The sequence below is a fragment of the Mixophyes fleayi genome, chromosome 5 (assembly GCF_038048845.1).
Source record: "Mixophyes fleayi isolate aMixFle1 chromosome 5, aMixFle1.hap1, whole genome shotgun sequence".
NCBI classification, from domain to species: Eukaryota; Metazoa; Chordata; class Amphibia; order Anura; family Limnodynastidae; genus Mixophyes; species Mixophyes fleayi.
In genome coordinates this window covers 165,378,968-165,523,146 of record NC_134406.1, presented here as the reverse complement: position 1 = coordinate 165,523,146, position 144,179 = coordinate 165,378,968, and the positions used below count along the sequence as shown (strand labels likewise).

Here is a 144,179-nt window from a genome sequence, read left to right as displayed (position 1 = left end):
AGAGAGGAACAGAGGAGAAAAAAAAGTGGGAAAGAGGAACAGAGGAGGAAAAAAAAGTGGGAGAGAGGAACAGAGGAGGAAAAAAAGGAGAGAGGCACAGAGGAGGAAAAAAAGGAGAGAGGCACAGAGGAATAAAAAAAAGTGGGAGAGAGGCACAAAGGGAAAAAGGAGGTAAGGCAGCATGGAGGGCGCAGTGTGAGCATAAGGGGCACAGTGTAGTTGTGAAGAAGGGGCACAGTATTGTGTGTGAGGTAGGTGGTGGCTAAGTAATGGGTGCTATTTTGTTTGTAGGGTGATGGTGGGGACTATTAATTTAAGATGGGGTGATTTAGGGGCTATTGAATGTTGGGGTGAGTTTAGGGAGAATGAGGTCTATTTATTAAATGTGACTATGAATTATTTAATGGCAGTGATGGTTGCAAGAAATAGGTACTGCTGGGGCTGTTTGCAGGAAGGGAAATAGGTTTATTTATTAAATGTGAATAGTATTATTTTAATGTTGGGGCTGGAGGAAGGCCTAATTATTAATCGTGAGTGCTATTGATTTAACGCCAGGGCTGGCTGTAATTTTCTAAATGTAGCCAATTTTTTTTCAAAATAGGTCCTTCAACATTCCTGGATCCGGACAAGCCACAACTAAAGAAACCAGCAGCCACAGGTGGAGAAAGTGAGAAGAACAGGTAGGAGAGAGCAGCACAGTGTGTGAAATGTTGTGATTCTAGTAGGGACAATGGCAATTTTTGGTGAATGTTGTGCCCAATGTAAGGTGTAGGCCAAGACTGAACTGTTTGTGTACACACTGCATTCTTTGTATACTACACTGTGGTGGTAGATGTCCTGAAAGTCAGGAGTGCTTGAACATATGTGACGCTCCGGCGAATTGAGAGTCTAGTGATTTTGATGCTAGCCACGCCCCAATGGCGCATTTGGCACGCCCCCAAATGCATGACCACACCTCCGAAAAATTTTGCACCGCCGGTAGGCTAGCCACGCCCCAACGCCGCATTGCCACGCCCCTGAATGTATGACTACACACTAAAAAAATTTGGCGCCACCGTTAGGCGGCGGAAATTTTTTTGGGGGCTTACTCGACTACAAGGGGGGGCCCCATTAATTTGTTGTACCCGGGCCCTGAATTCCTCTTGGCAGCCCTGCACACATGTTCAGGACACAGTCCTAACACTTACCTCTGTGTTCAACTCTATTCTGGATGGTGGGACCTTTAACCCACCGCAACAAGGGCCAAGTTATTGGTTATTCCTAAGGAAGGCAAAAATCCTTCCCTTTGTATCAGTTATCACCCCATTTCATTATTAAATGTATTGTTCCACTCCATGGATGCCAAAAAGGCCTTTGACCACGTCCTTCCAAGGTTATTATACCTTTACTATACCATTTCTATTAGAATTGTGTCCTTAACTCTCTCTATGTTACAAAATTAGTCATACATATTATATTATCTGGTAACCGGCCACAGATTCCAGCTCGCATCCTTCAGTGATCCTCTGCTGCAAGTGACCTGGGCATCCCTAGTTTCTCTTAGTATTATTATGCATCTGAGTGGCTCAGTGCATGCAGGGGCACTTTCCTTCTGGAACCAGAGTTTGGGTGGATATAGAATCAGCATCAATAGTTGGCTTCCTGATATTTTCTCTTCTCTGGTTGCCCTGATGCAGAGATCCATGTCTAAACACACACACATCCTGTGATCTAACCTCTCCATGGCCATCTGGTCTCGCTCTAACAGATTTGCTAACTTGTTTCCTTCTCCCTCCCCTGTTATTTCCCTATGAGGTAACATGGCCTTCACCCCAGACCTTTTACAAGACATGTCCTCTATATGATGGGAGTTCTATTTCAAAACAATCTTTTTAGAACAGGCATCTTCCCCCAACTCTCTGATCTCTGTGATTTGCTGGGCTTCTCAAAAGGGCAGTTCCACCAGTACCTGCAGGTTAGACACTTCTTCAACTCTGTAAAGATCCATAACCAGCCTCTGAAGGTGAAAACCTGTGCCTCTCCGTTCACTCCTCCAAAGGCCTCATTTCAACATTATTTAAGGCTCTCCTTTCTACTTCAACTGGTGAGAAAGATGCCAATTGGTGTTGGAAAGGTAATTTTGGGAATCCCTGGACAGGGAGGAATAGTCCGACACATATGACTGTGTTGCAAAGCCCTCCATTAATGTCTGCTTTAAAGAGAATGCCTAGAAAGTGCTCCTACTCTGTTCCAACTAGGCAGCATGGCATTTTTCCTGAGTGCTTCAGACGTCGGCTGGAGGAATTGCGGCCAGTGAGGGTCTTTCTTGCATGTCTGACGGAACTCTAAACTTCAACTATTTTGTAAGGAAGTCATCGCCCTAGCCAACACTAAGTTTGCAGTGTCAGGCACCGCTCAGCGGCCGCCTGCCCTTCCGCATAGCGCGTCTGGTTGCCTAGCAACCAGACGCGTAACTTCCACTTCCGCTCGGCCGGCCGGCTACAGATCTGGAAGCGTTCCCGTTGTCAGGCAATGGGACGCTGCATGAAGGTAGCGCTATGGCGCTAAAGTATGACAAGCGCTACGGCGCTGGAACTATGACAGCACTACAGGTGCTGAGGCTATTGGCTAGCAGTACTATTTAAGCCTCTCTGGATCCCACCTCCTGTGCCAGAGTTTCAGGTCCTTTCCTGTCCTCCAGCTTTCCAGTGTTCCTGTGATTGTCTGTCTCCTGACCTTTTGTCTGTCTCCAGACTATTGCCGTATTGCCTGTGACCATTGTGACCCGGATTGCCTTGACTACCCTTTTGGATCTCCCTTTTGTACCTCGCTGTCAGAACGTTACCGACCCGGTTTGACTCACCACCCCTTCGGATTCTCCTTGTGTGCCTGCATTGCCCGCACCATTGCCGAACCAGCCTGTCTGACATTTCTCTCGTGCTTCGCTATCTGACTCGTGGAAGGACCGCGACCTGCGTGTTCCCTGCAGCTGAGTCCATACCTCCTTGCGGGGGTCCCTGGTGCATGTTAGACTCCGCACCTTCCTCCGAGTAGTGCCAACGATAGCAGGTACGCTATACTCAGTCGTGACATGCAGATCCTACTTTTTCCTAGGCTTATTCTGCTTCTCTCTTGTTTGTATTCATGTTTTGTATTTTAAGTTGCAGACTGATATTTATTTCTTGTTGTATGTTTGTTTGTACTTTGCAACAGTAACCTTCATTTATGTTGTTTGTGATGCCTTCAAGAAATTGTATTAAAAAAGAGAAAAAACGGATTTGTGATTTTTGCACAAAATGTAGCAAGACATGGCAAAAATTATTACTAAGCTTGGCATGTCAAATATATGTGCATTATTGCACTATTGTGAGACATAAAGCTATTAAACGCTATCAAGTTCTACAACTATATAAAAACACAAGGTTAAAGGGCAAGTACTTTCAAACGGTCACAGAACCAAAACAATATGGTAAAGTTTAATGGCAACTAAATTAAGAAAAAACATTAGTTTAAAAAAAAACTACAATTCAAACAAAGATTAAGAGCAGAGGGTCACTGGGTCCATTTGCTCTTTAGGTTTCTTATTCAAATCCAATTCAGAGCAGGGGGAGTACTGATATATTGAATTATAGCAAGAGGTTGTCCCAGCAATACAAAGTGGGGCATGAGCTCATCCCCTACAGACCATTTACTTATAAGGTGTCAATAAGGGGTTCTGGTCATGGCATAATTCAGACTATGTGAATTACCCAGATAATTAAGTTGTAGGCCTTAGGCCTTTCTAAATTTGTTGGAGAGGACCTGCAGTTTTCAAGTAATCTAATAGGCTGTGAGACTGTGGCTGGATTTTGATTTAGCAGAAGTCTTTTTATTTCAGCTTTCAGTGGTGGAAGGCCAAGGCGGGAGTTCCTTTCCAGAACAAATTTCTTTCTGCTTCTCTGCAGATTGATCCAGGGAGCATGCTACTTGAGAGAAGCTTCACACGAGGCAGACAATGGGCAGCAACCCGGGCTATGGTTGAAGCTGTGAGGATCTGGGGCATGTTTTCCTGTGTTAGGTAGAGATTCTGGGCTCATCTTCATAGTGACATGGTACAGGATTGGTATTGTTTGAAACAGGGCAACCCCGTGCAAACGGTTACAAGTGCATCTGAGTGTTGGTCCACCTCGGTCATGCCTGGCGCAAGATATCAGATTTTCCAGGTCCAGTAGGCCTCAGTGCAATTGTCAGATATGAGCACAGAGAATTAGGTACTATCACATTTTTTTTATAAACAGTTAGAGGGTGGGGAATGCCCTGTCGATAGTGGGTTCTGAAACACCACAGAGCAATAGCAAAATGTATGTGTCTATAAAGGCTTGAAAGCCATGCTCCCATAACAAATAAAGGTTTTTGGTTTTTTTAATAAAGCACTCCCCAATGACCTTGTTCACCACTATTTTATATTCCTGTAAACCAAATGGATATATTGCAATGTTTTATCCAAAGAGAAATATCCTTCATTTGAAATTAAAAAGGAGAAAAAAAACAAATCAGATCTTCTATTAATCCAATGAGTCCTTAATTTGCATTCTGAAAGGAGAAATCAAATGAAACATTCTAATCCAATGTGAGCTTCCTTTGAAATTCTTTTTTTCAGCACAAGAAACTAAAAAGACCCAACTGCTCTTCTCAGAGCTCTACAATGGAATTAGAGTGAACTCAATTGACTGGGACTAACTGTAATCACTCAGCCAATCACAAGCAGATTCCCATGCAAACAGTGAAGGGATTGGCTGGCAGTAATGAGGGAGACTCCCTGCTTTGATCATGCATAAATAAAGATTAATCAAATCTGTGTTGGTGTGGTTTAAAAACAGTGACCAGGGCTGTGCAGCATCATTCATTTCTACTGTCCATTATTTCAATAGCCAATTTATTTCACTGTAGTTTCTATATGTACCACACAACCCTATTGAAATTAATGGTCTATGGGAGTGATAAAAATCAAAGCAAGAGATCAGCACAATGCTGGTTAATTTGCTAGTGTTAACCCTTCATGGGTATGTACACAATGAGCTCCAATAGAGGTCAATGGACATATTCAAGTGCAGTGACATGTTTTGAAGACAATGAAATGGAAAAACTTTGCCTCAATGCCAACACACACAGACTCAAGTATGAATGCAAATGGCTTTTGGACAAAGGAGCAGATTCAGTTCTCAGCGATGAGCCACCAAACATCACTGTGAGGTTCGGCTGCACTCATTTATACTATGGTATCCTAAAATTGCAGATTGTTTTGCGCACCTCTATAGGGTAGAAAGAAAAATCTTCCACTCTGCGGCATATCGCCTTGTCCCCTTAAAATGGAATGGGTTTTATTTTTAAAATATATGGACAAAATTATTCAGAGGCTTCACCATTACACCAACAGGGAATGTAGTGACATTTTTTGAAAATACATAGGGGCCTATTTAATTCTGTCGCGAATACCGCGGCATTAACAGTATTACCGTTAATACGGTAATTTTAGCCTGGATTTCATCTCGCAGCTCAGGGAGCTGCGAGTAAAAATGCACCGTTGAAATTACCATATAAAGGGCAATTATGCACAGTTTTACCGTATTAACAGTAAAACTGCCAATGCCGCGCTAATCTCGGCAGAATTGAATTGGCCCCATATACTTTAATATGGAGTTGGTTCCCCTTTTGCAGAGACAATAGCTTGCACTCTTCTTGGAAGGCTTCCACAAGATGTTGGAGTGTTTCTGTGGAAATTTGTGCCCATTCATTCTGTAGAGTATTTATGAGGTTAGGCACTGATGTTGGACGAGAAGGCCTGGCTCGCAATCTCCATTCCAGTTCATCCCAAAGGTGTTCGATGGGGTTGAGGTCAGGGCTCTGTGTGGACCAGTCAAGTTCTTCCACACCGAATTCATCAAATCATGTCTTTGTAGTCCTTACTTTGTGCACTGGGGCACAGTCATGTTGGAATAGAAAAGGTCTTTCACCAAACTGTTGCCACAAAGTTGGAAGCATAGTTGTCACTCGCAGCTCACCCACAGCTGCCACCCGGTAACCTGAATATCATTAATTCCTCGTTCCCTGCTTCATCCACGGCTGTCAGGCCTACAATCACCTCTGCACATGTGCAGGTAATCATCTCACCTGTGTTCACCTGTCCCTCTCATCCATTGGTTACCTCTAATTTATAAGGCTCCTCCCAGCACCTCTCAGTGCTGGTTCTTCTCATAAGACTCCTGACCTGGAAGCAGCTCATGCACTCTGCTGCTGCAATCACCTATTACCTGCTCCACTCGTTAGTGGTAACTCCTGCAGATCATCAATGTCATCTCTCCAAGCGTGCTGCAGCAATCACCTATTACCTGCTACACTCATAGTGGTGACTCCTGCAGTTCATCGCTGTCATCTCCAAGCGTGCTGCTGCAACTCACCTACTACCTACTCCACTCGTTAGTGGTAACTACTGCAGATCATCGCTACCATCTCTCCAAGTGTATTGCTGCAACTCACCTATTGCCTGCTCCACTCGTTAGTGGTAACTACTGCAGATCATCGCTACCATCTCTCTAAGTGTATTGCTGCAACTCACCCACTACCTGCTCCACTTGTTAGTGGTAACTACTGCAGATCATCGTTACCTTCTCTCCAAGTGTGCTGCTGCAAATCACCTATTATCTCTCTGTGGACTATCACTGAGCATCACTCAGTACTCCTACTCATTTGTGGCTATCTATTGCCTACATTCTCCTCTGTACTCGGTTCAATATCGCTGCTCACTGGAAATTTCCCTAGAGGGCCGCGACCTGCAGGGTGGAAGCTGCCAAGACCAAATTCCATCTTGTGAAAACCTTCCACTTTGTTAGAATCCGCGCCTCTGGGTGAAGTACCATCAATCCCAGGCAGAACAGAAGGATCCCACTCATCCTAGTGAATCCTGACAATAGTATTGTCCAGAATGACTTGGTATGCTGAGGCATTAAGATTGCCCTTCACTGGAGATAAGGGGGCTAGCCCAAACCCTGAAAAACAGCCCCATACCATTATCCCTCCTCCACCAAACTTTACAGTTGGCATAATGCAATTAGGCAGGTAACGTTCTCCTGGCTTCTGCCATACCCAGATTCACCCATCTGACTGATAAACAGAGAAGCGTGATTTGTCACCCCACAGAATATGTTTCCACTGCTCCACAGTCCAGTGTCGGAGTTCTTTAAACCACTCCATCCGACGCTTGGCATTGGTCTTAGTGATGTGTGCATGCAGCTGCTTGGCCATGGAAATCCATTCCATTAAGCTCCCGATGCACACTTTTTGTGCTTACATTAATGCCAGTGGAAGATCAGAACTCTTCAGCTATAGAATCAGCGCCCTAGCAGTCGTTGACCCTGCTCTGTGATTTTACGTGGTCTTCTGCTTTGTGGCTGAGCTGCTGTTGTTCCTAAAAGCTTCCACTTTCTAATAATATCACTTACAGTTGTCCATGGAATGTCCAGCAGGGATGAAATTTCAAGAACCGTCTTATTGCAAAGGTGGTATCCTATCATAGTACCACAATCTGAGCTCTTCAGAACGACCCATTTTGTATGACAAATGTTTGTAAATTGAGACTACATGGCTAGGTGCTTGATTTTATACACCTCTGGCAACAGGTCTGATCGAAACACCTCAATTCAATAATTAACAGGTGTGGTCAAATACCTTTGTCCATATAGTGTATGTTGGCATGCTTCGCACTTGTATTTAAAACACTTTAGTGAGACACAACATTTAACACCAGTGGGTAACCAACTTAAAAGTGTCCCCAGTACATAATATGTGAGTTTCACAGCTTTCAAAAAACTTTTTATCTGTAACTTATCAATTAATGTTTAAAAATATGAAGATGCATAATTTGTTTTTCAAATTTCTGATTTGAAACAAATGATGCTTGTGAAACTCTTGTTTGCTGGAAGCAACAACATATTTTAACACACCTGTATTTTTGCATTGCTTTGTCTTCATTACACATAGTTTCAAACCTTTTATGCTGATCAGTCTGAAAGCAGAAATACTGGAAACACTTGATGGAGGCCTGAGAACTTTTTTGAAGGGAGAAATTATTAACTCTTTATTAAAGCTACAGTACGCTGCTCATAAATGATTCCTTGTGTTAGTGCTAACGGCTATTTAGATAAACTTTTAGAACCAGATGCCTGTCTCATACAACTGATTATGTTCTGAGATACTCGTATGCCCCCAGGACTTAACTGTAGGTTAGTAAAAGCTTTTCAGTGATAACCATAGCGCAAAGTGGAGAGTAACCAGAAACCTGGAGGCAGGTACTGGAGACAGGCCAAAGGTCAGTAGCGAGCAGGGTAGCCAAGGGACAGGTCAAATGTCAGGGCAGGTTGCAAAAATCGGGAATTCCACAAAACTGTCAGAGGTCAAGGGCATAGTGGTTCCCAAACTGGGTGTCGTGGCTCCCTGGGGTGCGATCTCACAGGGGTGCCTCGGCCAGGGCCCTTTGTAAGCAAGGCAAGGGACTTCTTGGTAAATATTTTGGCTTATGGGTGCCTTGAAAAAATTATGGAGACCCTAAGGGTGCCTTGAACTGAGAAAGATTGGGATCCACTTCTATGCCATAGAAGTTTAAGCAATGTCCAAAAAGCTAGCCCAGGGTCACAACAGGTAATCAGGTCAATGATAGCAGGGTATCCATAGGAACAGAGAGCAGTTCAGCAATTAGTGCAGCACACAGGATGCTATAACCAGCAAGGAGGCTAAGCCCTCCCTGCCGTAAATAGGCTCGCTTTGCTATGTTATCTCCCTCAGGCTGCTTAGGCAGCTTGATAGTGGATTTTCTGTAATGATCCAGCTGCAAGACCACTCTATGTAATTGGTCACTCTATGTAAATAGTCCAATCATGGGCTAGTAATTGCCTAATTAGCCCCAGAAAACTTCTTAATTAACGAATACTTAATGCACATGCTGCTGGCTGCTCACTGATGCAGGTGCTGATTAAGGAAGCATCCAGACCATTGCCTTGGTGACGGCCGGTAAGGAGAAATGGGTAGTGACGTCCCGGGTGTTAACATGACAGCAGGGGCGTAGCAGGGAGAGACACAGCGTGAGCCACATCTCGTAGCATACTGTAAAATATTTATACTAAAAAATAAAGGATCTGCAGATAAATGTGAGTGAAGACAACAGAAGTGCATAATATGACATCATCCATTGCCAAGAGATGCTGGAGGATTATCCATGGGAAGTAGAGGAAACCATCATGAGAGATGGGGAATTATATTCCCTATTAACTTGATATTTAAGAATTCACACTGCATAAAATGAAGCCGAGTCTAGTTTGAGAGGTAATACTTCTGCCCACCATCAATCTAACTGACATAGTAAGATATTGTCAGTTCATATTGTTATAGTTGTTAGATGTAGATTGCTTTGAAGATTGTGGGGTGTCGCAGCTTCTTAACTATGTCTACATTTAGCAATGTGCACCAAAAGCATGGCCTGTATACCATAGTAAGAGCTCCAGCATCACTGGTCAGTCACTTTTTGAATACAATAGAAGCAATGATGGAAATTTCCACTGTTCAGCATGCAACTTTTCTATACCCCTTTCAGAGTGCACACAACACCATAACCATTGATGTAACTGACAGAGTTCAAATACATGTTTAACTTATGTAGCACCACTTTCCCTAGCACATCGAAAGGGGAGGTGAAAAGTTCTCTCTCTCTCTTCAGTGCCTCCACCTGAGTCTTCTACGCAGTATGATGGGATGTGGACTGTGACTGAATCCACCAAGGGTTGACTCGGGCAGCCCCTTGTATCCGACCACAGTAACCTTCTAAATAATAATGTACCGCACACTCTAGTTGCAAACAATCAACTGGGTGTTTATTTTGGGGAAATATAAATGGGTGCAGTGAATTTAAACATAGGGAAGTTATGAACGAGATTAAATGGGACAGACATTAAACTAAGGCAACAGTTCAGTATCATCATCATCATCACCATTTATTTATATAGCGCCACTAATTCTGCAGCGCTGTACAGAGAACTCACTCACATCAGTCCCTGCCCCATTGGGACTTACAGTCTAAATTCCCTAACACACACCACACACAGACAGACACAGACTAGAGTCAATTTGTTGGCAGCCAATTAACCTACCAGTATGTTTTTGGAGTGTGGGAGAAAACCGGAGCACCCGGAGGAAATCCACGCAAACACAGGGAGAACATACAAACTACTCACAGACAAGGCCATGGTCGGGAATTGAACTCATGACCCCAGTGCTGTAAGGCAGAAGTGCTAACCACTACTCCACCGTGCTGCCCATACAGTAATAACTAAACGACAAGATGGCCGACACAAGTACATTTACTGGAGCCCCAAACTCTCCCAAAACGCAGCCACACACAGTGTGAAAATATAGATCAACAATAATCACAATCCTGAGAGTATTAAATAGTTTGTGATATTAGCAAACTATAGCTTGTTAACCTCACAAACTATTAGTTTGTGAGGTTAGTTTGTGTGTGTTTTTACTTATCTCTCCCTTTGACTGAAGATGAGGGTCTTAGCCACTGTTGGGTCGTGGACTAACTGCAAGCCTGATTTTGCTAGCTGTACCTCTCTGCTCACATGCAATTCGATAATAGTAGGAGTCTCCCTCTCTGCACATAGGCTTGTTTTGCTGTGTTATCTCCCTCAGGCTGCTTAGGCGGCTTGATAGTGGATTTTCTGTAGTGTTCCAGCTGCAAGACCACTCTATGTAAATCTACAACCAGCTTCTCTTTTCATAGCTTGGGTATCCCTCTCTTCCTCTGTACACTCGGTCACTTCGGCAGACTCTGCTGTCCACACACACTTCACTGCTTTTCCTGACACCTCTCTCAGACCCCCAGCACCTCTTCCTCTCAGCTTTCTCCTTCCTGCCTCTTTCTCTTCTCCTCACATCTCTCTGGTGTGGCTGACCTCTGCTTTACCCTGTGTTTCCATAGCAACCTCAGCACTTGGCTGCTTAGTATAAGCCAGCCTGGTTACACTCTTAACCTGGTGCTCTAGCACAGGACAATAGCAACTCAGTCCTGGTGCACCACCTAAAAAGCAAAGATGGGTTAATACATATCTTCTCCCGGCAGAACCAACCACATGTAATAGACTGATGGGATATTTGTGCTAAACTATATTTGCGCTGGCAGGCACCCGTAGTGTGGAATCTAACAAACCCCCTGGTATTCACCAAGAACCACCGCAAGGCGGGATGGACCTAGCTGCTGAGGTCTCGCAGTTAGCGGTCCATTGGTCGGCCTCTAGAGGTAGCACTGTGGGAGAGCCGGAAAAGAGACTTCTGAGGAACGTAGGTGAAAACGTAGTCAGGATAGCCAGGGTCTGGTACACAATCTGATAGAGGAGCAGAATCAGCAGGCAACAACGTAGTCAGAATAGCCAGAGTCTGGTACACAGTATAAACAGGCAGAAGGGAACAAGAAACCCTAGGGTAGTCGAGAACGCCAGGTATGGTACACAGGAGCAGGGGAGCCAGGTGGGTCAGACAAGCAGGAACTGGAACACAGAGAATCAGAGGAGATAGGCACAGCACCAAGGCACAGTACTAGCCAGGAGTCATTATACACACAAGTTCTTCTAATGCTGGGCAGGCATCAAAGCGAGGTTTAAGTACACCGGCAGTTCCAATTCCCCGCCCCAACAAGCGATGATGTGACCTGCTGATACCCGGAAGCACCTGCCCGATGAAGAAGCGATTGCGGCGCTGGAGCGAGGAGAGGTAAGTGTACACACACGGGTTGTACATATTGTAGTATGGCCAAGGATATACTAAATGAGGGTGTATTACTCTTGGTACATCAGCACTTTTACGTAGAGACTCGTAGGTAAGTATGATAGATGGTCTAATATCCCTACTGGAATGGGTACAGGCTTTAGGAACCCCCTTATATTATCCCTGGTGATTCTGACTAGACTCTCTCTGGCATGACCTGAGCTTCCACACAGCCTGGATAATCTACAGGCTGAAACTCCTTCACCACAGCTTCAGGAATGGATTGCTCCTCATGAACTGCTGGATGTTTCCACCTTGTGCCTCTGGAAGCTACTCTCCAAAACTGTCTTGATTCCTTCCTTGGATGAACATCCACATCAAACCCCCACTCTTCATCAGAGTCAGAGAATGATGATTCCAGAATTCTCAAAGACCTCTCGGACTGTGTATTGAGGCGTTGACCTCACAAACTTCCAATGTCCCTCCATGTTGTCCTACTTCTTCCAGACTCTGGAGTGTGGAATCGAATCTCTTGGCCTAAGGGCAATAAATGCTGATGCTGATAGGTTTTTATTGGCCTGGATGCCCCTTCTGGTATAAATGGGTAAGAAGGAATTCCATCCAACTTCTTCATTATCACATGTGGGTCATCTCTCCACCTGCTGGCCAATATATGTTTCCTGGGTATGCCTAGGTGGCAGATGAGCACTCTGTCACCTGGCTGGAGAATATGCTCCCTCCCTCGATGGTTATAAAGGGCCTTGCTCCTCTCCCTTAACTTCCTTGCTGACTGCTCAGCCAGTCTATATGCCTCCTTTAACTCTTCCCTCAGCCTGGTTATGTATTATAATCTCGAGGATTATCTGCTGGTGAGACCCTTGAGCAGATGTCTCTGGATAATCTTGCCTCTCTCCTGAACATCAGAGCATAAGGGGAAAACCATGTGGACTAATTTCTCCTGCAATTTTATGTATGCACCAATTGGGATATGTGCCTGCTCCATTGTGCCTTTTTACTAGGGTTCAGGGTTCCCAACATATTGAGGAGGGTCTGGTTAAATCTCTCCAGCTGTGGATCACCCTGTGGATGGAATGGGGTTGAAATTGACTTCTTGATCCCACAGATCTCAAACAACTCATTGATCAAACAGCTCTTGAAGTCTCAACCTTGGTCAGTGTGGATGTGTGCTGGTAGTCCATAGTGCACAAAGTACTTCTCCCATAGTACCTGTAGCAGCCCTCTGGTCTAGTGTGGTGTAGGCTGGGGCATAGCAAGTGTAATGGTCAATCACCATATGCTAATATTCCCTACATCTTCCTCAATGGAGAGAAAATCAAGGCAAACTTGCTGAAATGTGGCCCACTACTAGCGATATTCACAAGGGGAGCCGATATGGTGGGTATGGTCTTTCTCAATAAACACCTGCCACTGGTCTTGCAGTTTCTTTCGATGTCTGCCTCCATCTTTGGCCAGTAGAAACTATCTCCAATGAGCCCAGCAGTCTTCTCCACTCCTAGATGACCATGTTCATCACGCAGAGACTTAAATGCAATAGTCTGATGCTTTTTTGGCAACAGCAACTGCACTCGGGTCCTACGATTCTTCCCTTGGGACTCTTGATATAGTAGTCCAATCCTCACAACTAGGAATTCCCTCTGACATAACAGCAGAGCCATCTCCTCACCCTTCACTCCACTGCTGAGCATCTTCTGTTTGTACTTCACAGCCCACAGCATCGGTGCAATGGCTGGATCCTGCTGTTAATCTTCCTTCAGCTGGGCAAAACTTAGCTGTTGGTTGGTCAACCAAAAATACAATGGCGGTAAGGCCTTCTCATTGGCTCCTAGAGAACTGATGCTCTCCCTCACAGGAAGGATGGTCACTGCCCTTCATGGCACATCCGTCTCACCTCAGGAGCGGAGACTTTGACCCAACCTGTCTCCTTTCCACCACACGGTCTCCCTGGCAATCTTGACAGAGCATCCGCACCCACATTAGTGTTCCCAGGCCTGTATTTGATGTTAAAATTGTAGATTGCTAATGCTGCCATTCAGCGATGTCCAGTGGCATCAAGCTTCGCCATAGTCTGCACATAGGTCAATGGATTGTTATCTGTCTGGACCTCAAAAGCAGCACCGTGCAGGTAGTCATGCAGCTTATCCACTATAGCCCACTTGAGCACAAGAAATTCTAAATTTGTGGACTGGATAGTTCTTCATGCTGGGGGACTAACTTCGGCTACCATAAGACACCGGGCGAAGCTTCCCATCTTGCTCCTGGCACAAAACTCCCCCGAGTCCTTCAAATGAAGCATCAACATGGAGTATATACGGTAAGGTGGGATCAGCATAGACCAGTACTAGGGCCTCTTTCAGGCACCTCTACAGCTTTTTGAAAGCCTCCTAACAGGCCAACGTCCACCTTTCTCCAAATTCTTAATTCACCTTATGAAAAGGTGTCTCTCTCTTTTTCGGGGGAGCTACTCCTCTTGGTGGTGGGTAACCTTGCATCAAGTCTGTCAAAGGCTTTGTGAGTTTAGAGTATCCCGGCACAAACCTCCAATAGTAACCATAGAAGCCTGGATCTCCCTCGTGGGCCGAGGCCACTATAGCACCGCTTCCACCTCAGCTGGATCTGTGGCCACTCCCTCTTTGCTGACCACGTGTCCCATATATTTTATAGTAGTCTGGCATAGCGGCATTTGTCCGCGGAGAGCTTCAGCCCATCTTCCACTAGTTGATTCAGGACCTTGAACAGCCTCTCGGGTATGCTCTTGAAGGGTCCGTCCAAAAACTATCAGGTCATCCAGGTAGTCTATGACCTCTCTGAAGTTATTGTCTCCTACTACTCGGTCCATGCACCTCTGGAACGTGACTGGGGCTCCAGAGATTCCCTGTGGTTTCCTCTTTAACTGGTAGAAATCCAATTGATGGTTGAATGCAGTCTTCTCTGCATCTTTATGGTGCATGGGTATCTGGTAATACTTACTCCTGAGGTCCAACACAGAGAACCATCTGCTCCCTGATAGGCAGTCCAAGGCCTCATCAATTCTCTGCACAGTATACTGGTCAGGGATTGTTCTTTTATTCATTGTCTCATAGTCCACACACATGCAGATGTCCCCAATCTTCCGAGCCACCACTATCGGAGAGGCATAGGGACTTTCAGCCTCCATGATGATCTTTGTCTCAAGTAGCTTTGGCAAGTGATTTCAGACATCTTCCAGATCCACTGGGGCCAATCTCCTGGACCTTTCTCTGAATGGTCTCTCATCATTCAAGTTGATCTGATGCTCTACCCTTCGGGTTAAGCCTAGGTCGCAATCCCCTATGGAGAAAGGTGGCGCCCTCTTCATCATTTCTCTGATCAGTTGTTCCTTGTCTGCTGAGGATGCATCACTTCCCTCGAAACAGGACTGAAAACTCTTGGCCTCAGTCCTTCTCACACCTTTCTTGCCTGTTTCTCCACTTTCTGATAGGCAGCCAAACACACTGGATGGATCGTGAGACTCCGTGGGTAGTTTTCTCCTCCGACTTCATGGCACCACTGAGCTAGTTGTCTGAAGATATTTGCATTTGTGCCTATGATGATGGGCACCTCTCTGGAATCTCCTTCAACTTCAGGGCACACCAAAGCCAGCACCTGCAGCTGGCGATCAACTCCCATCACTTCCTGAGGAAACTTCAAAGTCACAGTGATGTACCCTAAAAAGAAGTAACTCTGCTCGCTCAGACCCCAGATGGTCAATCCAGTCAAGGGCTTCAGTGGCACTTTTGATAGGTATCGCCTATACCACCCCTCAAAAATGATGGACACCTGCAACCTGCTATCTAGCAAATCTAAGCATTGATAGCCATTTATAAACACTGGCACATTAGGAGCAGGCCCCTCTAATCCTTCTGAAATGGTCTTCCACCACTCCTGCTTGGATTCCCCCACCTTCTTAGCTCAAATCTTTCTTAGAGGGCTAACGATGGGTTTGCTGGTCCTCCCCTCCCGTTTCCCAACTTCTTGCTGCCTTGAGTAGCGGAGTGGGGGATCTTCTTCGGTTCCACTGATTTGCACACAGTCGGGCAATGTGGCCTACTTCTCCAAAAATGTAACAGCCTGTCTGAGGGCTCCCTTCTCTTCTGGGGACTTGTAAGACTCCTTCTGCTGTTAGACTTGAGAACTTAGTTCTTGAGAACTGCCAGGGGTAATTTTGGCTTGTGTTGCCAAAAGTTGTGCCATTTGTTCCCCTTGTAGTTTGAGCATCTGTAGTAGTTTACTCTCACTGCATTCTGTCTCAGGCTGTGTGGCTACTGTCACTACCCTTTTCACATGCTGCTCTCTAGCGGCCACTATAATTTCTTCTCTCCAGATATCTTTTGTCAACTCGTTGAGAGGGTGGGATTTTTTCCCAACATCAGTGTATCTGTACTTCTGAGCCACGAGCTCTTGAGTAGTGGTCCCACGGAGCATTTGCTGTAGTCTACTCAGGTTTACATCCTCACGAGTCATCTCTCCTTTTTCCATAATTCTATAGATCAGCTTATCTAAGCGAAATATGAACATAGACAGTTTCTCCCCCTGCTTCTGGTATGTGTGCTTCAACTGATACGTCAGCTCATCAACATCTCAGGTGTTCCATAAATGTCATCCATTGCAACTATATAATCCCGGGCGGTCGTATGTAGGTCATTCCTTTTTAATGCCTGCACGAGATCTACTGCAGGCCCACACAGGCTCTCAGCTATTCTTTGCCGTTTCATAGACTCCGAACAACTCTACTCTCCCATGTAGTGATGGGCAGTTTCCCTCCAGTTTCTTTCCCGTGGGTACTGGCATGGTTTCAGAGAAAGGCTGCAACCTTCGGTATCCCCCCATCATGATGCGCTTGGCTGACCTGTCGGCCAGTAAAAACACTTGAGTCTGAGACTGTATCATGTCTCTCCTGCTGGTCTGGGGAGGGGGGTGGTTGGCTGCCTAAACTGATGGCCTGTATGCTCGTCCCCTGAGGCATGTCAATGATGGGCGCGAATCTCTGAGGCCAAATGATGAGCCACAGAGCATCACTGTCTTCCTGGACTCTCAGTTTCTGGTGCAACAGCTCTCTGGTAAGTGCAGTGGCACCTTCCACCATCTGCTGCAAGCATCTCAATAGCCTTTGGCCTCAACGCCTCAGGCACCTACTGCAGTGCTCGGAGTATGCCTTCAACTGATATATCCCTCACTTTTCCATACAGACACAGACTGCACTCTAGGGCTGTCCTCCAACCTGACACCATGTGAACACTTTATCCCCGTTATCCCCACCATGGAGGCTGTCGCCATGTCGCTCTGAGTCTGACACTTGTGATCTCAGCAGTGCCTCCAATGTTGCACCCCTTTCCCTAGCATACCCAAAGGGGTGGTAAAAAATGATCTTTCTTCAGTGTCTCCACCCGTGTCTTTTATGCAGTATGGTGGGATGTGGACTGTGACTGGATCCACCACGGGTTGACTCAGGAAGCCCCTTGTACCCTTGTACCCGACCACACTAACCCTCTAAATAATAATGTGCTGCACACTGTGGTTGCAAACAATCAACTGGGTGTTTATTTTGGGAAAAATAAACGGGAGAGGCGGATTTAAACATAGTGAAGTTATGAACGGGATAAATGGTACAGCGGGTAAGTTATCAAAGGCAAAAATACAGTAATGATTAAACAACAAGACAGCCGCCACACATACATTCACTGGCGCCCCAAACTCTCCCACAATGCACCCACACACTGTGTGAAAATATAAATCAACAATAATTACAATCCTGACAATATTAAATAGTTTCTCAGGTTAACTGATTAACGGTGCACTTGTTGTAATGCTGGTAACTTTTATTATATCTCTGAAAGGTAACACAGTCTCTGATATATGTGCAGCATTAATAGTGTCACAGTGTTTGGTGTGTTTTTATTTATCTCTCTCCCTTAGCCATTGATTGGTCGTGGACTAACTGCAAGCCTAATCTTGCTAGCTGTCCCTCTTTGCTCACACGCAATTTGCTAATAACGGGTGTCTCCCTCTCTGAACATAGGCTTGCTTTGCTGTGTTATCTCCCTCAGGCTGCTTAGGCAGCTTAATAGTGGATTTTCTGTAGCGATCCAGCTACAAGACCTCTCTATGTAAATCTACACTCAGCTTCTCATTTCATAGCTTGGGTATCCCTCTCTTCCTCTGTACACTCTGTCGTTTCGGCAGCTTTCGGTTTTGTTAGTAGGCGGTGGAGGGTTTCTTGGTCTCCCTCTGGTGTTGTTTGTCAAGAACACTACCCAACGAAGAGCCTACTGCACCCAGTGCCAGATGGAGGCACTGCGCTAATTGAGAAAAGAAGTAAAGGAAACACCACAGGTCATAATATACTTTACATAGACACCTAGCTGATCTACGGGAAAGGCGTTGCTACACACACAAGTTAAATACTGGCTATTTTTAAATCTAGCACAGAAATACTTGATAACTTTGTTTTTACACTGAAATTTAAAGTTGATCTAGGACATACCCTTCCCCAACTATAAATCTGTCCCCACATTTTAAATTTAGCTCCCCTCTTTCATTTAAGGCTACCAGCAAGGTAGGGGCCCTGAGTCACTGTCACTCTGCTTTTGGCAGACACACAGCTCCCCGAGACCTGGAGAGGTAGATCAGGGCAACGGCAGTACTCCAGGGAATGATTGTCCCTTTCCTGTCAGGGGCAGAGATCTAGATCTCAACGCCATCACTGGGTAGGGAATGCCAATTTTCTGTCCTCTGCAGCTTTCTTTTAAGCCAAAAAATGACCTCATCAGCAATTTCAGGACCTGCCTGATTGGTCCTTTTCTGTGTTTATTTTTTCACAGGTAAACATACAGACAAAGGGATAGCAGATGAGCCACTCCTGGTTTAATTAGGGACAGGTATTGTTCTGTGGCTATACAGCGGAGTTTGTTTCAACAGGAAAGATCACAATCCAGACACATTTACATTTAAATACAGAATGCAGTTCTCTGTAATTAAACATAGAGCTCTGTCTGTGGGCCTTTTTCCTATGCTAGCACACACAGACCCACAGCTAAACAAGACAAGAGACCCCCTGGTGTGATGAACATCCATACAGGACAGGTGGACAATAATCCTTTTGCCTGGGCTGAAACAATGGACTAGTCTGCAAGATAACAAAACATGCAGGCAGACATTTTAACTACTTTCAAAATATAATATATAAATATGAATGAGAAATATTGGGAACCAGAGGGCTAGAAAAAGTATATGTTTTTATAGTTCACAGTTTGTGAGAAACGAGGTGCTGACTGGTTGAGGTGAATACCTTGTTTCTCTACAGCATCCATCTAACTAAGGGGAAAATTTAAATTCCTAAGGTGGGGTTTGAAGAGCCAACAACAAATTGTTTAAAAATCCCTTGTTTCAGACATCAAATTGTCCATTTCTTTGAGAAGGGTCTACCACGACTGAAATTTGCCATTCTTCTCAATGTGTACTCATCACACGGCAATTCCTGAACTTGTAAGTAGGGATTCTGGTTCTATTTCCTATTTTATTTTCTGAAACTCATTTGTGCAGCCTAATGTATGTCTGTTTATTACCTTTTTGTAAATAAGCCTTGGAAACATTTTTCAGATTAAACATATTTTATCTAGCGTACTGTCCATGATTCTTTGTGAACTTACGAAACCCAAGGAGGCTCATGCTACATATGTATGTGATTTCAGTGTGAAAAATTAATAAGTGATTCTGGTGAACGTAAGGACACCATAATAAATCCTTTGCGGTGGCAGAAAAGGTGTATTCATTGTTAATTAACTAAGGTACCACAAGTCACAGCCAGCTGTTCAGATTGTTGTATCTGGGACAGGCTGGGCGTTTGTGACAAACTGGTTAGCAGCTTGGTGTGATTGATAAAATGTTTCTTTTTTATCATAAGAACTTAAGTGAATTAGTGGTGTGTGATTCTAAAGTGGGTCAGCATCCTAATTGACCGGAGATTACGCTCAAGGCTTACAAACTTTTAAAGAACATACTGCACATATAGATCCTGTCCCCCCCCCCCTTTTTTTTTTCTTGTTTTTCTTTTCTATCTTTTATTTGGTGAAAGTGTGAGGTCCAGGATGGCCACTGACTGCAAGCAGATGAAAAGGGACGAGCTTTTGGCTTTCTGTGACGGAAGCGGACTTGCTGTCGTCCCCGTCAGGAACCGAGAGCAACTGATTCAAGCACTTGTGGATACTGATCAGAAGCTAAGTGCCGGGGAAGGCCAATGAGAAAGCATCTCTGCTTCAGGAGACCAGTTAACACTGGATATTACCACAAATACCTCTGTTGAACCAAGTGAGGCACCTACCCTGGACAGTTACATGCATGCTGCCCTCAAACAGCTGAAGGATACTGATCCTGTAACATGGCTGCAGCTGATCCAAAGCGGATGTAATACAAAATTGTTACGAGCCGCCGCGGCTTGTCTCCTGGTCCTGCTAGCGTCCCGGCCGTCACCTTGACGACCGGGACGTCACTTCCGCTTCCTGGTCGGCCGTTGCCAAGGCAACGGTCCGACGCTGATAATATAGCGCTGCGTCCCGGCGGTACTAGTGGCCGGGCGCATGCGCGTAATTTAACACAGCCTGTGGGCTGATTAATGCAATTATCATGGGGGCTGTGTGAGACTCAGAGCTAGGCTCTGATTGGTGGTTTTTGGTATTTAGGGCAGTGAGGTCTGCAGCCTCACTGCCAGTTATAGCGTTCTGTCCTCAGTTCTGCTGCCTGCATGCGCTATCCATTTTGGTTCCTGCTACCTTGGATTTGACTACCTGTGTTTTGACCCCTGCTTGTTATTGGACCTGTGACCCTTCTCTTCTGACCTTGACCTTTTGCCTGGAATTCGGATTTTGCTTCTCTGCCTGTGAGGTTGACCCTTCGCTTGCCCTTGGATATTGCATCTGTGCCTGTGACCTTTTGACCTAGGATTCTTCTTATACTACTGTCCACCAATCACTCCACTCCTGGGAACTCCTTTAAGTCAGTATACGTTTCTCAACCCTCGGTCGGCCCGCAGCCCAGTCTGTCCCCACCACTAGGGGCTCCAGCGAACACCTGGCCTTCTGAGTAGTTCCCGAGTTTCACTGTACTGACTTGGGAGTTCCTAACAAAAATATGGACTAAATTTTGTGTTTGTGGCGGATGAAGATTTGCATTGCACAACAATGTATTGAAACCTTACCCGTAACGAAATTTGTCTACAGAAAGGAGAATATTTAATTATAGATTGTCACGAGCAAAGCGTGTCGTTAAAATGCGTTTGGAATTCTCAGTAACAGATTCAGAGTTTTCCATTCTACTATTAATCTGCGTTTGGATAAGATAGACAAAGTGGTGATGGTCTGTTTTGTTCTGCATAACTTTCTAAAATGTAAAACCTCCTGTGTACGCAGTTCACATTCGTATGAGGACAACAATGTTGAGGAAACGGAGGTAGTTGGCTTGACACCTGTACAGTCATGTCACCTTAGAAATGCAAGTGCCAGCGCAATATTAAATAGGGAGGCATACCTTCAATATTTTAACGGGGTGGGTGCAGTGCCATTGCAGAGTGAGTGTATGTAACAATTGTGCATATGCATGTTATGTGTGCAAACTTTATTTTTATGGATTTCCACTTTAATAAACCTGTTACACAGCAACAGCATAATATATTTTACTTACAGTTCCACTAGGAGGCATGTCAACTGCTTGAAAAACATCAGTAGGAGAACTACTGTCCATATCCAGGCTGCAGGTGGACTGGCGTATAATTTCATTTTCACAAATGAAGTGTAGAAGGTCAAAGTACCACAGCTTTAGCACATAAACATCATCTGCACCTGACCCTGATTTTTTTGAGGCCTCATCCTTATTTAGTTATTTTTTGTATACAGTCCGAAGGTTCTGTATTTTGCTCTTTGCCCATTCTAAATTTACTTTAGGGTAATGTGGCAGGCATGCTTTCACAAGTTACTGCATAGCCACATTCTGTAACAGGGATGCGACCTATAAGTGCCAATGAAATCCCTCATGAGCTCCACATTGCAGTCATATGACATTTTCAGGTTCTGTTTAAAAATAAAAAGAAAGAGTCATGGTCATATTTTGTCCACTGATAATATAAAAAAAACTCTACAATATATGGTACTATATTTATAAAATATTTTCAGTATAATTTTATGTACTGGTACTAATGTATCATAAATAATACTAATAAGTATAACCAAAGTATTTTGACTATACACATCTTAACATTCACAAAATATATATTTATGCAGTTATTACAATAAGCACACTGGTAATCACAACTTACTGTACCTTGTATGTCAATGGATGTAAGGTGTAAAACACTCATAGTATCCGTTCGTATTTCTCGTACCACTAGGGGTTAAATGTATTTATATGTTTGCCAAACACAAGGTTATTATACACCAATGTCCTTCACCCACAATGCTCCATTCTGTACAGGTACCACCACTGATTGGCCCACAAGTGAAACAAATGCCCATGTCTGAGTATATAAAATTACCAAGGAGCGCTTGTGGCGCCGAGGAACGTAAGAAGATGGTGTATGAGGAGCAGGTGTCGGTGGGGATGTCAGACCTAAAAAATAAAGAACGGAAACTGATGCGAATTCGTAGAAACTTTAATAAAGCAAGTTTGAGTGCTTAAAGGACTTGTAAGTGAATTTGTAGATAAATGACTGACAGTAGTATATAGTATATTAAAAATGTTATATTATTTCCAGAAAGAAGAATGCACTATGACATGTGCTGCGTAGGTACCGAAAACGCTAAAGATGAACACATATTTATTAAAGCTGAAAAATTAGATACCAAATTAGAAGAAAAAAAAAAGATGTTTTGAAAGAAGGTATTTGAAGTCACATGTAGAAACTGTAAAATCTTTTGGCGAGATACGTATACCGTTATAATAACCAAAATGACACCTGTTTTACAGAACCTATGGAGGTAAAGGGCACTTTTGCAGATATGCAACAAGAGGGACTACAACATAAAGTTATTATGAGCAGTGTAGAGGGTGTGCACATTGGGACTTTACTTGGTGTTGGAAAAGAACTAACCTTTATTACAGATAGAGAAGTTAAATGCTAAACATTTTATTTCCTTTTGTCGTAGATACCATCGACATATTGGACGAAAGTTCTGAGAGAGATAAGAATGTTGGTAGTCCTTTGCAGGGTGTGGTAGAGAAGATGGAAAAGCTTGACAAATAGTTTAAAGAATTAAGGACAAACATCAATGATGCAAAAAAAAACAAAAAAACTTCATGGAGATGTTTTAATTTTTTCAGAAGTTTATGCCACAAAGCACTAGGCACTTTCAGCATTAAAAGGTAAAATTTCATAGTAATAATAAAAATATGTTGAAACGTTTTATTTTTTTATTTTCCACTTTATTTTTCGAAGCATAATTTAACAGTACATCTGTTGGATGTACAATGTGTGGGTTATTATGTGTATTTTACAAATATATGCATTAACAAGTAAATAAAGGTTTGAATATAAAACATCTTAAATGTACATGTAAACCGTTTTACAGAACACAGGTGCAAGATGCAGAACAATTTACACAGGTGTACTAATATGCAACCAGACATATATAAAATACACATCTATACATATCTATAGGAAACACACAAGCATGCATTATATACAAAAATGTATTTAATTACGCAGGCAGACAAATGTAATACACATATTTAACCTTTTTATTAATGTGTATGGAGTCTACAATCAAGTGACACATAGCTATAATTAAGGAGGCAGACATAAGCAATACACATATAAATAAAACTTGTTATAACACTACACTGACAAAGGTTTATAATTAAACTGGCAGACATATGCTGTACGCATTAATGCAATAGACACCTGCTATTGCTTTACCGCTAGAAGCACCTAATTACAAAATGAGTGACGTGTAGATACCACACCACGTGGGACTGGTACAGGCATCAGAAATTAACATACACACGCCCCCAAAGGAGTCGCAGTTCGAGTAACTATCGGCACGTGGTCGTGGATCAATCGGAAAATTATACACACTACATGAACGTTAGGTGGATTGATGGGGAAATATTAAACAGTATGACCAACCAAATTAGCCAAAAATCGACACTTTGGCACGACTTTCAACCAAAGTGTCCCTATACACATTGACCCAACTTCGGACTGAACGGTGGTATTTCAGCTGATTTGCCCAATTACTGGACGAAAACGCTTCAGTGTGTACCTAGCCTTACTATTTTTGTCGCCTCTTCAGATTTTTAACCCTCCGTACACAAAGACACATGTTTAGTTTGTGGAGATAACTCCCTAGAGTTTGCTATGTACATCCACTGTACTTCATAAATGAGGCCCACACTATGTAATACTATCCCTGTAATGTCTAGCTGATGTAAATTTAATAGAGGGAAAAAATAATGAAGCAGAAATGTTGTATGCATTGTTCAAGCCCAGTGTTTAAACAAATGTGAAGTATACTGTACTTTATTATCTTTGTCCCTCACTGGCATGGGTGAGGTATATTCAGGGGCGGGCTGGGCCAGGGAACAGGAAGCATGTGCCCCCTGGGCCGGTCGTCCATATTACATTTTTTGGGCCGCATAGTCAGTAGTGGGGGTGACACACCCACCCGCCCGTAACTACTATACCTACTATTGAGAGAAAGCCGGCGCTTCAGCTCTCTCACTGCAGCGTCCTGACGTGAAAAAAAGACGTCAGGACGCTGCAGAGAGAAAGACGATGCGCCGGCTCTCTCTCAATAGTTAGTATAGTAGTTATGGGCGGCACAGAACACAGGAGCTGCTTTGACAAGAGGAGCCAGCACGGGCACAGGAAGAAGGAGAAAAAAGCTCTGGAGCGCTCATGAAATTAAATTACAGGGGGATGGTGAGAAGCGGAAGGGGGGGCTGATGAGAAGAGGGGGTTGCTGAGAAACGGTGGCTGATGAGAAGGGGGAGCTGGAGACTAGAGGGGACTGATGAGAAGAGGGGGCTGAAGAGAAGGGGGGCTGAAGAGAAAGGGGGGCTGGAGACTAGAGGGGGCTGATAAGAAGAGGGGGCTGAAAAGGGGGGCAGGAAACAAGAGGGGGCTGATGAGAAGAGGGAGCAGGAGATAAGAGTGTTGTCACGAACAACGGCGGTACGCCGCATCCTGGCGTGATCTAGCAGCCGGGCGCGTGCATTGGTTACAATGTACTGCTATTTTTCCAATAGCTTATCTTTGTGGCATAGACTAGGAGGGTGTAGGGACATCATCCAACACCAGGGAGAGCTCTCCTATGATTTAAATTGGTTCATTTATATATTTATACATGTTCCTGGTTTATGTTATTATCTATGCCAGTTCTAACTAATAATTAATTAGCAGCCTCCTGAGGCTGATTGTCAGCCCTGTCCTCCTCTTTTCTGATTGGCCCATCAAAGCCTCACTGCCGGTTATAGATTCCAGTTGTCACGGTTACAAACAGAAGTACAGCTAGGAGTCACGAATATGGTGAAAACACTCTGGGCCTGAGTCATTAAGGAGAGCAAAGCATAAAAAAGGAGTAGCATTTGCACCTGGGCAAAACCATGTTGCATTGGAGGGGGAGGTAAATTTAAAATGTGGGGACAGATTTATAGTTGGGGTAGGGCATGTCCTAGATCAATTTTAAATGTCATTGTTATAATAAGCTATCAAGTATTTGTGTGCTAGATGAATAAACAGCCAGTATTTAACTTATGTGCAAAATAATAAACTAATTGGCACCCCTTGCATTGTAACATGGTTTGTCCCAGAGAACATTTACTCCTTTTTTGCCTTAATGACTCAGGCCCTCTGTGTTTATTTGCAGCCAAGTATAAATAACAGGTAGTCAGGAGTAGTGGTAATTACCAGGTGCAGGCTGATGCAGGAAATAATATAAATGTCCAGAAACAAGCAGGTACACAGCTAATCCAGGGAAGCAGGGGTATGAACAGATTCCAGGCAGCATGAACCAGAGAAGCAAGGCAGGAGGAAGAATCCACAGGTAACACATGATATGACATCAGAATAGGACAACAATAACCAGCCATGTGTGCTGGGGAGGAACAGGTATATGTATGGGAAATGAGGACACACCCAGGTGCATGGGATGATTGGAAAACGGGTTAACCCCTAATGCAACATAAAAGGCACAATAGCAGCACCTCTGGTGATCAGAGGTACTGCTGCTATATATGAAAAGAAACACACAAAATGAACAAATAGTAAAGTTCAAATGTCCAGGAGGCAGGGACTGCCAGGCAAAGCAGTATACTGTAAACAGATCGTTACACCAGTTCCCTTTCTGCTAACCTGCTCCTGTGCTGTTTGGTGTATACTTTCTGGATTGAACTTCTGTGTATGACCCCTGCCTGTACCTTGGACCTTGCCTGCTTGCCTGTGACCCTGATTCATTTGCCTAACCTTGGATCCCACTGTATTGCCTGTGACTCTGACCTTTGGCGTGTTACCTGATTATTCTGCTTGCTAGTGACCTCTGACCGCTGCTTTCGTCTGACCATCCGCTGCCATCTACGCTGCCTCCTGGCCTGCGGCTACTGTTTTGTATTACAAACTTACACTATATCTGGAGTTAAGTTCTGGGGGCATCTGAGTACCGGTGAGCGTATAAAGCTCTATGGGAAAGGCGGCTGCTAAAGGTGAAGACCTCCGCCAACTAGTTCTGTGAGTTTGTGAACAGACCGTCAGCGTAACAGGGGGCTGATGAGAAGAGGGGGCTGGTGAGAAGAGGAGGCTGGAGATTTCAGGGGGCAGGAGGGTGGAGAGAAAGAGGGATTTTTTTTTATAGTATAATACATACTAGAAAAACATAAGTAATGTAAAAAATAAATCAGTAAAAATAAATTTAATGTCGGCTGGTTAAGGGGAAGGTGTCCTAATTATGGGTGCTATTAAATTGATGTTGGGGCTATATGGAGGAAAATAGACATTACACTTAAATGCTATTAATTAAATCCTGCAGTTGATTGGGTGGAAGTAGGCCTGTTTATTAAACAGAAAAGCTACTGGTTTAATGTCTGTCTGGGAGGGAGGCCTCGATTCTTCACACACTTATTTTCATTATTTAAGATTTACATTTATAATAATAAAAGTACCACTGGATTAAACAACACTAAAATAGCTTCTTTTTTATATTGATAAATATATAATATAGCGAAAACAGCCCTTTAAGGATAGGCCGCTACTTATGGGCCAGTGCTGTGTGCTTGAAACCGGGCTGAAGTCTGCCAGCCAGCCCCTGGGTATGTTCTGAAATGGCTATCACAGTGAGAGATATTAACTCTGATGACTTGTAATGTTAGAGAGTTTAAAACATAAGAATATACAATATTTCACATCACGCATGTGCTATTAGTAAACACTGTGGGGTACAGCATAAAATAATACATTTGGTGAAACTAAAGTGTCTCGGTCTAGGGCAATTCAAAAATTCTTGGTATTTAATCACCTATTGCTACCAAGTACGCAATAAAAATTAACTTTAAACAGTAATTTACATTACTGTTGGAATGCTTACTCTACGTTTACCCTCCCCGAGAGATTCTGAGTCCTATGCATTTATATTATATAGCCCCTCCCAAGGTCAAGCCAGAATATATGGTGTCAATGTGCAACAATATTGCTCTTAATTTCCAACCCTATCAAATAGCCATAAGACATGCATATATACACCAACTTTAATTGCATTACCCATCTCCAACCATATTATATATCACTAGGCATACACATATTTACCTATATTATTGACAATAATTGCTAACCATATCATCATCATAATCATCCCAATCAAACCATACACAATACAATCGCACATAAAAAGAAAACAAGTACTGACAAGGTTGATGAAGGAGGTGCAGGCATGAGACAAAGGGTAGAGAGCCTTGCTTAAGAGAGCTTACAGTCTAGAGAGAGGAGAATGCTGATACAATAGGAACTAGTGGGACAAGAGTGAGCATGAGACTGGAGCTATATTAGAGAGCCTCCAAACACCCACATATACACTGATCAGCAACAAAATTTAAACCACCTGCATAATACTGTGTATGTCCCCCTCTTGCCACCAAAACAGCTCTGATCCATTGAGGCATGGACTTCACAAGACCACTGAACATGTCCTGTGGTATCTGGCACCAACTCATTAGCAGCAGATCCTTTAAGTTCTGTAAGTTGCGAGGTGGGGCCTCCATGGTTCTGACTTCTTTTTAAATCACATCCCACAGATGCTCGAGTGGATTGAGATCTGGGGAATTTAGAGGCCAAGTCAACACCTCAAACTCTTTGTCATGTTCCTTAAACCATTCCTGAACAATATTTGCAGTGTGGCAGGGTATATTATCCCAAAAGAAGTCACTGCCATCAGGGAATACCATTTCCAGGAAGGAGTGTACTTGGTCTTCAACAATGTTTAGGTAGGTGATATGTGTCAAAGTAGCAGCCACATAAATGCAAGGATCCAAGGTTTCTCAGCAGAACATTGCCAAGAGCATCAGACTGCCTTGGCACACTTGTGTATCCTGGTACCATCTCTTCCTCAGGTAAACAACGTGCACCCGGCCGTCCACATGATGTAAAGAAAACGTGATTCATTAGACCTTCTTCTATTGCTCCATGGTCCAGTTCTGTCACTCAAGTGCCCATTGTAGTTGCTTTTGGTGGTGGACAGGGGTCAGAATAGGCACTATGACCGGTCTGCAGTTATGCAGCCCCATACACAGCAAGCTGCAATGCACTCTGTGTTCTGACATCTTTATATCGTAGCCAGCATTAACTTTTTCAGCAATTTGTGCTACAGTGAGTCTTCTGTGGGATTGGACCAGACAGGCTAGCCTTCGTTCCCCACTCACATCAATGAGCCTTGGGCGCCCATGAGTTTGTCACCGGTATACTAAATGTTATTCCTTGGACCACTTTCGGTAGGTACTAACCACTGCATACTGGAAACACCACACAAGACCTGCTGCGCTGACCCAGGGATCACAATTTGGCCCTTGTCACAGTCACTCAGATCCTTACAATTGCCCATTTTTCCAACACATCATCTTATAGAATTGCCCGTTCACTTGTTCCCTAATATATCCCATCCCTGTGCCATTGTAATGAGATAATCAATGTTATTCACTTCACTTGTCAGTGGTTTTAATGTTGTGGCTGATCAGTGTACCTTGTTGAGGCGGCACAATCCAGAGTTATGTTTCTGTTACTCTCTTTTTTGATGCTCTGTCTGCTACCCTTAAACCACAATAGCTGATGTCACACCGTGTAAGGTGGCAAAAGTATGGGAAACATAAAGACCTATATTTTTTTGTATTGGTTTAATAGCAGATACTAAACCACTAACACTGGTAAGCCCAAACTCATACATTGTGTCACTCACCGGACTGTGAGTGCTACTTCTCGTGTGTTTAGGAACCGTGGCCGTCCACCATCCTGAGGGTCTGCGCAGGTGCAGCCCTTTCAAACCTTCAGTACATGTTCCTTTTAGTTAATTGGCTGATCAGGCAACACTCCCTATTTAAAGCACCTGAGGTCAATACCTCGTTGCCTGATCTTGGAGTCTCATTCCCCATGAGCCTCTGAAGGTGTTCCTGTGTTTCCTCGTGTGTTCAGCTCCTGCTGATTCCTGTTGTTCGTTTGTGGTTTCCAGACCACTTCAACTCTCCTGTGTTTCATCGTTACTGCACCAGCTGATTCCTATCCGCTGCCTCCGTGCTTCTACAGTTTCCAAACCACTTCAACTCTCCTGTGTTTCATCGTGACTGCACCAGCTGATTCCTATCCGCTGTCTCCGTGCTTCTACAGTATCCTGCTCACTTCAACTCTCCCGTGTTTCATCGTTACTGCACTAGCTGATTCCTATCCGCTGCCTCCGTGTATCTACAGTATCCTGCTCACTTCAACTCTCCCGTGTTTCATCGTGACTGCACCAGCTGATTCCTATCCGCTGCCTCCGTGTATCTACAGTATCCTGCTCACTTCAACTCTCCCCAGTTTCATCGTGACTGCACCAGCTGATTCCTATCCGCTGCCTCCGTGTATCTACAGTATCCTGCTCACTTCAACTCTCCCGTGTTTCATCGTGACTGCACCAGCTGATTCCTATCCGCTGCCTCCGTGTATCTGCAGTGCCCTGCTCATCGCAACCCTCCAGTACTCCTCGTGTCTGCAGCCAGCTGATCCGCTCTCCGTGCTTCTACAGTGTCTCCGCTTGTGTCAACTCGCCTGTCTGCATTGGATCAACGCTCCGCTGCTTTCATCTCGGCTAGACCATCTCTACTCTTCAGTGTTCTCCAGGTGTCCAGTTCTATATACTACTGCTTCCTGAGTATTGTTTCCATCCCTGCTGGTCTACCTACCTGTGCGCTGCACCTACTTGATTACCACTTCCACCCTCCTGGGACTTCGTATCCTGCCGGCCTCCAGCCGTTCAGGTATCCCTGCACTTCTGTCTGACAGCCTGCTCTCCTGAACCACCGTATGCATACTTCTCATTGACTGTGCTGGTGTATTGCATATCTTGCTGGACTGAGTTGTTCTCCTCTGGAGTTTCCTATCCGCTGAGACTATTGCCATCATTTGACTGTGTTACCTCCTAGCCTGGATAGTTCTTGTGACTTTGTATAATTGTGCAGTGCTGTTCAGTTATTACTATTTTGTGCATATCATCGTGGGATCAAGTTCAGGGTGCCCGTGTATACTCTGCATTGCATTTACCTCCCCGTGCTCCTCCTCACAGATATATTTCAGTGGTACAACTTGCTAGAGGCAGACCACTGTTCCCTGTTTCCTTAGTCACCAGTTTCCTGTATCCTTTCACATAGCAGTGGTACAACTTGCTAACGCAGACCACTGACTCCCCGGATACCTTCACCTGGATTCCATTCCTTCACCCAGACAGCGGTACAACTTGCTATACGCAGACCGCTGACTCTCATCACCTCCTCGTTACTCCTGGACATTCCTCCTCACTATAGCAGTGGTACAACTTGCTATACGCAGACCACTGACTATCCTCACGTTTCCTTGTCCATCCAGTTCCTCGTGTACAATTATCTATATATTACCAGTGCCGCTAGTCATAGACTTTCCACGAGCATTCTCTTACCATCTGCTGTCTCCTGTTCCGTTATCACCCCGCTACCAGAGTACCATATTACCACCTATACTGCTCTGGTAAGTCCATCATCTGGTGATACCTGGGTAAAGACTCCTAGTGCCCGTGACACATTGTCAGTTTGTCAGACAGGGACAGACATAAATTTTGACTGCTGGTTATTTAAAATGATGCAATTGATAGGTTTACCAGCATAAAATGATAACCACGGAAATTACCTATAAGGAATTTTATGTATTTTCTGCTATTTTATTAGTCATCAGCTGATGCAGCTGTTTACTAATGTGAATGTGTATATATAAGGAGCACTGTGTATTGATCCCAGGGTGATCAGATGCAAGTACAGTACAATACACAATGAGAAAGTGCAGTATAGCCATCTACAGTATATTGGGAGAACTTCATGTTCACGGAGAAAAATTAAAAAGGAAATAACAACCTATTCTATTTCCTCCTATTTTAAGGAAAATTATCTCTGTTTAGTTAGTTCAATTGTTTCTTTTAGTGGAATTTATATTATTAGAAAAGAAAAGGATGAAGGTGAAATAAAGAGCCTATTAGCAAAGAGGGAGATGGAATGGATTTTTAATATGAAAACCTTGTCCCCTAATGGTCTTAACTTGGAGTTTGAATTGAAGTGGCTCTATAAATGCTATACAGTTGTGGAATATTCTACTGTTTTTAAACGGAATGTTTGAATCATCTTCCGTGGATAATATGTTTACCCAGTGGTGGGATTCAAACAAATTTGCAACCGGTTCTCTGCCCTAATGACCGTTTTAAGTATGCAAAAAGATATACCGAAAGGAAGTTTAAAATTTCATGCATTTATTACTCAAATAAGAACGATAAAAGGAGGTACACAAAACTAGATTATGTTATAAGAAAGAGTTTTAAAATATAAATTTTATGCTGCTAATATCAAGATAATAGTAGTAATGAGCCATGTTATGCCACACAGTAGTGCCCCCATTTCAAATTATGTCACAGTAATGCTCCCAGTTCATTTTATGCCATAGTAATGCCCCTCTCCATCACACTGTGCCATGCTCCTTTTACCCCCCTTCACACTATGCAATGCTGCTTTTACCCCTCCACACTGTGACATGCTGCTTTTGCTTCCCCTTCACACTGTGCCATTCTGCTTTTGCTCCCCCTTCCGTTCCTTCCCTTATCTTTTCTATCAGCTTCTTTCTTCTTTTTTCTTCTCTTCTTGTCTTCTGTCTTCTTGCTTGCTGGCTCCTCTCTGCGCCATTCCTTACTGAATGTTGGGCGTGATCACGTCACGCCCGAAATTCAGTGCGGACGGAGCAGGGATGAGGAGTGCCGATGCCACGTACAGGTGAGTATTTTTTTTTTTTTTTTTAAGTACCCTGCTGCCCCCACCAACGAAGAGGACTCTCGAGCAACCGGTTTGCCGAACTCACCTTAAAATAGGTATTGATTCTGGCGAACCGGCTGAATTCCACCACTGCCTTTACCATATTAACACATTATCATATACTGATTCATCAAGGCACGTATCTGCAGATTTTGAGTGTAACATACACAAAATCACACTGCACATGGCAAGAACTGGACAATGCGCCAGCAAGCGCAGCAATGTCCGTTACGTCTTCATACGCAAGGAGCATTTACTACAGCCTAACATTTCAGGGAGTTAACGGGGTGGGGAAGGGGTGTTCGGCCATAGTCAATGTACAGTAAGGGCTTGCCAAACTCAAGCGCACACAGCCACGTCCAAATCAAGCTCTGGGCATCTCAAAGATACTTGTTTTTCTGCCGTATCTCTTGCTCTCTTGCTCCGATCTAAGTCCTGAGTACTAGACATGACAGTCTTGTATGCATGCTATAACATTTGTTTTCAAACAAGAGCAACTGCAAAAAATTATTTTATGTTCAGTAGACATTGAGTACATAATAAATGTATTTAATGGAGAAAAAAATACATAAAAAACACTTTTTATTTACTGTTTTATCATTAATGCCTATATTATTACCAGGTGACATTAATTCAATATTTTTACTTTTCTTTTCTGTGTGTTCTTTTGCAAATGAAGAATCCACATAGGTATTGAACGTATCGTGCAGTGTCTTGTGTAGTAGAGCAGAGATCCGTTCCTTGTTTATTTCGGTAATCGGTAGAGCCAATTGAGAGCATTGTGAGCACATTGCCCTCACTATGCGTGCCTTGATGAATCAGGTCCATGTGTATATAAATAAGGTAAAATATTTTTAGTAAGTCCTTTGAGATGGACAGTATTTTTAGAAATGACACTGTGGGGAAGCCATTTCAGACGGTCTCAACTTGCGCCCGGCTCACCTACCACCTGCATCACACACCGGGTGTGTGGTGTTGACACCTACTGACCTGTGTCAAGCGGGGATAGGATCCCACAAGCCTGTTCATTCTAGGGAAGCTCCTGTTGCCACCGCTCCAACCAACATCTCCACTGGAGTCTCCCTCCTCACCTGCTTACTAACCACCAATGAAAACGAAAGTGACCAGCTTCAGATGAACCCGACTGCATTAAGTTTCGAACTGTGTCATCCATAGCTAACCATAATATAGACCCCTGTCCTCCCTGTGGACAGCCGGGCACATTTATATGGTATCTACCACCTTCTACCACCTTCTGTGCCCATTACCACCTCCTACATATGGGACATTTATTTGCTAATTAAGCAATTTCCACAACTGTCTACCTGCCTCAGAGACTGGGCCTGGGACATCCTGCAACTCATTTGTATGCTATCTGGTGTTGTCCTCTCAGGTGAACCTTCATACTGCTACTAGACCATTCTGCAAAAGATCTGCGTCTCTCATCCACCCTCATTACATCCTCCCATTCCCGGTTACAGGACTTTTTTCGGGCTGCACCCACTCTATGGAACTCTCTCCCTCGCACAATAAGACTCTCCTCTGTTCTACAAACTTTCAAGCGTTCTCTGAAAACCTACCTATTCAGACAAGCTTATAATATTCCTCAACCACCATCTTAACCTCACTACCTTTAGCCTGTTACACAATTTCACACAAGACAACTACCCCCGGAATAACATTGTTGTGTGACAGGATCATTTAGCTTATGAGTCACCCTACCTTTGCAGTCTGGCTGGGCCAAGATGCAAAATGTATACTTAACCTCATGTGTCAATCTCCCATTGTCCCATAGATTGTAAGCTTGCGAGCAGGGCCTTCTCACCTCTTTGTCTGTTTTACCCAGTTTGTTTATTAGTTTATTACGTTTGTCCCCAATTGTAAAGCGCTACGGAATATGTTGGCGCTATATAAATAAATGATGATGATGATGATGATGATTGTGCTGTGCGTCAACTCTCCCATCCCCTGGTGGTGATCTTTGTTTGCACTTGTATTTTGGACATTCCACTCTTCCTTTCTACTCCTGCTACTCAGAGGTAAAGGATGACACTGTTCTAAGACTGCCTTCTTGCACCTCTGGGCCCTCGGCAGATGAATTGTTAACTCTTCCCTGATAATCTCTCTCTTTGCTAGTGTAATGGCTATTCTTAAGTGCTTCTCACACAAAGCCAAAGTTAAGGAAGCCACCTGGGGCTGACCTTCTCCCTTACCTATCAAAACAGAAAACCCTAGCCAAATCTAAAAATGACAAATCTGATTCCTCACACAAAGGAACAGAATCTGACTCTGAGGATGATGACCACTCATTAACTTTCTATCCCTCCTCAAAAAGGTAAAGTACTCCAAAGCGTCGGTTCAGGGTTTCATTCTCTGAAAACTGATATTGCAGAGATCGGAGGCAGATCAGCTTGAGTGGAGGAAATGGTGACATACCAACAATAAATTGTGCCGGATCTCCATCAAATGCAACAAGACATCACCCAGTTACAAGACAACAGAGCACGAAAAAACAAATTGAGGATCAGGGTGGGTTCAACCCTAAAGAGGTTGAACCACCCATCTAGACCTATACCTCAAAAAGTTCTCCTGCAACTCCAGAGGGCCACCTCCTTCTTGACCATGCGATGAAGCCCCGCTTACAGGAGGCTCAACCCTGGGACGTTATCCTGAGATGTATTACTTTATGGTGAAAGAGGTTGTCATGGGGGTGGCACGTAAACTTCACCCAGGTACCTTCAATAACATCTAACTGCATATCTTTCAGGATATTTACCCTATCACCCTGGCTAAATGTAGAGACTTTAAACCCATTAGTACCCTGCTTATACAAGAAGAAATCAAATATCGGTGGGGCATCTCCTTCCACATCCTGATTTGGCACCAAGGAAAGATGTTTATGGCCAGATCCCTCTCCAAGGCTCAATCCTTGCTTCCTAAGATAGAATTTATTGCAGGGAATATTGATCTAACAGCGATGCCGTCCCTCCCTCAAAGACCACCAAAGCCATTTTTGCGTCCACTATTACTACTTCCTCAGCATCATCTGCTCCACACTCTGGGACCTGACTCTGTACAACTGGCTTTCAGTTTTTAAGTTCTTCAACACACAAAAACATTATTTCGATTCATAATTCTCGTAACCAATTGATACATAATCCTACAGGTATTAGAGTGGCATTTCAGGACTACTATACCAACCTTTACAATCTACCCACTAACCCACCACCCCCCCGCCCATTCAGGCCCACCCACTATCCAGTTAATCTCTGATTTTCTTACTAAAGCCCGGCTTCCTAAGTTATGCAACAACACTGTCGAGTTTCTCAATTAGGAGATCTCGATTGAAGAGGTTGCTATACTCTGAGGAAACCATGCTATATATAGTGGAGAAACGTGTAGGAGTGTGGGGGATACTAACCTAAATGTTCTACTTTCATAAGATAGAAATGTTTCACTGATGGACTGTCGAAACTATTTACTTTTAAGAAGTTGAAACAGTGTCCATGATTTTGCGAGGCCAGAATGATTAAACCTGCTACATGCCAGCAAGCTTTAATGACCTCTGTGTGAATCCCTGCATTACTGAGAGCTGAGAGCAGGATCAGCTGTTGCTGTCCAGACAGTTAAAGCTGTCATATGCGTATAGTATTATGTTTAAATGTATGATATGTATTTATGTTTTATGATTTAGTTTTTTTATATTAATAAACATTTGTAATTTTAATTACAAATTGGTTGGTGGCTTGTAGTATAGATTGGAGAACAGGTTCCCTCTTTTTTCTTTTATATGTTTCCCTATGTAGAGGGTGGGCCAATACACACTAGTAAATAGATATCTTAATACAATTTAAAATAGCAAAAAAAGCATAAGAATAGTACAAATTCTGGCCAGAAAACATAAGTCACACAAAAATTCAGAATATAATCGTTCAAACAGTTCAAATGTAGTATGTCCTTAAATATAGTCTATTTAGTTAGGGCCTAGGTTCCCAAACTGTGCGCTGCAGCTCCCAGGGGTGCCGGGTCACTGTCACAGGGGTGCCGTAGACAGGAAGAGGAAAAAAAACAAAACAAAACAAACTTACCAATCCGGCGGCGCCCGGGAACCAGCATTCTCCTCCCTCCTCGCTTTTCATCACGTCATCACACCCGATATTCAGTGACAAGCGGCAGGAGAGAGGATGCTGGGATCCGGAGGGCGCCGGATTGATAAGTTTTTTTTGTTTGTTTTCTTTTCTCTCTTCCTGGCCACGGTGGGATGCAGAGGAGGCAGAGTGAGGATGCAGAGGGGGCAGAGCGAGGATGCAGAGGGGGCAGAGTGAGAGGATGCAGAGGGGGCAGGGTGAGAGGATGCAGAGGGGGCAGAGTAAGAGGATGCAGAGGGGGCAGAGTGAGAGGATGCAGGGGGGGCAGAGTGAGTGGATGCAGAGGGGACAGAGTGTGTGGATGCAGGGGGCACAGAGTGAGTGAATGCAGAGGGGACAGAGTGTGTGGATACAGAGGGGGCAGAGTGTGTGAATGCACAGTGCACAGAGTGTGTGGATGCAGGGGGCACAGAGTGTGTGGATGCAGAGGTAGCAGAGTGTGTGGATGCAGAGGGGGCAGAGTGTGTGGATGCAGGGGCCACAGAGTGATTTGATGCAGGGGCACAGTGTGTATGGATGAAGGGGGCACAGTGTGTGGATGAAGGGGGCACAGTCTGTGTGGATGCAGGGGGCACAGTGTGCTGGATGCAGGGGGCACAGTGTGTGTGGATGCAGGGGTCACAGTGTGTGTGGATGCAGGGGCACAGTGTGTATGGATGAAGGGGGCACAGAGTGTGTGGATGCAGAGGTAGCAGAGTGTGTGGATGCAGAGGGGGCAGAGTGTGTGGATGCAGGGGCCACAGAGTGATTTGATGCAGGGGCACAGTGTGTATGGATGAAGGGGGCACAGTGTGTGGATGAAGGGGGCACAGTCTGTGTGGATGCAGGGGGCACAGTGTGCTGGATGCAGGGGGCACAGTGTGTGTGGATGCAGGGGTCACAGTGTGTGTGGATGCAGGGGCACAGTGTGTATGGATGAAGGGGGCACAGTCTGTGTGGATGCAGGGGGGCACAGTGTGTGTGGATGCATGGGGCACAATGTGTGTTAGCTGTAACTTATTCTTTGACAGAAATATTTTCCCTTGTATTTATGTGTATTATTTTTGCATGCAACTAAATAAGTATTTCTGTCCTGACCTAAATACTTATTACATTTTTTGACTACTTATAAAACGGGACTGCTCGGTAATTATTTTGGAGGGGTGAAAAAATTATGGAGACTCTAAAGATGTCGCGAACTGCAAAAGTTTGGGAACCACTGAGTTAGGGGGAAAAGAAAAAAAAGGGGAGGAAATCACTGGATGAATGTAGTAAAAAAAAATCCAAACAAGTGTTAAGAGAGGAAAAAATGGGAATTACAAAAAAGAGGGAAAACAGGGCCATGTAAAAAATTCAAATAAGGAAAAGTATAGTCATATGAAAAATCCTGCAGAAATCATAATAACAAAAATGAGTAATATGACCTGACTCTGGTGTGTAATGTAGTGCCTGGTCTTTCCTCTGTAGATTTCCTTCTTATGCCTCTCCTTTGTGCATGAGAGTAGGCTGTAGTGCGTTTGTCAGGGTACCTGTTAACTGGTGGCTGCAGATGCTTTCAGGCAGAGAGAGCTCTCCGCAGTGAATTTGCAGGTGCAAATAAGTCTAATAGTCTGTGGTTACAAGCAACATGTGTGTATAGCAGGGTCCCGTATTGAAATGGCAGTCCAGTATACTTCACTGCTTCATATCGCTGTGAACAAGTGAGAGACTGCAAATGCACTGTATCGGTGGCTTAGACAGTAAGGATTCACTTCCTTCTGTTTTTACCTTCATTGTCAAATTGAGCAGTTCGTTAGAAAATGAGGTGAACAAACAAACTCAAGAGTTTACACTGTGGAAATTCATTTCAATACATTTGGGGAATCATGACCTTGTTCAAAGGGTGATGTTTACAAATATTTTCAAAGTAGTATTTTCTTTGACACTGCAATTACCTCCCAAAAATGTCACAAAAGTGAATGGGAAAGGGACCTAGGAGCCCCCGGACAAGGAGGCCTGGGAGGACATGAGACTGAGGATAACAAAAACTTCTATCTCAACCAAAATAAAGGAGACCTCTTACAAAATCTATTATTGCTGGTACTATACCCCAGTGAGACTGCAGCAGCCACATCCCTCTAGGCTCTAAATTGGAAGAACACCTCCCATCCATCTTTATCTACACTTAAAAAGCAGATTTAGCACATAGTGGCCATGGAGGAGATAACTTACTAACTTACTACCTTCAGGATAGAGGCCACGTTTTTTATTTAAGTATGGGCCATCTGGCTATTTGCTGAATGCAGATCTTCTGCTCTCTACTTCTCTGTTCCACCTCTTCCCACGACAACCCATGTTCAGTGATTGACTTCTCATCTCTGAACCTTCCTCCCTAATTCTGTAAGGCTATTCCCAGACTGCCTAATGCTAAATTAATCTACACTGTGATGTTTCGTGGTTGCCCTCCTTCCCCTCCCCCCTCCTCTGGTCCTGTACTCCCTCCCCACTTTACTGTTATTAATAACTGTAAACCTTTAAACCTTGTCATAGATTTTCATCCTATGGATCCTGGTTTCGATTACTCTGTAGAGCCTGTTTTCTTTTGTGATCTGGATACAATGTGATATTTTGTTTATGTTAATTGAAACTTTTTGGTGTCACTGTTTCATTGCATTGTTATTTGTAATTCCTTTTGACCAGCCAAAAGTAAAGAATTATTAAAAAATAAATGACACTGTGGATTATAGGCATTTGTATTTTATCAGCATGAGGATTAATATACGTATGTGTTCCATTTAAATTACCATTGTAACTCAAAACAAAAGTGAAAAGATCTTTTTTATAAATATCCTTAACATAATCGCACCAATTAGCCCTTTTTTGAATTAATCCTGCTGCCACATACAAGTATTAACAATAGATCTATACAGCTATGAGAAACTGGGCAGCTAATGCTGAGCGCTTATAATATATTTTTATTTTTATTATTGCTTTCCACTGTCAGTATCGATGGAACACAAAACAGGTAAAAATAAAATAAAAAGATGTTGCTTATATATGGAAATAATTAAGGTATGGTGTAATTTAATGTGATTGGAAGATTGGACTATAAAAGATGGTCTCTATACATGTTCTCATAAGGCTGTAAGAAGACCATAGAGATTAAAATGCATTGCTTGACCTACAACCCAGTGATTCTTTCTGGATGTTGGTAATAAAGATTGTGGTGAAACTGACCAGGTTCCCAGGACCTTATTAGGAGAATTACATCTCTGTTTATGCCACATCTGACAGATGAATATCCGGTAGGAATAAGTGCCTAATCCTGTGAGGTACCTTTAAGATATTAATTTCTACATGTCTTATGTTTATGTTTTTATATATATTTTTAATATTAAGTAATGGATTTTAAAAAAGTAATGCACCAGAAGCCTGTTTGCTCTACTTCGTATATAATGAACTCCATGTTGTGGGCCTACTGTGAATTACATCCTTGAGTATTGCAAGTGAGCAGGATATACACTCATTGGTATTTTCATGACAAGATGGTAAAGATGAAAATCATTTTTTAGTCAAGGACCAAATTTGCTCCATCATTTGCTTTGCTCCCAACTATAATTGAGGCCCAATGTATAGATCTTCAATTTATAGATCTTAGATTTCAGCACAATAAGATTTGTGTTTTAATGAAATATAATCTCATAAATTGCAAGCTGATCCAATGACAGTTTATAAATGGAGAGGTAGAGGGTGCTATTTAACAGCACTTTGATTATTTCTAGACTACATCTGAAGTTTAGAACAAGTTAGACAATGTAATTGTCTTTCCAGATTTGCATTTCCACAGTTATTGCTGGAATTAGTTTAATAACAGAAATTTAAAGGTTCTTAGAAGCCAATTCATAAGCTCATTTCTAGGTGCAGAAGTGACAATAGCAAAGACAGTTGCATTTGTGGAAGTTATTTTTATTTTTTTGACAACCCTTTAAGATTACCAGCAGGGACACTTTTCTGATAAAACCATGCACCTAAGCATGTCACACACAATACTGTTTAGGGGGATCATGGAGCACTACAGTTCCCATCACATCATAGTTTTTTTGCATTTTAAATACTCCTCTACCCTAAATGTTATGTTTGGAAGCCAAGAGAATGAAACCAAACTGATATAGGTATATTTCCAGGGACCATCTTTAAAGCCTGTATTTGTCTTTGGAAATTTGCAGCCATTGGCAACTATGGCTAAAGATCTCTGGCTGAGGTTTAAAAAAACATATCAGAAACAAAAGTATACTAAAAATTATAATTGTTTGTGTATGTTAAATAAAAAACACTACAAGTAGTAAAAATTCATTTACATAGTTATAGCAAATCAAAATATGAAACTTTAGTTCTCACCTGAAGAGGCTTCTGTACTGACTAGTTCAAGATTATAGGACAGGGATAGACAACCTGATACACTTCAGGGGAATGTAAAACAACTGTTTCAAAGTATAAAACACAAATCTGACAATAAAGCAGGAATGAGCTGGGGGCCACAAGCAAAGGCTTGCTGTGCCGTTTGCTGCCCATCTCTGTCATAGGATGAAAATGTTAACCAGAGCAGGTCTAAGGTGCAGGGGGGCCCAGGTCACTTAAGGTTCCTATGATGCAATATGGTTATTAGACAATTTTAAACAAATACACAGGCAATACTGTGTGCACTACTGTTAGGTGCACGCAGTTCTACCTTCACAAGCAGTACAGTGTTAAGCAGGACCCAGCGGTCCTTGTAGTCAGTCCTAATCCTGACTAAGCGGGACAGTCACCCAAATTCGGGACTGCCACACCAAATTCACGACAGTTGACAGACTGTCCTGGTCTCTCCTACCTGTTCTTGTCACTTTCACCACCTGCTGGCGTTTTTAGTTACTGCTTATCTGGATCCTGGAATGTTGGAATGTTGGAATGTTGTACTTGTACCGAACCTAAGCTGATTCTTCGAAGGGCACGGGTTCCAAACACCTGACTACCATAAATGTGTGCTTGGTTATACCATGAAGTGTTCACCTGCCACTTTAAAGGCTGCACCAGCCACAGGACACCAGACCATGCCGTTTTCACACACCAAGTGCCTCCTGTTACCTCCGGAGTTGAACCATAACACCCGCACCATACCAAAGCCCATCGACATGTGGTGCCAGGTACATCCAGAGCTGAACCACAGCCCGTACCTACCACGGTCTTCGACATCCGTAGCATACCAAGGCCCATCGACATGTGGTGTCAGGTACATCCAGAGCTGAACCACAGCCCATACCTACCACGGCTTTCGACATCTGAACCATACCAAGGCCACTCAACATGTGGTCCCAGGTACATCCAGAGCTGGACCACAGCCAGTACCTACCACGGCCTTCATCCACGAGTCCCTGCACCACACTCCACTGACAGGACTGGCCCATGCATCTTATGGCCATTTGAACTGTACTTCAATCAGGTAGCGAACACTTGCACCAGGACTTGGGAATGGGAGGGAGGGAGGGATTACTGTTCTAGGCTAAGAGAGTGAGCTAACTCCAACCCACTCCTCATAAACTGATCCCTGACTCTGCCCCTTCATGACACATGTGTGAGCATTACCACATCTACTCATTTTGTTAACCCTTAGTAATCCAGAATGGTTATGTACCCCAAACCACAGCTTTTAGATTCCCTCAGGCTGAATTCCTCCCTCAGTTTTAATGTGTCTCCATTTCTAACCTGGTGTATCTCTTGTGTTAAGATATGTATATTTTTAATTCCTATATGGTTCTACTGATATATTGTTATCTGCAAGGGCAGGTGATCATGTAGATGATTCCTTTGCTGTCACATGTTATCATATTTCTGTCTCAAAAGGACCTTTGGTGGTGTTGGATATAAATTTAAGTTTTATTTATGGTGAATGGAGGTGCATGTTTTGCAGCTTATCTAGTGATTGCAGTAATACATTTTTTTTGTTGCTAGCCAGTTTGTGTAGTTGTGTGATATGGATGGTGTAAAGCTGCTAACTCATTTTTGTTTAATGTTGGGGGCTCTTCATTATAGAACTTTGTATCTTTCTGGGAGATTGTTTGAGAGTTGTCTTTCAGGAGGGCATGCCAGTGTTTATGGATATTTGATTTAATTTGCTTCATTGAATTTGAAGAACGGTTTATGAACGATATGAAGTTGGTGGACTGTGATTTTGCATTAATTGATTGGTATTTTTTTATTTTGCATTTTTCAATTATCTACCTATCAATCTGGTTTGTATGAATGCTTCTTCTATATTTGATTCACTGTATATTGTTCTATTCAAATTTGTTTTTTAGAGCAATTCTTTCCCACACTAAATGTTTACATTTAGGTCCTATAGATTGTGCATTTAGATATTTTATGTAAAGTATCACACAATGTATATCTTAAACTTTCAAATTTACAGTGAACTTCGTAACATTGTATATATACTGGTAGGGTCACATTATGTAAATGTATCTAAACACTATAAGAAAAGACAATTAAAGCTTGTACTGTTTATTACTGATTTCTTTACTCATATCTACATATTACATTATTGGGTACCCTGGAAGCAGACCAATACCTAAGCAATAACAGGGATTGCAACATAATGTTAGACATAATGCAAATAACAACAGCTTATTTAGTATTGTTTATTCTGTGATTTATAAAGATTTGCTTACATGTGGTTAGTGATAAGAAGAGACAAGAGCATGTGTTAATCATGTTGAAATATCTTGAAGACAATATATTTCATTGTTCTCGTATTTATTTTTCTTACATTTCAAAATCAGGTGATCTTTATTTGACCGATGCCTCCATAAGCTCTTTAAACTTTTCCATATCACATCCATTAATGACAAAGGCTTTATTTTTCTTCTTGAGATCATCAATTAAATCCAGCACCATCATTCCCCGAGTGAATTTTCCACAGAGCTCCACAGTCACTGCACATTCAATGACCTTTGTAACTGTGCTGCCATCAATGGCTGCAGCCATAGCATACGAGTCACAGGAAATAAATCCGGGCCCATCTACTATAGCCTTTACCTCCTTCTCACTTCTGGAATACTGTAAGCTGTGGGCATAGATCTTCTTTATAAAGTCAGATTTCTTTGTCCCCATGTTCACCCATTGGTCATACCACTCCTGTGTGATCATAGAAGATTATGTAATAAAATGTCTTAAAGCTATTCTTACCTTCACAATAACATATATTTTACTAAGTTATATGTTTAGATGTGATGAACTATTCTTTCTCTGTTCTCTGAGAAGTCATCCTGACAGTATAGTTCTTCCTTGCTATGTTCATCATAATTGTTGCCATCCAGCTATTAGAATAATCACATAATGGGCCTGATTTATTAAGGAAAGGAAAGCAAAAAAAATTTGTAAATTTAAACATTGGCAAAGCATGTTGCATTGGAGGGGAGGTAAATTTAAAAGGTAAGGACAGATTTATAGTTCGGATTAGGCATGTTCTAGATCAACTTTAAATTTCAGTGTAAGCATAAAGCTATCAAGTATTTGTGTGCTACATGAAAAAACAGCCAGAATTTATCTTATGTGCAAAATAAACTAATTTGCTCCCCTTGCATTGTAACATGGTTTTGTCCAGGAGAAAACGTACTAATTTTTTTGCCTTACTTTTCTTAATGAATCAGGCCCAATATAGTATAATTCTAATTGCTTAAAGTAACACACTGCTAGAAGACCAGATATAACAAAGGTATTTATCGCTGCATTAATAGTTGTTTCAGACTGGGTGAATGGTAAGTAAGCTCACCAAAGCATATGTGAAGTTTGAAGCTCACCTATAGAAATCTATTCTATAGTCTCAATGGCACTTCAAATTTTGAAGATGGCAAAGTGACTTGACATATACTTTTCATTTTTTGACATATTAAATTGTATATTAATTTAGACAATTTAGAATCTAAATTTAGATTACCTTCTATATTTAGTACATTCATTTGGTTGTCACCTACGACTAAAATTGTCAATGAAGCTATTAGACTATTTTTTTTTATCATTTTCATACCATTGCAGTACGGATTCTGTATGTGTTTAGAAAGTTAATTTGACATGGGCAGTATCATGATATGAGGGAAGGAAAGTGGCTATTAGGCTCTTGTGAACCGGATGTAAGAAGTCTGTGGTGTCATCAATATCTAACAAAGTTTACACATTTAAATAGTTGTTATTGTACAGAATACAATTCTAAATTATTTGGTGCAAGCAGGCCTATGAATTGTGACTATTGGCATTTTTGCCAGAGCTAGGTATTTGTCTTGGGTGGGGGGTAGTCAATAATTATTTCTTTGAGAACAGAGCAAAAATCACACAATATGCTCTAAACTATAATAAAAGAGGTAATAGTGCCATAAAAAGAGATTTCTCAAAAGCTTATCTTAAAATCCAGAATGATTTATAACCAAAAACCACAGAACACATCATGGAAAAGAAAAACACATCATGTGATAAGTGAAGCTTACAGAAACGGGTCTGCAGATCTGAAATAGATGAGTTTTGCATGTGCTAAATTTGATAAATATATATATAATTTATATATCAGCCAACCTTTCAGCGTGACTGCACTTCAAAAATCTTCCTTGCTGCAGGCAGTATTTTGCACAAAAAAGAAGAAAGCACATGAGGATGACTGGCAAAAAATATTTATCCAGAGTGTCTGTTGACTACTGGATCCTTTATCCATATATACTTAAATGAGCTAATTTGCAGTTATAATTACTATGCTTTATTTGTGCCATTATTATTTCACAGCTCTATACATTGCGGTTCGCACAACACAAACAAATTGCATACAATGAAATGAAACATAAGTTAAAGATGGCCCGGCCAAATGAGTTTACAACATAAAAGCTGCTAAAGGATAGCGGAATAACAACTGTACCTGCTGCTGGGGAAAGTGTGTGTAGCTATTGTTTTGTGCAGCTACTGCTGTTGTACCGTTAGAAACTAAGTTACAGTTAAGATCCAGTCCAGCTACTGGGTGCAAATTAGCACCTGGAAAATTCATTTTGTGTTGTAGGAGAGAAAATGTAAAATGCACAACCTAATTTAGAGTTGATAGAGATTCATAACATTCAAACTGTTAACACAGTCAATCACTCAAAGGGTTAAAACAGCCAAACAACATTTCCCTCTTTAAAAAGCTTCTGAATTTGTTAGACTAAATAGTACAAACATTAAATTTTCTATTTAATATAAAAAGTTACTGAGATTTGAAACTAATAAAAACATACAATAAATGTCATACAAAATAAATGCAATAACAGAAAATCATCATCATCAACATTTATTTATTCCGTAGCACTTTACAATTGGGAAGAAACATTAATAAGACAATACTGGGCAATACATACAGACAGAGAGGTAAGAGGCAGGGGAGGGCTGGTGAATTTTAGCCTGGGGGGCCCCTGGTAAGTGGGCCCTGCTCGCAAGCTTACAATCTATGGGACAATGGGAGTTTGAAACACAGGGGCATGTGCTACATCATATTGCACATTGGACCAGTTAGAATGCAAAGATAAAAAGTATTCAGTGGGCTGTGTGATCAGTCACACAGAAATGTTGGTCAGATGGTTGTTGTCTTGTGCTAGCTGTGTAGAGGGTGGTAATAGTGTAACCTAGGGAGATTAAGATGCTGGTTGAGGAATATTATAAGCTTGCCTCAAGAGTTGGGTTTTCAGAGAATGCTTGAAGGTTTGAAGACTAGAGGAAAGTCTTACTGTGCGAGGGAGGGAATTCCACAAAGTGGGTGCAGCCCGAAAAAATCCTGTAAACGGGAATGGGAGGATGTGATGAGAGTAGAAGAGAGACGCAGTTCTTGTGCAGAACAGAGGTATCGAGCCGGTGCAATTTTGTTGACGGCCTTGTATGTTAGTAGAAGAATTTTATACTGGATTTGTTGAAATATAGGCAACCGATGTAGAGACTGACAGAGTAGCTCAGCAGAGGATGAATTGTTTGCAAGTAAAATCAATTTAGCTGCTGCGTGCAAAATTGATTGTAGTGGTTCAAGTCTGATTTTGGGAAGACCAGTAAGGAGGGAATTGCAATAGTCGATGCGGGAGATGGTAAGTGCATAAATTAAGGTTTTTTGCAGTGTCTTGTGTGAGATATGTGCGTATTCTGGAAATGTTCTTTAGGTGTATGTAACATGATTTAGATATAGAGTTGATGTGGGAAATAAATGATAGTTGTAAGTCAAGGATTACACCTAGGCATCGAGCTTGCGGGGTGGGATTTATGGTCATGTTATCAACAGTAATAGAAAAGTCAGACAGGAAGCTTATGGTTTTGGGTGGGAATATTATTAATTCAGTTTTTGAAAGATTGAGTTTGAGTTGGCGAGAAGACATCCAAGATGAAATGGCAGAAAATAGTCAGTAACGCGAGACAACACAGATGGTGAAAGATCAGGAGAGGATAGATAGATTTGTGTATCATCCGCATATTTTATGATACTGAAATCTAAAGGAGCTTATTAGTTTTCCAAGAGAAGTAATGTAAATAGAGAATAGCAGAAGACCTAGGACTGAGCCTTGTGGTACTCCCACTGATAAAGGAAGCGGAGCTGAATCCAGAGAAATTAACACTGAAAGAGCAATTAGAAAGGTAGGATAAGAACCAGGATAGGACAGTGCCTTCAAGACCTAGCGTTTGTATGAGGAGAGAGTGGTCAACAGTGTCAAATGCAGCAGAGAGATCCAGAAGAATTAGAAGAGAGTAATGGCCATCACTTTTTGCTGTGATCAAACCATTGACAACCTTGATCAGCGCAGTCTCTGTGGAGTGTTGAGAGCGAAAGCCTGACTGAAGAGAATTCAGTAGGTTGTTGGCTGTAAGAAAGTGTGTGAGACTAGTGTAGGCTATTCTCTCGAGAAGCTTGGAGGGGCATGGAAGTTGAGAGATGGAGCAGTAATTTGAGAGAGAGTTTGGGTCAGAATTTTGTTTTTTTAAAATAGGAGTAATCACTGCATGCTTGAATAGTGATGGAAAAATACCAGTAGAGAGAGAGGTAGATTAGAAATTTTAGTTAGAGGTGGAATAAGCACAGGAAACAGGGACCTACCAATTTATGAGGAAATTGGATTAAGAGGAAAGGAGGTAGAGTAGAAAGATGAGAAGAGAGTAGAAACTTCCTGTTCATTTGTGGGACCAAATGCAGAGAGATTGTCAGAAGGTGCCACAAAGGAATTGAGCTGACTGCTTGTCGAGGGAGATGATACCATTTCAAGTCTGATCTTGTCTATTTTGTCCTTGAAATAGGAAGCAAGATCCTGGGCACTGATGGTAGTCAGAGGGTTTGGGGTGGGAGGATTGAGAAGAGATTTAAATGTGTTAAAAAGGTGTTTGGGGTTAGAAGCCTGCGCATAAATGAGAGATTGGAAGTATGTTTGTTTTGCAGTGTCCAGAGAATGTCTATAGGAGTGGTAGATACCAGTATATGTGATGAAATCATTAGAGGTACAAGATTTACGCCAGTGACGTTCTGCTTTACGAGAAAGTTTTTGTAGACTTCGTGTTACTTTAGTGTGACATGGTTAGCAACGAAGTCTACGTGGAGTATGTAGTGTTGCTGGAGCCACTTGATCAAGGGCTGTTTCTAGGGTTTGGTGAAAATGGTGAAAATAGGGTACTGCCCAAAGAGGGGAGGAGAATGTAGAAATTGGGGAGAGAAGGTGTTGGAGAGAGGTGGAAAACTGTTGAAGATCAATAGAGTTAATATTCCTGCGGTTGTGAGGAGGCTTGGAAGAGTTTGACTGGGGGTGAGTGAGTAGCTAATAAGGTGATGATTTGAGAGGGGGAAAGGAGTGTTAAGGAAATATTAAGAGAATAGTCTAGAGAAAAAAGATCAAGACAGTCGATCCTGATGAGTAGAGGATTCAATCCACTGGGAGAGGTTAAGGGCCTGATTCATTAAGGATCTTAAATGAAGAGGATTCTTATTTCAGTCTCCTGGAAAAAACCATGTTACATTGCAAGGGGTGCAAATGAGTGTTCTATTTTGCACTCCGCTAAAAAGTGCCCTACAAGTGCCCTACTGTAGTATACAGCAGCCGCGGCGCTGTCTAAGAAGCGTCCGCGGCGGTGCTGTATTGTATACAGCACCGGCGCGGGCGCTTCTTTGACAGCGCCGCGGCTGCTGTATACTACAGTGCAGCCGAAACGGCGCTGCCGCGCATGCGCGGCAGGTCTCTAGATTTATTTCTTTTTTTCCGGGGGCGGAGGAAACCCCCCCTGACAAATCCTCTGTGCGCCCCTGAGCAGGTAGTACAGCAAGATGAATAAACAAAGGGGATTTTGCAGGGAAAATAAACTGACAGATAAAACAAACTTTCATGAGCTGAGTAGAAAATAAAAGGCACAAAAATGACAGAAAAAAGGAAAACATATGTAGTATAATCCATATGCAGAGAACGGAAGAAGTAGACAACTTTTCAATTTCATTGATTTCTCAAAAGACTGACAACTTCTCCTATTCTGACATGCCATTATAATCACTCATGTTGCCCACAGCCCCCCACTCTCATACTTGTAAAATCAACCAAAGAAAATCAGTATCACAAGATGGTTGAAAACTGAGGTACCTCTTATATGTCAAATGTATATCAGTGTAGCCGGGCTGCCAAAAGGTTACAGCTGCTATCTATACCAATATCTCATGTAGCTTCTGTCACAGAGATCTCTCAGAACAGAAAATATGAAAAAGAGTCTTATAACATATAGGCCCTGTGTGAGGGATGCTTATAGGTTGTATTCTTTCAATCTGCTTGGAGTCCCTGGGTTATGGATACACTGAGCCACACCATTTTGCTAATTGACTATACTAACTCCTTTCAATGCTAATATCTCTGTCTCTCTCTCTGACAGGATGGCTCTGTCAAGTCTGTAACATGCATATGAAAAATTAGTTTCCTGAGACTATGGGGTATATTTACTAAACTGCAGGTTTGAAAAAGTGGAGATGTTGCTTATAGCAACCAGATTCTAGTTATCATTTATTTAGTACATTCCACAAAATGACAGTTGGAATCTGATTGGAGCTGAGTGCATATAGATTTCTGCCAAAGCGCAAGGGTTTGCAGAGAAAAATGGTGTAGTTTGTGGAGAAACAGAAATTTTCACCAGCTGATAGGAGGAATTGGGAGGTGTGAAGAAATTTCTTGTTAAGTATGAAATAGGTGCATTGTTGTGCCTAGTTTTGCAGAGCAGTGCAAAAACAATATTTCATTTTGGGGATTGAGACTACTAAAAAGTAGAGATGCTCAGGCTCGGTTCCCCGAGAACCGAACACACCAGAACTTAGCATATCCGAGTAGTGCTCGGCTCGGTACTTTTGCGTTTTTTCAGAACCGAAAACGAGGAAAAACGTCATCGTTACGTCATCGGATCTCGGATCCTGGGAGTTCTGAATTCTATAAGTACCGCCCTCCACGGCAATCTAGTGCTATTTCACAGAGGGACACAGAAGGGGTAGCACAGTCTGTAGAGCAGTTGGGCAGCAAGCTAGATAGAATAAAAAGAGGAGAGGGTAGCATTGTTCAACAAAATCTACAGTGACATTTTTGAGAGCTCCATTGCTCCATTGCTAATTATCATTGCTGAAAGAAAAAATATTGGGCTGCCAGGCTTGGCGTAAAACTGTAAATCTGCAGTCACATTCTACTGTGTTATATAGGTAACACACAAAGAGGAGAGCTCCATTGCTCCATTGCTAATTGTCATTGCTGAAATACAAATACTAGGCCTGGCAGGCTTTTCTTCTGAATTTGCAGTCAAAGTGTACGGTGTTATCAAAATGGATTCACAGCAGTACACAGAAGAGCAGGAGCACCAAGCAGCTGCTGGTACCAGTCATGATGTTAGTAATCCCTCTACGTCATCTGGTAAAGCCTATGTAAAAGTGCATATTGTTTTTAAGTCAGGGAAACAAAAATGTAAAAAAACACCTTTTACCTTGGTCAAGAAAAAAAATGCCTGTAATCCAGGCAAAGTTATCTGCAGAAAAAAATAAAAATGCCAATATGCCATTCTACACATGCAGTGGCAAAGAAAGAATGAGGCCTTCGCCTTTCTCTATGAGTGTGAGTTCTGCAGCTGTCACTGAGGCATCTACTTGTAAGGTCAGTCGTGACCAAGCAAGACCTTGTCATTCGGACTCCAAAAGTGGTGTCCAAATACTTTACGTGTAAAAGCCGAGCTGGAAGAAAACAGTAACGCATTAGAGGAAAATGTATGTTCAGATTCAGAAATGACACAAATCCCTGAGGAGAGTCTATCCACAAGTGCTATGTGTAATCGTGACCATTCTGATAGTGTATCCATAAAGAAGGCCCTTTCAGCATTTCTGCAGATGTGTGCCTGAACAGCCCAAGTGTAGCCGGTGATACACCAATTGAGGATGCCATTTTGGAATTGCAACAGGATGAGGGGGATATTTGTGTAGCTGACGAGGGTGCTAATGAGGATGTTGATGAGGATAATGTTGTTTGTGTAAGTCCTTAATCAGTGCAAGCAGTTCTGGCACGTGATAAGAAGAAGGCCATTGTCCACTTGTTATGTGTGGGATTATTTTTACCCAAATCCTGACAACAGTTATCTAGCCATTTGTAGCATTCGTAAAGCCACAGTAATGTAAGCATGGATGTCTAAATAGACATGTATATGTAATACCTTCCACTCTGCTGCTGTTTCATCAAGTGTTTGTAATTTGCACTTTACATCAAAGGTACCTAACTAATTTATAATTTTGTGGGAATTGGGGCTGATTCGAAGCTCACTGATGAACTCGCTTTTTGGGAATTACAATGGCTCTTTTTAGTGCATTGCCTGAGGCCCTGGATTGGTGTGGGTCTGATAAAAGCACGCACCCCAGGGGGTCAGCGCTTGTTGCCATGTATTAGCTGTAGAATTACCTCAGTTAATCAAGAAACAGGTGGAGCATTCAAATGAACCATAACTGTTTTTCATGATCCAAGGACAGTTCCATCTTGCACCACTTTTCTTTTCTGCCACTGCTGTGTGCCAATGTGTCCTAGATGTGGTAGGAACTGCCATGTGTTGCTCTGTCGCTTACCATCCAGCCAGGTCGCTGCAGTATTTGTCCGAAAGTGTATGAAAATAATATTGTGACCTGTGAGGTGGTCAAAATTGATTGCAAATGACTTTAAATCAGTGTTATTGAGGTTAATAATAATGTAGGAGCAAAATAAGAGCAAAATTATGTGATATTAGCATATTTTAGCAATCTTTCTAAAGAAATACAGATCCAAAACCAAAACACACGAGGGCGGTTTTGCCAAAACCAAAACTAAAAACACAAAGCTAATCCAGATCCAAAACCAAAACCAGTTTACGGGGGTCAGTGAGCATCTCTACTGAAAAGTAATAAAGAGGTGATATGGGATTATTTTCAGGAAAAGTCCTCGGTGTGGAAGGATGCATATCCATTTCTGCTCTGCAAATGGACATGTTTTTTTATCTAACTCTCAGCTGGCGGAGATTGGGTCTTGTCCCATACTTTTTATGGGATGAATTTTGCATCTGTCAGTTTCACTTCTGGAGAATTTTCCACCTCCCTGAAAACTTAGATGCACTTCTAGGGCCTGAAACAAAGCGGGACGTACACCTGTTTGTGTAGCGTATCTTTGCGTTTCCCACTTGCGACTTCTTATGCCTCAAGAGGTGTGACTGGGAAGGGAAGTTGTGTTCTAACATAGGCAATGTACAGTAAGGTTGTGTAAAAGTAATTGTGTTTAGATTAAGACTGAGATGTAGTGGTAGATATGATGAAAAAGAGGTTTTATTTGCGGGTGGTCGGGGGAAGGTGTAAGCAGCGGATGAGGACACCAATCCTAGCAAATCAGAGATTTGCAAATTATTTGTAGATGCTTATTAAGACTTTTGTAGTCGCTCAGCCATAGCTTACCAATTGCCGTGCATGTCTGAGTAAAGATACATTTTTTTTTTCGTACGCATGTCAGGGAGTTGTTTCGTCTGTATTAGCTAGCTTATACAGGTTTAAATTATGCTTCTTAGCAATTGTGTTCGTAACATATAGAATAAAAGGTTTTTGTACATGTTCACAAGTTAGACATAGGTGTCTGAGGGGTGTTTCTATTGTCAAGCGTATGCATCTGCTTCTACGGTTTAATTGATTACAGAGTTTAATTTCTCTTTCTAAAGACACTCAGTGGAATAATGTGTTAGTCCAGATGAAGATTTTACCAGGAGGACACATCCTTGTATTTAAATAACATTGAACTTTTTAAAAAACTTATGGCTCTCTTTCTAATGTAGCCTATTCACCTTCATGGGCAATACTGTAGTCTTCTACATATATCAAGGACTTGACTAGAGTGCATACAACTTAATCAGTGGTTTATAACACTACTGATTCGAGGGCAAAACAAATATATCTCACTTCTGGATAAATGGTATGGAACAGGGGTAGCTCCCTACATTAATTAGTCATGAAAATTCAACACAAATGCTTCAAGGAACTGAATTCCTCTATAGACAATATAAATTATTATTTAGTTCAAAAGTGTATGAGACCTTTTATATGGTATGGCAAATAAATCTGAAAAAACAGTTTACTTTTGGTGTGAACTAATTCAAATAAACTTACTCCAATGCTTGCATTCAAATTCTGCGTGATTGCAAAATTAAAAGCACAATCAATAAGTGCCGCCATCAGTGGGATACAAGGAGTACAACAGTATAGGACCCAATGACATCTGGGCCCAAACAGATTGAGATAAGGAGCCTCCACAGTGAATTAAGATACGTGGTGGGCTCCCTTTCTAGGTAGCAGCTGCTCCTGAGATTTGAGTGAGGGGAGGCCTCCACGCTAAATTTAGGGATCTGACAGCGGGCCCCCTTGTAGGCAGCATGAAGAAGCGCAGAAGAAGAAGAGAAGCAGAGAGGTAGGTAAACTACTGCAGAGGTTAGATAAATGGGTTAAGGGGGTGGCTGGAGAGAGCAGGAGGGAGGGAAATAATTTAGAAAAATTAGAAAATAGGTGTGGGGAGAAAGTAGGAAGGATGGGGGCCTTGTCTGTTATATCTGTACTAGGATCTGCAATCTCTGGTGGCAGCCCTGTATATAATGCATATACTGTAATATTTATATACTTTATGAAAGGCTTACCCAGGGGAGCTTATGACGGCATGCAAACTCCCATGTAGCAATGTAAGTTGTACATAGGAACTCATTCAGGACAATGTAGGCTCCTTCTGGGTCTGCAAGGAAGTTAAACTCTCCACATGCTGTGGTATTTCCTCTTGCTAAAGAAAAGAAAAATCAATCACAATTACTGAAACTATTGAACAGGCAAACATTTATTTTCCTCAGAATGAACATGATTAGCGAGTATGCTTTATTTCCTTATTTTGCTTAAAAACATATCTTACTGACGTCAAAAGGGGCAGGTGCACTTGAACGCTAAAAGAAAATATAGAAAGTCTTGTCTAGGCCAAAAGTGTAAATTTCTTATATAAGTCACATGGGTGGCCCTCTAACCTTCAAAAGGGTCGTACATTACCCTTCTCGAGAATAAGTTAAAAAAAATACATGTAATCAAAGAAAGAGACACATATCTGTAGTAACATAACAAAAGGCATTTTAAATAAATGGTACAAGCCAAACAAATCTGACAGACAAGAAGGAACTGGTGTGCAGGTGAGGGCTCAGAGGGCCCCATGTGGCCCTAGGGCCTCCTTTTGCCCATCAATGCTGTAGATAATCTTTAGTTTTGACCAAAGTAGTGGCCGCAGTATACTAAGTAAGTAATACTGTAGCACTTACATTTACACTTAATAGGTCTTGCAGGGAGGTAATTCAGATAATATAACATGTCTAGAAAATTGCTGTATTTATTAACTTTGACAAGGAATTAGCAGAAAACAAAAATACCCACTACATGACTAGTTAAACTGTTCCACACAAACAAAGCATCAGGTTGTGCTCCAGTCTTATTCCCAGTACTGCTTACACTGGTGTTTGGTTGGCATGTGGGAGTTTTGTAGAACCAACAACAGACAGGAACTGAGAGAATTGATATATATTGAAAAACGAAGATAACATACTCCAGATAAGCCTACTTTTTTCTGATTGAAATATGCATAATTGTTGAATTCTGCATATTATTAAATATGCATATTATTAAATATGCATAATTATTGGCATTGATACAGCTGGTTGCTTAAACTTACTATATGCGCTCTCTTGTTCTTTTGGTTCTCTTAAATATGCTGTTGTAGGTTCTATTTGGTGGGTGAGCACCCTGCTAGAGAAGTTGTGGACTCATCGTTGTATTATCTTTGTATTATTATCGTTATGACTGTTAATATATTGGAGTTGTAAGAGTGCACAATAAGGTTAATTAGTGTGTTATTATCCAGAGATATATATCAAAATGTGCTATAGAGGATACGGAATTTAGGCTGGATTATCCTGGATCCTTATCCTGGATTATTAATTTTCCATATTAAGTTAGTGGGAGTTTATTTTCCAGGTATGGGTTTTTGATTCTCAATAACAGATATATTAAGATATTTTTATTTTGATGTCCATTGTACTGCCAGAGAGGAAATATATTGAAAAACTTCCAAATATAATGGGGCAGGGACTGATGTGACTGAGTTCTCTGTACAGCGCTGCGGAATAAGTGGCGCTATATAAATAAATGGTGATGATGATGGTGATGATCTATAAACTATCAGAAACATATTGTCAAGAGAGTCATCCGTATCATCCAAAAGAGAGGAATATATCATCAGCATACAAGGCAATAGTATCAACAATATTGCCTGCAGAAAGTCCACAGATATTTGAATGTGATCTGATCAGACAAGTTCAATGGCCAATTCAAAGAATAAAGATAACAAAGGACATACTTACTAGGTGCCCCTCCCCAATTTTTAGGGATTTGTGACATATTCATTAACACATATTCTTGCTGCTGGGATTGTGTATAGTAGATGAACCATTGCATAAATTTCAGACCTATGCCAAAGATCCCCATAAACTACCATAGGTAAAGCTCCATTCCACCAAATCAAAGACTTTGAACGCATCCAGAGATACCACCGCTGCCTCATGACCTGCGTCATGAGACAAGATTAGAGGCTATGGATTTGCCAGGAATAAATACTATCTGGTCATGGTGGATGATCTGTGCTATAACTTTATTGAGTCTAATAGCTTATAACTTTACCAGTATTTTAACATCTGTGGTTAAAAGGTAAATTGTTCTGTAGGATTCAGGATACAATAAATCTTTACCAGATTTAGGCATTACAATAATTTAAACTTCTGACATGGAAGAAGGTAAATATGCTCTGGACACTAACTGGACAAAAATGTTGAGATGTCTGGGAATAATTGTCTAAATTTCTTGTGTAGTTCTAGTGGAATACCATTCAAATCCGGAGCTTTGTTATTAGGGAATTATTCAATTGCTGCATCTATTTCCTCCTCTGTAAAGGCATATTAAGACAATCACCATAGAAAGAGGGGGAATTTGGGTAGGTTTATTGGCTTTACGTATTCTAGTAGTTGATGATCTATCTATAATCTATCTATCTATCTATAATCTACTCATTATTACAATTTTGGAAACCAGAGTGCCCTTGTTCTTTGAGCTACAACTTCCTTTGTTCTTCCCTTTTTTCTGGATCTATCTAGTTTACCTGAGATGTATACAGGTTCTTATAGAAGTCCTGAAAAACTTAGCTACCTTGTCATCTGAAAATTATTCACTGTTTTGATTGTTCATTATAGCCGAGACACTTTTATTTGATAATATTGCTTTAGCCAGACATGCCACAAAAGTACCGCTCATGTCTGTTGGCACATATTGAACATGTCTGGTGAAAAAAAATCTATACCTGCAAAACATCGATCAGTATATTATGTCTATATTTTCACTCCGACATAACTTAGCCTTCTCCATGCATGACTCTAGTTACAAACATTCAAGATTACAGCACATCTGCTCAAATTGGGAATCTTTCTTACTTGTAAGATCTGAAACTTGTGCCACTCTCAAAATAAGAGTACCTTAAATATTAAAAAATATTCTAGAGAATGTGTGGACTCGCAGTTTGGGCATTTGTGGCAAGCTAACCCTCTCAGATACCTACCAAGTCTGACCCATATCTCATTAAAGTTAGCTAGAATGGAATGAACTTCCAGAAAAATAAACCTATATCATTATTTAAGTAATTGTTAACATCATTTGGCAGTGGACTAATATACATCTGGGCAAATATTCCACATCTTAAAGGAACTAATGTACCGGAGATCATAACCATATTTTTTTCTTGATAGGGTATGGTGGGTCATTCAGTGATATGAATATTATGGATATTTAAGTCTCCAAGTATCAAACAGCATCTCAAATTTTAGTCTCTATGGGATTTTGTATCTATGGAGGAACACAACATGTATGGATGCAATACAAAGAGATTGTCCCACTAGAATACACTGAAGTGTTTGACACTATAGACAAAATGCTGAGGTTACAGCTGAGTACATGATAATGTTGAACTGAGTACACAGAGTTTGTAGACACTGCCCTGGCAGGACAGAGTGTGTACTAAGGTACACAATGGTATTGGCACTGGTTGGCCAGCGCGTAACGTGCAATAAGGTGCACAGATGTGTTGACGTTGTTTGTACAGTGCATAGCTTGCAATAAGGTAGACAGAGGTCTACCTTAAAGAGTGCGTAGAATGCAATAACGTACACGGATGTGTTGGCACTGTTTGAACAGATCGTAGAGTAAAATAGGGTATCCGGAGGTGATAGCACTGGTTGATCAGTGAAAAGTGTTTAATGAGTTACATGGATATGTTTGATCTTTGAAAAAGTTTAACTGAGCTAGATGAAATCCGTTAGAAGCTGTTTGTTTTATTTGGGCAGAGAATTTTTCATTCATACAGGTACTGAATAACTGAAAAATGTGCCTTTTGATCCCCATTTTATGGTGGCCACCGTCTGGCAATTATAATTATTAACATTCTCGTATATGATTTAGTTGGAAGCTTTTATAACTAAGTAGTACCGCACTGGAACCTCACCCATCTCTTGTCAGCCATTGTTAAAAGCACCAGAGTAAGCTAACATTGGAACCTGCTTATCACGCGCCAGGGAATCAGGTCATATACCCGATTCCTAGCTTAGTTACCTTCTCCTACCGTCTGCTCGGTCCGTGCTGGGCGTCGCCATCTTTCCGGGTCTGCGCATGCGCAGACCCGATCTGTCAATTATGCTGTTCCTCCTCCTATTGGTTAGGAGTTTTGGCTCCAATGTTTAAAAGGCACCTCCTCCCTGTCCTCAGTGCCTGATCTTCATGTACCTTCCATGGGTTCCTGGCTCCAAGTCTGCGTCTCGTCCAAAGAGCTGACTATCTACTGGCTGTTCTGCTTTTCCACCATTCGTGTATTCTGCCGACTGCTGCATAGTATTCCTGCCGCCACTCCAGTGGTAACAGTCGTCCGCAGAGCTGACACTCAACAGCACTTCCCAGTGTCTCTGCTTAAACCTGCCGGATTCCTCCTGCAATTCATCATCACCATCCGTGTATCCTGCTGATTGCTGTATAGAATTCCTGCCGCCACTCCCATGGTAAACAGTCATCTGCAGAGCTGACACTCTACTGCATTCTCCGGTTTTCCTTTATCTGCTGGCTACATCCCGTGACTCATCTCTGCTATTCGTGAGTACCTGCTACTCTTGTGACTTATTTCTCATATCTTAACTGGTCGCTTTCTGCAAGGGGGTGCAGCTAAGTCCAAACCGCCTTGCGGCTGGTCCCTGGCGAATACCTCTCCCTTGTTAGACTCCGCGCCTTACTGGGAGTTACATTAGTTCCAGTCTGGTTAACGTTCATTACCACTCCTGTCGCAGAATTGTGACACGGAACCGTGACACTGCTACAAACACAGTTTTTCCAGAGGAGAGGATAAAAACTCCATGGACTTCATTATAACTTAAAGAGGATTTTACTGATGTTCATATACTGAACTGGGATCTACACTTCCCTAATAGCATTGGAACAGTCTCCTTATCTGTTTTACCAACAATGTGCTTGATTATTGTGGGTATTGTTACCATGGTCACTGAACCTGATGATTCTCGTCACATGATCTTGTTGTGTCAGCCGTGTATGTTCCATACTATGGACGTGATCAGATCTGCTCCGGCCTATGGGAGGATAACACAAGTCACGTGATTTTTGGACACGGAAATACGGCAAGTCAAGTTTTTACTTACATATATTATAATATAAAGAATTCTCTCGATATCGTTATACCGTATAAAGTAATAAGAGGAAGTTTTATATACATGTCTTTGTAAATTTGATTCTATATTGTGGGTATCGTCACTATGGTTACTGGACCTGATGCTTCGCGTCACATGATCTTGTTGAGTTAGCCGTGTATGTCCCACACTATGGACATGATCAGATCTAATTTCATCACGTGTTTTTACATTTTTGTACATGGAACTACGGCAATTCAAGTTTTTATTTACAATATAAAGAATTCTCTCGACATTGTTATACTATGTAAACTAACAAGAGGAAGTTTTATTTACATTTCTTTGTGAATTTGATTCTGTGAATGTTAGGCATCGCCGATAATTGATTGGTAGATGCCATTTTATGACACAATATAAAGGGGACCTACACTTTGTCTTAATATTCACCTTGAAAAAGACCCCAAGAGGGTTGAAACGCGTTGGTGTGGGACTTGCTGTATCTGACTGTGACTGCCATTGCTTTATGTGGAAGGCTATTTCCCGTTTGTGATCAAAGATCCTGTTATGTGCACTGATCTTCAGCTTGCTCTGGTAAGCAGCCATTTAAACCAGTCCAGGATTGTTGCATTTATGTTTTTATATTGTTATTATTTGTTTTTTAATAAAAGTCCTTTAAAGGATACTACACTATGAGAATTTTTTTTCTTCTCAATATATATGGTGTTATGTCATCTTCTGAGGAGATCTATATGAAGAAAAAATCATTAAGGAGAAAGTTTTATCGTGATATGAACTAACCATTGATGTTCCATAAGAAATTACCATCCAAATCAACTATTGCGGAACAGCTTATGTGGACAAATGGACTACATGGTTGATATCTTTTTCCTCCTTGCTGTTCTTCTTCTTTTTTTGGTTGAATATTGATTTTATTTATTCTATATTGTTACACTAATGTATCTGATCCATATACTTATATGGTATTAATATAACAACTTGTATGCAAAGACATTCATATATGAATGTTACATATTATAGTGATTTCAACATTAGCGCCTATGGGAAGTGCTATGCTGTATGATATGTTCCCTATTGCGTTAGGTCAGGTACTTTTTATAAAATAGTAATTTGTAATTGTAATTTGTCCCCTAACATGTGTTCATTTGGTCCAAGACTAATATAATTCCAAGGCATCCAGCCATGTGTGAATAAAACAAGCAATGGCACAATATACTCATTAGCACAGCAACCAGTCCTAGGATTTCCAGATTTTATTCACAACAATAATATGTAAAACATGTTTATATTAGTACCTATTCCTAATCCCTTCCCTCCCTTTATGTAACCCAACTTCAAACCCACCTAACCAACTCAAGTATAACTTAAGTATCTAGCCTTGCTTATTAGCTAACAAGCCTATAGGTGAAGGTAGAAGTTATAACCTACTAGCTGTAGAGCAGGAAACTACCCTTTATTATTCAGTTCCTGTGGAAAATATCTTTGGGATCTACCATTGGACGATGTCATGCGCTGTACCTTCGGCTCACCTACTGGGGTCTGTTGCACAAGGTGGGACTCCTTCATTGGACCTCTCTCGCCTAATCCTGGTATCCTGTATTCAGTGATTCTCAGCTAATCTTGGTATCCAGCATCCTATGCCTATATGCTACTATAATTCTTGTATTCAGTATCCAGTGCCTTTCAGCTATCCTTGTACCCAGCATCCTGTACCCAGAACTTCTCTTCAGTTCTGGGTACAGAACTGGGTTCCTGGGTTCAGAACTGCTCTGCGCCTCTGATATGTTCAGTCTCACCTGAAACCCATCAGGAGATTCACCACATTGACATGCATTGCAGAAAAACCCCTCCCCGATGTTGTGTCTTTCCTCTCCTCCTCCAGGAGTCTTAATCTATGGCTGAATATGTTGAAGAAAACGTGCAGCTGGGATTTGTTAGATCGTCGTCTTCCCCAGATGGGCCGGCTTCTTTTCTTTTCGGGTAAAGTAAAAGGGCAGAACACTTCGCCCATTCATTGATCATCATGGCCTCAATGCTATTACCATCAAAAATCACTACTCTCCTTTTCATTACTGAACTATTTGATCGTACTAAAGGAATCACCATCTTCACTAAACTCAATCTTCATGGTGATAACAAACCGATTCATATCCAAAAGGGAGATGAGTGTAAAACATCTTTCAATATTTCAATACTAGAGATGGCCAATATGAGTATTTAGTAATGCCCTTCAGCCTCTCCAATGCCCCGACAGTCTTTCAGAATTTTGTTTAAGAGATCTTCAGAGACCTACTTTACTCCTGCGTGGTTGTCTACTTGGATGACATTTTAATTTATTTTTAAAGATCTTGTTTCTCACCACTTTCGAGTTTCAGAGGTCCTCACTCGTCTGCACAAACATCGGCTCTACTGTAAATTAGAGAAGTGTTACTTCAAACGTGCCCAAAAGTCTTTTCTCAGGTATATAATCTCAGGATCTGGTTCTCAAATGGACCCAGAAAAAGTTTATGCCGTGTTGGAATGGCCACAATCCATGGGGCTCAAAGCTATTCAACGATTTGCCAATGTTAGACAATTTGATCTGCACACCTGCATTTTTTTCTCTCAAAAATATTATACAATTGGGAATATGGAGCTTCTGACTATTAAACTTGCCCTTACAGAGTGGAGATATCTTCTTGAAGGATTTCGTTTTCCAGTAAGCATCTTTACTGATCATAAAAATCTGCGGTGTCTTCAATCCGCTCAATGCTTGAACCCTCATCAAGCCTGCTGGTATTTGTTTTTCTCTCGCTTTGATCTTCATATAACCTTTAGACAAGAGGACAGGAACAAGAAAGCAGTTGCTCTTGAGAATTTAAAGGTGGTCAGAATCTGGAAGATCCTCAAAATCTCCCTATACTAGATCCCAAATTCCTCCTCTCTACTTCTGTGGATCTCCCGGTCACTCCTCTGTTGATTCTCAAAAAAACTCTGCAGCTCATATCAAGGAACTATTGGTTGCCAACCCTTCATCTGGATGTAAGGGAGTTTAGTTTTGTCTGTGTAGTCTATGTCCAACACAAGGTCAAGCAATGGCAATCCTTTGCTTCTCTTGCCCATTCCAGGGACACTATGGATTCATATTGCTACGGACTTCATTACTGACCTACCTCCTAGTAGGGAATATAAAACAATTTGGGTATTGTGTATCACTTCTTCAAAATGGCCCACCTCAGCCCTTTAAGATGTTGCTAAAATCTTCATCAAATAAATATTTGGACTGCACTGGTGTCCCCAGGAGATTGTTTCAGACTGTGGAGATCATTTTGTAAACATCTGAATATCTGCCTCAATTTCTACTTAGCCTTCCACCCCTAATCTTATGGCCAAATGGAAAGATCAAATCAAGACATGAAGACTTTCATTAGAATCTACACTTCTTACAACCAAAACAATTGGACGGACCTCCTCCCGCAGGCAGAATTTGCACATAACAACTTGATTCATGAAACATCTTCCTCTACTTCCTTCTTCACTATATATTGACTCCATTAACTAGTTCCATGCGTTATGCGTTATTCCAGCTTTAAAAAATAGGAGACAAAGTCTGTCTGAACTTGGAACATTTGTTTAAAAGTCACATGTATGAAATTTGCTCCAAAGTACATTGGACCCTTCAAAAATTTTTAAGTGATCAAATAAGTGACATTTAAGTTGAAGTTACCTCCTTCTCTTTATATCTCGAATACCTTTGATATTTCTCTATTAAAACCAGTCATTAGTTCTGCTATTCCTTCGGTACCATGGGTATGCATGGGGGGAACTTCTCTTCAGTTTCCAGCTTCCCATGTTCGGAATTCCTCTGCTCCTCTGATATCTTCTTTTGCCAGTGAACACCCGTCACACTTATCAGTCTTGTCTGGTAAACATCCGGAGAACTATGAGCTGCATGGTGCTAGTAGAAAAAAATCAAACCTCCTTGCGGGGGTCCCTGGCGAAGGCCTTCGCCATGTTAGACTCTGTGTCTCCATGGTGTGTGAAGCTATATCCAGCTGATTATGAGAATCCTACCATCCCTGTGTGTTCTGTAACAGAGGAACTGTAAAATCTCCAAAGTTACTGACTTAATTAGGCATATGCTAATCAAATGGAACAGCAGAACTGTGATGTACTGTGATATACTGATGTGAACTTTGAATGAGTTATTGAAAATCTCTTCTTATCACTATAAGTGGACCATAGATATACAAAAAACAGAAAGTTAAGTAGTTACCATCGATTATTACATGTGGGCTTACTGGTGCATGTAGTATATGTAGTAGTCATTAAGTAAGAACAAATTCAATAAGGAAAGGGTACTATGGAACTTGAAATCGCGGTCCTGCTTTATCTGTGGTTGAAGGTCTGTTTTCTAACCATTCCGTTGCTTCCTCGGAAGTAGCAAAGAATTTTGTTTTGCCAACTGCCATCACCTGCAGTCTGGTATAGAATAACATTGAACAAGGAAATTATAATTCATTGAGCCTTCTTTTAACCTGAATGAACTGTGAGTGACTCTTTTGCACTTCAATGACGGAATCATGAAAACTGCTACCAGGGGCTGCGTCAGACCTGCCTGTAACTCCATGTGTCCTAGCTTCCAGCCAAGCCACTTGTCCAAGGCTGTCACAGGGCAAACATGGAGTAAATATATTTAATCCCTTTTTATTTGTTTTTGTACCTCAAAACCAGAACTATTTTCACAATTTGAGTATGTTACTTCAGAAATAACTTTCTATTTACTTCAAGTTAATTGCTGAGAATTGGCAGAGCAATTTTAAAGAGGTTTTTAATTTTTGGGCAACTACCATTTTTGATCACCTGCACTTCTTCAATAAACAAATAGGAGTCCCCTACTAGGGAACTTCTCCATTACCTGAAGCTAGGATCCATAAATGTAAGCCATAAGAAGCAGGGTACACCATGACAGGGGCTCAGACATTAGACTTTCCAGATGTAGGGATAGAGCTTCCTACTTCTCAGGTATCATAAAAACACAAGTGATCCCTTTTGTCAAAATATGGGAGTTGGATTAAGGTAATAATTTGTGTGTGTGTGTGGACAATGCTTGGGTTGTGGGCACTATAGGCACCCCATCCCTCACAAATGAGCACTTATTAGGTAGTTTGCAGTTGTCTAGAATCCTCCATCACAGCCTGGATAAATGGTACTTAAGGACCCATGCCAAGGCACAGTATACTTCCTAGTGGCTGGTCCCTCCCCCCTTGACCAGCAACCTTACAGCAGATGGCCGTTGATTGTCCTCCATTATCTCCACCACTGTTTGTGTCCCCACATCTACCCCCCGCATGTGTGCAGAATGCATGTTACAATGCTGGCAACAAGCTACAGCACCACAGGGTAGGACGTGAATTATTAGTTTAATGGCAGGGTGAGGGTGGGGGCTAATCATTCCATGATAGGTGGGAGCTAATTAATTGGTGGTGGCTATTTATTTGATGGTGAGAATATTTAATTTAATGCTGGGGTTATAGTTGGGACTATTAATTTAAAGTGGAGGGTGGGAATATAAATTTAATGCTAAGTTTTGTGGGTATTAATTGAACATATGGCTGAGTTTGGGAAAAAGGAGGGACATTTATTAAATGTGAACACTAATTATTTAAATGTTGGGCTGTTTGGTAGGAAATATGATTATTTATTAAATTTGGATACTAGTAATTTAATGTCGGGGCAGGTAAAAAGGAAATAGCTATACTAATAACTTAATGTTGGTGTTGGGGGTATAGGTCTATTTATTAAATATGGATGCTATTGATTTATTGTCAGGGTTGTTAGCAAGAATGGATGCTTAATCATTAAACATGAGTGTTTTTATTCAATGTTGACGCTGGTTAGGATAAGGGAGTCTTAAAGTGTTCACTCATTGCTAGACTTTCCATATTTCATGTACAGGGACCCAACATTCCAGGATCCAGACAAGCAGCAACTGAGCTTAAGACATGAGCAACAGCAGCAGGAAGTGAAAGCTACAAGAACAGGTAAGAGAGAGCAGGACATTGTGTCAACTGTCCTGGTTCTGGTGGAGCAGTCACAATTTTGGGTTGTTGTCCCACTCAGTCAGGACTTTGTCATGACTGCAAGGACAATTGGAAAATATGCCCCGCTTTATAACTGCTCTGCTTATGAAGGGGTAGTTGCCCTCACCTAACAGTAGTACATGCAGCATTGCCCATCTCCTTGAAGTGGATGGGAAAGGGTTAGAGAATAGACTAGCACCATCTTAAATGATAACTATATCCATTGTATGATGGTCATGCCCACACTAGCAGCAAGTCATGGAAACCCCTCTAGAAATCCTGTGTTTGCCCCTGTCTCAAACTAATACAAGGAGTGCACACATAGGAAAAATTCATAAATGGTGGTCAATGATATATTGGGAGGGGGTTAATCAATATAGGAAGCCAGTATACGAGGGAGAATAAATACAGGATGGCAAGATATTGGGGAGAATCAATACAGAGGGAGTGCCATGATATTAGGACAATCAACATGCGGGGTCATGATTTGGAGATAATCACTATAGGGTGCATGATATAGGGCATTAATTATTCAGGTCATAATATGGGGAAAATCAATCCAGAGAGCCCAGTATATGAGAGAGAACTACTAAGGAGGGGAGGGGAGGGAAAGGTTGCATGGGGAAAAATAATATAGGTCAGCCTGACATTGGGAGAATCAGTAAGGGGGGTGGGGGGCTGTGGTGAGGGCAGGGAGATGGGTACCATGAATAAAGGCTAAGCCTACTTGTTATCCCCTCTCCACATGCAATGTATCTGTGATTGCATATTACTGTATGGTAATGGGTTTTACTTGTTAACTGTTGCCTAGTGGGATAATTTAGGTACTGTGGGATTTACCAATATGTTCTCTAAGAGAGCTATTCTCACACAGGGTTATAAAGGCACCCAGTCATCCGGAGGTACACTGAGAAGTTATGCCGTTCACTGGATAAGACTTTGCTCGACAACCTCCACTCAAGGTCTGCCATGTTGTACCGTTAGTGCTGGCCAGCTGTAGGACCACTTTTACCCTAAAAGACACTCATGGGTGAACCGAGGGTTGGCACCATGACTTATCAAATTAAAATTTACTACCTAACAAATGGGTGCCTTTGTTCTTCACCAACCTCACCTAAACTTCCTGGAGCCACTTTCCGCAGGGTGTACACTGCAACCTGAGAACTCAGGAGAAGGCTCATGAGCTACCGTCCGATAAGCAGGTACTCAAGCCAGTGGGGAAGTCTTATCGGGAACCAGACTCATCCAGGCTATACCACTGTGGGAACCAGAATAAGCTTAAAAGAAAAGCTCACTTGTCCACTGTGGTTGTTCATGTTGTACTGCAGGACAGACAGAGCAGGAGTTATGGTTCTTGTTAGACTGGTCCATGATTGTGTCGGTGTGAGGATCTTCTCTGTGTTGTATGGTAGTCACTAAAATGTTCTCTATATTATATAGCAGACACTAGGATGCTGTCTGTATTGTAGGGTAGATACTATGACGGTAACAAGGATGGTCCCTGTATTGTATAACGGTCACGCGAATGCTCCTTGTGTTGTATATTAGTCACTAGGATGCTCTTTGTATTGTGCAGTGGTCACTAGGATACTCTATGTGTTGTATATTAGTTACTTAGATGCATTCTCTATTGTATATTGGTCACTAGGATTCTTTCTGTACTGTAAATAGAGAATGCTCTCTGTGTTGCATAGTAGTCACAAGGATACTCTTTGTATTATATGGGGGTCGCTAGGATGCTCACTGTATTATATATCAGACACTAGGATGTTCCCTGTATTGTATATTGGCCACTTGGATGCTCTCTGTATTGTATGGTGATTTCTTAGATGCTCTCTTGTATATAATTTGTTCCTTAAAGCCTTCCAGCCATCTACCTTACCTTCTCTCATGCTTGATCTCCTCACCTCCCCTCCCACTTCTTACTCCTTTTGCGATTGATCCCCTTGTGCCTCCTGTCTGTTACCCTCCCTTTAGGATGTAAACTCTTATGAGCAGGACCCTCTTCCCTCCTGTCTCTCTACTTATTCTTCTACTCCTACTCCACTGTGAAAGCTTAGTTTGGAGCTATTGAAGCACTGGTATTTTTTGTTTATTGTTCTGTACTATTTTATTCTGTATAGTTCAGTGTTTATTGTACGTCTCTACGGAAATCTTGTTGCACCTTATAAATAAATTATTATTAATAATAATAATAATAATAATAATATTAATAAAAATAATAATAGTCTATTACTAGAATGGCCCAAGTATTGTATAGCAGTCACTAGAATGCTCTCTGTATTGTATATTGATCACTAGGATACAGTCTGTATTGTGAGGCAGTCAATAGGAGGCTATCTTTATTGTATGGTGCTTACTAGGATGGTCTCTGTATACTTTGGTGGTCGCTAAGATGCTCTCTGTATTGTATGGCAGTCACAATGATGCTCTCTGTATTGTATGGTGGTCATTAGGATGCTCTCTATATTGCATACAGTATCTATCATTAGATTTTTATCTTTGAGAGACACTCATGCCTCCAAGAAAAGTTACAGAGGACAATTTGAGGGTTGAACCTCTTCTTAGAAGTAAGGGCATACGTACCACCATGGTTGGGACGCCCTGAAGTTTTGATCACAGGAAGGCAGAGGCAATGTGCTTTATATATTTTCTATTTTTATACTAGTAAAGAAACTTCTGAACCAGTGGGAGATTGACAGTGGATGAGACTGAAGTTAAAATGATCAATTTAATGGTGGCCTGACATCATGCACCCACTTCAAGTTCAATGAATCTACCTCTTATATTGAAGGCTTTGGTGGTGCAAGATCCTTAAATATTTTTTACTTGCCTACAGCAGGATAACTAAATACATTTCTGAATGTAAGCCATACTAGTGAACATATTAAGAATAACGTTTGGCCTTGTAACTGTACCTTAAAACAAGTTTACAAGAATAAGTTGTCCTTCCGAGGGGAGTGGAATTCATCCAGGACATAGGTTTGCTCTGGGACTACAAATATCCCTCACATTGTTCGAAGGAAATCAGTACTAAAAACTGAGAACAGGACGGGGGAGGAATAACATTTGAAGATAATAGAGGAACATGTAAGGTACAGTACAATTAATCTGAAATTACAATTTCAATGACCCTCCACTCCCCCTTTAAACACTGAGACTGCAGTTTACATTAATCAGCTTCAATCAATGTGAAGTATTCACAAATATCAGAAGCCTCTAGTATTTATTACAATAGACATTATTACTAACCAAGGCAAACATTCAGAGATGTTTTACTTAGTGAACTAAAAATCAATTCATCTCTTTGGATATGTATATTTCAGTAAACATAAGTGTTTAGGAGAAAATCCCCTTTAAATTGGAATACAGATTATTGAGATATTTGTTTAGTGCATGTTTTCTCCTTTCTGGTTTACAGCATAATATAGAATAAGCTACTGTATGTTTGAAGCTTGGCTGTCCTCTACATTTTTTTTCTTTAGTACTGTGTTACATGAATATGTGAGCGACCAGCACACACTTCACTGGTGACCATCAACCCATTTCTCATGTGCTGCAGGTGGAAAAACATATTCTTTGCCGTAGCCCTGCAATTTGGGTAACATGTTCTGGGTGTTTGAAAATTAACACATTAGTGCAGCTTTTTATGTATCATTACAACATATAAGTACCCACATGGTCTAACTTACATTCCATATTTCCACCCATTATGTACAAGCTGTCAAGTTTCTGGGGAAAGGTAGGGTCCATTTTTACTGCTAGAGCCAGGTTAGTCAGCGGGCCTGTAGCCACCAAAATGATCTAAAAGACAGAAGAAAAAAATAGACTAAATGAATTGTACAATTACTAAATTCACTAGCATGCTGGTATAGGAGAAATACTGTATATCAAGCTGCCATGAACAAAATAAAACTTTGAATTACAGCAACTAATTGTTAATAGATTACCTAATCATGTATGTTTTCAGGCATATAATACCGCAAGTTCTAAATTCACAGCAATCGTGGCCAAATGTAATTGAAGGAGTACAGTTCTGACATATACTCATAATTATTTACATTACAGCCTCTCACAAGCAAGGCATTCCTCACCAGGCTATTATTTTCGGCTTCACGCCATATATCTAAAGAATAACAGTAAAGCAATAACCTCCTAATTGCTGGTGATATCCCCATCTGTAGTATGATTGACTTTGCATGGGGAAGCCTATTCAAGTATGTCAAAGGTATGTACATCTTAGGACAGCGTAAAAAGATAGAGACTCTAAAAAAAGGATTTATTGTTGCAATAAACAATTTTTTTCAGATGGCAAGTTTTTAAAATTATTGGGACTCCTGCCCACACCCCCAAAAAAAAAAAAAAAATTCTCAAAGCCCTTCTAGCCAATATAATACTAAAAGAGTTATTATAAAAACATGCAGGTAATGGATACAAACAAAACAATAATTTAAAAACACCTTAATAAATGAAGAATACCAAGCATATTGAAAGCAAAGTCTTCCACACAGTTCTGGTTTGTGGATTTATTAAGCAAATTACATCCCAACATGGTCAGGGTAATAGATAACAATGATGAACAGCTTTGGATGCCTAATTATAGCTAGCAGGGCTAGGAGGCCTCAATGACTTTGAAAGAGAGGTGATTAGTAGGGTCAGAGCCGGATTTAGACCTCATGGGGCCCTAGGCAAGATCCTGGTTTGGGGCCCCCATCTGTGAAACAATCCATAGCACTATTTACATTTACATTATTACAATAGAGATAATTATATTTTAATAATAGGATCCTCTGAATGATGTCACTTCATTCCCTGCACGCCCAGTTCAAGCACACTAAGCCTGCGCAAGTGCTCACAGCTCCCTTTTACAAAAAATGTATTTTGGCAAATTAGTTGGAGAAGTATAGAAGAGAAAAAAATGTCCCCTCCTTCATCACGCTGTGCCCTAATTTTATCACTTTTGCTCCTCCTTCACACTGTTTCCCCTTTAGTACACTGTACCCCCTTCATCATCACGCTGTGCCCTCCATCATGCTTTTGCTCTTTTATCATCACACTGTGCACCCTTCACCATCACACTGTGCCCTCCAAATTTTTGCTCCCCTTCTTTATTTCCCCTCACACTGCCATCCATGTTTTTGCTCCACATGTCTCTTATTTCCCCCACCCTATGTGCCCTTCATACTTGTTTCACATTTCTCTCATGCCTCTGTGCCCTCCTTGCTTGTTCCACATTTTTTTCATCCCCTTTGTGCCCTCCTTGCTTGTTCCACATTTCTCTCATGCCCCTCACCCTATGTGCCTCCGTAATTTAACTTACCTTTCTATTGCCCTTTTCTCTTTTCTGTTTTGTTCTTTTCTGTTCTGTTCTTCTTGTCTTGCTTTCTTCTTTCTTGTATGTCATGGTGCCGCTGCTCCTCTCTGCTCCGGCAGTGCTCCTCGACGGATCCTAACTGAAAATAACGTCGGGCATGATGACGTCACGCCCAACATTCAGTGGGAGAGAAGAGGAGAGGAGGCAGCCGGGAGCTGCTGCGCGGTCAGGTGACTTTTTTATTTTTTTATTAAATCCATTTTCAGCCGCGATTCTTTACCATACCGGCGAACAGAGGTGGATGGCAGGAGAAGGGAGCACCCCTCTGCCTTGCCTACCCCACTCACCGTCGATTCTGGGAGGGCCCTCTGGGGACCGCTGGGCCCTAGGCAGTTGCCTAGGTTGCCTAGTGGTAAATCCGGCCCTGAGTAGGGTGTATCTAGCAGGAACTTCAGTGACTGAAACAGCTCAACTTGCTACTATTTGACAAGCAACTCTGAGAGAAAACATCACAAGCAAAGGGCAATAATGGGTGGAAACACACACCTGAGCATCTTGGTATATGTACTTTAATTCAAAGTGCAAAGCAAAATATGCTAGTAACTGCCGATCAATTGACTGCACATTTCAACCTGTGGCGTATACATTTTTATGCAAAAACAGTCCCATGAAGATTCCACAGAGCAGTATATAATTGTAATGAAATGCATAAGTTGCTTACTAACCTGGCAATGCACATTTACAAGTTCAAGGGTTAAAATACCACAATCAATGGACTGCTGAGTAGAGGAGAAAGGTGATTTGGTCATACGATCACCATGTTTGAGAAATGGAAGAGTGCATGTGTGACGGCAACCTACAGAGCCCTGCAGCCCTGACTGAAGGCTGCTGGTGGATCCATAATGCTGTGGGGCATATTTTCCTGACATAGTTTGGGTGCAGATTTTCCCTTAGAAGGTATAATCAATGCTTATTGATACTTAATAGTACTGAGTGAACATCTTAACCAAATGTCGAAGTATTTCTTTCCTGATGGTAGGGGTGTCACATGATAATGTGGCGATGCCCCTGATCCACAAAGTATGTATGGTCGCCCAATGGTTTGATGGGTACAAACATTTTATAGCCTTCAGTCACCAGACATGAACACAATGTAGCATGTATGGAATATTTTGGATGTCAATACAGTGTTACAAGCACCTTTAACCAGCAGACAGTTCAGTGAATTTCTTGTGGAAGAAAACAGCTACGGGTTGGGTACAGTTTTTTCGATTGCGAACAATCCGAAACCCACGAGACCTACAAATAAAAAATGAATGTATTAAAAACCGATATAAATAGTAATAGACTTATCTGAAAACCGACTGTGCAGATCACCGATGGAGCAGCATGATGACTGCAGTTGATTTCGAATGAAGAGCTGTTTAAAGTGGCAATTTCGGGACCCCGCAGTTTAAGTGTTTAAACACTTAACCCGACATAGCCGCTTTAAATTAACATTAATAGACGTTGCGATGACACTAAAGTGTAGTGCCGGAGAGCTCTTCATTCAAAATCACTTGCGGTCATCATGCTGCTCCATCGATGATCTGCACAGTCGGTATTCAGGTAAGTCTATTAACATTTACATTGTTTTTTAATACATTCGTTTTTTAATTGTAGGCCTCGTGGGCAGTGCCGTAACAAGGTTGGTGCGGGCGGTGCCGTCGCCCATTGCCCAAGGCCAAGGGGGCGCAGCAGCCGCCCGCTACCTGCCTCCATACCTGCCTCCAAGAGAGAGAGAGAGACATTCACATTCACTTAAAAGACTTTGAAGTTTCAACCCTTAAGTCCCGCAGTGGAAGGCATTTGGAAAGCAAATGCCGAACTTCCTGACAGTGGAACGCACATGCGTTCCACTGCGGGACTTAAGGGTCGAAGCTTCAAAGTCTTGTAAGTGAATCTCTCACTTACAAGACCGCGGGAGGGAGCAGAGGGGGAGGGAGTCACCTGTCCACACACACGAGCCGTCACACCTGTCACTCCAGGGCGTGGAATATAATGCACTCTCCGAGCATGCGCAGAGCAGCCGAGAGATCTCTGATCACCGATACTCAACTGTGTCCTCCTGCCCGGCTCCACGGACACTGAGCGGCCGCCCAATTACACACAGCTATGGTGAACTGCAGGTTCCTGTCCACTAGTAAGAAACCTACTATATGTGATCTGTAGTGTATGTACCATAGGATATAGATCATGATGCTTACTTTATATAGGTTCCTGCACTGTCTATACTACATGGGGCTGTACTTTATATTCTGTACTGCATCAGACGTTACCATGTATCCCAGTGTATGCACTGTACTGTGTAAGGATGGGCCATTTATCACAGTCTATAAGTGCTCAGTGGTTGGCTATAAATCACCTGTCATGTAGATCATGATGTTTACTTAATATAGGTTCCAGCCCTGTATATATCTTACCATTCTGGACCATATATCACTTTCTGCATTGTGTGAGGATGGACCAATCAGGGGCTAACACGTGATTTTTAAAGGGGGGATTCCTAATGGTTTTACATATAATGCCATAAGTGATATTCAATTAAAGCTTGTTCACTATATTTTATTTATACATATGCGATCTCTCTCTCTCTCTCCCCCCCCCAGTGAAACCTATCACAATATATTAAACTCACTTAAACCTACACATATTAACTGCATAGAATATTACAATACCTATCGCTATATATTTTTGAAATATACCTGTTAGGTTTCAAGATTACCTTAGTCAGTATTTACGCCGGCCTTCCTAGGGCACGGAGTCTAACGGCCCTCCCGGTCTTCTCCAAGAACCGCCGCAAGGCAGGTTGGGTTTTGCTGCCGGAGAACCGCAGGTTGCGGCCCCCAGGTTTAGCCTACTGATGTAAGGAAAGAGTTCTTTGAGATGGACATGTAGAAGCATGGCCAAATCCACAGGGAAATTGATAACTGGAATCACTAACTGTATATTCAGAAGGTAGTAGTCTGGAGTAGAAACTGGTGGAATGCAGGAATCAATCCGCTGTACAGCCCCAGGAGCAGAAGCGTAGTCCAGAATAGCCGGTTCGGTACACAGAGATCCGTCCGTTATGCAGTACCAGGGATAAGGCAGAAGAGTAGTCTGGAGTATAGCCGGTTCGGTACACAGAGATCCGTCCGTTATGCAGTACCAGGGATAAGGCAAGAGAGTAGTCTGGAGTATAGCCGGTTCGGTACACAGAGATCTGTCCGTTATGCAGTGCCAGGGATGAAGCAGGAGAGTGGTTTTGGATATAGCCAGTTCGGTACACAGGAATCAGAAGTAACAAGGGAGAACACCAGGGAGACCAGAGCACAGGAAATGCAGCCAGATACAGGTAACATGTTGCTCTGACACAGACAGTGTGTCAGAGCAGGCCTGAAGTAGGATTTTGAATTCCCCGCCCAGATCAGCTGAACTGCCGCCGGGACCTACCCGGAAGTGCGGCAGTACGGAGCGGAGAATTGGCGTTGACACAGGTAAGCGCCGTGACAGTACCCCCCCCCCCCATTAAGGATGGCCACCGGACAGCCTATAAGATTTCTGAGGAAATTTGGTATGGAACCTCTTTAACAGTACTGGAGCATGTAGATCACGTGCCGGAATCCATGAACGCTCCTCTGGTCCATAACCTTTCCAATCAACCAAAAATTGTAGAGAACCTCTGGAAATGCGAGAGTTTAGGATTTCCTTAACCTCAAATTTATAATCTTGTGTAGAGACAGCGGCAGGAGGTCTCTTGGAAGAGGAAAATTTATTAATGACAAGTGGCTTGAGGAGGGAGATGTGAAATACGTTGGGAAGCCTTGTCATGATCTGCCTACAGCGTATGCATTACATGCTGCTTTGCATGGCAGCTCCTGCCTTTTTGTCATTCTATTATTGGTATTTCTATTTTGTGTTCCAGCAGTACCTCTTTTCACCAGAGGTGCTGCTATTGTGCATTATTCTTGTGCTTAAGGAATTAACCTGTATGTTCACTAATTATCTCATGCACCTGGGTGTGTCTCATTCCCCATATATATACCTGTTCCTCCCAGCAGTCATTGCTGGTTATTGTTGTCCCATCCTGTGATGTCATTTCCTGTTGTCCTTACCTGATTGTTTCTGGACATTCATGCTACTTGCTGCATCAGCTGGAACCTGGTATTTATCACTGCTCCTTATTACCTGTTGTTAATACCTCTCTGCAAATAAACACAGAGTGTCCTGCCACTGTGTCCAGTTCCGAGTCTCCTGCCACTGTGTCCAGTTCCGAGTCTCCTGCCACTGTGTCCAGTTCCGAGTCTCCTGCCACTGTGTCCAGTTCTGAGTCTCCTGCCACTGTGTCCAGTTCAGAGTCTTCAGCCGCTGTCTCTGTTCCTGAGTTCCAGTCTGCTCCAGAGGGGACGCTGCCCTTCCAGTCTGCTCCAGAGGGGGCACTGCCAGTTCGTCTTTGATGCGGTCTGTCAAACCCTGCCAGAAGGTGGTTACCAGGGCCTCATTATTCCAACGTAACTCAGCCGCCATATTACGAAATTGGAGAGCATACTGGCCTATGGTCAGAGCGCCTTGGCGCAGATAAAGGATGCCAGAAGCAGCACTGGAAACTCTTCCTACTTCATCGAAGACATGTCTGAAGGCCTCCAGGAAGGTGGAGCGGTTATGTAGTGAAGGATTATTGTGTTCCCATAGGGGAGATGCCCAGGCAAGAGCTTAACCGGTAAGTAAAGAAATAATGTATGCTACTTTAGCTTTTTCTGTAGGGAAGTTCCCTGGCTGGAGTTCGAACTGGATATCACACTGATTTAAAAATCCACGGCAGGCCTTGGGATCCCCATCGAATTTTGGAGGGTTAGGGATGCAAAGTTGGGAATTTGCCGGGAGAGGAGCGGCACCACCCTCCTGGGCAAGAGCAGGTTGAGGGGGAATAGGTGGCGGATCAGGTACCGCTGCCTGGATTGCCTGAGCTGAAACCGCACCCTGAAGTGTGTGCAGGCGAGCAGACATGCTCTAAAGAAACTGAAGTAACTGTGCCTGGTTCTTGTCCTGTTCCTCTACCCGGGCAGCTAAGTGTTCCAATAACTCCCTAGTAGAGGGGTTCCCGGATCCGTCCATCAGATAGATATGTTGGGGTCAGAGCAAATTGTTAGGTTTCAAGATTACCTTAGTCAGTATTTACGCCGGCCTTCCTAGGGCGCGGAGTCTAACGGCCCTCCCGGTCTTCTCAAAGAACTGCCGCAAGGCAGGGTGGGTTTTGCTGCCGGAGAACCGCAGGTCGCGCCCCCCAGGTTTAGCCTACTGACGTAAGGAAAGAGTTCTATGAGATGGACATGCAGAGGCACGGCCAGATCCACAGGGAAATTGATAACTGGAATCACAAACCGTATATTCAGAAGGTAGTAGTCTGGAGTAGAAACTGGTGGAATGCAGGAATCAATCCGCTGTACAACCCCAGGAGCAGAAGCGTAGTTCAGAATAGCCATTTCGGTACACAGAGATCCGTCCGTTATGCAGTACCAGGGATAAGGCAGAAGAGTTGTCTGGAGTATAGCCGGTTCGGTACACAAAGATCTGTCCGTTATGCAGTGCCAGGGATGAAGCAGGAGAGTGGTCTTGGATATAGCCAGTTCGGTACACAGGAATCAGAAGTAACAAGGGAGAACACCAGGGAGACCAGAGCACAGGAAATGCAGCCAGATACAGGTAACACGTTGCTCTGACACAGACAGTGTGTCAGAGCAGGCCTGAAGTAGGATTTTGAATTCCCCGCCCAGATCAGCTGACTTGCCGCCGGGACCTACCCGGAAATGCGGCAGTACGGAGCGGAGAATCGGCGTTGAAACAGGTAAGCGCCGTGACAATACCACTGTGTGTGTGCTTATAACAATTCTTTCACTAAAGTGCTAGCCACACGCACTTGTCAAATGCCACTCCCACTTAGATGGGGGGGGCGCCGGTGCCCTGTCTCGCCCAGGACACCAAAATGTCTAGTTACGGCACTGCTCGTGGGTGTCGTAATTGTGGTAATCGAGTTAACCATTACCACCGACAGCTACAACCCTTCTGCACAATTCCAGACATAGGTAGACTTACTCAATGCAATCGTACATACCTGTCACACTGGTGGCATATGATTGTCTAGTGCCCAGCAAAGTGACTTTATCGGGGGTATTCAATTGTCGGCGGAAACGCCGAAAATCCAGCGGTCCGCGCACTATTACCGTTATTACGGTAATTTTCTTGCTGGATTTCAGCTCGCACCTCCCTGAGCCAGTTTTTACACGACGGGATTTCCTAACAATTCAATACCCCCCTATATTTGTGTTTTTTGTCCGCTACTTGTATTCTAAAAAAATGCAAAAACTACTGTATTGTTTACTTTACCTCCTGAAATCTTAGTGCCTTTCATGTGCAGTAATTATTGTTACCTGGCCAGGATACTTAGATGCCAAGCGGTTCAAGGCATCAACAGCATGTTCTTTTTGAATGAGTTCCAAACCAGGAGCTTCAGGATCAGGTACGTCACCGAGACCGTCTACACCATGAAAATATGATGCATGAATGCAATGTCCTAGGATTGCTGTGGATGATCCTCTATAGACTGGAATCTATAAAGACAGGAAATTACATTATTTTTTAAAGTGCTTATACTACAAGTGACATCTGGTAAAATTCCATGCTTTTGTTACCTAGCAAAATTAAGGCACTCAAATTCAATACCCATGTATCGATTGTATTAGTGTAGGCCACGGGACTATGTTTTGCTGCCTATTTTAAATGATTAAACATACTTTTCTTGTGCAATGATATGTTGAGGATTGAAGAAGTCAGGGCAATCATTTCAAGTACCTGGATGTACAACATTAGTCATTTACAAATATTAATGAAGAAGAGAACTAAGATAAATTAATTATGTGTAGGATCAAATAGTGCAGAGACAGGGCCTGAATTATCATCAAACTCAATGTGAATGCAACTTGAGTTAAAAAAAAAAATGCACATAACTTGTATGCACATATGCAAAAGCAAGCAGATCTCAAGATACGTTTTCATTTGAATTTGAGTATAAGAACACTCTGGCTATACATTACTTGCCGTATGTACGCAGACAGAACAAACTGCAGGACACACACATGCATTTGTGTACCTTAAAGTTCTATCAGAACTCATGAAAACAAACATTTTATAAACTAAATTTACAACTATTAATACTATTAACATTAAAAATATATATATTTTTAAAAATATTTTACTTGAATCAGTATTTTCTTTAATGCATACTGTACATAAAATGCATTTGTAAAACCTCTCTTGCAAACATGTTCTGGCATATATACGTGTAGTCATCACTATCAGTCAGCAATGTATACACACACACATATATATATATATATATATATATATATATATAATATATACATACACATACTTAAATGTTTATTATCATGAAATTTTTCAAGGTCCAGAACATAGTTGCTAGCTTTTTATAGTGAGCAAATTCTCCTCTGCCTTCACATAGAAGACTGATAAGACTAACATGCTTTTATCATTTATTTATTTAGCAGTCCTAATAAATCACTATCAAACTCTCAAAATTAATTGATTGTTATTAGAAATAAAATGGCTATTGATATTGTTAATAACAAACTTTAATTGAAATATTAAAATTATTAGAGGTTAGAGATAGCAGAATTTTCAAAACTGTTCCTTCTCATTTCAAATTTGGCAATGAAATGTAAAGTTTTTTCGATGGAATTTGGCTTTAAATGTTCCTAGTCCTACCCTAAACATTCCATACAGCAGAATAAATAGCTAATCATTGCGACATCTCTGTTCATAGACAAGGATTTTCACAAAATGCAAATTTACAAAACAAACCATTAGCCCAATATCGTGGTCATGATAGAATATTGCAGTTGAAAATATAATACATTGCAAAATTATGTAACTTAGGGGGATCTACTATTGGTTTGTTTTACCCACCTTTTTAAATCACTACCAATAGCTAAAAAAAATTGTTGATCAGCAAATTTATTTCCCATTGCATTTTCATTCATTTCAGTGACACCTTCATTTCAATTGTGTTTCCAGGATGATGGCTATATGCAGATATCCAATTAAAAAGAGGGGGGCAATTGAAATGAACGGGAAATGCAAATATATTTGGGAAACATATTTATTAAATTAAATGAATAAATACAATAGTGAAAACTAGGTTAGGCTGTCAGCATGGGACAGCTACCTCAATGGGGAGGAGTGAATACAAACAACAGTTTGCTCGGGGCTTCACAATTATGGTCTCCCTGTTATTGTGAAAAGACTAGAACTCTTAGGCTGGTTGAGGATTTGGGTGGCCACACCATCCCTTTGTTACTCTAAACAGTGTGGCCCTGTGAAACAGACTAAGGTTTTCCCATACATTTCAATGTATAAGTTATGAAATTAAAAGCCCATTGAAATGAATTGAAAAAACCTTTATATATGTCATTTTTAACACATGTATTTTTGTTCCCCTTTAAAGATAACTGTAAAACACAGCATAGAAATGAAATGAAAAAAATAACTATAACAATAACAAAAATAACAAACTAAAAAATTAGTAATTTGACAAAAGTAGATTAGAAAATGGGTCAAAAAGTTTCCAAAATGAAAGCACATGCAGATACAGAATGCATGTAATTTTAACATAAATATAGATAACATTCTAAAAAAAAAAAGCTCATGTGAACATACAATAAAACATGTTGCGAGTTTATCTTGCATTGCATTTGGTAAGTTCAACTGTCCCATTGTACTGATCACACACTTAACTTTCTTAAACGCACAACTAATATAGCAAAACTGTGTAGCCCCAGTCTGATCAGCAGATAGTATTGTCCACATCTAACTTAATACTAGCAGATATCTTTGTAATCTGGCAGCCGGCTAAGCTAACTAATAAATTATTTAGTTATAATTGTTATGACCACAGCTAGTAGATAAGCCAGACTTTTTCACATAGAACTGATGTTGTTCAGAGGTACTCAGATGTCCCCAGGACTTAGGCTCTAAGGTTGTAAAGTTTTATCAGTATAACCACACTACAGGATGGAAGTAATTAGAATACTGGAGGCTGATATCTGGGACAGGCCAGGGTCATGGGTCAGAAGCAAGTAAGGAATCCAGGAAACAGGCAAAGGTCAAAGGGGCACAAGCGTAAAAGCAGAGTCCAACAAACAAGCCAAGGGTCACAGCCAGTTAGCAATCTAAAAACAGAGAAAGTATCCAACAGCAGGTCAGCAATCTGTGCAGCACACTAACGCTATAATCGTCAGGGAGGCTAAGCCCTCCCTGCCTTAAATACTTCGATGAGCCAATCAGAAAAGGGGAGGCACAGGGCAGTCAAACAGCCCAGGAGGCTGCTAATTACTTATTTGTATTGGACATAAGCACAACCCTGGATAATGTATACATATATATTTAGCCAATTGTATTAATAACAAAAACTGTCCCCACTGGCTCTCTCAATGTGCCACAAAATCCACATAAACTACTTGCGCACGCGCCCATCTGTAGATCACGTCGGGACACAGCGCTATTAGCAGAGAGCGTCCCGACCTGGCAAATGATGTCCCGGTCGTCATGGTGACGGCCAGGACGCATCTGAAGAGGAAGCAAAGAGTCACAGAGGTTCAGAGCACCGCCGCGGCTCGTGACTATAATGTGTTATAATTGACACAGACAACTGCACCAATGATTTTGACCTGTATGCAATTCATAATATCTTATTATTCTTAACGTATGGAAAACGGAGCAAGGAAGAATAAATTCATACCATGCCGAACCCAATAGTTAATATTCAATTAATAAATGTTCCCTACTGCATAATATTAAAATAAATACTCAGTAATAAAAGTCTGTATTTGTAAAAAAAAAAATATTCTTATGTTCACAGTATGCATGCAACTCCTTTATATAGTTGTCAGTAGTGTGGGCACTATGTTACAACAGTGCACCAAGCTCCCACACAGGGTACCTCTGGACAACCTCAGCCTCTCTACAACCTTGGGCTAGGGGGGCTGGATTGTGGAAAGGACCCTTGCACGTGCAACTGTGAAAAATGAATTTACATAGGATATCATAACATCAGTTAACATAATAGTTATGGGCGCCAGACAATCTCTGAACAAAAGACATTCTTTTTGAACACTCCCAGCACTAGCTAATCAGTTGCAATCAAATTCAACAATGCCACAATGATGTTACACATGAACAGGGCCGGTGCTAGGGTCCATGGCGCCCTAGGCACTTTCTCAAAATCGGCGCCCCCCCCCCCAAAAAAAAATCGCCCCCCCGCGCCGCAGGAACACTTTGGCAATCAAATAAAAATAAATAAATTTTAAAAAAATAATAATATTCTATTTACTTACTTTTTTTCTCTTGTCAGCAGATGCAGGGGGCTCTTCACACTACTTCTGTTCTCTCCACTGGCTGCCAAAAACGCTCCTCAGCTTCCAAAAACACAGAGGAGGGGGGTGGAGGAGAGCGGTGCATGCTGGGAGGGGAGGGTACTCTGGGATATAACTTTATTCACACTGTCTGTCAGTGACAGACAGTGTGAGAACACGGGGGGTGGGGACAGCATTTCTCTGGACCTTGAAGACGCCGCCGAAGAAAACTGATATCACATGATCACTGACTGATGTCAGTGGTCATGTGTGAGTGCTGCGCGGACGGGGGCATCCATTAAAAAAAAACAGAAACAGCAGGAGCCATTCCGCCGCTGTACTATGTCCCAAACACCGCTGACTAGATTACAAAATCTAGTCAGCGGCGCCCTGCAGGTCCCGGCGCCCTAGGCAACTGCCTAAGGTTGCCTAATGGGAGCGCCGGGCCTGCACATGATCCAACACGCTACACCTATGGGATAATCACTCTGTACTGTCTTATATAGCAGCTTTCCTATCACCTTGCATCAGGTTATTTAAACACCACAATAATGTTTCTTGTCCCTTTATCTCCCTAAGCAATGACATTACGCATTACAGGCCCAATACTTTGGCCTATTCTGTTGTAAAGTAGTAATGACAAAGAACCCAACCCCATGAACAATTTTGCAGTTTCATGATTGGCACAATATCGTTCCCGTAAATGCCCCTCAATTGGAACCTTGCCTAGTGTATTTCTTATCTGCATCCCTTTCGATTTTGTCAGGTAGCAGTCCTCTCAGCATATATCTGATCGACTACCAAAGAAGGTCAAGACGATTTCTATGGGCTTGGATTTGGACTCAACACAGACACTTATTACACTTAAAACCAGCTCCATTGAACTCAGTTAAGGGTAATTTGTTAAACTGCACAAATTTAGTCTCCGTACTTCCATCAGCAAGAATCGCTACTCTCTTAATATTCGACAATACAACTGCACACTTCACAACACACAGAACCACACACACCTCTGGATGGGGACATTTTCATATCCTTGGATCGTATAAATAACTAGCGATCCCCATCTGTGGTGGAACTAGCAGTCACTTTTACTACTGAGCTCAGCCCACTAAGCATTGCTCAGGCATCTCATATAAAAAACTACATTACTCTCGAAACATGGAATAAAGAAGCTAGCCACACTCCATCCCATATTTGGGAAAGTGTCACTCCTCCCTCTTTTAGATTCCCTATATGGTCATTCTGTCCTCTTTGGAGTCTCTTTCAGGTCATGCCCCCCATTTTGAGTCTCCTCCACAACATGGCCGACACCCCTCTTGTATTCTACTGCAATATGACACTCTCCAAAATTATTACCGCTCAGTTTGAGTCTCCTCCAGGTTATGGCTGATCCTTCATTACAGACTATTCCAGATCATAACAAGCTCCCCAGAATTGTTTATTAATGACAAAAACCCCAAATTATGACTACTTACTTCCATCAATGAATTTATTCCCACACACTGCCCATACCCATTATGCAGAGGCTCCCAGTAGCAGCAGCAATATGGTCTGCCAGCAGCATGGCTTCATAGCAGCAACAACTCTCTGTGAGTCTAGCAGTTGAGTCTAGTATGGAACTTAGCATTGTGAGATATTCATTATGTCTGATTCCAAAGACTAAGAGTTCCACACTACAGTATGTGATATACAGTCTTGCAAGAAATCACAGTGTAGCTTATTCATTCTGATTCCCAAAAGAAGGACAATTAGTTTGCGACTATGTGAAACCCATCTAACCAGCTGACAAATGTTACATAACTGCTTATCCAACCAGGCTACTTTGTCTATCAAAGATCTTCCATTAGAAGCCTAAACCCATTCTGCAGTGCTTTATTGAAGGCCACCAATTTAAAGAGGATTTATAAGGTTAGATTGTAAGCTTGTGAGCGGGGCCTTCTCACCTCTTTGTATGTTTTACCCAGTTTGTTTATTAGTTTATTATGTTTGTCCCCAATTGTAAAGCGCTACGGAATATGTTGGCGCTATATAAATAAATGATGATGATAATGATAAGGTTAGCTACACTTGCATAATTATTATTATTATTATCCTTTATTTATTAGGCGCCACAAGAGTTCCGCAGCGCCATACACAGCACAAACAGTAGACTAAACAAGGTGACACATTACAAACTGTTAACAAAAAATACCAAAACTTCAGAGACTCCAGGCAGGCTAATGCAGTAAAGACGGAGCAGAAGAGCAGGTATGGAGAACAGAGGGAAGAGGGCCCTGCTCAAATGAGCTTACATCCTAAGGGAGGCTAGACAGATCTCAGGCACACAGGGAGCAAGTTGAAGTAAGTGGGGATAGAACAGGGGGGCGGGAGGAGAGAGGGGAAGAACAGGTGGAGGAGAGGTTAGGTGGAAGGTTGGTAAGCCTTTAGGAACAGGTAAGTTTTGAGTGCCCTCTTGAAGTAGGACAGATTGGGAGAAAGACGGATGGAGCGAGGGAGGTCGTTCCAGTGAAGGGGGGCAGCACGGGAGAAGTCTTGGATTCTGGAGTGGGAAGAGGTGATCAGAGTGGAGGAGAGGCGACGGTCATTGGCCGAGCGCAGGGCGCGGACAGGGGTGTGAATGGAGAGGAGGTTAGAGATATAGGGAGCAGTAGACTGAGAGAGAGCCTTGTAAGTGACGGTCAGGAGTTTGAAAAGGATTCTGTAAGGAATGGGGAGCCAGTGTAGGGCAAGGCAGAGAGGGGAGGCAGACGAGGAGCGGCGAGAAAGGAAGATGAGTCTTGCAGCCGCATTGAGTATAGAGCGGAAGGGGGCGAGATGGGAATAGGGGAGGCCGGTAAGAAGGAGGTTGCAATAATCAAGGCGGGAGATGATGAGTGCATGGATGACAGTTTTGGTGGCATCCTGGGAGAGGAAGGGCCGGATACGGGCAATGTTGCGTAGCTTGTAGCGACAGGCTTGGGCGAGGGATTGGATGTGGGGGGCGAAGGAGAGAGATGAGTAACGCCCAGGCAGTGGAGTTGGGTGACAGAGGAGATGGTGGTATTGTTAACAGTGATAGAGAGGATGTGATGGGCGGGGAGTCTAGGGGGAGGAAAGACAATCAGTTCAGTTTTGGGGATGTTAATTTTGAGAAAGCGCGATGACATCCAGGAGGAAATATCAGAGAGGCAGTCAGATACACGAGAGAGGAGGGAGGAGGAGAGATCAGGCGAGGAGATGTAGAGTTGGATGTCGTCAGCGTAAAGGTGATACTGAAGACCGAATGAGGAGATGAGAGCCCCCAGGGAGGAGGTGTAGAGCGAAAAGAGTAGAGGGCCAAGAACAGAGCCCTGAGGGATGCCAACAGGGAGAGGGAAGGGGGTGGAAGAGGAGCCAGACATGGATACTGAGAAGGAGCGGTTAGCGAGATATGAGGTGAACCAGGCAAGGACAGATCCAGAGAGGCCAAGAGAGAGAAGTGTTTGTAGCAAGAGGGGGTGGTCAACGGTTTTGAAGGCCGCAGAGAGGTCAAGGAGGATGAGCAGGGAGAAGTGACCCTTAGATTTGGCTAAAAGTAGATCATTAGTAACTTTGGCCAGGGCAGTTTCGGTGGAGTGGAGGGGGCGGTAACCGGATTGGAGAGGGTCGAGGAGGGAATTGTCCGAGAGGTGTCTAGTGAGACGGCAACAGACAATCCTCTCAAGTAATTTGGAGGCAAAGGGGAGAAGTGAGATAGGGCGATAGTTTGCAAGAGAGGTGGGGTCAAGATTAGGTTTTTTGAGGATGGGAGAGATAAGAGCGTGTTTAAATGAAGAGGGGACTACACCAGAGGAGAGTGATAGGTTGAAAAGGTGAGCAAGGTAAGAGCAGGCAGTGGGAGAGAGAGAGCGAAGGAGGTTAGAGGGGATAGGGTTGAGAGGACAGGTGGAGGGTGGAGAGGAAAGAATGAGGGAGCGAACTTCATCACCCGAAGTGGGGCAGAAGGAGCACCAGAGTAGGTTGTTGGAGAGAGAAGGGATGAGGGGGGCGGGAGAGGGATGGGATGAAGAAATGTTCAGTCAGATGGTCTCAAATTTAGAAGAGAAAAAAGTGGAGAGGGAAGGCGGGACAGGAGGGGGAGGGGGAGAGAGGAGGGAGTTGAAGGTGGCAAAGAGGCGGCGGGGATTGGAGGACTGAGAGGAAATCAGGGACTTGAAGAAGGATTGTTTAGCCAGGTAGAGGGCAGAGCAGAATGAGGTGAGTATAAATTTGAAGTGAAGGAAGTCGGCCAGGGAGCGAGATTTCCTCCAGAGGCGTTCAGCAGTGCGAGAGCACCTTTGAAGGAAGCGGGTGAGTTTGGAGTGCATAATACAAAAATAGATTTTCTTTCTCAGTAACATAGGTGAAAAAGTGTACAGCCATGGCCAAAAGTTTTAAGAATGACACAAGTATTGGTTTTCACAAAGTTTGCTGCTTCAATGTTTTTAGACCTTTTTGTCAGACGTTGCTATGGTGTACTGAAGTAAAATTACAAGCACTTTTGCCTTATGGCAAGGTGCTCCATCATGCTAGAAAAGGCATTGTTCGCCACCAAACTGTTCTTGGATGAGAAGTTACTCTTGGAGGATGATTTGGTACCATTCTTTATTCATGGATGTGTTCTTAGGCAAAATTTTGAGTGAGCCCACTATCCTGTCTGAGAAGCAACCCCACACATGAATGGTCTCAGGATGCTTTACTGTTGACATGACACAGGACTGATGGTAGCGCTTACCTTTCCTTCTCCAGAGAAACATTTTTCCAGATGCCCCAAACTATCTGAAATGGAATTCATCAGAGAAAATTACTTTACTTCAGTCCTCAGCAGTCCAAGCCCTGTACCCTGTAGCCCTGATGTTTTTCCTGGGGAGAAGTGGCTTCTTTGCTGGCCTTCTTGACACCAGGTCATCCTCCAAAAGTCTTCACCTCACTGTGCATGATGCACTCACACCTGTCTGCTGCCATTCCTGAGCAAGCTCTGCACTGGTAGTGCCCCGATCCCACAGCTGAATAAACTTTAGGAGATGGTCAAGGAGTTTGCTGGAAATTCTTGAGTGCCTTGAAGCCTTCTTCACAACTATTGAACCTCTCTCCTTAAAGTTCTTGATGATCCGATAAATGGTTGATTTAGGTGCAATCTTACTAGCAGCAATATCATTGTCTGTGAAGCCCTTTTTGTCCAAAGCAATCATGTCTGCACGTGTTTCCTTGCAGATAACCATGGTTAACAGAGGAAGAACATTTCAAGCACCACCCTCCTTTTAAACCTTCGAGTCTGTTATTCTCACTCAATCAGCATGACAGAGTGATCTCCAGCCTTGTCCTCGTCAACACTCTCACCTGTGTTAATGAGATAATCACTGACCTGATGTCAGCTGGTCCTTTTGAGGCAGGGCTGAAATTCAGTGGAAATGTTTTTGGGATAAAGTTCATTGTTATGGCAAAGAGGGACTTTGAAATTAATTGCAATTTATCTGATCACTCTTCATGACATTCTGGAGTATATGCAAATTGCCATCATAAAAACTGAGGCAGCAGACTTTGTTAAAAATAATATTTGTGTCATTCTCAAAACTTGTGGCCATAACTGTATAAAAATATAAGCAAAAGTGGCACCAGTCCCACAAGCAGTTAATGTGACTAATGATTGAAGACACAGGCCTCATCAACTCTTTCCGCTTCGCTATTTTTAGCACATTCTTAACATTTTCCCTTCTTTATTCCATAAGTATGTGAAGTTTGTTTTTGTTTGGTATGTTCCTGCAGAAATAGATGCAAAGAAAAAGAAAAACCTATTTTCCCAGTGGAAAACAGCTTACACAGTACCACGGACATTTAGAGCACAGCTTGCTGAGAAATACACACAGAATGTAGCGTTATGAGTGGATTATAAAATACCATTAAAGAAACAAAAAACAAAACACTTATTTGCAAATACATTCTTATAGATTAAAAGATGGTTGTTGCAAAGCATTTACAGTACAGATGAGGAGGAAATATGTATTGTACTTTCTAGAGTCCACAAGGAAATAAGTTACTCCATTTCAGGAGCATGTAGTTCTGGGAATGCCAATGAAGTCACCGGTATCATCAAATGAAAAGAGGTTTACCACAAAGAGCCATAATGTAAATGGCACTCCCACAAGTAAACTGCCTATTGCTTACCTGCATATTGACCCTAGGAACTATTTTAGAACGACCCCTAACATTTTGCATTACTTATGTGGTTCATTGACTTAAACTAGAGAAACTACCTAGTCAATAGGTGCAGTAGTGATGTATGAAGTTTGTTTTCAGAATACTTTCATTCATTTTCATTTTCTGAAGCAGAAACACACAGCTGTGCCATAAGGACTGGAGACTACAATGACAGAACTTTAAGGAAATTGGTTAATTGACAAAGACCTTGGGTACATCACATCTTCTGGCATAAAGTTATATTATCGTTCTTACATTTACCAGCACTATGTATAAACTGTATGTAGATAGAGAAAGGTATTTATTCATGTTATAGAAATTCATTTTTAGTGTAGATACCTATCGGAATGTGGTTACCTTGTTGTGGTAAATAGACATTGCTAATTTGATCAAAAAGTACAATAAAAACTTCAAGTTTATTTCAGATATTATATTGTGTATGTTACAGAGTCTAATACACAACTGAATTTTGCTATGGGGCTTGACATAGGGCCTGATTCATTAAGGAACTTAAATTTAGAAATTTCTTATTTCAGTCTTCTGGACAAAACCATGTCACAATGCAAGAGGTGAAAATTAGTTTTCTGTTTTGCACATAGGTTAAATACTGACTGTTTTTTCATGTAGCACACAAATATCAACTTTAAATTTCAGTGTACAAATAAGCTATCAAGTATTTGTGTGCTACATTAAAAAACAGTCAGTATTTAACTTATGTGCAAAACAGAAAACTCATTTTAACCCCTTGCATTGTAACATGGTTTTGTCCAGGAGACTGAAATAAGAAACTTCTTAATTTAAGTTCCTTAATGAATCAGGCCCATAGTGTTAAACTCCTGTCCCTAGCCCTATAAAATGTAGCTTCATCATTATCAAGTTGAAACAGTTTGGTATTGTAAAGACAATGCCATTATCAGTTCTCCAAATTCAGTATCCGCATGGGTTAGGGAAACTGCAGGGTAACTACACTGAGGACTGAAAACATTTTAAAAGAGTTGCAGAAAACAATTCTCTGGCTGACAAAATATTGGCTGTGGATAATTCTATGATCATGTTACAAACAAACATGATCTGTGTGGAAGGATAGGAAAATGCAAGTCAATGCTATAAAGAAAAGCAATAAGATTTGGCCATTAGTAATAGATTGCAACATGTGGATACCATTAGGACATATTAATGGGAAAGAAGAAAGTGTTGGGAGAGTAATAGGCCCCAGGAGCTATGAGGCTGCCATCTTTCAATCCGATATCTGTACATATTTATATTAAAATTCCGCATCTTAGTAATAGCTGTATTGTGTGCATATTTCTGAATGTCATAACAGTTGTACAATTGCTTCCAGCAGAAAATAGATGATTTCATACTGCATACACCCAAAGGTTTATAAGATGGCTTAAAATTATAAGTATGATAAAATTATATTCTAAATACTAATGTCCTGTCAAAAAACTTTATTAAATTAGGATTACTTAAAATAAACACATGCAATAGCCTGCTACCACAAACTTCCTGATTATGACAGGCAAGATAGCTCAACTGCATGTTGCTTATAATAACTATACGGCCACAGAGCTATGCTGCCTGTTCACCCCTAAAATAAAGGGACAAAAAGCATGAGATCTCCCTGTTGGTGGAAAATGGCACAAGTCTAAACAGGCAGTGCTGTTTTAACACTATCAACAGGGATCAGGTAAGAGTGTGTCTGCCTGTCATATGGTAAAATGCCCAGTCTGTTTCACATCAAGCTCTGTCCTTTAAATAGGATGTCAAAAATAAATAGCGTGCACCATTGAGTATTGGCCCAATGCTGAATATCACAAAGTGCCCATCTGAGCAGTGTGATTGACTGCATTGACTGTATTAGCAAGAAGGCCCTCATGTTTTTGTCCCACTGGTTTAGTGGCTGTCATGGATTAATGTAGAAATACAGCTAAGGAGCCATGGATAGGTAAAAAACAAACAATGTTTATTGCTGGAGAGTATAAACAGTTGATGACATAATAGCTTGCAGAATTTACCAGATATACAGCAGTTGCAGATAAATGGGAGGTGAGGAAATATTCCAGGCAGCATGCACAGGGAAATGCACAGATAAGTCCCAGGTTCCCATAAGGAACAGGTCAGCAGGTTGTATGTTGAAATAGATCTCCAGCAGCATAAATCCAGGAGCACAAACAGGAGGAAGTGACCACAGAGAATAACCTCAGGATTACAACAGGATGGGACAACAATAACCAGCAATGACTGCTGGGAGGAACAGGCATATATAAGGGAAAAGAAAACACACCCAGGTGCATGGGATAATTGGAGAAAGTGTTAACCCCTAATGCAAACATGAAAGGCAAGATAGCAGCACCTTTGGTGATCAGAGGTACTGCTGCAAATACACACTAATAAAGTCAAAAGGCAGGAGCTGCCAAGCAAAGCAGTATGTACTGCAAGGGGCTTGCAGGCAGATCCTGACAGTGGCTAAACAGCAAAGACTGCATATCATTTTGGTTGTTTGGTTGCTGTAATGGAGGAGAGGCACACTTTTTGCAAATGATTCTGAAGTTAAAGGTCCGCCATAAGCAGAATGCATTTTGAGCTTTGAGCTTCCATACTGCAAGTTGATAAATTTATATTTTGAAAACCACATATGAAGTGTGCAAACGGCACACAAAACCAGTCCTTAGTAAATCCCTTGGAGTGTGGTAAGAGAAATTAACAGAGAACTTACAGAGAAAGAATACTATCAATTACCAATGTGTTAGCCGAAGTCTGAACACAACTGGGAAATCAGACCAGACGTATGCCAGGCTCAATACACAAGCAGGTAGTCAACATGCCACAAGGTCACAAGAGCAGGTAGCAGGACTTGAGTAGGTAGATTACTCAGCAGGGTTGTATCGGCCCAAACAGAAAAAAAGAGCCAAGATCCAAGAGCTCTGCTGGCCTTAACAGTATTTCATATTCTCAACAACATCTCCTGGATGTCACTCACCGGACTGTGAGTGCCTCTTCTCCCGTTGTTAGGAACCGTGGCCGCCCGCCATCCTGATGGTCTGCGCATGCGCAGCCTCTATGAACTCTTCAGACCTGTTACTTTTAGTTAATTGGCTGATCAGGCAACACTCCCTATTTAAAGCACCTGTGGTCATTACCTCGTGGCCTGATCTTGGAGTCTCATTCCCTGTGAGTCTCTGAAGGTGTTCCTGTGTTTCCTCGTGTCTTCAGCTCCAGCTGATTCCTCGCTACTGCATTACCGGTTTCCAGACCGCTTCAACTCTCCTGTGTTTCCTCGTGTCTTCAGCTCCAGCTGATTCCTCGCTACTGCATTGTCGGTTTCCAGACCACTTCAACTCTCCTGTGTTTCATCATGTCTTCAGTCTCAGCTGATTCCTCGCTACTGCACTGCCGGTTTCCAGACCGCTTCAACTCTCCTGTGTTTCATCGTGTCTTCAGTCCCAGCTGATTCCTCGCTACTGCACTACCGGTTTCCAGACCGCTGCAACTCTCCTGTGTTTCATCGTGTCTACTATTCCTGCTGACCTCCGCAAGAATCATCATTGCTCCTTTCGTGTTATGTTCTCTGTCTGTGTGCTTCACAGACACGGATTACCGCTACCACTCTCCTGTGGTCTCTACTCGTGTCGGCGTTCAGCCGCTCAGCTATCCCTGTGTTTCTCTCTTGACAGCCTGCTCAACTGAACCGCGGTATGCTTATCTTTTATTGACTTTACCAGTTTATTGCATATCCGCTTGGACTGTGTTCTGCTCATCTACGGAGTCCTCTATCTCACAAAGTTATAGATGCTATTGACTTTGTCTCATATGTCCTGGATCTCAGTAGTGACTTTGTATCTCCAAGCAGCGCTAGTCATTTGCTATTGTATTATATATACCACTGGAATCAAGTTCCTTGTGCTCTCCGTGTTACCTTTGATGCTCCATTCATCTACCCTAGTGCCTATCCTCACCTATATATGCAGTGGTACAACTTGCTATACGCAGACCACTGACTTCCCCGTTACCTACTTGCACCTGGAACCTGTCCCATCATTACAAGCAGTGGTACAACTTGCTGTACGCAGACCACTGACTTTACTACCTCCTATCTATCCCTGGACATTCCTCTCACTATAGCAGTGGTACAACTTGCTGTAAGCAGACCACTGACTTTCCTCACGTCTTCACGTCCATCAAGATCCTCGTGTTCATATTGTTTAACTCATAACCTGTTGCTGCTAGTCATAGACTTTCCTCTAGCATCCTCTCACCATCTGCTGATTCTCCTGTTCCGCTAGTCACCCTGCTACCAGAAGACCACTGTGTGCATACACTACTCTGGTAAGACTACATCTGGTGATATCCTGGGCAAAGACTCCTAGTGCCCGTGACACTGGATGGTGTTTTTCTGGGTTTCACCTGATATCTTTGATGGAATTCACCTACAATCGAGAAGTATGGACATTCTCATCTCACAAATTGTCTTCTGGACTGTACCCCTGCCATTTTATTAGATATTGAAGTTTGTTTTAAAAAGAATGTGCATCCAGACTACTTTCTACAAGCAACTCTACCCATTCATTCACTTGAACATGATCTGTAAGAGGTAAGACATAACCAGGAAATGGAATCAAAATCATTGATTTCATTAAAGAAATCTGGATGAACCTTCATGGTATCCATGAAGGGCAACTGGACTTACCTATGCCAAGGTTTCTTTAAATGTCGGGCCTAGTTTAATTTGTAGGTATGCATACTTTTAGATTTTAGATAAAGAGCCAAACTTAGTCACCTGTCTTTTAAACTGATGAAGCTTTATGCCATCTGTTAGCAATTCTTTTATAACTATCATGGAGACAATGCAATTTTTCTCTTAGTACATGAAGATTATTTTGTATTGACTCTAGTATAGAGGTAACAGCAGGAATGGAAAAATATTGGGGAAAATAAGGCAGGTTTGAATTATACCTAAAAATAGCATAAAAAGGACTTTAGTAGATGAGTATTGGGAGTTATTGTAAACTCTGCCAATAGAGGAACATTATTCCAGTCATCTTGCAAATATAGTATTGTAGCTATTGTTCCAACATCTGGTTGGTGCGTTCTGTCTGACCGTTGTGTTGAGAATATAAAATAATTAATAGATCATTTAATATTTAATATTAAGAGCAGTACAAAATTGCTTCCAACACGTTAAGTAACTTGCACTCCCTGATCAGAAACTCCATGTAATCGAAACACTTCCCTGAGTAGTAGTTCTGCTATTTGTTTCACAGAAGGATGTCCATGACAAGACACAAAGTGGTCCATCTTTGTTAGTCGGTTAACAAACCACCAGAATTGTAGTCATTCCTTTAGATGATGGCAAATCCACAATTAAATCCAGGCTGTAAAAGTGGAGAAGCACTAGGAGCCTTAAACTGAGAACAAACAGTGCAAGATGATACAAACTTTTTAACATTCTTTTTGTATCCCGGTCACCAGAAATACAGAGTTAATGGGTCTAGTAAAGGCATTTATGGCCTGACAGTTTAGAATCGTGAACAAATTGTACTTTAAATTGTGCCACTGCTGGTACATATAAACAATGTTCATACTTTCATATTGTTATTCCATATGTTATTGTGATTGGTTAAGTGTAATGGGGGATGTAAAAGGCTCACATCCATTCCATAACCTTCTATGATGTCAGATCACCAGTGCCAATATCTCCATGGAAAATTTACTTGAAGAGAATTGTGTCTTCTGGCTCAACCTGGGGTGAGTCATCAATAAATGCTCTGGATAGGCCATCAGCTTTCCTATTCTGGGATCCAGGTCTGTATGAGATGATAAAGTCAAAATAATTTAGGAATTATCTCTGTCTGTCTTGCAAAGGCTAAAAGTCTCTTTGCGGGCCAAATGAACTCTAAATTCTGGTGGTCTTTGAGAAAAATCATTTCATGTGCAGAGCCTTATAGGAGATGTCTCCTTAGTAAATGCAGCCACAACCACTTACACCTCTGTATTCTCCACATTATAATTCCTTTCTGAGGCAATCATTTGATGGGAGAAAAAGAGCATATGGGTACAACAGCATCTTCTCTCCTATTCTCCATAACAATATTGGCCACTCTGCAGAATCTGAAGCATCTGCCTCAAGAATAAAAGGAAGTTCTGGGTTGGGATATACTAATATGGGATTTGTTGTAAACTATCTCTAATGCAAAAAAAAAAGTATTTTCAGTAGGGGTGTGCACCGGGCACTTTTAGTGTTTTGGGTTTTGGGTTCTGATTAGCTTGAGGTTTTGGGTTCTGATTTGTTTTGCCAAAACACCTGACGTAAGGTTTTGGTTCCGGTTTAGGGTTTTGGGTTCTGATTTATTTTTAAAAAAGCATAAAAAGCGCTAAAATCCAGTTTTTGGGTTTTTTTACACTCCTACGCTATTATTAACCTCATTAACATTCAATAACAATCATTTCCACTAATTTCCAGTAAATTCTAAACACCTCACAATATTGTTTTTAGTCCAAAACGTTGCACAGAGGTAGCTTTCTGGGCTGCGTAGTGGAGTGGCCCCGGTACCCAATTTGGTACCGGGGCCACAATACCTCCTCCAACTGGTCTCAATTCAACTGCACATATGGCTGCTCCTATATCCTCCAACTGGTCTGAATTCCACTGCACAGATGGTGGACACCGGATGCACGTCTAACACCAACATAGCTGTTAAGGCCGCAGTTATCCGCTTTGCCATAGGATGACTACTGTCGTACTTTGTGCTCATGGCAAATAACTGTTGGACGGTCACATAATGCCAAAAAAAAGAGGTGCAAGATGGAATTGTTATTGGGCCCTCCCACCCACCCTTATGTTGTTGAAATAGGACATGCACACTTTAACAATCCAATCATTTCAGCGAAAGGGCCTACCAAACAACTGTGGCTGAAATGATTGGTTTGTTTGGGCCCCCACACCAAAAAAGCTATTCATCTCTCCCTGTACAAACTAACCTGTCCCTACTGAGGCAAGATGTCGTCCTCATCCTCAGATTCCTCTCCCCCTTCAGTGTGTACTTCCTCATCCTCACACATTATCAATTCGTCCCCGCTGGACTCCACAACCACAGGTCCCTCTGTAGTATCTGGAGGTCAGTGCTGTACTTGATTGAGGAATTGATAATTCATTTTTATGAACATCATTTTTTCAACGTTCTGCGGAAGAAAACTCCTTCGCCGCTCACTGACTAGGTTCCCCGCTGCACTAAAAACTCTTTCGGAGTAAACACTGGAGGGGGGACAACTCAGGTAACTTGGACTGCACAAACAATGAACGTAGTAATAGAAATGGCAGTTCCTCTTTTTTGGGACTGCACAAACAATGAACGCAGTAATAGAAATGGCAGATCCTCTTTTTTGGAACTACAGAAACAATGAACGTAGTAATAGAAATGGCAGTTCCTCTTTTTTAGAACTACAGAAACAATGAACGTAGTAATAGAAATGGCAGTTCCTCTTTTTTGGAACTACAGAAACAATGAACGTAGTAATATGTCACGATACAACGTAGAAATACAGCTAAAGAGCCATGAATAGGTGAAGAAACAAACAATGTTTATTGCTGGCAAATATAAACAGGTGATGAAATCATAAGTTTGCAGAAATACCAGATATTCAGCAGTTGCAGGTAAATGGAAGGTGAGGGAAGATTCCAGGCAGCATATACAGGGAAATGCACAGGTAAGTCCCAGGTTCACATATGAAACAGATCAGCAGAATGAATGATGAGATCCTAATGCAGCAGAATCACAGGAACAATGCAGGAGGAAGAATCACAGGGTGTAACCACAGGATAAGACATCAATAACCAGCAATGTGTGCTGGGAGTGACAGGTATATATAAGGGGAATGAGACACACCCAGATGCATGGAATAATTAGTGAACAGTGTTAACTCCTAAGGTACACAACAAGGAGCACAACAGGCACAATAGCAGCACCTCTGATGAGCAGAGGTACTGCTGCTAAGACACAAAATGAACACAAAATAGTAAAGTCTGATAGTCCAGGTAAGGAGCTGCCATGCAAAGCAGTATGCTGCAGGCAGATCGTGACATAATAGAAATGACAGTTCCTCTTTTTTGGAACTACAGAAACAATGAACGTAGTAATAGAAATGGCAGTTACTCTTTTTTGGGACTGCAAGGATATATTGCTCTATAATATTTTTTATACTTTTTCAATTATTTTTTTATATTTTTTTTAAAAAAAAATTTGGGTATTTGTTTGGTATTTTTTTTAAATTTTTAAATGATTTTTGGCTAATTAACAAATTGCCATGGACTTATCAGAAACAAAAACAGGACAAAAGCACCACTGGACTCAGCAGCACAGACACTGGCCAAAGCACCACTGGAATCAGCAGAACAGAGCACTGGAAAAAGTACTACTGGACTCAGCAGGACAAAGCACCACTTGACTAAAGTAATCAGCAGGACAGAGCACTGGACAAAGTACTAATGGACTCAGCAGGACAAAGCACCACTTGACTAAAGTAATCAGCAGGACAGAGCACATCAACCTTCCTCTTCAGTAACCACAGGGAGAATGAAGATGGCGGCCGCGAGCGGGGCATTTATGAGATCCGAGTCTCGCGAGATCCGACGCGAGACTTGGATGTCATAGCCTCGTTTTGCATTTCTTGGCGGCCGGAAATACCCGAACAGTGCTCGGATCCTTTCGGATCCGCACTGTTCGGATGGGCTCGGATTAGCGAAATCAGAGCCCGCTCATCTCTAATTTTCAGCTTGTAGAGCTATTCCCTTCTTGAGGATATATTTACTAAACTGCAGGTTTGAAAAAGTGGAGATGTTGCCTATAGCAACCAATCAGATACTAGCTATCATTTTGTAGAATGTACTAAATAAATGATAGCTAGAATCTGATTGGTTGCTAGAGGCAACAACCCCACTTTTTCAAACCCGCAGTTTAGTAAATCTAACCCTTGGTTTGTTGACTGGTGTAAACATTTTGGAGAAGGCTTTAATGAAACGTCTATAAAAGTTGGCAAATCCTATGAATCTCTGCATTCTGCATTTTTCCAATTTCATGTATAAATGATATTTGTGAAAACGCTACAGCACCATTCAACCTTGGTGTTGTTGGTGTTGTTCCTCAGAATTTTACATAATTAGTAGGTCAATGAGAAAGATATTGGTCAATTGAATGACTAATACCATAATTTAAAAATGTTGAATTGTTGCACGAGTATTGCATAATCTAAACGTCATCATTAAATATTAGAATTAACCGTATTTGGCTTGAAAAGGCATTTCCAAATCACAACATTGCATGTGAATTAAGTTGTGTGCATCTCATAAATCTAATTTAGTAAAACTTTTAGCTGAGAAGTCTCTCCAGCAATTTTGAGATAAATGTTAGAAGATAATAATTTTTAGTTGTAATTTTAATCAATACAAGTTCATAATTCTTTTTCTTCAAAACGAAAATTGGTGCTGGAGATGTAGAGGCACAAATAAAACCATCTGCAACATTTTCATCCAGATATTCCCTAAGATTCTTCAATGCAGGTTCCGCTAGTGGATAAGTGTGTCCAATGTAGAGCTGGGCGGGCTCAGTTTCCCGAAAACCGAGCCCACCCGAACTAAGGAGATCCGAGTCGGTACTTTCGCACCAATTCGGAATCCAAATCAAGGCAAACGTCATTGTGACGTCGTCGGATCTCGGATCTCACGAGTTTTGGAATGTATAAATACCATCCTCCATGGCTATCTAGCGCCATTTGAGAGAGGGATACAGAAGGGGTAGGATAGATTGAGAAAGAGAGTAGGTGTAGTGTACAAAAAGTGTATGGTGTTATATACACCCAAAGACAAGAGGTCCATTGCTGAATTTGTCATTGCTGAAATACTAATATACCAGTCCTTGCAGTCTTTTTTCTGAATTTGCAGTAATAAGTGTAGGGTCTAATATGCACCCAAATAGAACAGCTGCTTTGGTAATTTGGTCATTGCTGAAATACTAATATACAAGTCCTTGCAGGCTTTTTTTCTGAATTTGCACTACAAAGTGTAGGGTCTAATATACACCCAAGTAGAAGAGTTGCCTTGGCTATTTTGTCATTGCTGAAATACTAATCAACAAGTCCTTGCAGGCTTTTTTTCTTAATTTGCACTATTAAGTGTAGGGTCTAATATACAGTTATACACCCAAATAGAAAAACTGCGTTGGTAATGTTGTCATTGCTGAAATACTAATCAACAAGTCCTTGCAGGCTATTTTTCTTAATTTTCACTACCAAGTGTAGGGTCTAATATACACCCAAAGACGAGTGCTCCATTGCTAAGAGTCATTGATGAATAGGAAGACAAGCAGGCTTGTCTGTAGAATTTGCAGGCAAATTCTACTACGTTATATAGGTTACACACAAAGCGAAGTGCTCCATTGCTTCTTTGCTAATTGTAATTGCTGAAATAGAAATTATAGGCATGCCTGGCTTGGACTACATCTGCAGTTACATTTTATTGTACCATAGGTCACTCAGAAACAGGAGAGGTGGCAGGGGTCAGTGCTGAAACAGAAATTGTAATAATAGAGCTGTCAGTGTTCTTAAAAGTCTCCAGTGACATTGTACTGTGCCATAGCTCATACAGAAACAGGAGGGGTGACATTGTTGTTGTCACTCTCCAGTCTCAGTCACGATGATACTAATCCTTCTACCTCATGTGCTAAAGCCTATGTTCAAGTGCATAGTGGTTTTAAGTCAGTGAAACAAAAATGTAAATGCCTGTGTTTACATTTTTTTTTGTACCTTTTTAACGAAAAAAAACCTCTAAAAAAGTTTATTGTAGAAAAACATAAAATTGCCAACATGCCATTCTACCCAAAATGTTACCAGGCATATCTGTTATGGCTCTGTTCAAAACCACTTCTTTAATTACAGCCATGGAGCCAGACACGTGATATAAACGTTTTAAACTGTTTATTGCAGAAAAGTATAGTCCAGGTAAGGCAAAATAAACAGTAACAGTTCAGGCTGAACGCAACAATGGATTCCCAGATCTTGGCAAACAAGCAGTAAATAATAAAGAAATGCAGCAGATGACTTAACTGAAACCAGTTTGTAGTAGCAGCCAGAAACATGCAGGTAATCCAGGAACAGAGAGACACATGAGCAGGCTAGGAACATCAATAACCAGCAAAGGATTCAGGAATAAGCAGGCATATACAGGCCATAGACAGGTGAGGATAATTAATTAGCAGTGCAAGTTAACCCCTGATAGAGGAATGGCCGGACAGCAGCTCCTCTGGAGAATCACATATACTGCAGGCTAATGTGCACACAGGGTAACAAGGCAAATCATAACACAGGGTAAAATGCACACAAAGAAACAGGGCTTTTCATAACACACAGGGTAAAATGCACACAAAGAAACAGGGCAGATCCTAACATAGCCCCTCCTTTAAGGAGCGGATTCCAGACGCTCCATACATGCTCCCTTCAGGTTTTTCTCCTCTTCTTTTTCTTTTTATAAGATCTCCCTGGAGACACAATTAGGCTCTTCTCTAATGGAGTACAGAGAAGATCCAATTCTTCAGAAGCAGAAGAATAGGCAAATTCATCCACTAACACTCTAGTATCCTCCAAAAATTTGCTTTCAGAGTCTGAGTCCCAGCCTAGAGTCGGAACAGGACTGTTAATTTTATGAGAAGATGGTGAAATGCCCATGAAGCCGGTAACCAAGGTTTGTTATTTGTGATTGTTCTTTTTATTTTTTGAAAATATAGGCTGACCAATGTAAGCAACGGACATCGATGACTTGTGAATAAGCAGAGGAGCTGAAACACAGGCCGGAATGGAAACGGAAGGACTATGACCAGGAAAATCAACTGTTGATGCAGAGTACTTCTTGCAAACAGCATTAACAAAGTCCATGGTATTATGAATAATGGGGTCATCGGAATTTAGTAATGAGAAGGCCCAGGTTTGTGGCTCCCCTCTAAAACACATAATTGAACCCACTTGGTTAAATTGGTCAACAAAATAATCCGGACATTGTTGAAACTGTTTCATGGAAAGTTCGAGTACTGTAACAAACTGTTTGATGTCTCCATCAAAGAGGACTGGAGGAGGATCTGATGATTCGGAAGAGGCTTTTGGGCGTTCAGGCTCAATAGCAGACTCTGGAGAGTACCCAGCTTGTGCAGCAATCTCTGGAGAGTCCCCGGCTGGGACTGCAAGTTGGGCACACCTGACGGGAAGCCTGGACTGGGCACAGCACTCCGACTGGATAACACTGTGAGATGCCTCAGAGCAGACCGCACTGTGAGGAGCCGCAGAGCAGACAGCACTGTGAGGAGCCGCGGAGCATACAGCACTGTGAGGAGCCGTGAAGCAGACAGCATTGTGAGGAGCCGCGGAGCAGACAGCACTGTGAGGAGCCGCGGAGCAGACAGCACTGTGAGGAGCCGTGGAGCAGACAGCACTGTGAGGAGCCGCGGAGCAGACAGCACTGTGAGGAGCCGCTGAGCAGACAGCACTGTGAGGAGCCACTGAGCAGACAGCACCAAGTGGTAACTCGGGCTGAACCGCATAGAGTGGCAACTCGGGCTGAACCACATAGAGTGGCAACTCGGGCTGAACCGCATGGACTGGCAACTCGGGCTGAACCGCATGGACTGGCAACTCGGGCTGAACCGCATGGACTGGCAACTCGGGCTGAACCGCATGGACTGGCAACTCGGGCTAAACCGCATGGACTGGCAACTCGGGCTGAACCACATGGACTGGCAACTCAGGCTGAACCGCATAGACAGGCAACTCGGGCTGAACTGCATAGACAGGCAACTCGGGCTGAACCGCATGGACAGGCAACTCTGGAGCGGACTGTAAGGGCAGCACCCCCTCTTGAGTGGACTGTAATGGCAGCGCCCCCTCTGGAGAAGACTGTAAGGGCAGCGCCCCCTATGGAGAAGACTGCATGCTCTCTGGACAGACTGGAGGGACAGGGCCCTCTCTGGAGCAGACTGGAGGGACAGGGCCCTCTCTGGAGCAGACTGGAGGGACAGGGCCCTCTCTGGAGCAGACTGGAGGGACAGGGCCCTCTCTGGAGCAGACAGGAGGGACAGGGCCCTCTCTGGAGCAGACTGGAAGGGCAGCACCCCCTCTGGAGCAGACTGGAAGGGCAGTGCCCTCTCTGGAGCAGACTGGAAGGGCAGCGTCCCCTCTGGAACAGACTGGAGCTCAGGAACAATGACAGCAGCTTGTAACTCGGAACTGAAGGCAACGGCTGAAGACTCGGAACTGAAGGCAGCGGCTGAAGACTCGGGTGCAACGGCTGCAGCAGGAGACTTGGGACCGGACACAGTGGCAGCAGGCTCAGGACCGGACACAGTGGCAGCAGGCTCAGGACCGGACACAGTGGCAGCAGGCTCAGGATCGGACACAGTGGCAGCAGGCTCAGGACCGGACACAGTGGCAGCAGGCTCCAAGCTGGAGGCAGATAATGTGACCTCAGAACTGGAGGCAGAGGCTGGCACCTCAGGACAGGAGACAGAGGCTGGCACCTCGGGACAGGAGACAGAGGCAGGCACCTCGGGACAGGAGACAGAGGCTGGCACCTTGGGACAGAAGACAGAGGCTGGCACCTCGGGACAGGAGACAGAGGCTGGCACCTCGGGACAGGAGACAGAGGCTGGCACCTCGGGACAGGAGAAAGATGCTGGCACCTCAGAATAGGAGACAGAGGCTGGCACCTCGGAACAGGAGACAGAGGCTGGCACCTCGGAACAGGAGACAGAGGCTGGCACCTCAGAACAGGAGACAGAGGCTGGCACCTCGGAACAGGCAACAGAGGATGGCACCTCGGAACAGGAGGCTGGAGCTGGCGCTTCGGGACAGGCGGCTGGAGCTGGCGTCTCAGAACAGGCGGCTTAAGCTGGCGCCTCAGGACAGGCAGCTGGAGCTGGCGCCTCAGGACAGGCGGCTGGAGCTGGCGCCTCAGAGCTGGTAACTGGGGTTGGCAGATTGGGTCTCATCCCAGGGAGCAGAATAGGTGAAGTGTAAACAAATCCAGAATGCGGAGAAGTAACAACAGAAGATGATTTGGTAAGCTGTTGTGGTCTGCGGAGAGGACAGGCTTGTAAGAAGTGTATATTACTTGCACAGTAGAGACACTGTTGGTTATTCTGCGCCGTCGCTCCGCTTTGGTCAGGTGGGGGCGTGGACCACCTGTGAACCGGGTATTTGTTACACTGTAGTTGTTAGTTAAATGCAAATTTGTCATAGTACTATTAAGAGGTGCTGGCAGCACAGTTTCAGCAGCAGACAGAGTTGGCTGAAGCAAATCAACAGTATTGGATTTCAGAGAAACAGATTCTGATAGTCTCCTGAGTGGGTCCAAAAGTATAGCAGAAAATTGAGCCAGCTGAGAGCGTAACAGAATTATGTCAGTTTGTAGACACTGAAGCAGAGGCTGTTCAGCCATTTGTAGAGCAGACATGTTTGCAGGGAGAAAACAAATGAAATCAATTGCAATGAGAGTTCCAGGTGAAATTTGAAGCAGGGTTTTTCCACATGACTCCAAGGCTTTCTTTTTGGCTGGTCATTCTGTTATGGTTCTGTTCAAAACCACTTCCTTAGTTACAGCCATGGAGCCAGACACGTGATATAAACGTTTTAAACTGTTTATTGCATAAAATTATAGTCCAGGTAAGGCAAAATAAACAGTAATAGTTCAGGCTGAACGCAACAATGGATTCCCAGATCTTGGCAAACAAGCAGTGAATAATAAAGAAATGCAGCAGATGACTTAACTGAAACCAGTTTGTAGTAGTAGCCAGAAACATGCAGGTAATCCAGGAACAGAGAGACACATGAGCAGGCTAGGAACATCAATGACCAGCAAAGGATTCAGGAATAAGCAGGCATATATAGGCCACAGACAGGTGAGGATAATTAATTAGCAGTGCAAGTTAACCCCTAATAGAGGAATGGCCGGACAGCAGCTCCTCTGGAGAATCACAGATACTGCAGGGTAATGTGCACACAGGGTAACAAGGCAAATCATAACACAGGGTAAAATGCACACAAAGAAACAGGGCAGATCATAACACACAGGGTAAAATGCACACAAAGAAACAGAGCAGATCATAGCAATATCAGCATCAGGTAGCTCCCTTCTCTTAGCTAGATTTCAGCACCTGCAATCTACACTGTCATCATATTCATCCTCATCATTGTGTACATCTTTATCAAACAATACTAATTCATCCCCGCTGGAATCCACCATCACAGAAGTCTGTGTACTTTGATGTAATTGCCGATAATGGCCTTCCTTATGGAATTTGTAGTTCATTTTATGGCAGAGCTGTCACAATTTTTGGGCAATTCTTTCACAGCAGAGCAAATGTCAAAATGTTGTGTTGACTCATCTGCATCTCCACTGGGTGTTTTGGGAAAGCTAAGTTTTTTTTCGAGAACCAGTTGCCAGAGAAACTGAAGGAGGAGACGTCATTACAAGATGTTGATAGCTCTTGGATCCTAACGAAACGAATTACCGTATTTCCCCAAGTATAAGACGCACCCATGTATAAGACGCACCTTAATTTTGGGGTCCAAAATGAAAAAAAAGATGTATTACATAAAGACTGACAGCTCCGAGACTGTGGGAGGCGCTTGAAGGACCTTAAGGTCCTTTTGCCAATCAGCGGGGACACGCTGTTCGAAACAGCCAGTGGGGACACAGCCAGCAGGACACGCTGTTCAACACAGCCAGCGGGGACACAGCCAGCAGGACACGCTGTTCAACACAGCCAGCAGGACACAGCCAGCAGGACACGCTGTTCAACACAGCCAGCGGGGACACAGCCAGCAGGACACGCTGTTCAACACAGCCAGCGGGGACACAGCCAGCAGGACACGCTGTTCAACACAGCCAGCGGGGACACAGTGTCACGGGCACTAGGAGTCTTTACCCAGGGATCACCAGGTGATAGGCTTACCAGAGCAGTATAGGTGGTAATATGGTACTCTGGTAGCAGGGTGATCACGGAACAGGAAATAGCAGATGATGAGATGCTCAGGAAAGTCTATGACTAGCAGCACTGGCAATATGGAAGTAGTAATACACGAGGAACTGTATGGACAAAGGACACGTGAAGGTAGTCAGTGGTCTGCGGTAGCAAGTTGTACCACTGCTATAGTGAGGAGGAATGTCCAACAGAAACGAGGAGGTGATGAGAGTCAGCGGTCTGCGGATAGCAAGTTGTACCGCTGTCTGAGTGAAGGAATGGAATCCAAGTGGAGGTATCCGGGGAGTCAGTGGTCTGCGTTAGCAAGTTGTACCACTGCTATGTGAGAGGATACTGGAACGGGTGAAACTGTAAACAGGAGTCAGTGGTCTGCAGTAGCAAGTTGTACCACTGCTATAGTGAGGAGGTGCACGGGGAGAGACTGCAACACAATATATACACGGGCACCTTGACTTTGATCCACAGTAATATGCACAATATAAATGTATAAATGACTGAACAACACTGCCAATATAGAAAGTCTCTTGAAGTAATCCAGCATGAGATAACACAGTCAATGATGGCAATAGAGTCAGCAGATAGTACACTCCAGAGGAGAACCAACACAGTCAATGATGGCAATAGACTCAGCGGATAGTACACTCCAGAGGAGAACCAACACAGTCCAGCAAGGTATGCAATACACAGCACAGTCAATGGGAAGTATGCATACCGTGGTTCAGGAGAAGGCAGTCAGACAGGATTGCAGAGATACCTGAACGGCAGGAGGCCGGCAGGATGCAAAGTCCCTGGATGGGTGAAGCAGTGGTCTAGCAGGTGCAGCGCACAGGTAGGTAGACCAGCAGGGAACACAGGAAGGCGTGGAGAGCGGATCAGTAGTAGATGGATGAGTAGCGCTGAGAAGTAACAGCAGCGGGTCTCTGCGGGAACACGGAGGTAGCCAATAGCAACCAGTAGGTGCAGTAACGATGGGACACCGGAGCAGAGTTGAACTGGAACAGTTGGTCACGGAGAGTAGCGGGTAGCAATAGTGGCAGCAGACTCAAGGAAACACGGGAGAGTTGACAAGGGCTGAAGACTGAAGCGCACAGGGGCAGCGGATAGGAATCAGCCAAACAGTCACGATGAAACACAGACGGGTTGCAGGTTGAAGACTGTAGTGCACGGAGGCAGCGGATAGGAATCAGCCGAACAGTCACGATGATGAAACACAGACGAGTTGCAGGTTGAAGCCTGTAGTGCACGGAGGCAGCGGATAGGCATCAGCTAACAGTCCCAATGATACATGGTAGAGTTGAAGTGGTTAGAAGACTGTAGTGCACGGAGGCAGCGGATAGGAATCAGCTCACAGTCACGATGATACAGTAGATGGTAGAAGTGGTATGGGAACCACAGTAGTAGAAGTGGTTTGGAAACCACAGAGGTAGAAGTGGTTTGGAAACCACAGGGATCAGCTGGGCTGACTAAACGAGGAAACACAGGAACACCTTCAGAGACTCATGGGGAATGAGACTCCAAGATCAGGCAACGTGGTGTTGACCACAGGTGCTTAATATAGGGAGGTTGCCTGATCTGCCAATTTAGTTAAAGGAACATACACTGGAGGTATGGAAAGGGCTGCGCATGCGCAGTCCCTCAGGATGGAGGACGGCCACGGTTCCTAAATGTCCGGGAAGAAGCACTCACAGTCCGGTGAGTGACAGTACCCCCCCTTTTAAAGGTGGGCACAGAACGCCTGGAACCGGGCTTGTCCGGATTTTTGGAATAAAACTTCTTCAGAAGGGCAGGAGCATTAAGATCTTCAGCTTTGATCCATGAACGCTCTTCAGGACCAAAGCCCTTCCAATGAACGAGGAAACGGAGGACTCCTCGCGAAATTTTTGCATCCAATACCTCAGTAATCTCGAAATCCTCCTCCTGATGAACTTGAACTGGCTGCGGTGCTGAGGGAGGAGTCGAGAAACGGTTGATGATGAGAGGTTTGAGCAAGGACACATGGAAGGCATTGGAGATCCGAAGATTCTTAGGAAGAAGAAGTTTAACACATACTGGATTGATAACTTGAATGATCCTATATGGACCAATAAAACGAGGGGCGAATTTCATAGATGGAACCTTCAAACGAATATTTTTGGTAGATAACCAGACACGATCTCCAATTTTTAGTGGTGGAATAGCCCGCCTCTTCTTATCTGCGAAAGACTTATATTTGTTAGATGTCTTCTTTAAACAGGTTTTGACCTGAGACCAGATATTTTTGAAGGTCTGACAAGCAGTCTCCACAGCAGGAACTTGGGTGGGCGGGAGGGCAGGAAATTCCGGAAAAGACGGATGGTGACCGTAGACCACAAAGAATGGAGTTTTGGATGATGACTCATGGTACATGTTGTTATGGGCGAATTCAGCCCAAGGGAGCAATTCTACCCAGCTGTCTTGGTTGGCTGAAGAGAACATCCTAATAAAGGTCTCAAGATCTTGATTGACTCGTTCCGTTTGTCCGTTAGATTGCGGATGGTAAGAAGATGAGAGTGCTAATCGTATGCCCAAGGTTTTACAAAGGGCCCGCCAGAATCTGGAAACGAATTGTACTCCTCTATCCGACACAATCTCAGACGGACATCCATGGATGCGGAAGATTTCTTTAATGAAATGTTCAGCCAGAGTAGACGAGGAAGGTAAACCGGACAGAGGGACGAAATGGGCCATCTTCGAAAATCTGTCTACCACTACCCAAATAGTATTGTGATTCTTACTTGGTGGCAAATCAGTAACGAAATCCATACTAATATGGGTCCAAGGCTTGGACGGAATGGGTAGTGGTCGCAGCAACCCTGCTGGAGTTCTGCGGGAGGATTTAAACTGAGAACATAAATCACAGGAAGCAATAAACTCTTTGACGTCTCTCCTCATTGAAGGCCACCAGTAACTACGAGAGAGAATCTCAAAGGTCTTGTGTTCACCGGCGTGTCCAGAAAAACGAGAGGCATGGAACCACGAAAGGATTTTCCTCCTCAGAGTAGGAGGCACAAGGGTCTTCCCAAATGGTAGCATTTTGGTGGATGAAGCAGCCAGAGAAATACATTTGGGGTCTAGAATAGCATGGTTGGGAACCTCTTCTACATCAGAGGACGTCACAAAAGCTCGAGATAGAGCGTCAGCTTTCTTGTTCTTAGCGGCTGGTTTGAAGGTTATAATTAATTCAAAACGGGAAAAGAAAAGAGACCATCTTGCTTGACGAGGGTTCAAGCATTGAGCAGATTGCAAATATGACAAGTTCTTATGATCCGTGAAGATCGTCACCGGGTGGCGAGCTCCTTCCAACAAGTATCTCCATTCCTCTAATGCAGCTTTGATGGCCAGCAACTCCTTGTCCCCGATAGTATAATTTTTCTCTGCGGGCAGAAGACCCCGAGAGTAGAAGGCACAAGGATGTAATTTTTGTTGCTCCGAGCGTTGGGAGAGAATAGCTCCTAAGCCCACATTAGAGGCATCTACTTCTAGGAAGAAGGGGAGTGTCACATTAGGCTGTCGCAGAATGGGAGCAGACGAGAAGGACTCTTTGAGGATTTGAAAGGCTTGGAGAGCCTCAGATGACCATTGCTTAGTATTAGCCCCTTTCCGAGTTAGGGCCACAATGGGAGATGCAATGGATGAAAAGTCTTGAATGAAGCGTCTATAGTAATTGGCAAAACCTAAAAAACGCTGGATGGCACGAAGAGTAGTTGGCTGAGGCCAATGTAGTACAGCATTTACTTTGTCTGGATCCATCTTCAGGCCAACTCCGGAAACTATATACCCCAAGAATGGAATCTGGGGTAACTCGAATGAACATTTTTCCAATTTACAGAACAACGAGTTTTTCCGTAGTCTGGAGAGGACCTCTGCCACATGTTGGTGATGAGAAGGCAGGTCCTGTGAGAAGATCAATATGTCGTCCAGGTAGACAACGACACATACATATAATAAGTCCCGAAAGATCTCATTGATGAAACCCTGGAAAACAGCGGGGGCATTACACAGCCCGAAGGGCATTACTAAATATTCGTAATGCCCATCTCTGGTGTTAAACGCGGTCTTCCATTCGTCACCGGAACGGATTCTAATTAAATTGTAGGCACCACGAAGATCCAACTTAGTAAATATCCGAGCTCCCTTGATGCGATCAAATAGCTCAGTGATCAGCGGAATGGGATACCGATTCTTGATAGTAATGGCGTTGAGTCCACGAAAATCTATACAAGGGCGTAATGATCCATCCTTCTTTTTGACGAAGAAGAACCCAGCTCCAGCGGGAGAGGTGGAAGGTCGAATGAACCCACGCTGGAGATTCTCCTGTATGTACTCAGATGTGGCTTGAGTTTCAGGTAACGAGAGAGGATAGACCCGACCCCTGGGAGGAGTCTTGCCAGGTAGAAGGTCGATCGGACAATCCCAAGAACGATGAGGAGGAAGACGTTCAGACTGAGCTTTATCAAACACATCGGCAAATGAAGCATACTGAGGAGGGAGTCCCGGGGAGGAAGATGAGATGGAAGATTGCTGTACTTTAAGAGGAATAACTTGAGAGAGACAACGATGGTGACATTCAGACCCCCAAGACGTAACTTGAGGGGTGCGCCAGTCAATCTGGGGAGAGTGACACTGAAGCCATGGAAGGCCTAAGACAATCGGACTTGTCGTAACTGGAAGAATTAAAAACGAAATTTCTTCATGGTGTAGTACACCAATCTGAAGGGTTACTGGAGACGTACTCTGGGTGATGAGACCATTGATGAGGCGTGATCCATCTATAGCCGTCACAGTAATGGGTGTTTTTAAAGTGATCACTGGTAGGGACCATTGATTCACTAGTGATTTAGAAATGAAATTTCCTGCTGCTCCGGAATCAATCAATGCCTGTGACTCAAAGGATTTGGTAGCAAAGGAAATCGTAACATCGAAAGCGCAGACTTTAGATTTCATAGACAATGGAGAGGACTCCAGGGACCCTAACTTCACCTCTCCAGAACTAGTTAGGGCCTGGCATTTCCCGATCTCTTAGGGCAAGAGCTGAGCATATGCGTGGAATCAGCACAATAGATGCAGAGTCTATTCTTTACTCTTCGTTTCCTCTCCTCTGAAGATAATTTGGAACGTCCTATCTCCATGGGAATCGCAGAGGATGGAGCTGGACGAAATTGAGGGTTAGAACGAAGAGGTGCTTTGACAGCCGTTGTTTTCTCAGACTCTCTTTCACGAAATCTCATATCTACACGATGGCAAAGAGAGATCAAATCTTCTAGTGACGAAGGAAGTTCTTGGGTAGTCAGTACATCCTTAATTTTATCGGAAAGCCCCTGCCAGAAGGCGGCAACTAATGCTTCAGAGTTCCACTGAAGTTCAGAGGCTAAGATCCTAAATTGAATGACATACTGTCCTACTGTATGGGAGCCTTGTCGCAAACGAAGAATGCTGGAAGCAGCGGAGGTCACACGACCTGGTTCATCGAACACACTTCGGAACGTGGAAATGAATTTGGCACTATCTTGTAGAATTGGATCGTTTCTCTCCCACAGAGGGGAGGCCCAAGCCAGGGCTTGTCCAGAAAACAATGAGATAAGATAGGCCACCCTGGAACGATGGGTAGAAAAATTTTGAGGTTGAAGTTCAAAATGGACTGAACATTGGTTAAGGAAACCTCTACAAGTTTTGGGGTCCCCGTCATATTTTGACGGAGTAGGCAGGTGTAGCGTAGGAACTGTAGACACCTGGGATGGCACTGGGGAAACGGAGGAAAGCACAGGAGCTTCAACATTAGCTGTAACGGTCTGTCCAGATGTTCCTTGGGAGGTTAAAGATTGGTAACATTGAAGTAACAGCTGTTGGCGAGCATCCTGTTGCTCCACACGGCTGACCAGATGCTGCAGCATCTCTTTAGCGGTAGGTTCCGTATCTGGGTCTGTCATGGCCTGATCTTACTGTCACGGGCACTAGGAGTCTTTACCCAGGGATCACCAGGTGATAGGCTTACCAGAGCAGTATAGGTGGTAATATGGTACTCTGGTAGCAGGGTGATCACGGAACAGGAAATAGCAGATGATGAGATGCTCAGGAAAGTCTATGACTAGCAGCACTGGCAATATGGAAGTAGTAATACACGAGGAACTGTATGGACAAAGGACACGTGAAGGTAGTCAGTGGTCTGCGGTAGCAAGTTGTACCACTGCTATAGTGAGGAGGAATGTCCAACAGAAACGAGGAGGTGATGAGAGTCAGCGGTCTGCGGATAGCAAGTTGTACCGCTGTCTGAGTGAAGGAATGGAATCCAAGTGGAGGTATCCGGGGAGTCAGTGGTCTGCGTTAGCAAGTTGTACCACTGCTATGTGAGAGGATACTGGAACGGGTGAAACTGTAAACAGGAGTCAGTGGTCTGCAGTAGCAAGTTGTACCACTGCTATAGTGAGGAGGTGCACGGGGAGAGACTGCAACACAATATATACACGGGCACCTTGACTTTGATCCACAGTAATATGCACAATATAAATGTATAAATGACTGAACAACACTGCCAATATAGAAAGTCTCTTGAAGTAATCCAGCATGAGATAACACAGTCAATGATGGCAATAGAGTCAGCAGATAGTACACTCCAGAGGAGAACCAACACAGTCAATGATGGCAATAGACTCAGCGGATAGTACACTCCAGAGGAGAACCAACACAGTCCAGCAAGGTATGCAATACACAGCACAGTCAATGGGAAGTATGCATACCGTGGTTCAGGAGAAGGCAGTCAGACAGGATTGCAGAGATACCTGAACGGCAGGAGGCCGGCAGGATGCAAAGTCCCTGGATGGGTGAAGCAGTGGTCTAGCAGGTGCAGCGCACAGGTAGGTAGACCAGCAGGGAACACAGGAAGGCGTGGAGAGCGGATCAGTAGTAGATGGATGAGTAGCGCTGAGAAGTAACAGCAGCGGGTCTCTGCGGGAACACGGAGGTAGCCAATAGCAACCAGTAGGTGCAGTAACGATGGGACACCGGAGCAGAGTTGAACTGGAACAGTTGGTCACGGAGAGTAGCGGGTAGCAATAGTGGCAGCAGACTCAAGGAAACACGGGAGAGTTGACAAGGGCTGAAGACTGAAGCGCACAGGGGCAGCGGATAGGAATCAGCCAAACAGTCACGATGAAACACAGACGGGTTGCAGGTTGAAGACTGTAGTGCACGGAGGCAGCGGATAGGAATCAGCCGAACAGTCACGATGATGAAACACAGACGAGTTGCAGGTTGAAGCCTGTAGTGCACGGAGGCAGCGGATAGGCATCAGCTAACAGTCCCAATGATACATGGTAGAGTTGAAGTGGTTAGAAGACTGTAGTGCACGGAGGCAGCGGATAGGAATCAGCTCACAGTCACGATGATACAGTAGATGGTAGAAGTGGTATGGGAACCACAGTAGTAGAAGTGGTTTGGAAACCACAGAGGTAGAAGTGGTTTGGAAACCACAGGGATCAGCTGGGCTGACTAAACGAGGAAACACAGGAACACCTTCAGAGACTCATGGGGAATGAGACTCCAAGATCAGGCAACGTGGTGTTGACCACAGGTGCTTAATATAGGGAGGTTGCCTGATCTGCCAATTTAGTTAAAAGAACATACACTGGAGGTATGGAAAGGGCTGCGCATGCGCAGTCCCTCAGGATGGAGGACGGCCACGGTTCCTAAATGTCCGGGAAGAAGCACTCACAGTCCGGTGAGTGACACACAGCCAGCAGGACACGCTCTTCAACACAGCCAGCGGGGACACAGCCAGCAGGACACGCTGTTCAACACAGCCAGCGGGGACACAGCCAGCGGGGACATGCTGTTCAACACAGCCAGCGGGGACACAGCCAGCAGGACACGCTGTTCAACACAGCCAGCGGGGACACAGCCAGCGGGACATGCTGTTCAACACAGCCAGCGGGGACACAGCCAGCAGGACACGCTGTTCAACACAGCCAGCGGGGACACAGCCAGCGGGGACTCCTCTCTCCCACCGACTTCCGACTTCTTTATTGAGGTAAGTAGCGCTTGCAGTGTATAAGACGCACCTTTTTTTTAGACCTAGAATTTGGGCGAAAAAGGTGCGTCTTATACATGGGGAAATACGGTAAGTCCTAGATCTACAATTACAATATAGTTAGCGAATTTGCATAGTTTTTCAAGTCCTAGATCTACAATTACAATATAGTTAGCGAATTTGCATAGTTTTATTTCATCCTTCAATTTCTCCAGCTGCTTCTCAAAAAGTATAATTAAGGAAATCAGTTGACTCAAGCTAACCGTGTCTGCACTCTTCACAGGTGACTACTTCGCTGGACTAAAGTACATTTCCCTAAAAGTCTAGTCATCTTGCAGCTGCTGCATTCTCCTACATGCTGTTGCAGAATCCCGAAAATTACCCTAAATTTTTCGGGACACAAACAGCATCTCCTGCATGTCATTATCACAGTCATATAATCTTTAGTTTGCCCAGTTCCACTTGTCCACATATCTCTGGTTAAACGTACAGTGGCTAGAATGGCATTTTGAAGCCCAATAATTACATTTTTATGAACTCTCTTGTAGAGGTGAGGAATAGCTTTTCTAGTAAAATTGTGTTGTGATGGAATTTGGTAATAGGGACAGAAGACCTCAAGTAACTGTCTAAAACCAGCTGCATTAATAGTGGACATTGGACACAGATCTAATACCAGCATAGTCCCCATGGCGTCTGTGATCCGCTTTGCGACTGGGTGACAGCTTTCTTACTTTCTTCCTCTAGCAAAGGATTGTTTAACAGTCGATTGTTGTAAACTACTAGTAGTATTCTTCTAGGTTGAAGATCCACCCCCAGCAGCAGCAGCGGGACTAACGCTCAATAATTCTTCAGAGGAATCATGGTTAGTGGAGGAGTCATCTAGCCTTAGCAACTTGGATGCAGGACTAACTCCCATCACTTGTGAGGATATTGATATGAAGGTGTTGGGGGTGTAGATTGCAGGTGCTGGGATCTAGATGAGAGAAGGGAGGTAGATGATGCTGGACTGCTTGTTGTTATTTTTTTAACATAAGTTTCTGATTTTCCAAACAGCTTTCCATGAACTCGCTTCAAATGCCATAACATGGATGAGGATCCTAGATGGTTAAGGTCCCTACCTCTAATGAGTGTGGCTTTAAAAACTCTACAATTGGCTAGACAACAGGATTTGTGTAAAAATAATTCCACACATAAGAGGTGGATTTTTGGTCTTATGCCCAGGCATGACAATGGCCTTTTTCTTATAACTGGCAAGAACTGCTGCAATCTTTGTTTGAAAGTGTATGAAAATAATATTGTGATCTGTGAGGTGGTCAAAATTGACTGCAAATGACTTGAAATTAGTGTTAGTGAGGTTAATAATAATGTAGGATCAAAAAAAGAGCAGAAATATGTGATTTTAGCATATTTTAGCAATGTTTCTAAAAAAAATACAGATCCAAAACCAAAACACGCAAGGGCGGTTTGGGCAAAACCAAAACCAAAACCCGAAGGTAATCCAGATCCAAAACTGGTTTGGTCTATAAGGTGGTAATTTTTCAGCATTCTTCCAGTAACAGATATCAGATAATGCTTTCTATTTAGGAGGTAAATGTTCCAATGCCTGGGAAAAGAAATTAGTGGTTCTATTCTACAAGAGGAAGTTCTAATTCAGACACAGGAGCACGTCTTTTGTGAAATTAACTTGTCCTCGAGTCCTAGTTAATAAATGGATTATTTGCAGCAAACTAAGGAATTCCAAATATAATAAGAAACTGAGGGGAAGAGATAAGAAAACATGTAAGAATATCATGGTGATTCGGTTTACTAGCTATAGAGGCTCAGTTAAATGAGTGATCGGACAAGAATTCAAGAGTCAACCACCCAGCCTTTCCATTAATATGTATATCTGTCTTTCTCAAAACTCTGTTTTGTCATGCCTGAGTATCTTTTTGTACCCAGACTGGGTTGGGTCTCTGGAGCTGGACTGGTGACTACGTGGACAAAGCTGGGTGGCCTGATAATGTTCCTCTGCATGTAGTAAATGGACTGGTGCAGATGGTAATTACACTAAGGGTTAGATTTACTAAGCTGCGGGTTTGAAAAAGTGAGGATGTTACCTATAGCAACCAATCAGATTATAGCTGTTTTATTGTAGAAAGTACTAAATAAATGAAAGCTAGAATCTGATTGGTTGCTATAGGCAACTTCCCCACTTTTTCAAACCTGCAGCTTAGTAAATCTAGCCCTAACAGAGGAGAGCAAACAGGAACTGGATTGCTGGACTGGACTGGAACCGGAATGCTGAAAGAGGATTGCTGTAACTGGAATGGAACCGGAATGCTATAACCGGAATACTGGAAGAGGATTCCTGTAACCGTAATGGAACTGGAATGCTGGATGCGGATTGCTGTAACCGGAATGCTGGAATGGAACCAGAGTGCTGGAATCAGACTGGAGCCAGAATGCAGACTGCACTGTAAGAGCTGGATTAATAGCAAGGCTAAAGAAAGATAGATAGCAAGACTGCAAACTTCTGGGAACCAGGTTCGCGTCTGAAATACAACGTTGCACTGGCAACAGGTAAGGACTCCAGGAAGTCCTTATAGTTGTTGCTGATTACTGATTGGAGACTGCAATAAGCTGGACAGAAGCAGCACTCTGAGTTGCTGAGATGGATCAGGTGAGTATATCCAAGATGGCAGCTCCAATGGACTGATTTTGGAGGCAATCTCTGAATGGAGGCGGTTATCACCTGATTGGCTAAGAGGAATTATGTGACTGTAGCCAAGATGGCTGCACCCATACTCTGATTCTGGAGGGATCTCTGGAGTGTAGACAGACTGGACAGTATCTTAGAGAGGTCTGAAACCAGCAGAGCCTGAGGACCGCAGGGATAACTTAGAAAGGCAGCGAAGAGGTAAGTGACAGAACCTGAAAGCCTGGTGTGTGGCATGTTTTATATTTCTTAGCAAACATAAAGCCATAAAATCGCCATTTGCCACAGAATCCACCATTGCTAAAGTGGAAACCCAATGTAAACCAATCTGAAATCGGATTGGAATTGAAAAATGTGAGTAATTATTTTACCTTATTCTCCTCAGTTGCTGCTAAAGAACCCCAAAAGGTCAGCCCTATGCGTGGCACCTGGCCCTCCTGGTACATTAAAGTGGGTTAAATAACTCACCCAGACAAATAGTGGGTGAAACACACAGCACAAAATAATATACGGCTGGATCACATAGAAATAACTTATTGTAGACATTTATTTCAATTAAGGGCACAGTGACGCTGTATATCATTGCAAATGTACTGATTTTTTATATTGTGTTGTATTTTTGTATTGGAAATGTAGTGATATGCCATGTAGGAGGAAATTTGTTTTTGTAACTTCTGAAGGTAGGCTAATCTTGCTAATTAAGTCTCAGAAGTGACCAGCATATCTTTTTAGTCTGAATGCACAGCAGAAGGTTGTTACCTTTGTTTCCTGTGTTGTTTTTTATTTTGTATCTTAGAAACTGTCTGAATAATGCAACTAGCAAGTAATTTTGGAAATCACAGATTGATGTGAATTTTGTTAAGTTGAACTCAGCTTCTCTGTGTCAACGATCTGCCTGCTACCCAGCAGTCCTGATCCATAGTAAGTGGTCAGGAGGTACCAGTCAGCCCACAGCAAAGAGGCACTGCAAGATGCGACTCAGTGGGATGTCTACATAACTAGCAGTATACAAACAAAAGCACACTTACATAATAGTAGTAGTGTGTGCCACCTCACCTTGCAACATTTCATATTTTACAATGGACATAGAATACATTCATACAAACATGGTTACTACAACACAATTCAAGCAATGTAAAACACAGTTTGGGCGAGAATGGGTGTCCAGCAGGCTAAAACCCAGTTTCAATGTCCTGATACCCACATCTTGTCAAAACTATGCTGAAAAGAAATATAAAACTCACCTCTTCCAAGACTGCAAACGAGGTAATGCAGAAGATTAGACGTAGGCAGAAACCAAAGTCTTTACAGTCACAGTATTTAAAAACAAACTTTTATTATACATGTTAACACTTTTTGTTTGCAATTTTCAGTGTTACACAACAAAGTCATCCGGGTAAAGCAATAATTACAAACAGCTGATATTCAAAAGAAATAAACCATGACATAGACAGTTAAAATGTTCACCTGAAATAAAATCATTACTAAGCAACAAGCCAATGTGCAAATCACTCATATATAACTAAGGGGTCTATTTATGAAAGGGCGAAGAGCGTTATTCCCGGCAATAGGGCTTGTTATCAAATTTCCTTATATATTAATACACACTCAACTGCCACTACAATATTTCTTTGATAAATGGAGACAATCAAACAAATTGAGAGAAATTAAATCAAGTTCTCTATTTAAACCATGAAATCCCAAAGATTTAAACTTTGAAATCCAATAAGCATCTCACCCTGTCTCCATTCCATGAATGTTGATTAATGTGTTCAATTGCTACACATTTCAAGCTTCTAGTAAACTCATGATGGTGCTCTCTAAAGTTTATGGCAACTGCATTTTCATATGTTCTTGACATTTTACTCCTATTTTCACTCTTTCACATTGTTTATATAACAAAATTGGTGTTCCAATTAATACAAACATATTAATTTACACTCACACAATCTTAGAATTAACTTTTAAATCACAATATTTAAAAGAACATGTGGACATTCAAAACAGATAACATGTAGAAACATTACTTACATCAGATCTGTCACACAATTTAAGGACACGCAGTACATTTTTGCAGACATTGTCCAATGGTGTATTGCCTCCCACACATGTGATCCCCAAAATTTCAATATTGGGAGCAGCGATTGCCATCATAATAGCCTGGGCATCATCCGTACCACAGTCCACATCGATAAGAATCAATTTTTTCTGGGATGTCGCTGCTAGAGAAGAGGAATATTAACACTTATTTACAATGCAGATTAAAGGTTCCATTTTTAGACTACATGAACAAGGATGGCCCTTTTTTTTCCCACATCCAAATTGCATTATGGGTGTATTTGTTGTTTAGAGAAGCCCTAACTTTGGCAAAAACAGGTGTTCAAGCCTTATCTATCAAAGGTTACCGCTGTCCTATTGCTGGAGGTAGTTGCCGCCAGTAAAGAGATTGGTTGGCTTACTCCAGCAAACACTTGCCTATGCAAAGCATGGGGAAACTTATTTAACAAGGAGCGCAGCAGTGCATGTACTGCCGCAATTCTCCTTTCGGTTATTGCCATCTCAGGAAGGGTGATGCGGGCGGTGCCGTCACCCAGGGCGCAAGGCCAAGGGGGCGCAGCAGCCGCCCACTATCTGCCTCCATACCTGCCTCCAAGAGAGAGAGAGAGATTCACATTCACTTACAAGACTTTGAAGCTTCAACCCTTAAGTCCCGCAGTGGAACGCATGTGCGCTCCACTGACAGGAAGTTCGGCATTTGCAACGCACATGCGTTCCGCTGCGGGACTTAAAGGTTGAAGCTTCAAAGTCTTGTAAGTGAAAATATCTTTCTCTATCTCTCTCTCTCTCTCTCTCTCCCCTCCATGAAACAGATCACAATATATTAAACTCACTTAAACCTACACATATTAACTTAACTGCATAAAATATTATATCGCTATATGTTTTAAATATACCACTGTGTGTCTGCATATAACAATTCTTTCACTAAAGTTCTAGCCACACCCACTTGTCAAATGCCACTCCCACTTAGATGGGGGGGCGCCGGTGCCCTGTCTCGCCCAGGGCACCAAAAGTTCTAGTTACGGCACTGCATATACGTGAACTGGCAAGTTGGGTCATGTTTGCAGAGATGCATCCAAAACTGACTGGTGAATTGGTGAGACTTCTCTTACCGCTGCTAGCCAGTATGGTGGGAAAGCTGAGTATAACTCATCGATATTTTATTAATAAATTGCTGGGATAACTGATTTACTATTGCTATGATAAGCAGTCATAGAAGATCTTTGTTATCAACACATAATTATAAATAGACCTGAATATGAGATAGTCTGTCTGCACGGGCTGTCCCTTCCTTTTCTGAGACTTTGACCATCATCTTACTATTCACTGCCTAGTGTTCAAATAATAGTACGCATAGAATTGCATTCGATAGTTACTAAGCATTTAGGGGGAGATCTATTGAAAAATTAATTTTATTTATAAGTTAAAATATAATATAGTAAAGTAATCCCAAAAAATCCACAATTGATAAAAAAAGAAAGCCCATTGAAATACATTTCCAGTAGAAATGCATACTTTCTGGCTGCTTGTGATTGGCTGAGCAGGTACTGACCTCCTGCCCCATTGAGAACAACGCAGCGGGAAGCAAATTTGCATTATTTCCTCAGCTATGCATTCCTATGAGATTCCTGCTCCCGTTGAAATTAATTTGAAAGCTCATCTCACTGGTTTTCAAACAATCTCGACAGTATATAACCAAATAAATTACTTTATTGTGAGTTTAATGGCAACTTTTTGATTGGAGGTTTAAGAAAAGTGTAGATTTTGATCAAGATTTGCATTTAGAAGCCTTTAGGTAAATTGCAAATCTCGATGTAAATCACTAAAATATAAAAAGCAAATAATATTTAGTCAGAATTAATCTTTGACAAATTTTGCCTTACTCCATATATTTCCTGCTATGTTTTTATGCAAATTGGTCTGATAATTAACAAGGGTAAAATCTGGTAACAGCAACAATATATAGCTATACAACATTGAGTTAAATTTTGCATACTGTACAATAAAATATAATCTAGCAAAAGAACATAAAAAAACCCTTCTTCAGCGCTCCCTCGCACCTGCTGTCCCTGTATGTATGAGAAACCACAAAATCTCTGACAATGGATAATACAATACAGATTACATACATAGGGCGCATGTCAGGACATGCATATAAATACAAAGTAGAAAATAGTTTGGAATAAAGTCCAAAAAAAGTCCCAAAAAATTCCTTTGGAATGATCTATTTCGCATATTTCTTCAGCCGTGTATTTTCAATTGTCCTCCAAGCCATAGCCAAAAGAAAAAAGAAAAAGAACTCATGTGCAGTATTGTCAATACTGAGGTAATTCTTTGTCTCTATACCGCCACCTTAGGATAGCCTCCTCTATTTATGGTAGTAGTAATTGAGTTAGAAGAAATTCAAAACAAACCAACGCATTTCAACCCTGATCTTCTGACTCAATTACTACTACCATAAGAAGAGGAGGCTATCCCGCCTATGTGGCATGAGATCCCACTTCTTTTGCTGCTGACTGTAACTCCGATTTCTGGTAGGAGTACATATACTTTCTATAGAGAGCTGCTTGAGTTGATATTTGTCATTTTGTTTTTATCATGTTTTTATATTAAATCATATGCATATGCTGTGCTGACTTTTATGGAATTTGGTTTGATTCTATCACAGCTAACATAGTAGGAGGAGATGCTCCGTTATGCAATATAAAACACACCTCATGCTATGTTGATTCCAATTTTATATTATCACTCAATTGACGGGTATTATGCCAGATTCTGGAATTTTTGATTTTTATTTTTCATATTCACGAGTACTGACAACCCTGAGAAGGAATGGAGATGTATTGATCAATCTCGGTGTGCATATGAGGCTGCATTTCCTTTCTTATTGTGTGAGTACAGCTTAAGGGGCTAATGCCCCTGCAATCTAATTTTATTCTATACACACCAAGTGGTTCTACAGTAGCAATATTCAATTATTTCACTTAAATACTATTTTAGCCATAAGGTGGAAGTATAGAGACAAAGAATTACCTCAGTATTGACAATACTGCACATGAGTTCTTTTTCTTTTTTCTTTTGGCTATGGCTTGGAGGAAAATTGAAAATACACGGCTGAAGAAATATACGAAATAGATAATTCCAAAGGAATTTTTTTGGACTTTTTTCCAAACTATTTTCTACTTTGTATTTATATGCATGTCCTGACGTGCGCCCTATGTATGTAATCTGTATTGTACAATAAAATATAAGCAAGGTTTATGTTCTGTGTCAGATATTTTGTTAAAACTATATGTTTGCATTTAGAATCATGTATTGTACTTTTATGTATATAGATATTTATGTTTCTGTATTTGAACGCATAGTTACAAATACATTAAAAATTAAGAGAGAAGGATAATGGAACAAGTTGGCAAAATACTTATGTTGAAATATATTAGGCCAGGTTTTAATGCATCAATATTTAACATATAGAATTGGTGAGGAATTTTGGGCAATAATGTCTGTAACTCAGATCATACAGTAAACATGTTGCAAATGCTAGAGTATTATGCAAATGTGTGGAGCGACTTAAACATTTTGGGCATGACGTAGTAAAGAATTTATATTCTGAAGGAATATTTCTTTAGAAAAAAAATGAATGGGTCTTCATGGCTCTAAGAAATAATGAATTCAACTTGGATTAATTATTTTACTTATACTAGGACATCTCCAAGTTTAAGACTAATAGCCTCAGTCCTGAAGCTTTAAAATTGGGGTTTCCACTTTAAGAAGTGTAATAGTCATTTCCTTTCTCAAAAATAGAACAATTTGTTGTACTTAACAAGGCACTGGTATCCAAATATAGACAGGAGCTCTGCCATTTACCATCGGCACTGATCAGGTTTGTCTGGAGCAGACGAGAGCTGACACAGTGGGTCTAAGTGAAAGCCTTAGAATATGTGTTGGATCTCCACTCGTAGAGAGAGAGAACCAAGCAGCGAAATATGCAAAAAAGAGAAAATGCCCATATACAATAAATCTCTTAAGTTATGAAGGGTTTATTGTAACGTTTGATTTGCTTTGCCTGGTGCTTCCCCCCTAATTTCCCACATTCGTATTAATACATTCTAAAACTGATATATTAAGAAGTTTGTAATATCCTGTGTTTACTGTTGAGTAAATTTAATTTCTCAGCTGCAAAGAAAATAATAGGCATAAAACTTTCCGGAGAATCTGAGGAGCCTGTATTGCTTCAGGCAAAGACATAATTGAGAGCACTAGGGATCAGTGGAAATAATTCCTAAGACTGATCTTTAAGACCATATATGCAGTGATAAATGAGTGATATGAATACCTTTATAAAGAGCTATGAAAGTTATCTTTATAATATAACATGGATATATGTAAAATATAGTCTTATATTTGTGGAGTAGTGATGTCACTTGTTACATGATTCATTTAGAAACTGTTCCATTATGGAATGCATAACTATGACTTTTCACTGGTGTAATGAATGCCACCAACTTCCCAGGAATCCCAGCTAAACCTATAGAAATGTGTTCACTCTACACCTATAGCAGCTTTTATTTTTCATAGAGTGCTCTGTGCTCACCAGTACTCATGGTTTTCTGTGCAATAGTATATGTTAATATTAAGGGCAGTTACATAAAACAGAATAGTAGATTGGATTCCTAAAACCAGACAAGGAAAATATCAAACAAAAGAAACAGCAATATTAAGAGCATGAATAGACAGCTGCTTGTTCTGATTTTTGGATTGTTTCTAACAGAATTATCAGGGTCACAAAACAAAATTAGGGAGTATGATAGACACAGAAGAGTAAGAACAAGCAGGGTTAAACAACAAGCAGACTTCAAACTGATACAGAGCACAATGCCTAAGTGAGCAAATGCTATAACATGCAAGGAGTCAATGGTGTAGCCAGCCGTGGAACGGCACTCTCAACATTTATAGCAATACTAAGCACCTGAGTAACCTGAAGTCAGGAGAATATAATGACAACCAACTTAAACAGTTTAAACAGACTGAGATGCATTGGAATCGCTGAGTCTGCCACAGTTTCTATCCCAGGATATTAAAATGCTTAACGGCTGATATCCTTTCCTTACCTTACACTCTTACCATTTAACTAAACCATAAAATAACAACACAGACAACTTAAATGTGGCAAAAGCAAAGGAAATTTATTGTAAAAGGTATGGTGGTGCAGAAAGAGAGCAGTCAGAGTCGACATCCGCCAGGCCAACAAGGATGCCCCAGCATTTACCATGGAATATCCGCAAACAGGGGACAACCAACACACCCCAAGGCACACATATCTACCTTCAATGGGGCCACTACCATGGCCGTGCCTTTGGAAAGTGCACCACTTGTTCCAAGCAGCTCAATACTTCTTCCGAGTCGAAGGGGCCAGGGAGCATTCGGCTAGACCCTCTATGTTGGCTTCACAATCTGCCATACATAAGGGAGACAGGGTAAACCTGTTTGGGAGGGAGACAAACCGTTGTTGGGGGGTTTCTACATGTTTTGTTGTTTTAGTGTTTACAGCTGTCTATTTATGTTGACATTTTGAATATCAACTTTACAACCCTGTCTACTGTGACACAACTGTGTCAACATTAAGAACATGTAGACATTATGAGTTTTGACATTTTGGTGTCGACATTTTGACTGTTGGCATTTCATATTCAACCCATCTTATAGCACTGCCATTTCAATTGTCACACAAATATAGTTTAAATCTTTAATATTCACCCAGCTTTCTAAATCATGTCTGCTCTTTGCAATCTTCAACTCACTTCTATGCCTACCTGCACCTCCTCCCTCTTCCTCCCTCACAGCCCATAATTTTGCCACCTATATCAAAGACAAAATTGACATAATTTAACAAGATATTTCCTCATGCCTAATTTCACCTAACTACCCACCAATTCCTACTCTCCCAAATCCACCCACCATTCATTCTCTAGAGTAACCGAAGACCAAGTGTCTTCAACTCATTTAATCATTTCACCCTTCAATCTGTCCCCTCAACCATTCCAACCTCTCTGCTCTTTCAACCTGTCTATTTACACTAGCATATATCCACCCTCCTTTAAACATGCACTCATCTCACCAGTTCAAAAGAAATAATCTCTCGACCCATTCTCTCTCTCCAAATATCACTCTATTTCTTTCCACCCCTTTGTCTCAAAACTACTTGAACAACTACTATACAATCACCTATCTCACTTTCTTTCCTCTCATTCCTTTCTCGACTGTCTACAATCAGGCTTCCACCCCCAACATTCCATTAAAACTAAGAACAACAAAAATTAGAAGCGCAATGTAACAGAGGCAGCTGATATTAACAAAATCAGAAGGTATATGTAACATCCAGCAAATACATCACACTATAATTGTGTAAATAGTCACAGCTCTGTGGGGAAAAGATGATAGTAGCATCGGGAGGCATATAGCCCCAATGAAACACTAAAAAAGATTAGAGTCTTACCCTACCACTGTCCCTATATTCTTGTTTCAATCCGCTGCTGGAATGTTCAAATATCCTGATGGTACTTCTTGATAAAAACGATGTTTAGTCATTTCCCTGCAGTGTCTTCCGACATTGAACCGCACTTGTAAAGCGGAAGTGGAAGGATCCCGGCAAGAGTAAAACTTTTTCCGTGTAGTTTTGCTTCAAACCTAAGCATTTCATCCATTTATAAAGTCCGTTATATTTATTGTACACAGAAGCTGCATTTAAATTTATACATTTCACGGAGAGTGCTCACTATTTTATCTATATTCCATTGAAACTGCTCTCACAAATGTCATCAATGATCTACTTACAACAAAGTCAAAAGTAATTTCTCCATACTGTAAGGCGTTCTCCCTCTTTCATCCAGGGACGGCCGCCTTCTGTCCACTTGGCCACACCTGGTTGCTTAGCAACCAGACACGGCTCTTCCAGCTTCACTGCTGGTATCAATGCCCATGCACGTCCCGTTGCCTAGCAAGGTGATGCTACAGGAAGCTCTGGCGGCGTCCCCTGATGCTGGACCACAGGCGCTAATCAGCAGGCCCCACAATCTATTTAAAGAGGTCTCTGGCACCATACAGATGCCAGAGTATTAGATCCCCCAGCTCCAGCATTGCTATCCATTGTCTATGTTTTGATCTCCAGTGTATGACTTTGGCTTGTTCCTGTTCTGCTTCTGATTATTCCTGGTTCTGATTGCCTTCCTGTGTTTTGACCTGGCTGTTGTGACTACTCTATTAGATCTCCTTGTGTACCGTGCTGACCACCCCCTATTGACCTGGCTTGCCTCTGGGCCATTCTTCTGGATTTCCTTGGTGCATCTCCACTGTGCGAACATTACCAAACCAGCCTGTCTGACTACCCTCTACCATCTGTTACCTCACTGGTGGCTCAGTTTGAGGAACGCAACCCTCAGTCTCCTGCAGAGAATTCCAAATCTCCTTGCAGGGGTCACTGGTGAAGATTGGAGGTGCGTTAAACTCTGCATCTCTATCTCGAGCAGCACCAATACCAGCACGTAACCTCCAGTACGCTAATTTAGTGACATTCTCCTAAACCTCAGTGGAGCTTTTGACACTGTTGTTCACCCTTTTCTATTATACACCCTCTCTCCAACACAGTTCTTCCCTGGTTCACTTTCTATCGAACCATTCCTTTAATGTCTCTACCTCTGACCCATCCTTCCCTCCACTCACTCTATCTTTTGGGGTCCACAATGCTCTATTCTTGGCCCTCTATATTTTTCACTGTTCTCCTCTTCACTTTGGGAGCTAGTTCACTTATTCAACCACCAGTACCACCTCTACACTGATGACACCCAAATCTACATCTCTTCCCTTAACCTCTCCCCTTCTGTACTATCTCATGTAACTAACTGTCTCTCTGCTACCCCCAAATGGATGTCCCAACCCTTCCAACATTTCCAAAACAGAATTTATCATTTTCCCTCCTAGAGTCACCAAATCCCCTCAAATCTCCCTCATTGTTAATAACACCATAATTTCCTCACTCTCACAAGAACGCTGCTTTGGTGTTACACCTTTTATCCTATTCCTCGAATCCTGTCTCTCTTCCAGTTCTGTCACCGCCCTCTTAGAAATAGTGCTAGAATATGCCATTTTCTTACCCAACATGCAACCAAAACTTTTATCCATTCTCTCATCATTTCCCATCTTGACTACTGCAACATTCTGCTATTTAGTATTCCCCTCACTCCATTTATCCCCCTTCAATCCATCTTAAATGCCACTGATTTTCCTTTCTCGCTGATCCACATCTGGTATACCAATGTGCATATCCATACATTGGCTACCTGTATCCTCCAGAATCCAATTCGCATTACTCACCCTTATCTACAAAGCCCTCAACAACAATACCCCTTCATACATTTCAAATCTCATATCAAAATAATCTCCCTCTCGTAGTCACTCCCACCTACAAGACGCCCCTTGCTGTTACCAACTTATGGAATTTCCTACCACCCTCAGACTTTTCCACAACCTTCAATATTTAGATGCTTTCTGAAAACCTATCTCCTCACAACTACCCCAATCTCCACTGAGCTACACTCGCTTAAAGATCAACTTTACTCTGATTCAGTGCACTGTTTTGAATTTTTTTTTTGTTCCATTTCAATATATCTGATGCATGTTAAAAAAGTTAAAAATGTACGTTAATTTCAATGGCAGTACATGGTAAACACAAAACTTATACATCTCTCTGAGATGTGACAGAAAATTGAATTGAAAAACTTTAAGAGGAGTTATTGTGCATAAACAAAATGCAGTGTATATGCAGAAAAAGGAAAAAACAAACAAATATACATGCTTTAGAAATGCCTCAGGCCTCATACCCACTTAAAATTCAACTGCTGCTGCCATCTGTCGACCCATAACTAGACATTTTAGTGCCTGGGGCAAAATTGAAAATAGATGTATACCTTGCCCTCAACTTTAACCAAGTCAACCTAAAATATTAATTTCCATGTGTCCCTGCTTCAGATTTGTGCCCTCTCACTCATGCCCTAAGAACTGACACCATGTACAAAGGGACAATTGAAAAGCTCAGTCAGGTTAGCACCTCCAGGTTTCCAGTATGTAGGGGCAAGATGATGCTTTAACTTCACACACTGTCCCAGCTAATTTTGTGAAGTACTAATCTTTTGGGCAAAACACACACACATATATATATATATATATATATATATATATATATATATATATTTATATATATATATATATATATATATAAATAATGTTCCTTTCGTTTTCAACTTGTGAAATATCCACTTTGAGTTTTGCAAAGTACCACTGAATTTAAATGTATGCATACATTACACTGCCTTGGCTAAATATACAGTCAGCTAATTGTACTCCGTCTCTAAAACAAAACAAACTTTCAGTGGAGAAACACTAAATTAACAGTGATTCTAATAAAATTTATGCAAAAAGAAAGACACATCTATTTTGGGATAGTGCTAAAATAAGAAATTACCACTAGCTAAATTTATTTGTAGCATGTTACAAATGACTGTAGGTAATGGTTAATAAATTGTAACTTCTGTGTTGCCAAAATGATACAGTTAATCACAGTTTATTACTAGTTCAATGACATATACATGTACAAATTATCTTCATATATCTCCAATGATTTGCCATAGCATTTGAGAGTTTGGTAAAGGGGAACAGTATATAAATACAATTTTGAAAAAAAAGAATACATACCTTGTTTGTTCGCCATGAAAACAAAGTACACAAACAAAGCTGCTATCTTGCTGTGTCTCTACAGAGAAGTCTCTCAGAACATAAGAATGTTGTGCTTTAAATAAAAGATCTCTTCTGCTTGCTTTGTATTCCTTCAGGCTTTATGTTATTCTCTTGGGTAATCTTTCCAGTTCCTCTCAATTCCTCTCCAGTTTACTGCAAATATATTTGGAAGAGAAGATTTAAGTAGTTTAGAAAAAAAACTGAAGAGGCTACATAAGGGGAACATAGCCAAGTCAACTCCTCTCCCTTAAATTAGAGATGTTCACTGACCCCCGTGTTCTGGTTTTGGTTTTGGATCTGGATTAACTTTGTGTTTTGGTTTTGGTTTTGGCAAAATGGCAAAACTGCCCTTGCGTGTTTTGGTTTTGGTTTTGGATCCCGATTTTTTTTCCCCTAAAATCCCGATTTGTTTGCTAAAATCACAGATTTTGGCTCTTTTTTCCCCCCTACATTATTATTAACCTCAATAACACTAATTTTAAGTCATTTGCAGTCAATTTTGACCACCTCACAGGTCAAAACATTTTCTTACACTTTCAAACAAAGACTGCAGATTTAGAAGACCAAGCCTGCCAGACCTATTATTTGTATTTCAGCAATGACAATTAGCAATGGAGCAATGGAGCTCTCCTGAATGTCACTGTAGACTTTGAAGAACACTGCTACCCTCTCCTCTTTCTATTCTACCTATGACGCTACCCAACTGCTCTACAGACTACCAAGAACTGTGCTACCCCTTCTGCGTCCCTCTGTGAAATGGCGCTCGATTGCCGTGGAGGGTGGTACTTATAGAACCCAAAAATCGCAAGATCCGAGATCTGATGATGTGACAATGACGTTTTGCCTCGTTTTCAATTCTAAGGGTCCGTGAAAGTACCGAGCGGAGCCGGATCTGCTAATTTCGGGTGTGTTTGGTTCTCGGGGAACCAAGCCTGAGCATCTCTTCCTTAAATGTGTTCAATAGTTTATGCAGCACTTGATTAATTGTGTGGCAATATGTTGCTGCAAACTGAAATCTCCCATGTTAAGCGCAGAATTAAATTCTCACCCCTCAGATACACATGGAACCCACCGCCCATCTCATGGTGAGCTGTTCAAGGAAGACATGTGTGCCCTGTTCCTGATGCTTTGACAAAGCAGGACAGTTTTATATCTGCAGAATCAGTATAGTAATTGCCTGGCCTGCCTGAGTTGCATAGAGGCACATATGTTGTACATGTGAAGGTCAGGCTAACAATTTGGACAGTGAAGTTTTAGTGCCATAATCCCTTAAAACATATGTGTCCTGGGAGCCCCTTCCTTAATCCAGCTGTGCGCTTGGCCCCTTACTCCGCTTGCTTTTGCAGATGTGTGCATGCACAGTGAAACTAAAAGCCTAGATTTCCCTGTAATGTTGAAAAAAATAAGAGATTATAAAATAGATTAAATGACAATAACAGAACATATATAGCAGTGGTACGTGCTTCCACATGCCCAGGGCCATCTTTTCCATTGGGCACGAAGGGCAGGTGCCCGGGGGCCCCACGGGCAAGGGGGCACCATAGACAGGGCTCTTAATTAGAATAAATAATCCTGCAAAAGAAAAAACCTGCAAAAAAACCCTTCAAGGGTCACTGAGCAAGTACATCTATCTATCTCTATCTCTATATATCTATATCTGTATCTCTATACATATATATATATATATATATATATATATATATATATATATATATATTTATATATATATATATATATATATATATATATATATATAGGGGCCCCAATGCACTGCTTTGTCCGGTGGCCCATAATGTTGTTAAGATGGCCCTGCACATGCCAATTTGGAAACCCTCCTGTAGATATCCTGCATTTGCCCCTGCACAACTCTTATGCATTATAAGTTAATACTGTGTGGTACATCAGTAAACAATACACCTGGTGAAGCAATAGCTCCTTGGTCTCTAGCCACTGCAAATCTATACTGCTTGGCATGTACTTACCATTACTGTGAATGTAATAAATATAACATTCAACAGTAATTTAGATTTGTAATGGATTACTTACACTACCTTTACCCTCTCAGATGTTCATATTATATAGCACCCCAATGTCAAGCCATAGTACATAGTATCAATGTGAGACCATGTTGCTCTCCTTCTCCAAGCATATTAAATAGCCACTAGACACACTTCTATATACGGTAACTTCCTTTATTGCTGTCCCTCCTCTCCAAGCATAATATGTGCCACTATTCATATATACACATGTATTATTGTCCTCAACAATTCCTAACCATATTATATAGCCTCCAAACACATCCATATAAACTTACCTTGTTGAGACTCCACCATACACAGCCACTCCGCTGTTTGACTTGCAGCATTGCATTGCTCTATGTGATGCTCTGTATGCTAGCGATAAGCCAGGATAGCTGATGTCACAGCGTGTAAGGCGGCAACAGATTGGGATAGATAAAGGCTTGTAGTTTATTGGAGGTTTAGTAGAGAGACAAAACCAAAAATACTTGTAAACCTGCTGTCATATGCTAGAATTGTCAGATAAGGACAGACATACATCTTGACTGATTGTTATTTAAAAAGATGCCATTGAAACGTTTGCCAACACCACCTTATCAGCTGTAAGGAATTTTCTGTATTTCCTGTTAGTTTCTTACTTAGCAGCAACTTGTTTACTAACGTGAATGCATCTTTCTAAAGCTAATGATATGAATTGGTTATTCTTATTAACTTTCTGCTGTAACCATAGTAAGTTACTTATGTCCCACACAGCACAGAATCTTCATGCAATATTATCAAGCTTACGGTAGTTGGCAACTTTAGGTGTGTGTTGTTGCAGTATCTTTTTCTGTCTGCAATGGTGCAATCCATTTGTATACAGTTATCAACAAACATAAAATTAAATATATAACATTTGTTAAGCATTGATTACAGATTAAAGAAAGGGTAATCTCAATTCTACTAAATGATTTCAAAATATGCTGTGTTGTTGAAACACAATGATAGTTCTATTTTTTCATTGTAAAGGGAGTTGTATAAGTTTACATACAGGGGTTATAAAGAAGGAGCGTTATATATTTTTCCCCACACTGAAATTCAGCCACAAAATACTGAGCTTGAGTTTTTAAAGAGCAGATTAAAAAGAATTCTAGCATCATATGGCACAAATTAAATTGTTAATTTCTGGTGTAAACATAGTGAAACAGAGACAAAATAAATAAATGATGTACAGGTACAGAGTGTTGCATAATTTCATATTGATTCACAAGTTAACCCGTGCATGATACTCATGCATTCTAGTCAAATCAAGTGACTTAAGGTGTTAAAAAGGTTCTTGTCATCTTCATCGCCACACACACACGCCACTAGGCTTTTATATATTAGATAATGCTAAGAATTTAGTAGGTCAGTGTAGTATATAACTCCGCCCAGCAGGTGGCGCTGCAGCTTGAGCACTCTGTCACCCGGTAGTTTTTTACACACACACACACACACTAACACACGCCGCTAGGCTTTTATATATTAGATAAGTGGAGGGATTGTGTATTAGCAGCTTGTTATTCCTATTACAAAACCAGTATGTTTCAAACAGTCCACAGTAGAACTCAGAAGTTTCAGTATATAGGAGCACTTCCGCTCCATCTTTCCTGCTGTGTTGCTATGGCAACCGCAGCATGACCCCCAGTGGTCTAGTGAGGAAACAGGAAGTGGGGGGCACTTCCTGTCTGACCAATAAAAATAACGCACGCAGTACTCTTAGCTGCACTATATATATATATATATATATATATATATATATGATGAGTCTGTATGCCCACAATAACCTGCGTGGACGTACAGATAGAAAACCACCAAGTGCATTGCCAATGTGCCTGCTTCTGTATGCTCTATATACAAGTGTATAGGTTCAACTGTATTCAAACTGTTACTACTCTTGAACTACTGTTGTACTACAAGTTACCAACTGTGAGTAGCTGCATTTATTCATCTGTGTCACTCACCGGACCGTGAGTGCCTCTGCGCTGGTGAATGGCTTACTAGCCTTCCTGCCGGAACCTATCCTGAATCGCGGCCGTCCGCCATCCTGATGGTCTGCGCATGCGCGGCTCTCAAGAACTCTTGTGACTGTTGCTTTTAATCCAAATTGGTTGATCAGGCAACTCCCTATTTAAGGCACCTGTGTGCATTACCTCATGGCCTGATCTTGGAGTCTCATTCCCTGTGAGTCTCTGAAGGTGTTCCCTGTGTTCTACTAGTGTCTTCAGTTTTCTGCTGATTCCTGGTCTACTCATCTCTGGTTTCCATACCCGCTAATATCTCCTGTGTACTACTAGTGTCTTCAGTTCCTGTGGATTCCCTGTGCTACTCATCGCTGGTTTCTATACCTGCTACAGTCTCCTGTTTCCTGCTTGTGTCCTCAGCTGGACTCTGATTACCGGATCTACTCACCTGTGGTTCCTACACTAGTCTCTGCCGTCCAGTGTCTCTGCAGTTCCTGCATCTCCCTGTGGACAGACTGTTCTACTGAATAGCGGTATGCCTATCTGTTATTGACTTTCTACATTTACTCTGCATATCCGCTAGGACAAGTTTCCACGCTCAACAGCGGTATCCATACCCGCTATAGACTGTTATTGTTACGCTGCATACCTGTTTGGAATTAACCGTACTACTCAGTCGTTATATGCATAACTGTGATTGACTATCCATTATTGGCCTGCATATCTGTGCTGAGCAAGTCTCTACCAAGCAGCGCCACACATACCGTTATATAGACTTTGTTGGATACGCTGCATACCTATTGGGATCAAGTTCCTCTGTGCTCTCAGTGTCTGCATCCTATTATCTTTGTATGCTTCCACTCATCAACACTTGTACACATCCTCACCTATTAAGCAGTGGCTATACGCAGACCACTGACTTCCCCACTACCTACCTGCACCTGGACAAGTCTTCTCACCATAAGCAGTGGTACAACTTGCTATACGAAGACCACTGACTTCCCCGCTACCTACCTGCACCTGGACAAGTCTTCTCACCATAACGAGTGGTACAACTTGCTATACGCAGACCACTGACTTCCCCGCTACCTACCTGCACCTGGACAAGTCTCTTCACCATAAGCAGTGGTACAACTTGCTGTACGCAGACCACTGACTTCCCTGCTACCTCCCTGCATCTACTCACGTCCATCCTGATCTCCGTGTTCAAATCTGCCTTTCCATTATATCAGCTAGTCGCTGATTCTTTGACCAAAAATTGCTGCAAGTCACTGACTTTCCTATTATTTACTGGCATTCTCTCTCCATCTGCTGTGATATCTGTTCCGCTAGTCACCCCGCTACCAGAGGACCGTAAACTTCACTACTCTGGTAAGCCCAGTCATCTGGTGAAATCCTGGGCAAGACTCCTAGTGCCCGTGACAATCTGTTATTGTTAGGAACCCCTCCAGCCAGTACATCAAAACCCGGAGTCTGCTCTGAAGTCAGGTGTTCACTGGAACCCCTAGTGGTGGGGACAGACTTGGCCGCAGACAACAGAGGGTCGTGAGATGAGCACTGACTGGGGAGAACCCAGCAATGGAGTGTAGAATCCAGCAGCAGAGTGAAATCCAGGCAAGGGTCGAGGGCCGGCAGCAGACAACGAATCCAAGAACAAGCCGAGGTCAGAGGTCACAGGCAATACAACAGGGTCCAGAAACAAGCCAGGGGTCATACACGGAAGATCAGGTCTAGCAAAAAACAATCAAGGAGCAGAAACAGGAACAGGGAGCCTAGCTACACTGGGAGCTATAACTGGCAGTGAGGCTCTGTCCTCACTGCCTTAAGTAGCGAGGGGAGCCAATAGGAGTGAGTGCCAGTGAGACCCCTCCCTACTGCACTAATCTCCAAGAATTGGCAATGCAGAAATAGTGAGCACAAAATAATCTATTCTCATCAGAGCCAGGTTTAGGTAACTTGTTCCTTGGCAGAGGGTGATAATTCTTGTTCAACAAATACCAGGTCCATGGAAAAGTCTGGAGCTCTAAAGATGGTAAAACAAAAACATAACCCAGTGTTACCTTTTTCTGCGCGCATGTGCCCGGCTGTAAGACCGCTGGCCGGGCGCTGCGGCAGTAGAGTTAGAGCGCTCGGGTTGTTGCCCAGGCAACCGGGACGTAGGAGGCGGAAGTGATGTTCCGGTCGTCATGGAGACAGCCATGACGCCTAGGACCACCAGACGTGAGTCGCGGCGGCCCTTCGGCGGCTTTTAAGTTACAAAAGCACTGTGGATTAACATCCATATTAACACCTTTATTAACATCAAAAGGTATAACCAACAAGAAGAAACAGGAGTTGGCTCTTTAGTGCCCCTCGGTGTTGATAACCTGAAGTGCTTTTAACAACATTTTCTTTTTTATTTCACACAAATAAGTTAATTCACTTGGTGATTTATGAATACACTTTGTTATTGCACCATGGACCTTATTTAGAGTAACATAATATTCACTTTTCTGTACTGTTCAAGCAAACCAAAATACGTCCGTAAATAGATTTGTGTGTATATTAGACTTGTAGCCCAATTCACCTGGAGAGGTGGGTAAGCATTGAATGAGTACATAAAAGTGTGTACAAGTGCAGCACACCGTCTGGAGATGTAATGATAATTGAATGCATTCCCAGATACGCTTCTTAGAGACAAATCTTTTGCATGTACTTGAGGTCTGATGTAAAAGAGAAGAGATATATGATGATGATGATGATGTCGCCAGCGGCACTATCTTGTCACATCCAGCCAAGCTGTTTTCTTATTGACACATTTGCAGATCCCTTATTAGCATCACGGCTATTGTATGTTAGGTTGCAGCCTTCTATTCACATTTCTTAATGGTCAGTTGGACTACTGCAGGAAGTTACTACTGGAAGGACACAACTCAGCCACCCCACCCAAACTCCTTCCTCCCACCGTCACTGTGCACTCCTCTTGATGTTACTTCTCCTGATGAAACTTTTTGGAATAACAGCAAGCGCTGATCACCCACAATTGGCCTGGCTCTCTGCCCCTCCCTGGCATTATCAGCAAAGTATCCTGAAGAATAAAGAAAGTAATTTAGGAAGACAGAGCCTGCCACCTGGAGTAATTCAGGGGGGAATTTGCGATATGAGATTGTACAATATGTTAACTGATGAATATAAATTATTTTTGCCAAAACAGATATATCTGTATATTATCCGTTCCTTAAATGTTTAAAACATAATATAAAATGATGTAAGTAATATTAATTTCAAAAGTGCTAAAATGGGCAAAATATGTTAATTTATAAACAATTTATTATGTACATATCATAAATTACTTTTCTGCCTTTTTGGCTAAGATCAAGAGTAGTATCTGTTCTATGCAGGTTAAGGGGCCACTCCCATAATGATCAGTCTATCTCGGTCCTCTGGCCAAAGGGCTGGAAGCAAGAAAGCCCGGGATGTATGTGTACTCAGAGTAGCGACCCAGGGGTGCCTGAAAAATCATTGGGAGTGGTGACCCTACCTGACAAGAGTAGGGCATACTTACCAACTTTTTTAAGTTGGTGTCCGGGAGACTCTCTGTAGCAGGTGGGCGTGCGGGGGGCGGGGCTCCGAAATCGCGTCATTTTGGCCCCGTGACACAATGACGCAAATAGCGTCATTTGACAGCGGGGGGCGGGGCTAAACGCCGCGATTCACCGGGAATCGCGACGTTTGGGATCTAATTCTGCCCACTTCACTAGGAAGTGGGGCACTTCCTAGTGAAGTGGGCAGAATTCGGGAGATTGCCACACTCGCCCGGGAGTCCGGGAGACTCTCACAAAATGCGGGAGTCTCCCGGACATTCCGGGAGAGTTGGCAAGTATGGAGTAGGGCACTGGTTTCACTATTTTGTTGCACATGCTCCCTTTGCCTCTGCCTTTTGGCTCGGCAGGAAAATGTTTGCAAAATCTGTCCAAAATGCTGTGGCTGTATTCACAGTAACTTGTTTAATTATTTCTCACTGTGTCACTTTCACTTATTTTTGTTTTATTTTTCACTTGGCTTAAAGGGATGCAGAAGGTCCTTGTGGTCTTTGCTCCCTATGATCTAAGGGAGGTGTTGTGGTCCTTGACACCCACCTCCCTGAAATCTCTGAAATTTCCCCATTTTAGAGGGAGCAGAAGATTTAGCCCCTGAGTGAAGCCTTGGTGGATCCCAGGGGAAAGGGTGTTCTGAAGACCCTTGCTCCCTGAAAGACCTTATGTTCCCAAGTGGTTGGGTTAGAGGAATGTTTCCTCTTTTGAGGGCGGCCTGAAGAGCCGCACCTCAGAGCACCTTTTTTGTGTTTTGAGCATGTTTTTGGATACACTGTGGTTTAGAGAGCACAGTCCTGGGATTTCAATAATAAATAAATAAAATGGATGTGCAGGGTGTGCAGTCTACAAGGGCTTATGAGTCAAGTGGCCCTGCACCAGCCCTTTCACTTGTGGGCTCGATCTGCACCTACGGTATGGACCTTTCTGCACCGGAGCACGTTGTCCGATGATCTTCCCGCAACAGTGGAAAAGCTGTGATATATTGGTTCCCAGTCACTTATAGGTAGGGAACATGTTGCGCAGTGAGCTTATCACCACATAGTGCATTCTAAGTAACTCGCAGCCATTGCATTACATGCATTCCAATACAAGGATCCAGCTCTTCCACAGTTTGTGAGAGATAAGCACCCGGAAGACGACTAGACAGCGCGCTTCTTCTAACCAGCGCTCCCACTGTAATTTTTCTTGAAGCTTGTATACTTTATTTGCATAAAAATATATAGACATAAGACACTACATTCAAGTGTATTGCATTGCAGCGCAGCCAGGCCCGGCGCTCCCATTAGGCAAGGTTAGGCAGCTGCCTAGGGCGCCGGGCTCTGGAGGGCACCTCTGAAATCGTGCACATCTATAAAGCTGTCCAGCGACCATGGAAGTTAAACTCACTGGCCGCCGCACAGCTTTATAGATGTGCACGATTTGATCCATGGCGGGGGTGGGAAGATGGCATCTTCCCTCAGTGACTGTCGGAAGTGACGTCATCATCACGCCCCGACAGTCACTGAGGCGGCCGCCAGAGAGGAGCAGAGCATGGAAAAAAACTCCATGGTAAGTAGAGACAGAGACAGACAGAGACAGAGAGAGACAGAGACAGAGACAAAGAGAGAGAAGAGAGAGATGGATGTGTTGCGCTGCGCTGCGGGGGGCATTTTCAAGCAGGGGGGGACAGAGGACATGGTGATGCAGGGGGGAGAGAACAGAGGACATAGTGCTGCAGGGGGTGGTGGGACAGAGGACATGGTGCTGCGGTGGGGGGGAGACAGAGGACATGGTGCTGCAGGGGGGACGACAGAGGACATGGTGCTGCAGGGGGGACACAGAGGACATGGTGATGCAGGGGGGGGGGACACAGAGGACATGGTGCTGCAGGGGGGGGACAGAGGACATGGTGCTGCAGGGGGGGGACAGAGGACATGGTGCTGCAGGGGGGGGCAGAGGACATGGTGCTGCAGGGGGGGAGACAGAGGACATGGTGCTGCAGGGCGGGGACAGAGGACATGGTGCTGCAGAGGGGAAGAGAGGACATGTTCAAGCAGCAGGGGAGCAGTATGCTGCAGGGGGGGACATGGTCAAGCAGTGGGGGGGGCAGTGTGCTGCAGGGGGAGCAGTGTGATAGGTCATTCTCACAAGTTTTTGTTCCCATATCTAATACTTGGATACTTCCCCTCTAGAAATCCTGTGATTGCCCCTGGACAGCAGTGGAGTCTGGACAACGTTCTCTATGAAACATCACGGCAGCCAGACCGCTGTAGGAGGTAAGGCTTACCTTTTTTTTTTTTACCAAAAGTGGAATGTGTGAGGGTATAGTAAGTGGGTATATGGCGTGTCTTGGGGTGGTGAAGGGGGGGGGGGGGGGAGGAGGGCGGTATTTTGAAATTTTGCCTAGGGCGCTGAGAACCCTAGCACCGGCCCTGAGCGCAGCTGATACACAATACACCTTGAAACAAATCTGTCATACTTAATAGCACAATACAAGACATGTGACATACCATCATGCAATGTACTATTCATTAATTATTTATTCAAGACAACTTTTTCAACAAAGAGTGATGAGTGTGTAACACCCCCTTCTGTATTATGCGCTGTGAGGGTGTATATAAATTGAATGATGTAGATTCTTCTAACCTCTGTACTTGGCCTTCAGTTCCTCCACCAGAATCGCTGCTTTCTCTTCTGGGGGGTGTTCTAAAGATACAGCAGGGGGAGATTCGGGAAACCCCCTGCCCAGTATTAACACTCTGTGACAAACTGTGTACTACAAAAGCCAGCCAGGCACATTTATTGAAATGGAACCACTAAATACAGCTTTGTGATTTTAGAGAAAAATATATTTTGGTATAATTTGAAATAATAGTGTGAACAATACAATACAATACAGTAATAAGACAGTGTGGATGAGAGTGGAGCACCACTTCTTACTATGAACAACAGGCTAACACAATAACTAGCAATAAATCAATAATATTAACAGCATACAACATAAATATTAATTGTCCCAGCCTTATACACTGGAAAAATATATCACATGCTAAGCTTATTGGCTGCTGATACTGGGTGAATGTATATATTTATACTTATAGCTCTACAATATACTGCCAAACACACATATCAGCAGTATTCAAACATTACACAAATGGAGCAGTGCACTGCAAGTTGGAGCTTTTCTGTAAGGATGCCAGCATGGCATGGAAACAACATGTGGCCAGTTAGCAGCTTTTATAGGTCTTTGAATCACTTGCAGTAAGATATAGCAGTCACAATATGCATATCCTCCTGTAGCAACAACTGTAAAATCCTCAACTTGTATCCTTTCTTTTTTGTATCCTGGGACTTGTAGTTATAGGTTGTAGGATACCAGATTTTTAGAACAGACGTTAACTAAGTTACCCTGCCCTCTTAGGTTCCGAAATCACACAGGCAAGAAGGAGAACGAAAGATACAATGCTATCTTTACTTTTACTACAGTAACAACAGAGCAAAAGACTACACACTTTACACAATAGGTAAGTGGATCACTAGTGTCAATATAAGCCCCAGCAAAGTTCCCCACCCACATTAGTAAAATTGGGGGAACCCCATGCTTTTTGTCCTCTCTGATTTTGCTACTACCAGCCTAGGGTTAATCTTGGTGAGGGGGGGCATGCCGTTTTTTTATTTACTTATTTTCACACAGTATTGTAACGGCAGGTCCAGCAGCTTTAATGCCACCGGAACCCCCAGCAGCCGCTGGCATGGAGCTGAGTAAAGCAGAGCTACACCCATATTCATCACTGCACGCAGGGGCGGATTGGGAACTTAAAGTGGCCCTGGAAAAAATTATTGAAGTGGCCTCATGTGGGCGGGACCAAAACAATGGTAGGTGGGGCCAACACAAAAGTGGGCAGGATTTTGAGCTACTGGAATTTGGTTGTAGTAACACTTAGGAAAACCTAAATGTGATGACTTAATACACAGTGGGTCATCTTTAAAGCAATGCAGGGCAAATGCAGCCAGTCCTGTGTTATAAAATTACATTACACTTTTGCATTATCTGCGACTGGTTTATGCCTCTGTGCTCCAACTTGTTTAGTTGCCTACTAACACATCCTTACAATATTCCCTTCACAGAAACAAATCTTTATTTGTTTAATAAATCCAACTATTACGAAACATGTTGGCACAATTGCATCTGATCAGTCTGGCAGAGCAGCATATGAGCACCTCATGCACTGTTGCATCTTCCCCTGACGTCATGAGATGCAAACTACCAGTCAAATCTCTCTCTGTATATTATATATAAATGTGTACTGTCTGTTTCAAAAAATGCATTACAAAATAATCCTTAGAACTAATGGCTATCCACTGCGATCACCACAAAGGTGAAATGCTTCAAGCATCTGCTAGAAAACACCTCTTTTGTAACAATTGTATATTAGCCTTAAATGTGCCCTGTGATTGGAGGTGGTTTGAGTTAATAACAGTGCAGGGAGGGTTGGCAGACAATGGCATAAGTGAAGGGGAGAGCTATTCCAAGGGTTTGCTGGTGATATAGTAGGTGCAAAGGAGGCAGGATTAATGATATTATCAGTGTAATTGGGGCTGCCCATATGTTCAACAAAGTGATCTGAGAATTGTGCAAGGTAGAAGGCAGGCAATGGAATCAATGCAACAACCACTTAAGTATCACCAGAGCTGGAATAAGGCTCTGAGGGGCCCGGGACTCTTAAGACAGAGGGGAGGGTTATCATTTTAAACAAATACACAGGCAAAACTGTGTGCACTACTGTTAGATGCACGCAGCTCTGCCGTCACGAGCAGTACATGGCAAGCGGGACTTACCTCCCAATTGTCCTTGAAGTCGGACCAAATCCTGACTAAGCAAGAGACTCGCCGAAATTCGTGACTGCCCCACCAGATTCAGGACAGTTGGCAGACTGTCCTGCTCTCTCCAAGCTGTTCTTGTCACTTTCACTCCTTGTGGCTGCTGGTGTCTTTAGCTCAGTTGCTGCTTGTCTGGATCCTGGAATGCTGGAGGCCCTATATGGATAAAATAATGCGTACATGAAATTTAGAAAATGCCAACCAGCCCCAGCATTAAGTCAATAGCACCCACATTTAATAATTAGGCCTCCCTTCAGTCCCAATATTAAAATAATAGTACTCACATTTGATAAATAGATCTATTTCCATCCAACCTGCCCTTACATTAAACTAATAGCATACACATTTAATAAATAGACCCATTTCCCTCCAACTAACCCCAGCAAAAATGAATATAATTTACGTTTAATATTACCATTTCTCACAACCATCCCCGGCATTAAATCATTCTTATTCACATTTAATAAAGAGCCCACCTCCCCAAACTCAGCCCCACATTCAATTAATAGCCCCATAACACCCCAGCATTAAATCAAATTTCCCTATCACCCCACAAATAAAATAGCACCCATTAGCCCCCACCTAATCTTCACCATTAAATTAATAGCCTACCTCCCACCATTACACTATTAAGACAGCACTCCTCTCTTCCCTTATATCACACATTATATTAAGAACCCCCATTCCCTCACCCAGCATAGCAGGCTCCTCACTTTCAGTCACACAAACAGTATAGCAGGGCCCTCCATTCTCACATATACAGAGTATAGCAGGGGCCTCCATTCTCTCACACACACAGTATAGCAGGGGCCTCCATTCTCTCACACACACAGTATAGCAGGGGCCTCCATTCTCTCACACACACAGTATAACACACACACCCACCCCCCTTTCTCCCCTTCTCTCACACTTACCTTACAGGAGCTGCAGGAAAGTTCTCTGTCTTCTCACATGGGACATCTAGCATAGGGGATTGGAAGAGGGAGGGAGGGACGAATCTATAGATTCGCGGCCACAGTGGAAGCACAAGCCACCCAGCACCACACTGACCCCTCCCCCCCGCCGGGACCCGGTCTGAGGGGGGCGGGGCTAGGAATAGATTATTTTTTTTTTAAACTCCCCCAAACAAGCATCAGTCGGCCTCCTGTGGCCACCAGTCTACCGGTAAAAGTCCCGGTAGTCTCTATGGCCAATCCGCCCCTGACTGTACGTACCTTCAGATTCATCCCTTGTTGAGTTTGGTGGCACGCAGAGTCTGATTCTAACCCACCTTTCTAGATAGTCTATGATGCCTTTCTCCAGCTAAGATCTTGGTGAAAATATCCGCTATCATGTCTTCTCTGTATGTTGTATTGAAAAAGTACTTTTTCCAACACCTCCGACTCCGACCACCAGATTGTATTCCACCATTTATGTAAAGTGGTTCTCTTCCATGCTGCGTAACTGCACATCCCTCCAGATAAATGCACCAGTGTCTGCTCTTTTTGCTCCCCCACATTCCACCGCTCTTCTCCAGGAGCTTCCACTCTGTGTGGGCACAACCTGCACCCCTCCTCCCAGTGGCCGCTTTTGTATCCACTTCTCAGCTTCCCCTCTTGGTAGATCAGTATATTTCTTCTCGGATGTGCGTCCACATATATTGATCTCGAAAGCTTTATATGAGAGGCGCACATGTGCTTTACCTTTGTTTTCTCTGGTTGAGCGCCTTACTGCATCGGCCGTGCACTCTTGTTTTTCTTCATCTGTGGTATTTGGTTTCCAGCTGATTTCAATCTCTTGTTCAATGGCTTGGGAAGTTTCCCTTTACAAGGCAGCGCCACTTTAAATTTAAGCTGCGAACACGCCGATCTCCCGCGAGTTGCAAAAACCGGGGTAAGATACATTTACCCCATGCTCTTTTTTCCTAATTATGTGATTGAGTATCTGTAACTTCAAGGGCTTTTTTAAGGCTTTTTCTGCATCACTTTCAATGTTATCCTGTGTAATTTCTTTTCTGCGCTGATATTCATCTAGCAGTCTGGTTTTCACAAAATCTAGTGTCCTTTCTGCTTTCCAGAGCATTTATCAGTGCACTGTATGTGTCCAGTAAACTGCACAGGATTATGGCTACTATCGGGTTGCATTTTACATCTTCTCTTATGCATCTGACCTGTGATACAATTTCCAACAGTCCATTTATAAGCACATGCATATTGTTTTATTTGTTAAGTCTCATTTGGTACAGTTTTCTTAGCTGTTGAAGCTGGAACTTTCATGTAGTTTTTGTAGTGCATCCCACATATTCTTAGCAGTATTATCATGTCTTGCTAAATAGCTTATCATCTTTAACTAATAAGCCTATAGTTGCACATGCATGTCTGGTTTGTCGGTGATTAAAACTGCCCACAAGTCAACTATCAATTGTGGAAATTCAAAGTTAAAATGCTGCTGTCTAGAGATATCTTTAGACAGCTTGGTTAATGCTAGTCTAAAATCTGTGCTGCTTGCCACTCACATTTGCTGGGCAGAATTCCTCAGAGATATGTCTTTTGCCTAGGGGCTTGTGACTGGATTCTTGGAGCTTTAGTCTGTGCTTCGTTCTGTCTGGACCCATGTCTGTTGCAGATTACGCTTCTTTCAATAGGCACACACTGGGGGTTCTTTGTGGAATAACTTTTATTTTAAACTGTGTAGTTATCTTAGCATACCGATATAACACATCTGGTATGAAAAATGAACAAGATAACTAAACTAGGACATTTCATGCACAGCAGTGTACATTATTATAATACAGTAACACATTTAGGAACAGCTCAACCTGTGCAGATTTCTTTTATAAGTTTCTTCTCTAATTCATTGGCTCACAATCTCCCCCTACAGGATATTTAAAACACCTGATGCTGCAGCTAGGTGCCTGTTCTTTGTGTCAGCTTTCTACCTCATGCTCAGACGTGGCTCCCTTTACTTTGATACCTTTACTGCAGCATCCATTGCTTGGCCTATTTCTCTGTGCCTTCACCTCCGCTGTTCCAGTGGTATCGTCAGTCTGCAGACTATCACCTCCTAGTGTTCAGCTCGGGTATTCCAGTGGTATGCTTCGTCCACAGACCATTGTCTCCTAGCATTGAGCTCTGCTGTTCCAGTGGTGTCTTCTGGCCGCACATTTTCATCTCCTAGTGTCCTACTCTGTTGATTCAGCTGTATCTTCACTCCGCAGACAGTCCTCTATGAAGAGTCTACTTGTCTGTCCGCCAACTACTGTACTTGGCATTCCGCCTAGCTCCCCTTGAGCACGTCCCTGGGGGCCAAAGAAATTCCACCATCTCTCTGTTCCAAATTCTCCTAAAAGTCCTTACCTCCTTGCGAGGGTCCCTGGCGAAGACAACCTGCCTCGTTAGACTCTGCTCTTCTGGGTAGAGTAGCGCCAAACTAGACAGGCCCTGGGGTCCTAAGCTCAGCCTTCTGTGACATATTCTTAAGAAATAGGAGTTCTCCTGTTTGCTAGATCTATCATCTGTGCATTAATGCTACGAGTAATCCTGCACTTCACTGATTCAGCTGGTTGCTAGGCAAATAGTTACAAGCTTCATTCAGCTGGCAGGTATGCAATCTCCTACCACACTCATGCAGCTAATCATCCTGCAATGATTGGTGCTGCTGCCTTTAAAATCTTATTCCTGGCAGCATACCAATGTTGGTTATTGTTCCTGCTTGACATAATGTGCCTTGTATCCCGTCCTGTTTAACTATCAGTGTTTGACCCGGATTGTTTATAGGAATTGCAGTCTTCTCCACTCCTGACTCTTTGTTAAGCAGATTTGGTCTCATATCTCTACCTGTCCTGACCCCTGGCTTGTTTAAATAATTCCGCTGTCTTCTCTACTTCTAATCCTTGCCTGTCTGACTCTGAGTTCTGCCAAATACATTCTGGTTGCTCACTACCTGTTACCGTGAGCTATCCACTCCATCAGACAAGTGCCAGACTACTCTGCATTTACCCTTGCCTGTTTGGCTTCATGTGCTGCTAATATATCCTGGTTGCTCATTATCTCCTACTGTGTTCTGTCCTCTTCACTTGGTAGGTGCTAGGCCAACAACTCCTACTACCCGAGCTTAAGTCCTGGGGTACGCAAAAAGATCCTTGAAAATAGGGCTGCTCAAAGCAAACATCTTGCGAAGGAAGCGGTTCTAGTAGTTAAGGATCTCGTGCTAAACAACAAGTGTATCTCAACAGAATGGAGTGGGACTGAAGAGGATTGGTGTTGGTTTAGTAATAGGCAGGCCCCCTCACCATTCAAACATTTGGAGGGGGATTTCAAGCAGGCTGCACATTCCCTGAAACAAAGATATTTCTGCAAGAGACAGAATACGACCTGATGATACAGAATGAGTAGTAACTGAAAGCTTGGAGCTTACTGTTCTCAATGTAATATCATATACTCTTCTCTTCTTTGTATTTGCTTTTCTTTTCACAGATATGCTGCATTAAAATATCTCATGGTCATGGCTGATAAAAGACCAATTCAAATATATGGCCTTTGCCAATATTGAAGTAGATAAATGTTGCTGCTGTGTTTCCCTAAGCAGTAAGGGGAATTATCGTGCCACATGTCTGGGATAGTGGTTAGCGCACCATTAATAAAGAGACATTTATTCTTAGCTGAGAAAGATAGTATATTAAAAAAAAGAAAGATAGTAGGATTAGGAAAAGGTGTATTACAATAGTTAATTTTCATGATATTATAGGGACAAGAATGTGGCACATTCACAATAGATTCACATGATAGAGTGCATGTTATATTTTATGATATAAGGAAAGTGTAGAGGAAAGTAAGAGGACAAGATAGGTGATTTGGTTCTTTGGGACAAATGGTTGCTAAATCTGTTTTGGGTTTTATATTGGCTATTTTTTTTACTTCTGGTGTATGTGATATATTTTGCTTACATGTTAAAACACAATTATTGATAATTGGCCATGTTATATGAGTACATTAACTATATAATCAGAGAGAGTAGCCCTCACCAGAGCTGGATTAAGGCTTTGGGGGGCCCGGGGCACTTAAGACAGGGGGGCCCCTAAGATCTAAAATTAAGGGCATAGTGACACATCCTGCATTACATCACCTACAGCCCACAGTATGACACTTACAGCTCTCCCAGAGGGCTCGTCTAGGTTGTCTGCATAAGAAAAATCATTGTTTCCACAAACTAAAATACTGTACATTAAAACAATCATCAAAACACCACATTAAAATTGGTATTGACACCACACAATAAAACTAGCAATGATACCGCATATTAAAAATTCCGTTGATAATGCACATTAAAACTAGCAATGATACCGCACATTAAAACTAACACAAAAAATAAACATTGATAACATAACGCCAATTTTGACTAATTATATATATATATATATATATATATAATGTACTACAATTTTATTCAATATTTATTCAAAATTGCTAATGGATGTGTTGATGCACCCTCCTACAGACAAAAAGACCTGCATTGTTGTGTACACCATTGAACGGTCACCAAAAATTAGGATTGTCCCACTAGAATAACGTTTCACAGACTCTGCTGCTCTCTCCTACCTGTTCTTCTCACTTTCACCACCTGTGCTGCAGGTTTCCTTAGTTGCGGCTTGTCTGGATCCTGGAATGTTGGAGGACCTATTTGGAAAAAAATGGGGACATTTAGAAAATTACAGCCAGCCCTGGCGTTAAATCAATACCACCCATGATTAATAATTAAGCCTTCCTCCAGCCCCAACATTAAAATAATAGTATTCATATTTAATAAATAAACCTATTTCCCTCCCTACAAACAGCCCCAACAATAAATTAATAGCATTTGCATTTCAGAAATATACCTATTTCTCGAACCTGTCACTGCCATTAAATAATTCATAGGCACATTTAATAGAGACCTCATTCTCCCCAAACTCACCCCCAAACTACCCCATCTTAAATTAATAGTCCCCACTATTGTGACTCTCTCCCCCCTTTTTCTATATACTGTGCCTCTCTCCCACACTTTTTCCTCATACTGTACCTATTTCCCCATTTTTCCTCAATCTGTGCCTCTCCCCCCTTTTTTCTCATGCTGTGCCCCCCCTTTTTCCTTACTGTGCCTCCCCCCCTTTTCCTTAATGTGCCTCTCCCCCCCTTTTCCTTAATGTGCCTCTCTCCTCTTTTCTTTACTGTGCCTCTCTCCCCCTTTTCCTTACTGTGCCTCTCTCCCCCTTTTTCTTACTGTGCCTCTCTCCCCCTTTTCCTTACTGTGCCTCTCTCCCCTTTTCCTTACTGTCCCTCTCTCCCCTTTTCCTTACTGCGCCTCTCTCCC

General features: G+C 42.5%; 1 protein-coding gene across 1 annotated transcript; it reads right to left on the bottom strand.

The window, feature by feature from the left end:
* Nucleotides 1–42,970: 42,970 nt before the first annotated feature.
* Nucleotides 42,971–127,765, bottom strand: LOC142158730 (pyrimidine-specific ribonucleoside hydrolase RihA-like). Its single transcript, XM_075212969.1, has 7 exons — nt 127,732–127,765; nt 125,376–125,570; nt 115,599–115,789; nt 76,613–76,792; nt 68,542–68,653; nt 53,652–53,788; nt 42,971–43,619 (listed from the first exon to the last, which is right to left on the bottom strand). The coding sequence occupies exons 2-7, from the start codon at nt 125,389–125,391 to the stop codon at nt 43,272–43,274; spliced, it is 984 nt and encodes a 327-aa protein (XP_075069070.1). The 5' UTR covers nt 125,392–125,570; nt 127,732–127,765; the 3' UTR covers nt 42,971–43,271.
* Nucleotides 127,766–144,179: the final 16,414 nt, after the last annotated feature.

What these genes read in the sequence shown, in the direction of transcription:
- LOC142158730 (XM_075212969.1), bottom strand. An exon ending in AATTGTGTGACAGATCTGAT is followed by an intron (nt 76,793 to 115,598) that starts GTAAGTAATGTT and finishes CTGTCTTTATAG; the next exon opens with ATTCCAGTCTATAGAGGATC. An exon ending in AATGGGTGGAAATATGGAAT is followed by an intron (nt 53,789 to 68,541) that starts GTAAGTTAGACC and finishes TCTTTTCTTTAG; the next exon opens with CAAGAGGAAATACCACAGCA.